Source organism: Phaseolus vulgaris, chromosome 6 (genome assembly GCF_051622355.1).
Source record: "Phaseolus vulgaris cultivar YP4 chromosome 6, ASM5162235v1, whole genome shotgun sequence".
Taxonomy (NCBI): Eukaryota; Viridiplantae; Streptophyta; class Magnoliopsida; order Fabales; family Fabaceae; genus Phaseolus; species Phaseolus vulgaris.
The window spans coordinates 33,431,040-33,544,386 of record NC_143503.1 but is presented as its reverse complement, the minus strand read 5'-3'; the positions used below and the strand labels follow the sequence as shown (position 1 = coordinate 33,544,386).

The 113,347-nt window shown below is 30.6% G+C and overlaps 10 protein-coding genes across 36 annotated transcripts in view; 5 read left to right on the top strand and 5 right to left on the bottom strand.

The window, feature by feature from the left end:
• Positions 1–13,389: 13,389 nt before the first annotated feature.
• Positions 13,390–34,563, bottom strand: LOC137832395 (ABC transporter C family member 2). 3 transcript variants are annotated; one of them, XM_068640547.2, is made up of 28 exons: positions 34,259–34,563; positions 33,060–33,471; positions 32,669–32,847; positions 32,152–32,191; positions 31,135–31,291; positions 30,769–30,883; positions 30,601–30,681; positions 29,222–29,246; positions 28,619–28,675; positions 28,366–28,431; positions 27,984–28,058; positions 27,141–27,248; positions 26,763–26,897; positions 25,822–25,928; positions 25,614–25,707; positions 24,733–24,900; positions 24,314–24,454; positions 23,831–24,031; positions 22,314–22,412; positions 22,047–22,199; positions 21,001–21,380; positions 20,606–20,786; positions 20,193–20,516; positions 19,347–20,103; positions 18,320–18,441; positions 17,266–17,511; positions 16,012–16,429; positions 13,390–13,793 (listed from the first exon to the last, which is right to left on the bottom strand). In XM_068640547.2, the coding sequence occupies exons 2-28, from the start codon at positions 33,390–33,392 to the stop codon at positions 13,696–13,698; spliced, it is 4,860 nt and encodes a 1,619-aa protein (XP_068496648.2). In that variant the 5' UTR covers positions 33,393–33,471; positions 34,259–34,563; the 3' UTR covers positions 13,390–13,695. The 3 variants fall into 3 exon arrangements, with proteins under 3 accessions (XP_068496648.2, XP_068496649.2, XP_090159770.1); XM_068640548.2 differs by having other exon boundaries at positions 34,138–34,337; XM_090303644.1 differs by lacking the exons at positions 23,831–24,031; positions 24,314–24,454; positions 24,733–24,900; ... (13 more) ...; positions 33,060–33,471; positions 34,259–34,563 and adding an exon at positions 23,554–23,692.
• Positions 34,564–49,931: 15,368 nt separating this feature from the next.
• TCP2 (TEOSINTE BRANCHED 1, cycloidea and PCF transcription factor 2) lies at positions 49,932–61,123 on the top strand. 8 transcript variants are annotated; one of them, XM_068640539.2, is made up of 7 exons: positions 49,932–50,155; positions 50,305–50,405; positions 50,502–50,566; positions 50,797–50,908; positions 51,034–51,155; positions 51,482–53,414; positions 60,768–61,123. In XM_068640539.2, exon 6 carries the CDS (start codon positions 51,845–51,847, stop codon positions 53,378–53,380), a length of 1,536 nt encoding a protein of 511 aa, XP_068496640.1. In that variant the 5' UTR covers positions 49,932–50,155; positions 50,305–50,405; positions 50,502–50,566; positions 50,797–50,908; positions 51,034–51,155; positions 51,482–51,844; the 3' UTR covers positions 53,381–53,414; positions 60,768–61,123. The 8 variants fall into 8 exon arrangements, with proteins under 8 accessions (XP_068496640.1, XP_068496644.1, XP_068496646.1 ...); XM_068640543.2 differs by having other exon boundaries at positions 49,950–50,155; positions 51,029–51,155; positions 60,793–61,123; XM_068640545.2 differs by having other exon boundaries at positions 49,953–50,155; positions 51,029–51,155; positions 60,799–61,123.
• Positions 61,124–67,567: 6,444 nt separating this feature from the next.
• On the bottom strand, positions 67,568–70,392 carry LOC137832391 (F-box protein At5g46170). Its single transcript, XM_068640534.2, has 2 exons — positions 68,848–70,392; positions 67,568–68,034 (listed from the first exon to the last, which is right to left on the bottom strand). The coding sequence occupies exon 1, from the start codon at positions 69,995–69,997 to the stop codon at positions 68,858–68,860; it is 1,140 nt and encodes a 379-aa protein (XP_068496635.1). The 5' UTR covers positions 69,998–70,392; the 3' UTR covers positions 67,568–68,034; positions 68,848–68,857.
• Positions 70,393–77,082: 6,690 nt separating this feature from the next.
• LOC137832392 (Phosphatidylinositol N-acetylglucosaminyltransferase, GPI19/PIG-P subunit) lies at positions 77,083–82,820 on the top strand. 6 transcript variants are annotated; one of them, XM_090303642.1, is made up of 7 exons: positions 77,083–77,319; positions 77,425–77,483; positions 79,816–79,892; positions 81,292–81,487; positions 81,675–81,747; positions 82,206–82,324; positions 82,517–82,820. In XM_090303642.1, the coding sequence occupies exons 4-7, from the start codon at positions 81,301–81,303 to the stop codon at positions 82,636–82,638; spliced, it is 501 nt and encodes a 166-aa protein (XP_090159768.1). In that variant the 5' UTR covers positions 77,083–77,319; positions 77,425–77,483; positions 79,816–79,892; positions 81,292–81,300; the 3' UTR covers positions 82,639–82,820. The 6 variants fall into 6 exon arrangements, 5 of the variants coding, with proteins under 5 accessions (XP_090159768.1, XP_090159769.1, XP_090159767.1 ...); XM_090303643.1 differs by lacking the exon at positions 79,816–79,892; XR_016521644.1 differs by having other exon boundaries at positions 77,187–77,483; positions 82,161–82,324.
• Positions 82,821–84,595: 1,775 nt separating this feature from the next.
• LOC137832390 (ATPase complex subunit) lies at positions 84,596–89,872 on the top strand. Of its 7 annotated transcripts, none has more exons than XR_011084571.2 (9): positions 84,596–84,890; positions 84,968–85,008; positions 85,102–85,165; positions 85,679–85,867; positions 87,467–87,538; positions 87,943–88,307; positions 89,109–89,287; positions 89,376–89,494; positions 89,648–89,872. XR_011084571.2 is itself a non-coding variant. In XM_068640533.2 (8 exons), exons 1-7 carry the CDS (start codon positions 84,726–84,728, stop codon positions 89,491–89,493), a joined length of 828 nt encoding a protein of 275 aa, XP_068496634.1. In that variant the 5' UTR covers positions 84,596–84,725; the 3' UTR covers position 89,494; positions 89,648–89,872. The 7 variants fall into 7 exon arrangements, 5 of the variants coding, with proteins under 5 accessions (XP_068496634.1, XP_090159172.1, XP_090159174.1 ...); XR_011084572.2 differs by having other exon boundaries at positions 87,938–88,307; XM_068640533.2 differs by lacking the exon at positions 87,943–88,307.
• A 1,348-nt stretch (positions 89,873–91,220) lies between these two features.
• On the top strand, positions 91,221–92,445 carry LOC137832389 (Small nuclear ribonucleoprotein family protein). 2 transcript variants are annotated; one of them, XR_011084570.2, is made up of 2 exons: positions 91,221–91,431; positions 91,556–92,445. XR_011084570.2 is itself a non-coding variant. In XM_068640531.2 (2 exons), the coding sequence occupies exon 2, from the start codon at positions 91,776–91,778 to the stop codon at positions 92,124–92,126; it is 351 nt and encodes a 116-aa protein (XP_068496632.1). In that variant the 5' UTR covers positions 91,312–91,431; positions 91,700–91,775; the 3' UTR covers positions 92,127–92,445. The 2 variants fall into 2 exon arrangements, 1 of the variants encoding a protein (XP_068496632.1); XM_068640531.2 differs by having other exon boundaries at positions 91,312–91,431; positions 91,700–92,445.
• Positions 92,446–93,747: 1,302 nt separating this feature from the next.
• On the bottom strand, positions 93,748–98,097 carry DEG5 (DEGP protease 5). 5 transcript variants are annotated; one of them, XR_016521324.1, is made up of 8 exons: positions 97,785–98,097; positions 97,514–97,663; positions 97,078–97,140; positions 96,846–96,935; positions 95,983–96,135; positions 95,613–95,700; positions 94,804–94,878; positions 93,748–93,966 (listed from the first exon to the last, which is right to left on the bottom strand). XR_016521324.1 is itself a non-coding variant. In XM_068640529.2 (8 exons), exons 1-8 carry the CDS (start codon positions 98,010–98,012, stop codon positions 93,860–93,862), a joined length of 924 nt encoding a protein of 307 aa, XP_068496630.1. In that variant the 5' UTR covers positions 98,013–98,097; the 3' UTR covers positions 93,748–93,859. The 5 variants fall into 5 exon arrangements, 4 of the variants coding, with proteins under 4 accessions (XP_068496630.1, XP_090159170.1, XP_068496631.1 ...); XM_068640529.2 differs by having other exon boundaries at positions 95,983–96,105; XM_090303044.1 differs by having other exon boundaries at positions 95,983–96,105; positions 97,083–97,140; positions 97,785–98,095.
• Positions 98,098–101,173: 3,076 nt separating this feature from the next.
• Positions 101,174–102,170, bottom strand: LOC137832386 (uncharacterized). The gene has a single exon (XM_068640527.2). It carries the CDS (start codon positions 102,127–102,129, stop codon positions 101,368–101,370), a length of 762 nt encoding a protein of 253 aa, XP_068496628.1. The 5' UTR covers positions 102,130–102,170; the 3' UTR covers positions 101,174–101,367.
• Positions 102,171–107,457: 5,287 nt separating this feature from the next.
• On the top strand, positions 107,458–109,385 carry LOC137832385 (piriformospora indica-insensitive protein 2). Of its 2 annotated transcripts, XM_090302990.1 has the most exons (2): positions 107,458–108,678; positions 108,792–109,385. In XM_090302990.1, the coding sequence occupies exons 1-2, from the start codon at positions 107,768–107,770 to the stop codon at positions 108,871–108,873; spliced, it is 993 nt and encodes a 330-aa protein (XP_090159116.1). In that variant the 5' UTR covers positions 107,458–107,767; the 3' UTR covers positions 108,874–109,385. The 2 variants fall into 2 exon arrangements, with proteins under 2 accessions (XP_090159116.1, XP_068496627.1); XM_068640526.2 differs by having other exon boundaries at positions 107,460–109,385.
• Positions 109,386–112,685: 3,300 nt separating this feature from the next.
• The window catches only part of JAZ8 (jasmonate-zim-domain protein 8), a 1,677-nt gene continuing 1,015 nt past the window's right edge, over positions 112,686–113,347 (bottom strand). The window contains exon 3 of the mRNA XM_068640528.2: positions 112,686–113,098. Coding sequence (XP_068496629.1) covers positions 112,904–113,098 — 195 coding nt within the window. The 3' untranslated portion in view covers positions 112,686–112,903. The remainder of the gene's footprint in view (positions 113,099–113,347) is intronic.

Sequence of the window (113,347 nt, the reverse complement as noted above, 5' to 3'; positions counted from 1 at the left end):
ATATACCGACATGATACAAGTTGATAATAAATTGAAACAAACTATAATTAAATAGTGAGTGAGTCAATCCATTTCTACTATTAAAAAAATGTACGGATGGCTGATTCTTTTAAGGCTGGTGACACCGTTGGACACGTAACTCTTTTGAGGAAGTATATTTAAGTATATTTTTATCTGTCTGATGAAAGAAAAACATGGCCTTTAGAGCATAGACTACAGAGAAGAATTAAAGAACTTTGAACTTTGTGGCCTAGAAATTGGTAGTTTGTATACTCTCCAGATGGTTTCGAGTTTGGTGCAGAAAACATGTCAAAGATTCGTTCTACTCGAGACATACTGTTGGAACTACAACTCTCAATAACTACTCAACAAATTCAACTTCATTACGACTGAAAACATTTCACTTCGTACATATTCACGTTTAAGTAAAGTAAACTCTAAAATTAATGAGATTAACCTAATTAATAAAAACAATCAGTATATAACTGGAGTTATAACTGGAACCCTTTTTGTGTTCCACTACTTACTATATTTGTTTTTATGTTGATATATTCCGTGAATGAGGAAATTTGTAGCTAAAGGAAAAAGAGGAATAGGAATAGATAGAGAGTGTGATAATATGATGAAGAAGAAGCAGAACGAAGTGTGTGGAGTGAAGATAGGTGTTGGGTGTCCACAGAGAGTCATATCAAAGGAAAAGAGAGAGGTGACAAAGTAATGCCTGTAGATGCAGAGACATAGTGAGTGATAATGTTGAATCAAATGTGTTAATCTATAGATACGAATGCTGGAGCAAAGTTTTGGCCACAAGTTCACTGTGAGAGAAAATTGTGGGGCATGTTTGGACGCAAGTACTAACCATTAATAACATTGTCAACAGTGGTAGGACCAATCAACAGTACGACATTGGCCCAAACGTAAGTGCTGAACTGACCTCTCAAATTCAGACTTTTAACCTTTTCAAGCTACTGCATCTGCATGGGAATCTTGTTGTGCCACAGTTTTCGCTGTTAACGTTCTTCCCCAACCAAAATTCTTAGCTTCCTCCACACGTTGGAAAATCAATTCTCCAACAATATATACATATACACGCACTTCTGTGATATATAATATTTTCTAGGACAATATTAGCTGTGCACCAGTTTTCTGCTGCCATATTTTTTCTGTGCTCTGCCAAGGAAGGTACTTGTGCCACCAAACTTTGCATGTGTTTAGTGTTACATTGTAGTACAATAATTTTATCTTAAAAGAAGCTCAAAAATTAGTTTTAGCCACAGTAAAAGCAACTTCTGATCAACTGCTTCAGTCATTATTTCAAAAAGTTGTATCCACGTTTTTAGTTCTGATTTTTTACATTTCAAATTTTGATTTTCAGAAGTTTTGAACGATGACTTCATCAAGTTTAGAAGCATGTTAGTAGTGATTTTCTGATTTTCTGTCTAGCAGGATTTCAGATGTGTTCGGATTGTTGAAAGTAAAGTAAAATAACATGTAAGTGGTGGCTAATAAAATATTGTCTAGCTATTATTATTTCTCTTATAAAAATAATAAATTTATTTTAGGATAAAAGAAGGAAATATTGAAATCCAACAACGTATAGTTTATAATAAAATTATGTATGAAATACAATTTTCTTGCATTATTTGTACAAGGACTATTAACTATTTATATATAAAAAAAATCTTTTGTGGTTCTTCTAATTATTTAGTCATGGTTTAGGGTGCATGAAGAGTTATTAAAATAAAATGTTTACACTAAAAGATGGAAAATATTATACTTTCTATTAAGATATTTAAAATTTTCTTTGTTGAGAAATTATTGATGTCGATGTCCTCAATCATTCTTATAAAGTTTGCGATGCTGTTGAGTTTGAGTAAAAAACAATTATGTATGAAAAATGTTACATGGGAAACCAGCAACACAAAATCTAGTAAATAGAAAAATAAAATAAAAGCTGTGGAACCATATAATTCTGTGGTCCAATTTCCCTTTTCTTCTGAGGATGATGATAAGGAAAGATAAATGAAAGGGTTTAGATGTTATTAAATAGGTAAATTTGTTTTGCATGTCCCCTTCCCCTTTTTGCTTTAATTTGTATTAATTAAGTAGTAGTGGATGTTGAGTTTGGCAATGATTTATAAATATATGATCATAAAAAGTAACTATAGTGTAGCTATTTATACATAATATGTCACCATTGGTAAGGTTGTGGTGGCCGAAGGTGTTTCATGGAAGATTAGACAAATGCTAAAAAAGTTGCCCAACACCTTTGTGGTCCTCTTTTCTTTATCCTTTAGGATTACGTTAACGCATAAGTTACAAATTATTCTATGAAGTACTCGTGAATTGTCTTAGGTTCTATCTACATCATGGAACATATATAATTGCTCAATATATATAATATTTATAATATTTGATACAGCCCTAATGATTTTCAGTTTATCACTATGATTAGACAAGTGATGAAAGAACAATTAAGTTTCATAATTTGGTACCATAGTTAGTACACAAAAATAGGCAAAGATGATTAAATAATGACCAAACATGTTTTAATGATCATTATCTTCATACTAATTACACTTTATAGCCGCTCTCTTTATAATTTAAGACAAAAGTAAGTGTAATAAGACATTTTTAATAGACATTCATTAATAGAACTTTCACATTATATTTTGTGACTTTTATAGTATTTTTACTCTTGGTTTTGTAAGCACATGGTTGTGTCACTTCTTCTCAAAAGACAATATTAAGTTTGTGCAAGGTTTATATTTTTTTTACAGGTTCTTGGAAGGTCCATGTTATTATGGATTGTGTTTTGGAGGCTATGATGTAAGATTATGATGTAAGATTCTTGTTCTCAAATGTGTTTTAGGAAATTATGTGATTTATGCAAGGAGTCAATACACTAAAAAAATTATTAAATAAAAATTAATTTTAAAAATAAAAAATAATTAGTTGGTATAGTGATTAAATTAGAGACCATTTTAAAGAAAAAAATTTATTAAATTTTATTATTAATAAATAATTTTTAAATTGGTATTATCAAGTTCCAACTACCAATTATTTAGATTTTAAATTTGGTAGAAAAACATTGGTAACTAATTAGATATCAATTTAAAAACTATTTATGAATAATAGAAACCAATAATTTTTTTAATCTTTAAAATATCTTTAATTTAATTACTATAATAATTAATTATTTTTAATCTCTAAAATTGATTTCTATTTAATGATTTTTTTTAATAATATCTTTAAATATATGTATTTATATTTTCTTGATAAAACAAAATACTATTTTTTTACTTCCTCGTTATCACATCATTTCTGAAAATGCAGACTCATTCTTACCTTAATGACAAAAAATTTAAATAAACCCATATTTTTAATTCTTCTATTTAATTTTACTTAATTATATTTTAAATAAATTTATTTTAGAAAAATTTAATCTTTCGTTTTTATTCTGGAAGAACATGTACTTGTTTAAGAAACTTTTTTTAAATTAAAGAAACATAATATCTTTCTCATAATGTGTTTGTTTTGTTGCAGAAAATGGTTTCTTACTCTAGTTGGTGTATAAATGCTGTTTGTTTTTTTAATTAACAATAAAAAGTAATATAAATGAAAATATTTGGGATACTCCAAATCCACGTACAATAAGTCTTGTTCTTAGCAAGTTTACTGTAAAACAAAAAATAAGACAATAACATAACTCATGTCAAGGATATAAGACATAACATCTTCACAAAGGTATATTGATTATTTGCTCCTCCTCAGCATCTGAGGTTGAATCGCACTCAGCAACATGTGTTCTCATCCAAAATAGAACCCACCATAAAAGAGAAGGGAGATCGTTAGTCATCAATAGATGTTGCATTAAAAAGTAGAATGCAGTGTTAGGAACTTAGGAGATAGGTTCTGGTGTGTGCTCAAGTGAGAAAGAGATATCTCTAATTATATTATTAAATAGAAGAAATTTTGTTAATTAAAGGTTTTATTCAATTTTGAAGTGTTAGTAGTGGAGAAATACTAAAATGGATTGAAAGAGGTGGGAAATGTTGTTTGTTAAATGTGCATGAAAGTTTTACTGTTAAGGGAAGTTACAATGAAGAAGGAGAGATTTTAATGAAATTACTCTTCAAAATATACAAGTCTTTGTAGCAGCAAAATGAGCAACTGACAGAAATTATATACTGTAATGTGCAAAGCGAAATGAATCATCTTTAGTTGCAACACAGGAAGTGTTTGGTTGCTGGAAATTAACAGAAATCTGATGTCTTATGGTTGCAAATCATGTGGGAATGGAAAAATTATGCAGTGTCTTGGTGTGTTAAAAATGATTTGTTAAGTCTAATATGAAAAGAAGAGGAAGTAGTGATTTTGTAAAGTTGATGGTATTGGTTTATTTAGCAAAGATGTAGTTAATGAAATATTAAATTTGTCCTTAATTGAATGAATGAGAATGAGAATGAGATTGTGATGAGATTGATGCATGTTTAGAAAAAATGACAATTAAGTTGATGGGCATTAAATATGTTGTCGAATTAGTTAAGGCAAGCAACGTAATGAAGTGAAAGTGGAGAGATTAGATGAAAAGAGTGCATGCATGGCATGTTATGTTATGTTATGGTGATTGGAAGCAACAGAACTAGGGTTGGAGAGAGAGAGGGTCCCTCCACTAATTGATGCAAATTGATTGGGTCCCATTGGAAAAGAACAATTCTCCAAAAAGGCTACATCATTTTTTAATTATTTCACACACACCCTCATCCTTTTGTTGGAAGGAGATTCACAAGAAATTGGTGTAAAGGGACCCATCATTTTGTTGGTGTGGGAATTCGTGTTTTCGGAAAGACCAGCAAAAAGTGCATCAAGTGGAATTCTTGGTGCCATGGGTCCATGCCGTTTTCTTCAAAAGGGGAACCCAAACTCTCACTACTCATCACTCTTTGTTTCTTAGTGACCTTCATGACAAATATTTGAACCACCATCAAATTTCTTATCCAACCAAACTTTTTACTACTTTACTCACGTCACAACAACCACTTTTCACTTTCACTTCTTGTTAAAAAACACACACACAAGACAATGCAACAGTTTATTTCCCTTTTTTCTACAGGGCCAGCTATTCAAATTCAGATAATTATACACACTAATTATAAACATAGATAGTTATTCGTTTCTACAAATTTCGGATTATCATGATAATATTATTTGGGGTGCAAGCGTTTGAATTATTAGTGGGGGATTATTTTCAGCAAAAAAACCAGGAAACCCTAAACGGATTCAACTCCAAAAATAGGGTTTCATGGTAAATGATTAACCCAACTCTTTCTACATTTGAAAATAATTGATATGATATTCTTCCTTAGGTCAATAATTTACCATGAAATTATTTAATCTGGCTTTTACATAAAATAAGTTAGACAACTCAAAAGGAAGGTTCTGCAAATGTTTTCCAAAACAAAGTAGAGCTGGTATATATGCAGCAACTTCCTAACAGTATGATGAGTAGGAGGAACCAATAATTTGATTGTGTGATGATCCAAACCATAGTGAATGGTGGGTGGAGAAGATGCAATCCACTAAGATCTCATTTAGCCAAACATAAGATCACATAATCATTTCACTAGGGCTCAAAATTGAACTTAAACAATAGGTTTTGCAGTAGCTAAAAAGGTCCTAATGAGAAGCATGATGAATGGCACCAAATTCTAATTACACCTAAAAGAGATTTGTGGGAGAAATTTGAAGTGTTGTGGTGTATTACTTGTTTGAGAAGCTGTCACCTTCTCTGCCAACCCTCTCTGAGGTTTTATCATTTACTGACAAACAATTGTGTACAATAATTGAGGACCCAGGTTGCATATTAACCTCAGACCTAAAAATATTCATGACGTTATTTATGAGTACCAGAGCTTCTGCCATATGAGTAACATGTGCATGCCATTAAGATTCTCTTCAAGTCTCAGATATATATATATATATATATATATATATATATATATATATATATATAAAAATATATATTATACTACTATACATCTGCGTGGACAAACTATCTATATATCAATTGTGATATACATCAATTATAATCAAGACAAACTTATAATAAACTTTCTATTTCGTTTAGTCTTTTCATAACTTTTCAAATTAAATGTCATTTACTTCTTTCAATTCAATAATTAACAATCTCATTCTAATATCATCCTAAATGAATACTCGCATTATTCTTTCATTATTAATTATAAAATAAACAGGTGAGAGAGAGTATTGTTCAATTGTATATATTATTACATGTTATAGACCAATTAAATAAAAGAACAACAACATATAATATCGTAATTATTTATATGAAAGAAAAAGTTAAAGACATATTAATAAAACTATTCTATTCACTGACTTATAATTGTTTTTCTTAATATGTATGATTTAAGATGAAATGGATGAAAGTAAATTACTTACTTTTCTCGTTAATTAAAAACCTTTATTTTTTATTTATTTAACTGTCTTTAAAGTTCAAGACAACATAAATTATTTTTTTATTATTTATTATTTACCTAATTTTTAAATAGTTTATATATTGTAATGTAGAATAAAAAGGCTAAATAGATAAAATTATAAGTATTTTATTTCAGTTAAATAAGTAATAGTATTTATAGTTTTCTGAAAGAACCTTAAACAATACTAAAAAGAAATCGAGGGAGTAATGAAAAAATTGATTGAGAAATTGTTATATATATATAATATTTATTAAAATAAAAACACTTTAAAGTCACCATAATATTTTTGAAAAAAGGACAATATTGCAAATACCAGATTGTCAATAATAAAAAAAACTGTTAATATTAAATATTGAAGCCTGGTTGCAAGCAAAAGTAAAAAAATAACCTAACCTCGAAAATTATAAATTTGATTAAAATAGTATTATTTGTAATGGGCTAGTGTAATTTTATGTGTAGTAATTAGTATTGGGCCTGAATAGCAAGCTTTGCTTGTTTGTTCGACTTCTGCAAGATTAACTTATTGACTAGATCAATCAAATAAGGAATTTGTGTAATATATTTTTTATTACCATGATTTTTATTTATTATTACATATTTTAATTTTATAGTTCAATTAATTATTATACTATTTTTAATAATTTTATTTTTTACTTTTTTTATATAATTAAAAAGATTTAACATTACAGATTGAAGTAATATATATATATATATATATATATATATATATATATATAAAAAAGATAAATTTAATCTAATAGTAATTTAAATTAAAAAATAAAATAAAATAAAAAATGAGTTCAGACAATTTAAATAAAATTACTTCTTCAAATAATATTTTTTTTAAGTTTAAAAAAAATACTAAAAAATTAATAATTATTTAATTATTTAAAAAAATTAAAACTATAATTACATAATAACAATTTTTTCTTTAAAATTATATTTTTTATATGATAAAACTTATGTATTTATATATTTTTATATTGTTTTATAATTATTAACTAGTTTATGAGTTAATTTATTGAATATTTTTAATTCAATAAATTAGCTTATCAGCTCGAAATTTATAAGCTAAAAACTTATTAACAATAAGTTAATTTTGACAAAAAACTTTTTTTTTATTAAATATAATAAAACACTACTTTTGAACTTTTATATATCGGAAAAAATTAACTTTACACATTATATATTTACTAATTTTTTATTTCTTAAAAGAAAGAGTACATACTGAAATTAAGTAATAAAAGAGTTAGATATTAATTAAAATTGAGGTATTTTAGAAAAAAAAATATTAAAGTAAAAATAGTTTTAAAACTATTTATAAAAAAGTGTGATCTTTTGATATTATAAATGAGAATGATGATAAGTACATATAAAACACTAAAAAAAATTATTAAATAAAAATCATTTTTTTAAATTATTTATTTATCATATTAATTAAACTATATATTATTTTAAAAATTGAAAAGATTATTGATATTTAAAATATTTTTTATTATTAATAAAATTTATAAACTAGTTTTTAAATGATTATCTAATTTTAATTACTAAAATATCAAATTTAAAATTTAAAATAATTATTATAACTAGTCATGAACATAATTTATAGATAAACTTCAGATATCCTAAACCGAACAGTTGTCATTGATAACAAAAAGGATATTTTCAGTTAAATATATGTGGTCAAAAGGCGTCCAAAATAGTTTCTAACCAAATTCAAACATATTATAGCATATAATTATATTCCAAAACTTCTAATATTTTGAGTTTGATTTACTCTTTTTTTCTTGTTTATGAGTAGTGTTAATGAAATTTGAATTATAATTTGGATCTTACCCCCTATCATAGTAGCAGGGTATAGAAAACCAACATCATGAGAGTCATATATTGTAGCATGAAGATAGCAACAAATTCTGATTGAAATAATTTAAACTTGGCTAAGTATGTGATGTAATTTTTTCATGTAAGTTTATAGAGGTGAATACTCCAAGCAATGAATATGAACAATTTAAAGTTGACACTTGTGAGTTTGGATATTTTGAAGTTCTTTAAAAAATTGTAGCACTCCCTTCTTATGATTTGTCTAGTCATAACTTTTTAGTATGTTTATACTACCACAGTTCCTCTCTCACTATATATATGTACAGTACGATATGTTATGTTGATAACAAAAAAATCATTTAAAAAAAGTAATAAAGAAAAATAATCTCTTAAATAATTTCACTTGTGATTTGTCCTTCCATCAAATCTTAACATTTAATTATGTTTGAATCTGAAAATGTTTAAAACAAATTGAAACTTGCATACATATCTTGAACAAAAATTGAGCAAAATAATATATTTAAAATTATATATATTATCATTGTTACTAGACTAATAATTTTGAAAACACTAATTATCTAAAGAAAAATATAGATCAACTTATTATAGAAAAATACTCAAAAGTTAAGACCTCATTCTGTATCCTAACAAGAATTTTCATATAAACATATTTTTGAAGAAATAAAAATACTTTTTTTTAATCAGCAATAAAGATTTAATAAATAGAAGTACTAGGGATACTCCAATCCATTTACACAATTCCTTATACTAAAGAAATGAGGTTTTCAGATAACATGTCTAAACATAGACATATTCTACACATATATCTGCTCATCTTAACCTCTTTAAAAACAACAAGATGTCAATACATAAACAAAATTAGCTATCAAGGAATCCTGCAACTTAGTCCAATTCCAGACTATAAGCGTATCAGCTCAAAATAAAGACTTTGTCTCCTTGCTATCTACTGCATTTTCCAAGCATCCATTATAATTATAGTTGTACCCCAAGGACATTCCTCTCATGCAAACCAAGAATCCAACCAAAAGCAAAGAAAGGGCATTAATAATCAATGTATTGATTTTAAACATTCATATACATTAATACACCAATCAGAATAAGAGAAATTTGACTTTGGAAATTTATAACTTACCCATGCCCACGCCTTTACTTGGAACAAAGCAAAAATTTCAACAGGATCCACCACTGCATTATTGAAAATTATCCTATTCATATGATTCCAAATTCCCCAAATAATAGAAATTCACATAAAAAAAAATAAAAATACTTAAATTAACTATACTTTAAGAACTTATTAAAAAGTAAGACTATATATAATTATTAAAATAATTTTATTTTAAACATTTTCTATATATGTAAAAGAAAAAAAATTACACACGAATCAATAAAAAAATATAAAAATATTATACTATAAAACTAATATTTCAATACTAAGTGTGATAAAAAATAGTTATTTATTTCCTAAATGAATGTGAAAAAATGATTAAAAACAATGAATTTATATATTAAGAACGAAATAAATTGAATAATTAGAAGATAGGAAATATAAAAATATCTTAATTTTCTTCTCCACTACCGCATGATATTCTCCCCCCACAAAGAAATGAATACTTTTAATTAAAACACAGTATAATAAAATATGGTGAGATTATATAGATAAGAAGTTAGGAGAATGATTTGAGAGAGAAGAGAAAACAGGAAGCATTATTCCCGCTGCATTCATGGACCGACCATCAGACAAAATGTGTGACACAGATGCCAACTCTTCCTCTCTTCTCTGCAATAAAATCACCACAACCCTCTTTCTATTTTTCTTATTCAATCATTTTAACCATTTCCAATCAACTAACTATGGATATTTTTCTACTGCACACACAACAGTTGCAATACAAACCAAATCCATCCACTGTCAATATCAATTATATCACTATTTTCAGTAAAAACCTATAAATGTTTACTGTAAAAAAAATATCCATGCACTCTGTGATATTAGTACACTGTAAACACCAATAAAAAAAATATAAAACATTGAGTATCCATGTTCACATGTCACATGCACACCAAAAGTTATCTTAAGAATGTGTTTAGGGTACTCTGCATGAAATTAAAGAGTGACTTCAACGGTGGTTTAGCTATTTAGAATCTAACTTATAAGATGAATTTTTGTTTCTAATACAAAATTTGACTTATTTACCTTTCTTCTATCATTTTTTTTGTTAGTAAAAGTTCAATCAAATATCTCAATCTTAAAATTGTAATAAATAACTCATTGAAGACTTAATTGTTTTTATAAGTTGGTTTCACAATATTGAATTATTATTATTTTTATGATTTTTTTACTATTGGTGGTTTGGTGTTTGAGATGAGTGTTTGAAGGGAAATGTTGATACATAAAGTAAGTTGTAGTAGGCTTGCGTATTGAACGGGGGCTCACTTTGTTGTTGTAAACCAACACGAAGTTGTTACAGGCAAATCGAATGTTGTACAATAACGACATGAACAAGTTGAATACCTCCATAGCCAGTTGAGATAATTAATATCTTGGGCCTTCCATTAATTTGTGTGATATGAACAAGTCAAAATGGCATAGTTAAAAGAAAGTTGAAAATAAGAAAGGATAAATAAATGGTAAGGGTTGTAAGATTTTTGAAGCAGGGTTTGATCTCTGCCTCCTTCATATCTTAGAAAGCGACTGAACGAGACAAAAAGTAAATGGTGTGCAGTCGCAAAACAAGAGCTGGAAAAGTGAAGAATGACGTTGTAGAACAAAACAAAGATAAGCAGAATCCGGGACTGAGCGTGTAAGGGTATGTTTCTTACAGTGGCCAGTGAAAAAATAAAATAAGGAACCAACCACACTTTAAAGAGTTTCTTTATTTTATAATTTGTTTAGACTTTATTTTAATAGAGTAATTCATAGCTATAAAATTTAAATTATTTTTATCTTTTTGAACATTTTGTTTATTATTTGAATAGAAAATTTGGAATATAACTTAATACAGATAATTACTTTAATTTTAATAATTAAAAATATTAATTAATTACATTTTTTAATTTATTTTAATGAAGATTATTTTTTTTATTAAGATTTATTCAATAAACTTCCATTAACGTTGATTAAGAGATTTTCGAAATTATTATAAGATAAATTATTTTCGAATTTTTGACCATGATGGAGTTATTTTTTTTTTGTTTTTACTAAAATGGGGTCCGTTTAAAAAAAAATTACAAATTTAGGCAAGTCATGCCTCATTGGGACGACTTCATATGCAGAAGTCGTCCCAATTAGGCACGACTTCTACCATGTCATACTAAAGTCGTGCCAACTTGGTACGACTTCTGCCTTGTCATACTGAAGTCGTGCCAACTTGGCACGACTTCTGCCACGTCATACTTTTTTTTTTTTTTTAATTTTATTGTTTATATATTGGGTAGTAAGTTATGTAATGTTAAAAATTAATTTATTCTCATCATTATGTGTTCTGTAAAATCATTACTTCTCAAGCTATTTATTTTTCAAATTCACAACAATAATTCTCTATTTATTTCCCAAATATAATAATTTTTCATTTATTTATTTATTTCCAAATTCAATAACAATTTTCTTCATTTTTTAATTAATCAAATAATCAAGTTATTGTATTACATTACCGTTAAACATGATTTATACACGATTATCCAATTTTTTGTTCCTTAAAACTAACACTTTTAGAAAATTATGTATCAAATTAATTTTTAACATTACATAACTTATAAACAATAAAATTAAAAAAATAATAAAATATGACGTGGCAGAAGTCGTGTCAAGTTGGCACGACTTCAGTATAACATGGCAGAAGTCGTGCCTAATTAGAACGATTTCTGCATATGAAGTCGTGCCAAATTGGCACGCCTAAATTTGTACTTTTTTTTAAACGGACCCCATTTTGGTAAAAAAAAAAAATAATAACTCTATCATGGTTAAACAACCATTATTTTCACTAAATGTTACTTATGATTATTTTAATTATTTTTTATTTTCTTTTGTCAAACTTTTAATTGATGTCAACTAAAGAAATTCTTTTATCTGACAAACAAATAGTACTTCAAATTAGTTAAAAGTTTCACTAATCAATATTAAAATAAAATTTTGATCAAGGTTGGATAAAAAATAACATTAGTGACATTGATAAAAAAAATCTCTATAAATATATAAAAAAATAACTACAACAAGCATCAATGAAAAAAATATAGTTGATATTAATAGAAAAGCAATCTCACTATTATTGGTCATGAAAATTCTCTGATAAACCTTAACCAAGAAACAATCCTAATCTACATCAAGAAAAAATAATTTCCATAATATAAACTAAAAAGAATCTATCATTGTTGACTAAAAAATATTAACTTAAACAAATGGAAAAAAAAATAGTCGTGTCAATAAAAGAAACCTAGTTGATTGAAAAATAACCTAATAAATTTTGGTTAAGAAAGTCCTAACTTATATCAATTAAGATTCTCGGTTAATACAACATATTTTATATAAAAACTTTCAAATTCTGAATAAAAATATTCGTTTCATAAATAGAAAAACTACTTTTTTAAAAAAATTCCTCCAAAGGAAACACTTTTAAGTGAATGGAATTCAATGATTCTCAAGATTTTATTAATAGTCTACCAAACTCTTTTCAGGATTACAAGATTACGAGCAATTAAGAAAACTTTTTCTTTCCTTTCTTGCACAAAATAAACACAGTTGTTCATATACCTCTTCTCAAACTAGATTAAGAATGTATGTCTTGTTTTTCCACTCGTCGTCGGAATTAAACTAACAAAAGGGTTTAAAATCACCAACTGTCAGTGGAGACTTTTAATCAACCAAAATAATTGAAGTTTCTCTGATAACATTTCCTTTACAAGTAACCAGCTGAAACATAGACATTACAACATTTTTTATATAATATAAAGCAGTTAACACAGTTAAAAATTTCAATTACTATAACAGTTATTGTAATAAAAAATAGTTACGAATAAATATGTACATAAAAAACAATTCAAAATATGCTACGATCTAAAAATTGTCATGCCATGCAATGTAAGATGGTATTAAATTTATGCATCTGTAATCTTGAAAGATGCATGAATAAACTCAAGCAGAAGTACAGTAGATATTAAAATAAAATGTTCTACTCACCAAAACAAATGACAAGTCCTATTCGCTAAAAAATATCTTGCATTTCCTATGATATAATAGCTCGGTTGTAGAGCTAGAGCTACGGGCCAAAATAGAGTTAGCAAAAACTTGGGTCTCCCAATTTCATCTGAAGTTATCAGATATGTAGAAGAGCTGATATCTGAAGCAGTGCAGCTTTCCCTACATATCAATTTCATCAAAGTTAATTGATCTGTCCTCAAAACCTAAGTCAGGTTGATGGAGCCGGTTCCTGGATAATCTGCTCATCATAGCAATACCTAATACAGAGGCACAAGAGATCCAGTTACATTAAATATGAAATTATATGCTAATCTCCAACCACAATCAAAATCGCAAGATTCTTGATCATGAAAATTTCATTGAAACGCCGGTGTAAAATCAGTATAGTAAAATTATCTGAGCCATCTAACCAAACTAAATTAGGGAAAAACAGACAAATCTGAAAATCATGTTGTGGCCTTCTAAATTAATGCTTTCTTCAGAAAGCCATCACGTTGCATGGGGGGCAACTTATTATTTTTAAACTTTTAGGGTATGTTTACATGATCATTCACTTTACCATGAAATATATCCGAAAAATTACTTTTAATCTATAAAGGACCGACTCCAATACAAAGATATGACACTAACACAGATACCAAGACAATGTTAATGTCCAAAACATATACACAGATAACACAACAAAAATTTATAATCAACATAACAAAATTCCCAATAAATTTTTAACAAATACACCTCTAAATAATTAAAATAAGAGTCTCGTGAAAACAAACCTAAAAAAGTATTACGAGTCTTGTAAAATTTATAATGCAAGCTGTTTTCTTTTATTTATTTTATTTTCAGTTCTTTATAATAGTAGCGTCTAGAAGTAAGGAGGGGCAAAAAACCAAATTATAAAATTCATATTAGTTTTAATCCATTTAAATGGATTTATCTCAAATCTAAATCCATATTTTTGGATTTTAAATCCAATCCATTTAATTGGATATGGATTAAATATAGATTGGATACATTTTTGGATTATCCAAATTGCATACTGGGTTGGTTTTTGACTTGGCCCAATCCAGGTTGAGCAAAATCGACCCAAGTCCTCGTCGAGACGAGTCGTCCGGGCCCAAGTAGGATCGGGTTGGTATGGGCCAAAGTCGAGCCAAGTCGTTCCAGGCCGCCAAGTCGAGCTGAGTGGTCGATATGGAATCGACCCGAGTCGGTCAGGGCCGATATCAAGCCGAGTTGGTCTAGGCCAATGTCTAGCCGAGCCATTCCAAGCCCATGTCAAGCTAAGTGTTTCGGGTCCGATATCCAGACGACCGGGCCATGGCTGATGTCGAGCCGAGCAGGTCCGGGCCGATATTGAGACGAACGGGCCCGAGCCGATGTCGAGCCGTCAGGGACCGGCTCAGTGTCGAACCGTCTGGGCCCGGGTCGATGTCGAGTCAAGCGGGCATGGGTCGATGTCGAGTCGAGCGGGCATGGGTCGATGTCGAGTCGAGCGGGCTCGGGCGATGTCAAGTCGATCTGGCCAAGACCGATGTCGAGTGGTCCAGGCCTAGGCCTGGGCTGATGTCAAGCCTAGTGGTCCCTGGCCGATGTCGAGCTTAGCGGGCCCGAGCGTTGTCGAGCCGTCCAAGCCGTGGCCAATGTCGAGCTGAGCGATCCTAGTCCAATGTAGAGTCGAGAGGGGCTCGGGCCGATGTCTAGCCGAGCGGGTCCAACCCGATGTCGAGTCGTCTAGGCCCTGGCCGATGTTGAGCTGAGCGTACTCGGGCCGATGTTGAGCTAAGCGTACTCGGGCCGATGTCAAGCCAAGTTGGTCCGCATCCAGGTTGAGTCGGCTTAGGCCCAGTTCGAGTCAGGTTAGTCTGTGTCCATATCAAAATGGATTTAATGTAATTGACAAAGTGGATTTAATCTAGATTTAATCCACTTTAAATGGATTTAAAAAAATTCAAATAAATTTGATCTAGTTAAAATGGATATGGATTTTAAATCCAATCCATTCCATTTATAATGGATTGGATATAGATTGAATTTTCTATTTATAATGGATTGGATATAGATTGAATTTTCCATGAACACCCTATCTAGAAACCCTATCTAGAAGCCCTATCTAGAAGGTGTCTATAGTTAAGTCTCAATTCACTCTCTTTATTTGTGCTCAAGCCATGTTAAGATGAATGGAAGTGGTGTTTGAAATGGTTTTTTATAATTGTGACACGGTTGAGATGTGGCTGACACGTGTTGAAGACATGTCCAACAACTGTCGTATTTAAAAAGTGTCAATCACGTCATTATACTACTCAATAGAGGTGCCGGTGCTCCTTAACTTTTAATTCAGAAACTTGAATTGGACAGTGAGAGAAATGTTTTCCTGAGTGCATATATATATATATATATGAATTGGAGTTCTAAATTATTTCGATTTGCTTAATCTGTGCTCATGAAGGGTGTGCAAAAGATAGATTGAAACAATACCTTCAATCATTTTAAAAAGAGATGACCACCATCCCTCGGGGGATATTTGACGCTGGTCTAAAGACTCCTCAATTTCTTTATCATGCTTCCTTTCCAAAACCCCCTGTAAAGTTATCAGGGCATCCTTTGTCTTCTTCAAAATACTATTATCGTCTTCCACTTCCAACCGCTGTAGGTCATTGTGGGATGAGGTGAGACTAACAGCGAGAGCAAATTGGGCTGCTGCAGCCCAGCGAGAAGAAGCCAGCCATTTTCTCTGTCCATCTAGATGCCTATTTCCTTGTCTTTCAGAGTTATCCCCACCAAGTGCTAAGCTGCGTAAATATTGCGCATTTGCAGCTCCTGTGCTTTGGACCATCCTAGAGAAAGAACTAGCTTCATTTGACAGCAGCTCCTCAGGGGTATCATATTCAAGAACCTTTAAACATAAAATTATAGCATCAATATAACACTGAATTAAAGCCATTATCAGATCAAAGATTGAGTCAAATTTAAGGGAGTCTGCATTCATAATGACAACTAGTTCAAAATATCAATTTTCCAGAAAAAAGCTTCCATGTATATTATATTGACATTACTAGTTCACATTGGAGTAAGACTAGACTAGATACACAACATCATCCATCCAGTTAGAAAATCAAAAGATGATTAACCATGGGTCTATCTAGAATCATGAAATAAATTTCTCCACAAACAAAAACTAACTAATGCATAAGCTTGCTTGTTTATAAAAGTTTTCTTATAATTTTCCCAAATTCTGAGTTTTAAGTTTATGTATTAGCAAAAATTAGTTCATAAAGAAATTTATGTCATTTTTTCTTCTCCGAAAATTGTTTTTAAGCGTAATTGTTTGTGTTTAAAAAGAAGTTTATTCAAACATGCCCCATATTTTCAATAAAAAAAATTCAGTAAACATGCACCATATTTTCAATAAAAAATTCAGTGAAGAGAGACATTTAAGGTAGTGACACTAGTATAACTCAACAGTGGCAAAGGATTTTAACCATAGTGTGAGTTATCCATCTCTATGGTTGGAATTTTGAGCGCATACCTTACCACCATCAAGCAAAAAGAAGTTTACAAACAAGCCCCGTATTTTCAATAAAAGATTCAGTAAACATGCACCATATTTTCAATAAAAAATTCAGTAAAGAGAGACATTTAAGGTTGTGACAGTAGTATAACTCAACAGTGAAAAGGATATTAACCATAGTATGAGTTAGCCATCTCTATGGTTGGAATATTGAGGCATACCTTACCACCATCAAGCAAGAGAATCCGATCACAATCAATAATAGTGTTAAGGCGATGAGCAATAATGAGCATTGTACAGGATTTGAATTCCTCTCGGATTGTTTTTTGTATGAGTGCATCTGTTCTAACATCAACTGCTGCAGTTGCTTCGTCAAGTACTAATATCTTTGATCTACGCAATAGAGCCCGGGAAAGACTCAACAGTTGCCTTTGTCCAACACTGAAGTTCTCTCCTGCCTCGGATACCTTGATACCACACATTTTCACTAATAAATACTGGTTCCAACAATATATATTTCTAAAACAAGAAATGGATAATCCACACTTCTAAAGCATATCCAGAATAGAGTAGGTACACAGTTTATCATTTTAGGATGCCAAATTAGGCTAAGGAAATGACATAACCCAAGCCCCAGGAATGAGAAGCATCAACTAAACAGGAGCCTCCAATCCCCTCTCATTGGAATATTCGATAAACTGCTCATTGGAATAGAGGATGTACGGCTATGAGATCTCTGGCACATAATCTCATACTATGCACATCCCTATACACCACAAAGCAGCAAAAACAAGCACCAAGAGATGAGAGGTGATTGCCTGCTTTGACACTTTTTTCTAAACCAAACACGACTCTTTAATTCCTCATAAGCCAAATTCTAAAAGTACGAAGTAATAGTCTAAGAATTTAATCCCAAAGGTGACGAGACAAAGTATATGGACATACCAGGAATATATAGCACCCATATTCTAAATTCAGCATTAACTCATTTATGCAATTACTCAGAATTAATTAATCAGCAGTTATGCATGTCTGACTACACTACCAAATCACTAAAACCCTCACAAGTGATAAAGACATCACAAACCACACACAGTAAAAATATTTGCAACCAGCAAAAAGCAAAAGGCGGGTGAATTCAATAATAATCGAATTCAATTATATGGTGTATTCAAGCAGGACTTGTTTAAACATAGAATGTCAGCAAGAATGCTACCATTTTCAACAATACTCAGTAACACAACATCCACTACCAAAACACCTATTTGCATTTACCTCAGCATCCAACCCCAAAGAATTCCTACGTATCACATCCTTCAAATGTGCCCTCTCCAGAGCCTCCCAGAGGTCAGCATCATTGTGTTCATTAAAAGGATCAAGATTAAATCTCACAGTTCCTACAAAGTGTGAGCCGAGCTTAATGTTATTACAATGATATTATTTCGCTTTTATATTCTATGTTTGGTAAACAATTAAAATACAAAAATGAAATAATTCAAGTCGACAAAATATAGCTAGTCTATCTATCAGTTGTACAGATAGAAAACAAGGTTGAGCCTGCTCCAACCACTAAGCTCAGGCAATATTTCTAGACTAGATTTGGCCAGAGTTTTTTCAATGATGAGGTTAACTAGCTCACCAATAAATAAGCGTGGCAGAAGCAGTTTCCAGTCGTATCATATTTTTTAATTATCTTCACATAAATATATTTATCCTTAGACTTAATCAAAATTGGACTTAATAAAAGTGATTATGATCTTATAAGCTACTTTTAATTGATTTCATTAAATTTGACAGTCAATTTATGAACAAGTTGTCATTTAACAAGAGTTTATTAATCAAGTGCTTAATTAAATATATACCAAAATATTCCTTTGTCTTTTACCAAATGGTCCCATAGGTAGTTTCCAGTGTACAAATGAAATTATCGAGAGCCCAGAAATCATTCCCGTATTCTTATTGGGTGTGAAAATCTTATCATCCATCAGTGTTCATCTCTCTATCAGTATCATAATTTAATTGAATTTTATTGAGTATTCTTATCAAAGTTTATTTTGGTCTAATAATTTAGTGAAGGGACCCCAGGGTATTGACTATTCTTAATTCGAATTCTAATAATTTAAAATTACTTAAGATGCATCGAACACCTCTTCAACATCATATATTAATTGCACAACTTGACAAATAACTCCTGATTGAAAACATTTTGTTTGGTTATTGGACAGATGAATCTGAAACATAGCCTTAGCATTGGAATCAAAGACTACAACATAATTTCAGAAAATTATTATATCACAAATACCTGAAAAGAGAACTGGAGCTTGTGGGATGATGCCCAGAACTTTACGCAAATCGGCAAGCCCAAATTTCGCAACATCATAATCATCAATCAATATTCTTCCTCGTTCCAATTCCACAATTCGAAACAAAGCATTAAGCATGCTGGATTTTCCTGCACCTGTCCTCCCAACAATGCCAACCTTATCACTTGGGAAAATGGTGAAAGACAAGCCATGCAACACAGGAGGAAGTTCAGGTCGGTAACGAAGAACAACATCTTCAAATCTTATTGAGCCTGAAGAAGGCCAGCCAGGAGGAGGACGATTATCATCAATTATAGAGGGAGCCTCAGAGGGCAAATCTATGTAAGTGCCAATCCGTTCAACTGCATTTAAACTATTTTCGGCCAAACTTGCAAGCCTCAAGACACTGGTAAGCAAAGTAGTAATGTTCAGAGCATAGCTAAGTAACAACCCCATGGTGGATGCGAATACTTTCTGGTTTTCCGCTCTACCGTTCTGCATGACAGCAAAGGTTGCAGTAAGCCATATCATGAGGCCTCCCAAAGTTTCCAATCGGATTGCAAGCCATCGGTTTCCGCTTATGTTCACCAATGTGAATCGAATGTTGTTGTCCATGGCTTTCCCATTTATATCGGCCATACGATCATATGCTTTGTAAGCACGAATTGTTGATAAGCCATTCAATGCTTCTCCAAACTGTGCATAAACAGGAGATCTGCTAATCGAGTCTAAGCGCTTCACTTCACGAGCAGTGCTCTAGAACATAGAAATTATAAGAGAAAAAGAATTTATTTCAAAATATGATTCAAATTGAGTAAAAGCAAGAATGTAGTGGGTAATTATACCTGATAGTATAGATAAGCTACGTAAAACAACACCAACAATGGCAGTATTGCCCACAAGGACATTGTGCTGACAATGCCTATGAGGATGAAGGTTGAAAGAAGCTGGGACACTTGACCTAGAAACATATTCACGAATGGAGCTACATTACGATCAAGGTCACCTAGATCCTTTGCAAACCTGTTGATAACTCTTCCGAGTGGATTTGTTTGGAAAAACACCATCGGAGCCCGTAACATGGAGCTAAGCATGGCTTCGTGCAACCTTCTGGCAGCATAAAGACTTGATATGATTAACCAATAAGAGTTTGTTAAAGTCACCAAAACCTGAAATATGCAATTTGAAATTAATACGCTCCATAGATGCAGTTCAATCAAATTGAGGGTTAAAAAGTGATTTTATAAGAGAACAATACCTGACCAAATGATAGAGCTGCATATATCGTATTGTAGAAGGCAGGGTTGTAACCCTCTGTAGCACTTTGATCAGTCCAATGGCTTAACCATGTGCTACTTGATATCCGCAAGGTTTCCGTAGTGATATAGCATCCAAATAGTATCAGAACCACCCAAAGCCCTCCTAATGCATTCTTGTACCTAAAAAGAGCCCAAGACAATAAAGAGTAAACGAAAAGGGTGCAAGTGGAAAAAGAAAGGCATAAATATGCACTCTACTCCATATTCCTATGGATGTCGATCATCAGGGTTACAACTAAGAATGGCATTTTCCATCCCACAAATTTGTGCAGGTGCAACAAATGGTTGCAGAACACTATCTTTCAGTTCATTTACATTCATTTAATCTTCTTACCTGTCTAGAACACCCAAGCTGACAACCCCTGTTTCCCGTTCTTCTTGTTTAATAAGGATAGATTTTCCTTCTTTTGGTTTACTTTCACTCTTTGCAAAACCATCACCTTCCCCATTGGCCACTGATTTTGAAGAGGCCTTCTGATCTGTAGTTTCAGTATCTACCATTTCTTCTTCATACTCCTCCATCTTTCCTGCATTTTCCATAAGCTTCTGGAATAGTGGCCCATGGTTAGAGAGTTCCTCAAAAGTTCCTTCCTCCTTCACCATACCTTCATGGACCAAAATGATTCTATCAACCTGTGAAAGGAAATGCAGCTGATTCGTAACAAGAACTCTGGTCTTCCCTCTCAATTCTCCCTTGATGCATTTATCAAAAACCTGAGATATTATAGCAGTGCAGATTAGACGGTTTTAAGATAATACTAAGATTGTAAATCAAATTTCAATTTTCAACAACATAAACTGAGATATTTCCATTTTAAGCAACAGTCAAAGAACTGAGAAAATTAAAGGCATGCTCTATTCAGTATCTCTAAGAACATGAGCATGATAATTTCACCAATAGAATTGACCCCATGGCATATGTGTCATGTCATGTAACACAGATAAATCGCAGATATTAGCAGGTACATGTTATACAAAAGAGAGAACAAAAGTATTAAACCAAACTAATGTAAATAGAAGGCACGCCTCATGGCATGATCTGTCAAAGAAAGAGGAAGTAGATGTTTTTTTATCAATAAAAAGGAGCCCCCGCCACTATAAAATCCTATAGACATAAAATACTATAAGTCACAAATTTAATCATATAATACTATATTATAGATGAACTAAACAATTGCCAGATCATGTGTATGTACACTGTACAGCACTCCAGCAAACAATTTAATTAGGTGGTAATTAGTGTCAATATTAAACAATCATGATTTATATAAGATGACCAAAAGACAATGCCATAGCATAAATTTACTTTTGAGACAGAACAGTCAAGCAACAGAAATATCAGGAAGTCTCTTTATAGTGGTCAGTTGACATGAAGGTAACCTGTCTAGCAACATGAGCATCCAGAGCACTTAGGGGGTCATCAAAGATGTACACATCAGAATTAGAGTACACAGCTCTAGCCATGGAAACTCTCTGCTTTTGGCCACCGCTGATGTTAACCCCTCTTTCACCAATTTCAGTAAGATCACCACCCTAGTCATTGAGTATGTGAGTAAAAAGAAGGAAGCAAGCCAACCAACATAAATCCAAGAATTAAACTGAGCATTCAATGTATGCAGTTAAATGCTATTGCTAATATACACTCACAGGAAGTAACTCAAGGTCGTGTTGCAGTTCAGTCACATTTATTGCCCTTCGATATCTTGTTGTGTCAAAGACAGAACCAAACAAAACATTATCCCGTACCTGTATAAACAAAGTTTCAGATATCAAAAGCCCCACATTAAAAGACATGATAATAATCAAATGGTTAATAGAATAAACTCACGTTACTTTATGGTTAATAGCAATACATTTGTAATGTAATAAATATGACAAGATCAAACAACAAACTGGATCAAACACGATTATATGAATTAATAAGAACCTATCATTTATATGGTAGATGCAAATTCATTAGAAAATCCATCTATTGAGGACTTCAACTTTTTCAATCCTGAAATCTACAAAAGCCACCAAATGCAATTCTGAGTAAGCTCTAGAAGAATTTTGTGAAGGACAAATATGCAGCCCTATTAAGTGTCTTAGGTGTTATTTCCCAGTTTTGGAGTTTCACCTCGACAATTAATATTGAGGTTAGTCAAATGGGTTACTTTGGTAAAACCGTAAAAGTCCAATTTTGACAAGGGAACAACACTAGAATCACCAAAAACACTGTACCTAAGTCTTGTCCCTTGTTGAAATTAGAACCTTTCAGCCCCAACACACGTAATTTCCAAAACTTCTATTACAAGTATAAATAATAGAGATTTTTAACTCACATCCTCAAAAACAGAAAGGGGTGATTGCCAAATTCACAGTGCAGGACTTCAAAACTACAGGAAATCATGAGAAAAGGCCATACCAGAGTAGTAACATCTCTAGCATAATCTTAAAATTTGGGCTTTAGAACTAAACTCAACATAATAAAACTGGTTTATAAAACAAAACTGGTTTATAAAGTAAAGAATTTGATAGGAACTTGGGTATTATCAGGTGCCTAAGTCCCATATAGAGTAGTATGGGTTGCTCGGTGGAATATTTAAATGTTTGGTTCATCCTCTTTAATAGCTAACTTTTGAGGATAGGTTCACCAACTGCTTGGGTACTTATCACTATCCTCCAAGCTGTGGAAGCACTGCATTGCTCACATATCCCAACACACCCCTCATGCCTAAAGCTGGACTAGACATCTTGAGTGTGGATAAATATGGGTGGCCCAAGGAAAATAAGAGTGGCTCAATAGTATATTTATGAAATGTTTAAGTACCATCTTAAAATTGAACTTTGTGTAACTCCATTCAACAAAATTATCAGGATAAGACTGTCCTAGCCTTGTAAGGACTACCTTTCTTATATCTGGCCAATATGGGATTTCAGCGAATAGCACCTGGGAATGCCTCCTCCCAACCATGCATGCAGCTTAATTTTGAATAAGGCTAGTGTAGAGAGAGTTAAGTAACAAGTCTTTTAGATTAGTTGTAATGCATCCTAAGTAAAGATCAAGAATAATTTGTTAATTGATTTTTTAGTACAAACTTATTTTCTCTCTCAGAACCTTCCTATCTTCTTTCTCACAGTTGTAAGAGTTATGAACAAGTAAATAAAATATAATATTAACTTACAGTTGCATTAAAAATCCATGAAACTTGGGGTACATAAGCAACTGCTCCTCTCATAACAATAGATGAATCTCCAATTGGGGGAATTTCTCCAAGCATTGCAGACACTAATGATGTCTTCCCTTCTCCTGTACTGCCAACAACTGCAACTAGACAGCCAACAGGTATTTCCAGATTTATGTTTGACAATGTAGGGCTCTCTGCCTGAGGAAAGAAAATCAAACTATCAGCTTTTTTCTAGGAAATTCAGACCTTCACAATTCCTAAGGATATCAAATACAACAAAATTTGGTATCACCATCACACACTTCTGGAAAAAGAATATTTTAATACTACATCAACATGAGTTCATTTCAATTGATAAAGATGATAAAAAAATGTTTTCCAGCACGACGGTTTCAGTGAACAGATGTCCTTTCGGTAAGTACAGATATATGCACTTAATGATGAAATATAAGCGCATCAGAGTGTCAAAAGGATATGGACCTTTGCATCCCAAGAAAAGTATCCATTCTTGATTGAGATAGCTGGTAAAATTGGATCAAGAGGTGGATTTGGTAGAAGTATTCTCTCTTCTGCTAAGAGTAAATCTTCTAGTCGTTTCAGAGATACATTTGCATTAACCACCTTTAACACACAAAAAAGAAGAATTAGGCCAAAGTGAACTACAATGGTGCAGCATTAATTCCCACTTAACTCATTTAAGAAAACGACAATAAAAGTAAGCAAATTTTTCATTTCCCTCTTTTTATCCATCATAAACTAAATAAGTTAGTCCATTCTGTCAATTATACAATAATAATATTTTGTTAGAGAAAGAAGAGGAATGGAGAGTACAAAAACATAGGACAGCATCCGGCTGCAAAATTAAGTAAACAAAAAGGTGCAAATGAGAATAACCTGACCTGAGTTATAGTATTAGGAAGCATGAAGAGAGGAAATCGGAGCACAGAAAACAGAGAAAGTGATGTAAAAGCTCTAGCAGGTGTCAGATCACCTCCAAGCAAGGTGAAGACTCCAAATGTAATCACAGTTACAAAAACTGGAATGCTATTTAGTATAAATCCATTGCACTGCCAAAAACGAAGTCAATAAACACAAGAGTGGAGTCAACAATCAATACCAGGATAAAAACTACAAGTCAACAATCAACATCTATATTTTACGAAATTGCAACAGTAGAAAACTGTACATCAAGATATTTCTGCACTAAAATCTTACAGTAAGATTTTACTTTATTTAAAAAGGGAAGTGGAAGGCAAAAATCATCCCTTTGGAAAAGTGGGCTGCTAAGTGGTTAAGTAAAAATCATTCTTTGTTCAGAAATCATCCATCTATCATTCATCACATGTTACATTTCTCTTACCTTCGCATTGAAAGATTGATTCCATCAACTACACAATTGAGCAGGTAATCAGTTTCAGTATTGTATTTTATTAAAATAGTTATCCAGAATGTTGTCTCTTATCCATTTATCAAACCTAATCATCAAGTGTACTACTATTTGTCTCACTAATAAAAATCATTAGTTGGACAGGAAGCAATCTATTATGGCAATGAATTAATCACAGTTTCTTCATTCAACTTTAGATAGAAACAATTGTAAGAGAAAGAAAGTTATAGAGGCTATTACTTAATGGAAACCATATTTATGTAGCAGATATTTAGCAGTTTATATTAGTTACTTATACTACCAGCCCACAGAAGAGCAACCTGAGATTATTACAATTCTAACAGCCCAGCAGAATATAATTGGAACACTAATATCATGAATTGCATGTCGTACCGCTCCAAGTAATGATGCTTTCCGAAACCATGATAATTCATCATTTCTGACCACCAGTACTTTAGACTGGAAACTACTCTCCCATGCATAATACCTAAGCCAAGTCCCCATAACCAACAACAAAACTGTTACAACTTAACATTTTATATATGAAAGAAAATATAACTAAATTATAGTTGCAATTAATGATTAATGGTAAAAGACATACTTTACAGTGTCCATGGCGGCTAAGATTTCATTCATAAGACCAATTCTTTTGTCTGTACGTTGTAATCCCTCCTTAGACAACTTCTGCATTCTACTGATGATAAATGTCTGATCCACAAACACATTACTAAAGTCAGAAAATAAAATTAATTTGTGTTTTGAGTAAGGTTCCATAATGATACACAAAGGCCAGACCATTGATATCAACCTACAAATACAATTGTTAATGTAGATTACTAACTTGCGAAAGATACTTATGGGTGTTTCCAAAAGTAGATTTGTATGAGCACCTCACTAACTTGATGAAATGAATCATAATTGTAAGAGATTCAGGACAATAAAAATAACTTATATATACAAGTTATAGTGAATTATAAGTTTATATAGAAGTTTGAAAAACCTCTATTTTGAAAAATTGGAGGTGAAGCAATAGATCAGCCAAATAGAGCGTATGCATGAATTGAGTGACATGAAATAGTAGAATAATCAAATAGGATAAGTTCAAAAGTGATCATTCAATTCCTTCCGTTTAACAATTTAATCTCGTGACTTTTCAATTTCTTACATGGGAATTGGTGAAAGAGGAGTTGAAAAGAGAGAAAATAACCAATTGTAGTATTGTGTTATTTGTATCTATAATATGAGATTGTACCAATTCATTCATGTATAGTAAGTTTTAAAATGATTCGAGATTCACCTTATGATAGAATCAATAACTAGCCGAACCATACAATTCAAAACATGAATTGCAAGATCTATAACTACATGAAACTCAAAGAAGGAATCAAATGATAAGTTTGGAAGAGGAAGGAAAGAAATATGCTGCAATGTGATACAGTAGTTTAATTTAATTACCCTTCCTGAGGGTATATTTATTTATACTGATAAATAAATTCTAGTGCTGTGAAAGTGTAGACAAAATAAGTAGGTGAACTCATGTACCTGTAATGGAAACATAAGAACTAGCAGCAAGGCACCAAGAAGGGAAGCAACACCAAGTTCTTGGTAAAGAAGAACCAAAGCAACAGCAATTCGAAGTGGAGCTGACCATAAAGTGTGAAGTGACTGGCATATTTGCTGTCCAAGAGAAAAAAATATAATTGTCGCTTCGTGTGAGAGAGATTGCAGAGGCAACATTACAACAAACATACTGCTAAGGAAGTTTATAGCATACAAGAATTTCAAGAATTTGTTTACAAGTTAGATTAGTATCTCTATGTTTCAGACTCCACAACCATTTAACTTCCCAGAATAATATAAAAGTTGTTTTGGGGTTGGTTAGTTGAAGTTTAGACATCAGAACTAGAGATAAAAGCATACCTGAAGAGCCTCACAGTCAGTAGTCATCAAGTTGGTTATTTTTCCAGTTGCAAATTGCTTTCGTGCTTCATGAGTAAGCCTTAGAGACTTGCGAAATACAGCAGCCACCTTCAAGGAAGAAAACAAGAGGAGAAAATAAATGGAATATCAAACTCAACATGTTAAATGCAACTACTTACTGATAAGGATGAATTTCAGTAGAAACATGCCCTGTCTTACAATTTGGGTTTTAAAATTTCAGTAGAAACATGCATTGCCTAATAACATCAAAACTTGCTTGTAAGGTACCGAAGCATTATGCATTTTATTTAAGTCGTTCAAGTCAGTGTAGAGAACTAAATCTCTACACTTGAAGTTGAAATTAAGTCAATCATGAAAGAGACTGCAACTAAAGTGGCTAGGGGTGTCCACAATTAAGGTGTGTTTCCAGCACATTGTCATTCCTAAGAGAAGATCGATAGACCCAAAATATTTACATGGCTAGATTTTCAGAAAAAGCATAGAACAAATGTTCCAAAATCTTTGCGAAGCTGGAAATTTCGAAGCAGTTGACTAAGTGACCTCATTGGTTTGGATACAACAAAAACACCTTAATCCCCCTAGCACTCGGTAAGAATAGAAAGGTGAAAGGTACAGCAAATGCAGGGGAAGGATGGATCAAAAACAGAAAACTTTAAATACTTTTAGCATAAAAAGACTTTATTACAAATTTAATGATCTTTCAATATAAAATCATTGTTACCCATTAAACGGTTTAAACTTTTAGGTCAAGTAGTCCTTTGACAAACAAAGAAACAGGAAACAACGGTGTGAATAAATGTATGTAAAATAAAAAGGACTTACCAATGTTGATCTTAGCCTGAAACCAACACGCATAACATTCTGAAAATATTGAGCTTCACATAACACTCCAAGGACCTACCAAAGAGAAATTTAGATAGGCACTTAATAAGTCAAAACATGAAAAAATATAAATTACTTGCTCATAATTCCATCATTTGGCCATCAAGATCAGATAAATTTACCATAAAATGTTGTTATTTTTTGTCAACACTTGTAAACATGCAGAAGCAATTTCTAAACATGTAGAAGAACAGTAGTAAAATCTTTGCAATCAGTATAATGTAGCAAATTAAAAATACAAGCATCAGAACTGCTGGCTTTATGATGAATTTAATCAAACCAATTATCACCAATCAAGATTTTAAATAGATTTGAATAATACCACTCCAAGAAATATTGAGAAGGCGTAAACATAGCCGGTCCAGGACGGGTCACCATTTTGCATAGCCTACAGACAATTTGTAGGACAAGTCAAGTTAGATTATGACAACTGTTAAAAATAAAACTATAAAGATGTTTAGAGAATAATTTTGTCCGTGCATGTGTAATAAATTTTGGGATGGTCTTCACATTAGGCCACTAAATGTGCATGATCAGTATTTAACCAAAGACAATTCAGGAATATAGCAACTAACCTGTAGTAGCTGATTCAATATAAGTGGGCCCAAAAATTGGGAAATATCATTGCCGATCTACATATTGTAAGCAAAAGAAAAAAATAAATCAGATATAAAGTTTTCAATTCAGCAGTTTAACCATGCAAAAGTACAGTTTCAAATATTCGAATGAAATTGTCTTCATATGTTTTACACTGAAGGTATAACACCAGATTGCCAGTAAACCAAGCCTGAATAACTACATAGCTATGCAACCCACACTGATTGATATATGTTCATGAGCTCTAATACCGACTTAAATTGATAGCTGATATTACGGTACCTTCTCAGTGGATGCATAAATATTTTAAGCATCGTAATGTTCAGCTCAGCAGTAGATATATAACAAAACAAATTACCAGCTTAAAATCTTCTATGTATTCTTGTGCTGGACAGTTGATTATTTTATAACAAACAAATTATTAGCATTTTTTGAGAAATCATATATAATGCTGAAAGGAGAAAACAGAGAAAACTATCCTAACGAAATCAAAAAAACTCACATACAACCAATATATCCTATCTAATTTAATCCATGATTCATCCATGAAATCTTAATCAACAACAAAATTTGAAGGTCACCTTGCAAAAGCCTCCCCACCAAAACCTACAGGAAGCAAAATGAATATAAATTAATGAAATGCATATAATTATAAACACTGATAAGGGGTAAAAACACATGCAGTTTAATACTGAACAAGCGCATTTCCTATCATAAACATATTTTACCACGTAAAAGTAGATTTACAGATTAACCCATGAAAATCAACTTCACTCATAGCACTAAGTACTATTGATGTAACATTTCTGCTCTGATTATGAACCAGAAGTAGATGGTACTAACCCCATTCTAAAGCACCACAACAATATACAGGGTTACATAGCCCAAAATATACAAAGTTAAAAGGATGACTACATATAGCCCTCTATCCTCCTATTTGGTTTATCTGTTTCTTAAACTTTGAGAATTGATATCACCTACCATTTATTTTTACACTATTCAACTGCTAGAAACTTATACTCTGGACAAGCTGGTATTTTGGGTGAATTTTTTATATAAAAAAAGAATTTTACTAGGAAAGAGATAAGAAATACAAAGGGATGACAATAAGATATCCTTTGGCTAAATACAACAAAAGACAAGGTTATAAGTTAAGAGACTAGCTAAGGATATATTCATTTTCTTCGTATCCCTTCTAATGAAATCTCTTCATTGAAATTAGATAAAGGAGGAAATGCAAAGAGACGAGAAACAAATTGAGGCAAGTTCTATGAATTAAGGAAGTCCTAGACAATAAAAGCATGTATGATCTACACAAATTAACTGTAGGTGACTGATGAAGTTGGACATTGATAAAAGAGTGTCTGATCTGACAAAAAATTAGAGCTTGTAATATTCCTCCAGTAGAAAATAGTATAAATTAAGTTAATTGAGGTATAGGCTAGTAGGGGAAGCATTATGAATATTATAAACTGTCAAAAATAAAAGATGTGTCATGAATTAAGGAGGTATTGGCCCCAGATCAAGGGTGGTAATTCTGGATTTATTCTTGGTTATCGATTAGAGCTTTTTTTTATGATGAAAGGTTTCACTCCAGATAGCATCATTATGAAGCTTCAACAATCATGTGCTTCTTTAGGAAAATGCAATAAAAAGAAAAAAAAATACAAAATATTACATCCAACCATGGGAGGGGGGCCAACACCAAACCCAGTAGCAATTGATTAGAGCTTGATTGATGAATGAACAACTGACAAACATTATCCTAATATTTATCTAGCATCTACTATACATTGAGATATCAGATATAGGCTACTCATCAATTAACACACATTGTTCTTCCGCCTCTTGTTTTTCTGTGTTGTCTCCATAACATTTATGTAATATAGTTTTCCAACAGGGTAAGAAAGGGAACATACGAAAAGGGCATTGGGATCTATTATTCCTCATTTATCCATACCTTCCTCCAAGGCTGGCATTTAATGCTCTTAAAAGCCAGGGTTTTGGCTTCCGAGATTCCTCAGCCCAACATTTCTGGAACCTGCAGAGTCAAGAGGTACTATAAAAGCAAAATTAAAAGGTAATAACTTAAGTAGAAAGATAACCTTTGAAGAGAAAAAAAGTATACTTATTGATTAGTGTATCAGTTCGTTCCCATGTATCTAATTTCCATATATCTTTCTCATTCAGTGGTCTTTCATATCCTAGTTTCATGAGGGGATTCAGCCAAGAAAATATCATTCCTGCCAATGGAAGAAGTAATAAAAAACAAGTTACTTAAGAGAGTATATTTTAAAGGACACTGGTCCAGTGGAGTGCATGTTAATCATATCAAAAACATCTAATACTACCAGCAGAAAACATGAAAAAAATAATAGCTTATTCAACCCAGAGTGTGCTGCTCCAAATCCAATAATTATTAAAGCATTTTCCAATAAGTATCCACAATATTTTTAACTGTTCGAAAATGTTATACAAAATGTGTGAAACATACTCGACAATATGTTGGCACTCCTCTCAGGACATATCATATCTCCTCCCGGGAGTTCATCATATGCAACTTCAACAATCATGTCACTCCCAATGGGGGTATAACCTGGATAAGGATCCAGAGTAGGAAGATACACAAGCAAAAGTATTCCAAACAAAACCTGGACCCAAAAAGATAAAATAATTACTTTTTATGAAAAGAAAAAATCATTAGGGTTCTAAGCAAGGAGAAATAGAAGTAGGGGAGGATAAGAATATGTCCAATGAAGGGAGAAGGGGAAAAACAAGGAGGGAGAGGTTCAGTGATGTTGCAAAAATGTTCTCAATCAAACTGTAAATGCAAAATAGCAACACATTGAAGCATACTTGAGAATTACAATAAAGAAAATTCATAAAGACAACCTTAAATAATGCAAGTTTAGCACTACTACAAAATGCAATAAAAAATTAAAGCTCCTTGGAACCAAATTTTTCCATCAGGTATACAGAATCAGATCCAAAGTAGAAAGGCGACTCTCTTGATGCAATTGTCAAATCAAAATGATTACATATAAAAGGATCCAGCATGACAATCTCAAAGTGTAATTCAAAAGAGATTGGGGACAGGCTAGTTCAAGTTGCACTACACATAATTTACTAGTACAAGCACACGCATACAGGACCTCGCTGGATCAAGTTATTTCTTTTAATCCCCGTTCATATACTACTACATACGGACTCTGTAAGTCAACTACATTACAAGTAACTAGCAACAAGACATATTACAACAGTGAAACCACATACTTCCAAAAAGGTTAGCTCCAAAGTCTGAAACACTAATGAAAGTGACAGCTAATTTTTAAACAAACAACATTCATTTTGAAAGCTTTACCAGGGCCACAAGTCATTGGTAACCTCAAGCAAGAGCCATAAAACAGACAAGCAAACAAGATATAAAGTATCAAACATCCAGCTGCAATTAGTTTAAAAATAAAAACACAATCACTGATCACAAGACAATAAACTGAAGAGCACAGGATACCTGAGCAACCACCTCACTGATGTACAGATACAGGACAGAGCTGCAAAGGAAACCAAATGTAAGCTTGTTTAGCATTTTTTTATAATGAGAGTGGGACAGTCTAAAATAATACACTACACATGCACACAAAGACTATGCAATTACATGGACCTAAAATAAACCAATCCATAGATTTTGTCTCCCTTGCAATGCTGGGGGGTTTGGAAGTAAAGAGAGAAGTGACTCAAGCTTTATTCTACAAGACATTCCCTTCATTAATGTTTAAAAAGGTATAAGAGTATACTACTCACATTTTTCCTCCCCTCCCCTAAAACCAAACAAGGGAACACACCACTCCCCTCCTTTATTGATCAACTTGTTTATTTTAACCTTTCAGCCTTTCTAACATATTCTCTTCCTCCATTTTTGTACGCACTCTGGATTTATCTTTATAGTAAAATTTACATTTACTGGAAAAATACAGATTTGATGAAATCTCAATAGTCAATGCATGCCGTGTCATTATTAACCAACAAACCTGCTATAGAACTCCTTCAAAGAAATGATGAGATTGAACATTACAGCATCCCCTACAAGAGCATAAATCACACTAAATCTGACAAACCATCGCAATTCTCGGATATAGACTTTAGTTTCAACCCCAATCAAAATTAGTATAGAGCACCATGCGAGAGCCACAATGATCAGTGAAACCATCTGTCAATAAATTATATTACAGCTTTAACGAACAGAATATAAATCTTCAAAAAAAGTTTAAACCAGAAGAAATAGAAGGTACTGCACGTAAAAAATGATCATTCAAAGCAGTTGAACAAGTCAAAACCTATATATTTCGATTTTATTATGCAAATTAAATAAGGTAGAAAATATATATAAACCTATGTGCAGCAATCAGAATCATATCTCACCTCAAATGGAGCAAGTTGAGTCTGGCCATCTAAATTTAGAACTGATACTCCCATGATTAATCTGTATAATGGCTCTGCCACACAATATAAAGCTAACAATCCCAGGAGATAATTGTAAATGTTGGACCTTAAACGGAACCTCTTCACCTTGAAATCCTTGTAAATCAACCAAATGCGGTATATGCACAGGCCTAGAAGTATCAAATAAGAAATGGAGATGACTACAGAATCAACCGCACAAGGAGTGTAAGCACCAAAGCTATACTCCACTGCTTTAGTCCATACTCCATTTGCAACTGGCCGACAATACCAATCCAATGGCTCAAAAGCCATTTTTATCGACTGATTTATAGGATAAGTTTAAGCAAAACACATCACAAAATCGTCTTCCTTCACTCTTCAAATGATGAACCTAAATCCAAAAAAAAACAGAATTAACTGCGTCTGCACACCAACCTCAAGTGAGTCAATAATTGAACATCCAAACTGTCATTATCTCCTAGTGCAATTTACAAAATTTATTTCTAATTTCTACTTCAATCTTCTATGAGAATCTAAACTCGCCAAGGAAACTGAAATAAAAATAAGAACAAAACTTATATGCAATCTTACAAGTGTGTTTACTATTGTTTTCCAGCCAGAATATAGGTTTCGCCTATTACCAAAACAAACTTACAATTCTAATTCGAAAACAACACTAAAACACTCCCAAAAGCTTAACAAAGTTTTATCCACAACCCCGTGCATACATACACCCTCCACCTCTACACTTGCAATGCATTATATTATATTTTAACAATAGAATCTTAATCAATTCCTTTCTTTAAAGCTTTCACTTTATTTTATTACTCAGAATCTACACTCTAGACATAGTCTAATAATCTCTAGTGCGAATTCTTGAACTGAACAGGATGATCAAGATAACTAAATCAGAGCGTGAAATACAAAATTATTAAATAAACTAAATAGAAGATAAAGATGAAAACATGGATTTGAGAAAAAAATTCCGCATCGCGAATCAAGAATGAATAAAGCTTGAGAAAAAAGAAGAAGAAGAAGAAGAAAAAGAACGCAGTACCGGTGAGAAGTATGAACAGAAAATAAGGGGAAAAGTTGGAAACAGAAAAGGTTTAAAAGTTGGGAGAAGAAAACAATAACATGAGAAGATAAGGTGGAGAAACAGAGAATGGGAATCTAACCAACTTCAGTGAGGTGTGGCCCTAAACAAAGTGAAGACTGAAAGGAAAAACCAAGATTCGACTCTCCCTGTGCGGTGATATTAAATAAGTAGAGAAAAAGTTTTTAAAAAATATATGTGTGCGAAAAGAGAGAACTCAAATCAAATGTTGATTTCTTGCGAGACTCGGCCCGAATCAATGGTTGGTGGTGAGTGCTGTTGACCATATGGGATATGTCGCTATTTTAATATACATTAATAAATCAATCACATGTCCACTATCACATGCGTAAGAGCTTACGCATCTTCTCGCTTCAGTTCCGCTTTGGCCTTCGATCAATTATTATATTTGCTCCTTTATTCATAATTCATATCGTTCTTTTTCAGATAATGTGCACTGTTACTCTCTTTATTTCTTTAGTATTATTATTTATTTATTATTCCAAAAATCAATAGAGTATTTGAGATAAAATCTGACCGTTTAATTTTTAGTTATGTAAATATTGAGTGTACTGAAGTTAATATAGCATGAAATAAAATTTATTAATTGAGTTAAAAAATCGGAGAGACTATTTTTTTTGTTTATTGTGTATTCATGTAATGTCAAACAGGTGCATATATGAATTGGAATTATGTTGTCTTGGTTTGGAATTTTCAAGCTTATTAGAATATATTAAATTGAAAGTTTTAAAGTGGGTTACGAAATTTCAAAGTTATTAGGTTGTTGAATTTGTAGTAGTTACAGTGAGTAAGTCTAATTTAGCATATTTCAAGTTAAATACATCTTTTAAGCTTTATCATGACAATAAAAAATACAAATAGGTATGACCACTAAAGTAATTAAAACGTTGCAAATTATTCTTTAGGAATTTATATATCTAATAAAAACCTATACATTTGTTTTAGGTACTCATGAACAATAAGATTATTTTTTTAAAAAGATATTAATTTTATTGGTAAATGTCAAGGATAATAATTAAGAAACGTGAAACGCACAAAAATACTTTTTATTACATTTTTAATATATTTTCACATTGTTTGTATTCTTAATTATGTAACTACTAGTCTACTACCAGTAGGGTAACTTTGCAAGATATTATTATAATACTAATTAGCAAGATCCTGTCATAAGAATGAATTTAATGTCCATAATTTGATAAATAAAAACTATAAACAAAAAATTCCAGAAAGAATACATATTTATCAAGTATCTCCATTAAATTAAATTTAGGTTAGGTTTATTTGAATTTAATGACGATGTTAACAAAACCAAAAGATATTTGGAAAAACAGGATATTCTTTAAGATACCACTCCAAAACTTGCGAGTTTTATATTGGATACATTCGTGTGGCGGATAAGATTCTGCTATCAGAAATGATGGTATTTTATTATTTGTTTCTAAAATTAAACAATAAATACTTTATTATATACATATATATTGTTGCATATTAATTAAATTAAAGAAATAAATGTTTAAAAATTTGGGTAAGATGTAGAACCGTACTGAAGTCAAAAATTTATACTTTTACAATACTTACTCAACTTAATTTTATATTTATTAGTTTTTTTGGTTTATTTTGTTTTAGTTCAATAAGAAAATAACCTTACATTTCAGTAGTTTAGTTTTTTGGTTGAACTTTGAAGCCAATAGAGTACATAACTTGGAAATAGTTAATCTTACCCTATAAATTAAAATATACTATAACGAAATACATAACTATTTTCTATAATTAATTAAAAACATATATACTTGTATAAATAAACAGTGTTCAATGAATTGGAACATCCATCATATTTAAATTAAATTTATATTTATACAATATTTTAAAAATAATAAATAATTGTATAGTTTAGAATAAATAATTTTGAAATAATAAATTTTAAATTTTTAAACTATGTTTAAAAATATAAATTATAATTTTAAACTATTTGATTATTTATCTCTAAATTTTGTAATTTTTTAAAACTTTCATCTCTAAACTTCTCTCATCTTCTTTTGTTAACTTTTTTACACTGTTTCTCATATTTTTAACACCTCTAGTCACATGTTGGATTAATTGAATGTTACTTCCATTGATTTACTTTTTTATTGCAATTTTGGTTAATTAGGTGGTGTTTCCTTAAGTGTGTGAATGATTATATACAGTCCTAATCATATTCTCTTATATTAGAGTTATAGTTTTATGATATATAAGCAAATATTAGATAAATGGAGTTATTACAATAAATATTGATATTAGTCTTAAAAAAACTCACATAAACATTAAATGATAATTAAAACGAGCTTAGTGTCCGTTTTAGTCTTTATATTTGTTTTGTAATTTAGTTGTTGAAATTAAATCTTTCATGGTTGATTATTTTAAGTTAATTGGAGAATTCCATTACTGATTCTTATGTTTTTGTCTATTTCCAAAGTAGTTTACTTTTTCTGTAATGGTTTTGATTTTCCACATTAGTAGGTATTTTATTGTTTTGAATGGAATTTTTTTTTCATTTGTATATTTTAATAATTCTGTGATTCTTTTCTAGGCCATCGATACATTTGTGACATCATGAAATGTGGTTCTCATAGACTGCTTTATTTCCCAGAATGTTTACCAAGTCAGGCAACGAGGGCAATGTTTGAAATGTTTTTGCATTTAACAGTTAGAAGTTAGAACAGGTAAGAAAAACTTGTTTTCAGTTTCTTTTAATTAAAAGTAAAATTTATTTTCATCGTTTACTCTCTTTTTTCGTAAAGCTTAAACTTTACCTAAAACAGCAGGTTTTTTAATACTGGGTGGGTGTAGTTTTAACGAAGGTAAAAGCCTCTGGTATAAAGCTACAGCAGCAGCATTGATGATGTTTTTCGAAGGTAGCATCGATGATCATTGAAAATGAAAAAATCATAAATGTTAGCATTGTCAAATTTTCAACTAACCTAGTTGGCACGTGGTCAGAAATTCTAACCATATATGCTCTGAAACCTCAACCTGTTACATTTTACCTAGTATGCAGACCGGTTCCACCTACTCATGAATGCAGTCAAATTTTCAATAATTATTTAATGCCGAATCTAAGAAAATAATAACTAGGTTACTTTTATCAACTTATTTATATTATTGTTGTCTTTTAGTTTAATAATATATTTTATTCATTGATTATTATTTTCTAATTATGTATTTTGTTGAAATGTATGTTTATAGTCAACTAGATCAGAGATTGATTACATTATATGTATAAATTAAATATATTTTTTCCTTAAATAAATTATTCAAAATACGTGAGCGTAGGATACATCAACTATATTTTTAATTTTTAAATATTTAATCAATATGATAAATATACATTAATACGCTAATGTATCATGCAGATAAATTTAAATAATCGCTTCGTAAATATCTGAACATCATTTTAATTATACTAAAACTTCTTTTACTACGTTAACACATTAGGATTATATAATGTGCTAACTAGTTTGTTTTTTATTTGTCATTATTATATTTGGACTAGTAGAAGCCTAATCTTCCTTTTTTTTTCTTTTTTTATAACCTATGAGTGATGAACAAGACATCTTATTAAATTTATATTTATGTGTGATAACAGTTAATATACAAATAAAATTTACATGAGCATATTATATTATTATATACCAAAACCGTATATTTACTTTTAAATATTTAAATTTATTAAACAAAATATCAGAGAATTAAAAAGAAAATCACACATATGCCTTAAAACCTACACTATCATATCTTTACGTGCAACATACAATTATCGCAAATTTTTAAAAAAAAAACAATAACAAGAAAATATAATAAACTAGTGGTTCTTTTAAACTCTTAATAAAAAACTAGATTCTGAATTATTCAGTACATGAATCATCGCACTTCATTCATTCCAATTGTATACTAAGCAGGCAATATCATTCACGTCATAAATCCATTGACATCCACACATAGACATTTACTCTACTTTCGAAAGACCCATATATTGAAATTAACACTCAAAGACATGCACATGTCATATTACTATTACATAATCGTCTAAATATCAAATCACCTTATATGACAAAATAAATTCATATGATCAATTATTTCAAACCTCATACTCAATCATATGAATCTCATTTGACTCGCATCACATATAATATTAATTTATGTGATTCCATGATACATAGAGTTAAGATCTTCCCTCCATATAATACTCACAAATCAATACACAGTTATAACAATTTCAACACGATATTTTTTTTTCTAAAAATATTATGTTTCGGTCACAATCCACATAATTCATATTTCATCTAATTCATCACATATCATTCAATCACAAAAATGTGTGTACAGTTAAAATTGTTAGAAAATATCAACAATACTCATATAACAAACAAATTTCGCAAATCAATTGAATAAATTGTTTTAAACACTTATGTTATATAAATTAAATCAAATATAAACCTTTGAATGTTGTAATTATTTATAATTTACAAAATATTTTTTAAAAGATTTAGTTTAGTTTCATGACCTATAGAAAAAACATAAAAAAATTAGATAAACAAAATAGCAAATGTTGTCAAAATTATATGAGTAAATTAAGATTGGCTTGAGCGCATGAAAATTATTTGAGCAAACATTGAGGCAAAAAAAACACACACAAAAAATCTCAAATTCGTTGAGCGCATGAAATTTGATTGAACAAATTTAAGGTCGAAAGCACCATAAGATTGCAATTGAAATTCATTAAGTGCGTGAAAAATTCACTCAACAAAATTAATGATTAAATCTCTCCTAACTTTGCATTTAAAATCACTTCATGGGTAGGAAAAGACACTTAGTGAATCTGGGACCATGAACATTCTAAATTTGCATGTCAAATCCGTTAAACCTAGTGAAATTTTGTCGAACAAATTTGAAACTAAAAGCAAACATACCTCATTTTAAAAAAAAACTAATTTATCAAATAAAAACCACAAGTTAACTTCGTAATTCATAAATTAGGTTGATCATTTTCATTAACAAGAGAATACTAGCTTCGTCTGAAAAATTAGTCTAAAAAGAGATTTCCAAAATCAAAATGAGATTTGGAAGGTGAAAAAAAGAAAGAGAAAGAAGAGAAAATGAGAGAGGAAGGGAGTGAAGTTTTTTTTGTTTTTAGCGGGCTGCTGGGCTTTTATAAAAAAGAAAAAAATTAGGCAGTTACAGGTTATTTTGCTTATTTATTTTCATTGAGTTTATAAAAGATAAAATTATTTTCTTAGATGTTATTCTTGTTGTTGTCATATATATACTATTTTGGTTCTCTCGCTACGATCACCTTCTTTCATTATTATTGCTTCCTTGTCTGTAGTAGATAACAAAAGTTTGAACTATTTCAATAACGTATTTTGATTGTAAAATTTGGAAAATTTTCTATAAAAATAATGACTTTTGGACAGTGATTTCCAAACTCCATTTTTTTATTGTATAATTTAAAAATAATATTTTTCTAAAAATTAACTTATAAATTATATAATTTGAAATATAATATTTTTGAATTATATAATGTGAACGTTGAAATTGACTTTAAATTAATGTTCAAAAAATTTCATTATATAATTTAAAAATAATTTCAATATTAAGTTACTCGCACAGCAACAAAATCAAGAAAATAGTAAAATATAGAGATGAGTTGTAATTTGTTCAAGTTATGATGGACTTTCTAACACTACAAAATTCTTTTACCACTTTATCTTAATTCGAAAATAATTTTTCTGAAATAACTACACTTTTTGTTCACTTTGATAAAATTAATAACAGATAAAAACCCTTTATTCTATACTTTAGAATTTTTTCCTAAAAGGGTAAAATATACATGATTAAATAAAAAATAGAAAAAAATGTGGTAATTTTTTCTCCACTTGTTTGATGTTATTTTGGGTGTTTATTCATATCAATGTTTGAAAAGATGATTTTACTTTTTTTAACACGAGTTCTATATTAGTATTTTTGAAATCTTTCTAAACACTTACTTTTAGAATTTATAAATGTATGTTGGAAAATATTTTTTTGAGAGAATTTTCAGAAAAAGATTTTTGGAATGTGTATAATACATTTTGGGACGTGCTTTCCGAAATAAATTTTCTGAAATATATTTTGAAAAGAGTTTTTAAAAATAAGATATGAGATATTTTGATATTTTATGGAGTGCAAGAAAAATTTTGACAGGGTGCAGGAAGAAACACCGTTATTTATTTTTGTATTTTGCTTAATATATGTACTGGGCCCGTTACACGGACTTAACAATTTAAGTTTGTGCTATTTACACTCTCCCGTTTCTTATTTGGTTCCTTCTGGGATAGATTAATCACACTCCTCCCATGACCCTTGCTCCCTCCAATTCAATTCTCATTTTGAAAAAAAAAAAATCTAATTGTCCTTCAGCTTTGTGTCTTCTTTGTTGTTGATATTCCATTTTCATGTCCAATGATTTTTTTTAACACTCCATCTAATTGGTACATTTGATAGAATTTAAACACTAAAATATTTATAGCAAGAGATTTCAAAGTTATCCAAGTGAAAAAAGTTTATTGGACCTGACATTTTTTTAGCCTTTTTATAATGTTAAATATACAAATTTTGGCACTTTAGTGTATTCAATTTTTTGTCCATTTTTTTATTCATTGACTCTTAATCATTATGTTTAGTTGGCAGTCAAATTTTTAATATAAAAGTAGTGAGGATCATACCGAAACAAGATTAGCTTTTGTATGGAATATAAGAAATTTATACCAAGATAAAATAAAACTCTCTCGGTATATTTTTCTCACAGGAAAAATGTAACGATGGTAAAAAAAAGTGATGTAACCTTAAAAAAAATATTTCATAACTATTAATTTAAATATCGCATTCTTTTAATTTTATAATTTAATGAAATAATTATTACTTTGTTGTCTGAATGTTTTAAGTTGAGTTAATAAATATAACTATTATTATTAAACACAATTAAAAAATCATTAAATAGTAATTAATTTAATAATAAAAATAATTAATTATTATATTAATTAAGTTATATATTTTATAAATTAATAAATTATTAATATTTAAATTATTTTTCATTAATAACAAAGGTTTATAAAGTATATGTAGTTTATAGTTTGATATATAACTAATTTAGAATATAAAATAGATAGTAACTAAAAATTTTGTAGTTAATATTATATATTAATTTATAAATTATTTAGATAGTAATAATTTTATAATTTATAAAATGATATTTAATTTAATAATATAATAAGTAATTATTTTGTGTTTTTAAATTAATTATTATTAAATGTTTTTTAATGATATATGAAAATAATTTATGTATGTTTATCTGACCTTTACAATTTAATAAGAAAAAACGTTATATCAATAAAATTCACGATACAAAATAGATGTGATTTTTTTTTAACTCTGGAATTTAGATATACATGTTCTGAATAGATCTTATTTTAATGTTTTTTTCAAAATATAAATTTTTAAAAATAAGAATTACAATAATAAAAATGAAAATTATCGGTTGACTTAAATATAACCTATATAAATTTAATATTTTTAACATATTAGTTATGACCGTTCTCAGTATTTTGAAATTTACTAAATTAGTTAATTAAAAATATGTGAACTTAAAAATATTTCATTAAAAAAAAAACTATTTAGTGTTCATATCCATTACATTTGCATAAATGTAGAAGTGGAAAATTACTCTACTCGAACATAGCAAAATAAAAAACATATTTGATAGTAAATTGAGATATTTGATATATTTTATTAATTATTTTAAATTACTTAAAATGTATATTTTTCAAATTTTAATATTGCAGTGAAAATAAACTTTAATTTCTAATTTCATGTATTATTTAATCTGCACGTTTTTCTATTTTGATATAACAATCATTAAATATGCTTTCTTAATTTTTTATACCCTTATATGACCATGTAAGGAAGAAGAAAAATAGTCTTAGAGTAGAAGAGGTACAATTAAAATGACACATGAATATTTATGATTAAAGTTAAAAGAGTATATAAATAGAAATTTAATTATTCATGATTTATTCAAAAGAACCATCATCTTTTTAGAAATCTATTTTTCCTTTCATCTGTCTTTTCTATAAGATTTTGATCTCCTCGCTCATCAATTTGACGATCGGAGTCTGTCATCAGACTCTTGACAGTAAATACTACAAGATTATCTAATCAGAATCTCTAACAAAGTAATTTCATTTTTTTTCTCTTCTCTTTTAATTAAATTTTGAACTTGTTAGGTTGTATCTGTCTTTGCTTTACATGTGACTCTTTTAATTTCAGGGTGAATATTTATTAGTTTAGGGTCTTAGTGATATAGTTAAATTTTTTATCATGACTCTATGATGCATGTTAATTACCTTTTAAGTTTTTTGTAGATTTTGAGCTTTTAGTGAGCATCTGCTCAAGTTCAGATAAGGGAAGCTCGCCTTAATTTCCAATAGAACACTAGGCTAAAAAATTTGGATGTGGGGGTGACGTGGTCACCAGTCTCAAATTTTCTTGTCAAATTGTTTGTTTTAAGTATATTAAAAGTTTATTGAGATTTGAATGTGAAATTTTATATATGGTAGTTGTTATAAAATTATATTATTTTTTATTTGAATAAGTAAATGAATGTATTTAAATAGTTTGACGAATCACTAAAAAGATAATTTTGTTAAGTATTGGTGGTTTGATTTTGATTTAGAGTAATTATTCAACTCTAATCGGGACTATGTACTTTGGTTTAGTATATTTGATAAGATAACAATTTGAATAAAATATTAGGTACTCTCGGGTCTATTTTCGCTAAAACAATATGAGATATTGTTCAAAGCAAAAATGGAGTAATTTGTCAGGTACTTTCTGGTATATTTTCGCTCAAACTAAGTGAAATTTTGTTCAAGCGAAAATGGGAAAAGTCTTGAGTGTTGCTAGTCCATTTTCGTTCAAACCAACTTTTTTTGGGTAAAGCCAAAAAAATCCTGGTGCACATTAGTCTATTTACGCTCACACTAAAAATTTCGTTCAAGCCAAAAAAAAAATATTGGGTACACGCTGGTCTATTTTCGCTCACACAAAAAGATTTTAGCTCAGGCCAAAATCTTTTTTTCAAAAAAAAAATTGAAAATTTAATATTTGTTTTTAAAGGTTGGTTTACTTTTTTCCTGTATAGTTTTTACTTATAAATTATGTAAAATTTTATTTTGTGTATATTAAATTGAAAAATCTTTAATTAAATAATTATATGATTATTGAATGAATTATTGTGTGTTTTGGAAAGTCTAAACTTTGGTATGATTTGATTGTGTAATTTTTTATATTGTCAGATTCAAAATATGAATTTTAATCAAGACATAGTATTGTCAGGAAAAAAAACATCGTGTTAAGATTGTTTAGGATGTGCATTGACTAAGGATTCATCTAGAATGATATATCCTGACTCTCCTGAGATAATGGAATCAAATAGATGAAGGAGGTTCATATGAATGAATAAGTTGTTTAAAAGATAACTAATTTGACTTGTTATATGAATTAACCTTGACATATTAGGAGAGATGATATTGAGATTATTTATGACAGTGATATAGTATGACAGGTGCAAATATATGAGTCTAAGTCAATGCACGAGTATTCCGAAAGTAAAGTCAAATGTCTATGTGTTGTGAGTAAGTAAAAGTCTGACATGTGAAATATGAATTGTGAATTTTAGTAGACACTTAATGGTTTGAGAAATTGTATGAGACTTGATGAATTATGTTTGTTAAATTGAAATTGAAATCATATAGAATTATTTTATATCTAGCTTACCATGTTGTTTGTTGTGTCTTGTTAGTTTTTTTTATCTATAATGATCGTGTTTTTACACAGGAGCATATGAAGTTGCATGTAATAGAGCTTTTGAGTGAGCAACTAAATGATTTATATATATATATATATATATATATATATATATATTACTATTTTTTTTATCTACAACATATTATTCTATCGCCAACCTATTCAGGCTGTAGTTTGACTTATTTGAGAAATATAATGGATACAAATTAATATCATGTTTTTAGTAAATTAAAATACATTTGAAATGAGTTTATTGTATTATTTTTTATATATTTAATGAAAAATATAAATATATTGATATACACTATACTATAATAAAATTATGAAATAAAAATAATTTAAAAAAAAAATAATAATTATTTGTTGTAATAATTAAATTAGATACTATTTTAGAAACTAAAAAAAATTGATTTCTAAATTAGTTTCTATTATTGTTAAATAGTTTCTAAATTGGTATCTAATTAGTTACCAAAGTTTTAACTGTCAATTATTTAGATTCTAAATTTGGTATAAAAAAACCTTGATTGCTAATTAGATACCAATTTAGAAACCATTTAAACAATAATAGAAACTAATTTATAAACTAAAACTCTTTTTACTTTTTAAAATGATATTTAATTTAATCACTATACCAACTATTTATTTTTTATCTCTAAAATTGATATTTTTATGATTGTCTTGTAGTGTATATTGGTTAATTATTATTTTTAAAAAAAATATTTTGTTTTCACTAATAACTCGTCAGAGTTTAATAATGACAGGGACCAAATACTAAGATGAAAAAAAAAAGAACAAAACAATAAGTGAAAAAAATTAAGATCCAAAGTAATTTGCGGTTCAGTGTCTCTGTCTAATCCCTATGCCATTTATCCAACAACTCTTATTACATAAACTGATGTTGTAGCATATTGAAATACTTATAATATATTACAATATTTTAATTAACTAACTTAGATTTTTTTACATATAAACACTGATACATGTCAGTACTATTAGCCTGCAATTTTTTATGGAGATGTCAGAACTAATGATATTGGTTCTCCAATGTTTTTTTAAGCATGCAAGTTTTGTCACTAATTTTCAAAGCTTGTGATGTGAAGGAAAAAGTAGATTGTGTAGTTTTCAATTTCTGTAGGATTGTGAAGGTAATCCTCCATTATACAAGGTTGAATCTGTAACATTATGAATCATCTTCATCTTTCTGGTGTAAATTTTACTGTTCAAATTCAGTTTGTTTATGACTTCTTAAAACTATAATGAAATGAATACTCAATAAATATTTTTCTTCATTTTTCTTTTATCTTTTCATAGCATGTAGCTGCTTAGTTTTTGCTACCCTTGAAGAGATTAAAAAGTAACACAAAATCTGTATCTTTTTAATAGTTAATTAATACACACAGTGCTCCATATTGAAGACGAGTTTATATTATATTATTATAGACAGTCACAGTCTGACTCCACGCTTCACATTAATTTAATAGTTATTATAAACTAATGTGACTTATTAACGCAACTAATACTATTTTATGTAACATAATCATACTTATATGATGATATTTATTTTTGAAATATATAGTAAAAAAAATTAATAGATACATGTTAAATAAATTTGAAGTAACTATTATAAAGGAATCAACAATTTCAATTATATGTCTTTTCTTTATGATTTTAAAATAGAATCATAGAAGAAAGTAAGTATTTTAAAATACAAAAACGAAAAACAAGGAATTTAATTAGTTTTATAATTTGAAATATAAAGAATGTAAAATTTATCTTTAAAAAGTTTAAAGATACTAGAATTTAACTTGTGCTTTTTTATTAACCATGATGGAAAGTGATTGAGGAGTAGAGGTAAAAGAAAAGAAGAAAATAGAAAGTAAAAAGGAGAAATGATAATTTGATTATTTATTGAATTATTATTGCTTGAAAAATAAACAAAGTTAAATAGTGCACAATTTCAAACATGGAAGTGTCTTTATTTCTTGGCATTGAACACGTGTTTTGAGATGAAGGGAAAATAGAGATATTTTTTAATTTTACACTATGCTAGCATTTTTTTTTTATCAAAATTGAGATTTCATATCGCACTACAAGAAAATAATGAAATAGAAACAAAATTTTTAGAGATCAAAATAATTAGTTGCGTAACTAAATTAGAGACTATTATAGGAACTAAAAACAAAACTGGTTTTTAAATTAATTTATATTATTTATTAAATAGTTTTTAAATTGGTATCTAATTAGCAATCAAGTTTCTAAATTTGGTAGAATGGTATCTAATTTAATTACTATTGTAATTAATTATTTTAGTATCTAAAAATTTGTTTCTATTTTATGATTTTGTTGTAGGTTGTTTGTATCAAACAAAATAACAGTCAAGAAAGTAATTTATTTTAAATAATTCTTATATAAGTAAACATTAATATATGTTTAGTTATGGTTAAAACAAGCTTTTTTTTTAAGTTTTAACCTTTTCTACTATATCTTCTGTTTTCTTTAGGAGTAAATCCAAGATATTTTTTTGAAAAAAAGTAGAAAACTAATTTTTCTGCTTATTACTTTTTAAAAATTTACTAAAACATGTAAAAAATCGTAATTAATAATTATTTTTATTAAAAACTTGTTTCTAAAAAAATAAACAATTGCACCTTATATCAGGGGAGGTATCTAGTGAAGGAATTTTTAACGTGAGTGGAGAGAATAAACTTTTACGATTAGATTTTTATGATCAAACTAAAATATATAAATAGTTTTTAGTGATATTTTTTAAAAATATTTAATATTGATCATTTGTGTAGAATAACAAACTCACATGTAATGACTCTTTGTGTTATGTAGATTTTATATCCTTATTTTAAAATGATCTGTTAACGGGATAATATTTTTTTTTAGATTCCTATTTTTTTATTTTATTTTCCTTGAGTGCACTGGGTTTCGAAATATTTTTAAAATTTATTTTACGTATTTAATGAATAAAGTAAAACAGGAAACAACTAATTTTTTTAATTTTTTTTAGATTGAAACTCTTGTTACAAAAAATAGTACAACAAATGATGAGTGTGAACTTTTAGAGAAGATCATTATACTTATTAATTTATTTTGTGCAAATTTATTATTACTTTTTTCCAGATATTTTTGGTTGTGTTGGTTGCTATTGGGCTTAGCACTTTCTTTCAAAAACAAAAAAATAAAACTGAGCACTACTTGAAACTACAAAATTGGCATCTTAGGTAGGCACACCTACAAAATTGATACCTATAATTATGTTGTAATATGTGGGGCTAATCAAATTAATACGTATTTAGGTAAAACTTTGACCTCCCCAATCGTGTGTTAGCTATTTGCAATCCACATTTTAAAGGAAAACAATTGTTTAGTTCATCAAGATAAAGTCCAATTTTATATTAAAATTCAACAAAAGTTAAAGATATAACTCTTGCCACCAGTTCAGAATTTATACTCAATTTTAATATAATATGATATTTTATTTTAGCATTTTAAAAGTTTCATTATTTAGAAATTGAGACCAGTGTTTATCTATAAACACCTTTTCCTTTAGTGCTTTTTTTTTAAAAAATTAACACCCCATGAAAAATAACATAAAAATAAAACAAAAACAAAAACATGAGAGATTAGATGAAATCCATGTTAATTTTTATATTAAAATTTAGAATAATCGATTATTATACTATGTGAAGATATACAAAATTAAAATATTTATTGAAAAAAAAAGAGTATGAACATTCGATAATTAATATTAGGTGCAGTGTATTTAATAACAACAAATTTGAAACTGGAACATTGAGGTGAAGAAGAGGCAAGGCCTTTACTAATAAAATTTAGTAAAGATATTGATTCTTGAATCTACGTGAACATTTTAAAAAACAAAACCGTGAAGGGCCACGTCAAAAGACTTGCATCTAAAACAGGAGTTTAAAAATAGAAGTGATTTGAAAGTGAAGTAGTTAAAAAAAGTAAGTGTGAATAATTTTACTTATAGATGATTTGAAATAAAATGAGCATTTTTGGAAGATTAAGATTAAAAGAGTATCCAATGAGTGTGTGGATATGCATGAGCAAACCCACCTCATCTGTTTCACAATTCAAACACACTTCGCCCTCTTGCTAGCTCCGTCTACACCAATATCTCTCATATTTTTGCTAAAAGACACCACTCATATTTATCCCTTCAATTAACAAAATACACAAACTAAGTGTTCCATTTTGCTTCTGTTCGAAAAACATCCTTGTTCTATTACATTTGAAGTTTGGGACACATGTCACACGAGACAAAAAACATTCGATTAAATAAGTTTTTCTGCTTTTGAAATGTAGAAGCAAATCTATAAACATGTAATTAAACTGAATTTGTATTTCAATAGAAAATAGTTTTAAAGATGCTAAAAACTTGTTTCGCTGAGTTATGATAATGATAGTAGTTTAATTTAATGAGAGACATGAAATTTCAAAAAGCAAGTGGGACAAGACAATTGCCTCTTCGATACGGGGTTAATAATTCAATTTGGAATCTATGAAATGCAATTGGGTTATTCAACTCTTGGGAGACAACTAACCAAGCTACATTATTACACTAGGAGTGATTATTTTCTTTCCATGCTTTAAAAATCATTACTTTTTTTTAAGTTCATAGTTTAGAATATTTTTTATGAGATTATCTTCAAGTGAATACTTTAGTTTAAGATGTTTAAATTTATATATATAAACACTTTGATATTACTGACAGAGATACTAAACACGCCATATAAACGTTTTTATATATGTAATTTTTAAATTATAAGATACGAAATATAAATCTATGTATTATATAATTATAAATTATATAAATTGATAATTAAGATTTATGTGAATTAGTATGATTGATTTTTTTTTACATAAAACTTCACTTCTTTAAAATTTATTTTTTATTTTTATAATCTTAATAAAAATTTACATAATAAATTTGAGTTAGTAAAAAATTAATGTATTTATTTTTTCTAAAATTATATTGTATTGAAATTATATTAAAATTATTATAAAATCTGAAGTGAACTTTAAGTTTAACCAATTCCATAAATCAAAAATTATTTTTTTAAATTAAACATTTCATCATAAATTAAGGTGCTAGAAAAAGAATTACTAGATGTGGTTGGTGTTGTGAGAAGGGAGAAGAGAAAAAGAAAAAAGAAAATAAGAATTTTGATAATACAGCGCAGCCTTTTAAATTCCTTGCTATCTTTACTGTGGTTGATAGTTTGAATTTGAAATTGATTGAAGTTGGAGTGAAGGAAAGGGAAGTTGTACGAAACATAAATGAGTTAGTTTATTTTACTTCCATTTGGTTCATAAAAATCAGTTTTGGGGTCCCCTCTTTGGGTCACTAGGTTTTGCCATAGCTTTTAATCACAACCTATCTAATTCTATGTAAGCATTTGACAAAGAAAAACCCTCTTTTAAACAAACCCTCAAATAATTTAAGGACTAACAATACTACATTCATCTAAATTGTTTTTTTAAAATAAATCACAGAGCTACAAATTATATGTATAAGGAAAAAAAGTAAATAATTGAAAGGCTTCCACGAGAACAAAGAAAGGTCACCCACTTTAAAAGAATCCCAATGGCACATGACAAAAGGACCTAAAGAGAAAAACCTAAAAAAAAGCAAGAGAAACAATAATCAATAAAGTCATAAACAATCCTATATGAACCCAAACACAAATCTGGTGAGAAGAAAAAATCAAACAGAATTCTTTGAATAAGAACAAAATGATTCAAATGAAACTGATTTTAATATTGACTTTAATTATTATATCGTGTTAATAAATATAAAATTGATGGTATAATTAATGAGAATAATGAATGAGCAGAGAGGTAAATGAGTAAAATGAGGAAAAAGCAGGGACAAAGATGGAAGAAGTGGAGCTATAGATACATAAAAGTGTGAAACGGCACAGTGTCTGCCGTTTCCCGATAAGCCCGGTGATTTTTGGAACAATCTCTTCTTCTATGTTCTTCTTCTTCGCCTTCCTCTTTCACTTCATGTTTCAGGTTTCAGCTTAAGCCACTTTCACTAGAGGTTCAACTTCGACCTTGTACTTCTAGCTTTAGCACAACCACAATTTTCTTTCACTTTCTTTTTCACCACCCAAACAATCCTTTGGAACATTCTTGTGTCGCTCTTCTCTCACTCACTCTATAACGCCAGTTTTATGTTTCCATGTGCAGAGAGACACAGAGACACAGAGAGAGAAAAGCATGTGTAAGAGTAAACCCAGCTCAAAATTCAGGACCAAAACATGCTTATAAGCTCTGGTCTTGGATTTAAGGTCTTGTCTTGGACACAAACTTTTGTTTCGGATAGATAGAGGAAAACAACAACAAAAAAGCTTAACTTTTTTCTTCTTCTTTCTTTACATTTCAAGGTGCACTTGAGAAGCAAGCATGACCATTTGGAAAATTCAGCAATTCCTGAAATAACACAACAGAGGTCTATTACTCTCTCAGCCTTTTTCCTTCCCAAGCTACCCTTTTTTCTTCTTCCTATTATACTGTTTTAATGAGTCTGAATTTCTTGTAAATAATGAAAGCCTGTTTTTTTCTGTTGACAAAACGGTGGAACTGATCTGAAAATGCAATAATGTGTTTTAAAGAGTTGATATTTGCAGGTTCTGAATTTAATTTTCCCTTTTGGTTTTTGTTCCATTAATGGAACTCCAGGTTCACAGATCTGTGAGGTGTGGGAACAACAAACTCAGACCTTGTTTTCTTTTTCCTTTCTATTCTCCAGACCTTAACACCTTCCTCAAAACCCGATCCAACAATGTTCAAAGTAACAAGCCTCAACCTCTTTAATTTATGTTAAACAATAACTGTAATTTCCAAACTACGCCTCAATGAAAAAGGTTGTTGTGGCTTCTAATGAGATTTCGTAATGTCTGCTATTTTTAAGGACAGGAAAAAAGCTGTAAAGAAGCAAATACAAGCTGAAGGCAAAAGGAGGTTGGTGCAGATCCGCAACCTATTTGCAAAATTTGCTGGTTTAGCTTGAAAACAAAGCGCGAAGAGTTGGATCAAAGGTAGGTAGATATATACATATATATGTAGGAGTTTCGAAGCATAATTTGTGTTATCCCTTTTCTTAAAGTTTGATGGTTTTTAATAAAACGTTTAGGCTTATACCTTTTAAGATGCTGAGTGTTAAGCAACATGGTCAGACTCAGATCCTATCTGCTGTGTAATAAGTGAACCTGAGAATGTTCTGATGGCTTTATTTTATTTTATTTTTATAAGCAAGTACACAATAAATAAACTTCTCTTGTTTTTGGGATGATGGTAATAATTTCAATTTAATTTAATTTAATTTTGTTGTTGTTGTGGGTGTGGTGCTGCTTTTGGTTTGCAGGAGGTGAGGCTGTGGCTCTGCGACCTACTCAGTCTTTTGCTTTTGAAAGGCTTTCTTTTCTTTCTGCGATTGGGAAAAGCTTTATCAAGGGCTTCTGACTTGGACCGCGATTTATCGGTGCGTAAATAAAAGGCCTTTTTATCACTACGCGGCCAAAGTACTCTCTGATTCTGAATCATAGTCATCAATGCAAAGCACATAGCAACAACAGAAACCCCACCTTCTGTGCACTCTCTCATCCATTCGCACCTTTGACTCTATTTTTCTTCTCTTCTCTCTCTCTCTCTCCTGTACTCTCCCTGGGATAAGAGAAGACGAAGACCAAGTGGGGTGTATAGCCTGGAAAAAAGGCGTGTCTGTGATATGGAAGAGGATGAGATTCAAGCACAGGCAGTGTGTAAGTTTCCTAGAGTTGGAAATGGAAGGAGCGAGCAATACCAAGAGGAGGAAGAAGAAGGAGACATAAGAAGAAGAGGTATTGGTGGTGGTGGTGGAGGAGGAGGAGGAGGAGGAGGAAGTGATGCTAGTACAAACCATTTCCAAAGCAGTTGGCACCACTCTTCGAGAATCATAAGGGTTTCTCGTGCATCTGGTGGCAAAGACAGGCACAGCAAGGTGATGACTTCAAAGGGGTTAAGAGATAGAAGGGTTAGGCTCTCGGTGACCACAGCCATTCAGTTCTACGACCTTCAAGATCGGTTGGGTTATGACCAACCTAGTAAGGCTGTGGAGTGGTTAATCAATGCTGCTTCAGATGCTATCTCAGAGCTCCCTTCTCTCAACAACCCCTTCCCTGATACCCCTAAGCAGCCAAGTGATGAGAAAAGGCCAACTAGTGGTCAACGTGGTGGTCAACCACAGGCCTTTGACGAGGTAGATGGAGACACCAATTTCCTCCAGCAAAGCCAAAACCAAAGCCAGAACCTCTCTCTCTCCAAGTCCGCTTGTAGCAGCACTTCCGAGACAAGCAAGGGTTCAGGCTTGTCCCTCTCAAGGTCTGAGATCCGTGTGAACCGTGTGAAGGCAAGGGAGAGGGCAAGGGTAAGAGCAGCAAAAGAGAAGGGAAAAGATAGGGACAAGGAGAAAGAGAAAGAGAAAGAGAACGAGTCTGGCGTTGCACACCACCACCACCACCACCACAATGTGAACAACCCCAACCATATGTCTCACACTGCTTCCTTCACTGAGCTTCTCACTGGTGGGATTGGGAGCACAGTAACAGTTAACCCCACCACCACAGCAAGTCCTAACGGATCATCTGTTCATCAGATCCATGAGGGTCATGATGAGGCCAATCTATTCCACAAGGGAAGACAACAACAACATTGGTCTTCAACAGTGACACCAATGGACTACTTCAGCCCAGGAGGCCTCTTGGTGGGACCTTCTTCATCATCTGCAAGAAATCAACACCAACATCAACATCAACATCAATCTTCTTCAGGACAGTTCCAATTGGGACATGCCCTTCCCATCTCACCATTCAGTGGAGAAAACCACTCGGATCAGCTGCAGCATTTTTCCTTCATGCCAGACCACCTTAACATGCCAGCTGTGGTCACTTCTTCTTCTTCTGCTTCTCAGCCCAGCGGGGGTGACAATTACAACCTCAACTTCAGCATCTCTTCGGGCCTTGCTGCTTTCAATAGGGGGACCCTTCAGTCCAATTCTCCGTCCTTTTTGCCTCACCTCCAGAGGTTTCAACCTTTAGACGGATCATCCAATCTACCTTTCTTCATTGGAGCTCCTGCTCCTTCTTCTGCTCCTCCAACCATTGACACCAACAACAATAACAACCACCACCACCTTCAGTTCTCTCCCGTCTTCGATGGCCGCTTGCAACTTTGCTATGGCGATGGAACCAGGCATTCTGACCACAAGGGCAAGGGAAAGAACTAAGTTCCTCCAGGGACGCCACTTTCATTTCTTCCTGGTAAGACAAAAATAAACTCCCCTCATCTTTTTATTTTCATCTCAGTCTCCTCATTTTCTATTCTGTTCTTGTTTTTGTTTTGCTGTCATTGTTTTCATTGCTGCATACTCCTCCCTCCCTCCCATATTACCTATCATTCCATGTTTTTTAACATTGCTAAAAAAAGTCTAGTTTTATTAAATTAACATTATTACTACGGTGCATTATTGCAAACCACGTAGTGCAATAATAATATATTAAAACATTATTGAAAAGCATAAATAAAATGCAATTGATATTAATTTTAAAATAAAACAACAGCAAGACTTTATTTTAGTCTTAAATAATACTTATTATATGACAGAGGAGGAGCAGTTACTTAGCTGTCATTTTTTTTTCTTACCCGTTGATATGTTTATGCTTTGGCATTGGTAAACCTTTGAGGATATTTAATAATGTGTGTGGTGTGTGGTGTGTGTGTGTGGGAGAGAGAGAGAGAGTGTTTGGTTTATTTATTTAATGAATTTGAAAGAGTGGTCATGAATTGATGTGTTGAATGAGTGCATTGTGCAATACCAGGAGCCGTTTGCTTTCTTGGTAAGCATAAACAAGTTGGGCAGAGAGCATAGTTTTATGGGATGCTATCTGTTTTTTTTTTGTCTTACTGGTGCATGGATTGGCGTGAATAGCGTTTCCACTGTTTGTCTCCTTTTTTGTTCTCTCCTTGTCCTTGGTTCCCTTTCTCTCTGGCATCGGTGAGTCCGTGCCAAGTGTAACTTTTTATTGTGGTAAACGCAACAAACACCATGTGTAGCATAGTAGTAGCTTAATCACTTTTGTGCCAAAACCAAAACTAACTGCCTTTAAGATCCCAATTCATATTTCACTACCCAACCTGCACATCACATCACATCACATCTTTCTTATTGCCATTGTCAGCTTCTGCGACCAAATTCCTTCCAGTTCGATAACAAAATCACTCATTTTGAACCTTTTCATCTACTCAAACCTCCATGCACGTCCCACATCTTCACTCTTCAACCATAAACCAACTTACTTATAAACTAAAATCATAAAAGGAATAATAATCTACATGCATATCACATTCATTCTGTTTTTTAAGGATAATTACACTAACCTTAATAACACATGCATCCCTTTTTTTTAAGGATAATTACACTAACCTTAATAACACATGTTGAGAGTATATTTAGTACATACTACCTCCCTTTTCAAGAAAAAAAACTATCCGACTTTTTAGTACACTGTTATAATATTTTTTTATTAGAAAAAGAATATTAAAAATAGTAGAATTTAATATATATATATATATATATATATATATATATATATACACACACACTCTCTCGGTTGCTATATACTAGTATTTTACGGTTCTTTCACCCAAACCAAGAAAAACATTTAATTATTTGATTTTTAGTGCAATTGTTAAGTGATTTACCTAATATACCCCTTTCAGTTTTTTCTCTCCAAACAATTTTCAATGCATAATAAAACAAAAAATAAGGGTAATTTTCCTTAAAAATAGAATTGGAAAAAATATGCTATCTTGAAATTTTAAAAATGACATAAAAATTAACAAATTTTCCTTAAAAAATACTATTATATAGTACATAGGGAGTAGTGTAAAAATAGGGGAGGTATAACTATAATTACGAGTGTGTTTAAGTAATGCTAACTTTAAGAAAAAGGGATGTAAATATGTAGGTGACATATCCATGAATGTTATAAATCGTGTCCTTACCCGAATATATATACTGCAGTTGTTTTCTTACAGTATTATATTAAATTCACCGTATGTTACTGTTGGCACTCATTTGAACAGAAATAACACACCATTATTGGCCAATGAGTGATTCAACTTAAAAAACATTGTAAAAGCAATTAAAGAATTTAACATAAAACTTTATTAGAATTGTAATACTAATTAACACTTTGATTCTTTTTTATGATACACTAACTTCTTTTGAAGTTAGCACTAATTAAACATGCATATTTTTATGGAAAAACAATACTGGTATGACCTTTAACTTTCCTTATTTTTTTTTTTTTTTTTAAAGTATTATGTGCATTGTCCACACATAAAATAGATAGTGTAACATTTTTTCAATAAAAGAACATATATCAACGTGTAAAAATAATACATAAAATCAGAAACAAATGTAATTTTAATTGCAAGTATAATTATCATTATCTAGCAGGAAAGTCCATGCAATTAATTCTCTGGGCATAATGGATATATATAACTATTGGATGGCAAAGAACTAGTAATAATACATTGGAACAATGAATAATTAGTTTAGAAATGAAAAGAGAGAATGAAGAATTTAGCATAAAGTTTTATTAGAATTGTGCTACTAATACATTACTTCTATTTTTGTGAGGATTTTTTAAGTTAGTTTTAGACCTATCCAAACTATCTTCAGAAAAATCTAGAGGCTGGTTGGTGAGGTTAGAGAAGAGACAAAAGGATAATTATGTTTGTAATCTGTGATTATTATTTTGGTAGTATGAATAAGAAATGTGCCACACCTTATTCCTTCAAGGTATGGTACAAATCCAAAAATCCATTTCTCTAGAATATTTTATTTTAGCTTAATTCCTAGGACATTTTCTATCAAACTTAGAATTGAGAACAAGTTATTGAATATATCTTTCTTGTCATGATAATTGAAGTTATGAGTAACAGATATATGGCAATTTTAATATGTTTAAGGTCCTTAGTATATTACAAATATTTATTTTGAGTATCTAATTTTATTTTTAAGTTAGATACCAAATAAATTATAAAATTTTGGTTTAAGTCATTGAAAACAATATTTATTTATATTTCGCTCCTACTATTATGTTGAGCCTTTTAACTGAACTGAAATCTGAAATATTTTTATAATTTCTCTTTTGGTCTCATAAAAATAGACATGTCATATATAACATAGTGATTTACATAATTAGTAGACATGTGAAAATGTTTTAACTTTATATATATGTGAACAGTAGAACCGACTTAGGTAATATAGGAGACTTAAATTAAAATATTTAATTTATTAGGTACCGAATTTGAAACAAATGTTTTATTGGGCCCTCCATACTAAAATCGATTGTATTCTAAAATTTGTTTAAGTCTTATTAATATATAATATACTGGAGATATGTCTATCATTGGAAATAAGCAAATTATACAACTAAGTTTCCCCCCATATTTTTCTCAAAATCTTATGGTTGGATTTGTTCTAATAATGTTTCTTTCAACTTGTGAATTCTTGTCCAATTGTGACTTTTATTCACACTGGCACTCATTCTGATGATGAGAATACTACATTGAGGTGAGGCTACTCAAGATTGTTGAGATGAGAAAACTAAACTGAAATGATGTAAGTTGAAATCGCTTTACAAATTGCTAATGTTAATTTTCAGATAGATATAACTAGCACGTAAGTGGAGATAGATACTTGTTTTTTGATATGCAGAAAAAAGTACTTGTCACCTTTAGGAACTATTTTGTTTAAAGTAGAAAAAGGAAGAGTTTAATTAAGTTTCAAATCCCTCATAATTTTGGATTATTTTCAATTGAGTCCTTATTAATTTTTGTTTTGTTTTTTGAGTACTATTTTTTATATTTTTCAATTGAGCATTGCTGTTTAATTTTTCCGGTATTTGGGTGATGTGACTGTTTTCTTGTTTTGTCATCTTGCTTCTTGTCTTCCTGAGTTAAGAAATGTGAGATTTTGTGATTAATACAAAGATATTGCTAAATGACAAGTGACTTTTATTGCTTTCATAAGGATAACGAGATTGCTATGCATTTCGTTGACTTCCACGTCATCACCTCTAGTGACCAAGGGATCTTTGTGGTCAACACCATTGGTGTGAGGTTGTCTTGCTTCCCCATGACTTCCACATCATCATCTACAACTATAACGACCAAAGGATCATTGTTGTCAACACCATTGATGTGACAGTGATGATCTCTTGTTATCCAACACGTTTTCATTGAATATAATAAGTCACTTGTCATTTTATATTAACTATAATATTATTTTATATTAATTTCAAAATCTTATATTTCTTAACACGTGAAGTCTAGTAAACAAGATAATAACTATGTCACCAAATTAAAAAATAAATAAATGGTAGGAACTCAATTGAAAAAATATAAACAAATTGTATACTCAATAGACCAATTTTTTTTAATAAAAACTCAATTGAAAATACCTAAATTTATGAGGGATTTGGAAACTTAATTAAGCCCAAATGAAGAGGAAAAGGAGAGAGATCGATTTAATATTTTATTTTTACAATAGACAAATAAAGTCATTTGGTTGATCATGTGTATGGAAGGACATATTTTGAAAAATTAATCTGTAATTCTCAATTTGTTAGAGATTTCAAAATATTAGAAATATAATTAAATTATAGTGTTTAAGTAAGTGCAAGGATTGAATTAAACCAAGACCACTATGTAAGATTATAAAAAGAATAGTCATTGAATAACCATCCTAATAAATAACAACCCGTGAACACATCTAATATAAATGAGCAAAAAGAAAACTGAATATTATTTTTATTATTTTAAGAACATCCTATAAAATTCTTATGCCAATCTAGTTTCTTTCTTTTGGGTCTCTTTAGACCCATCCTATCATTTTAAATGGAACCTTGTCCTCAAGGCTAAATAACACAAAGAATGAAAACCAAATGACTTAAGATTTTATAGGGTGATCTTAAAATATAAAAAATAGTATTTATAATATAATTTATTTTGAGTCTGGTTGAGATGTAAAGTTTAGTGATGATGTCTAACATAAAACTTTAAAAAAAAATATAATTTAGTTTTATTGTAGTTTGCTTTATTAGATGTTGTCACTTGTAAGATTGTCATGAGGGAAATGAAAAATAGGAACGTTTGTCTTCTAGCTATCAGTAGCTTTAATGTCAGTCTTTTAGGTATTTTAGAGGAGTGTAGTCCTTAGCTTCCCACCACCCTCCCATTAAAATCTCCTAATATTGGAGGTAAGGTAAAAATGAGAATGAAGAGATCATGGTTTCCTTTCCCTAAACTGTTTCTCTGTTTCTTTTCATCTAAACACCATGTTAAGATGTGTTTGGTGCAAAATAATGTAAAACATAATACAACAAGTTAGATTACAACTTGATCAACTTAATTTCTAGTGGTTAATGCACAAGATAAGTAATCTTGGTGGAAAAACCCAGGGGTGCAACATTGTAACTTAATAAATGAAATGTGCTCTTAAATATTTTAAGAATAAAATACAAAGTTATCATTTAAATTTGTAGAGAAGAGAGTGAGTAGCCACAGATTAATTTTACAAGATATTCATAAAGAAAAATATATATAGAACAGCATATTGGATTTGATGTCAAAATGAAATGAAGCAGGCACCAAATCTTTGAGCTTTGAGCAGCAACAAGGCACCAAATGCTTGAAATAGCAAAATTGTGTACAGTTTCCATAACATCTTAATGAGCATACACTTTGTATCAACAAGAATGAGGATGACTAATTATTTTTACTGAAAATTGAACATCTTTGGGCCAAACTCTTAATGAGCTAAGATCTTAGATAATGAAAAGTGAGCACGAAACCAAATGGAAGGTCACTTATGAATGACGCTCAAGTCAATAGGTAAAAAAAATAGTAATGAGCAAGTAGATATGAATATTGAAAGAGTGAATCTCCCTCTTATGGGAATGTTTCTCTTGGTTAATGATATAACCATATTAGAGACATGAGAAGAGATAGTCAGAGTTATTAAGCTTTATCTCTGAATAATTATCAACTGATCAATTAATAGTAACATTTATAAAATTCCGTAGTATATTCTGAGTATATTCAATACAAGTAGATATACTAACCAATCTGTGTACTTGGGTGATGGAATCTTCTCATACGACAACCTTGTTACAGTGCTAAGTGAACTGTAACTGAAGTTATACAAATAATCAAAGTTAGAGTTCATTTTGAAATGAATGGAACTTGAAGTTGTGAATCACTTCAAGGTACTGATTCTTCTATACAGATTAGTTTCTTGATTTAGTATATAATCATTGTGTAGGCATAAACTATAATTTTTTTCTTTGCCTTCATCTTAGTGGCGGTGCTTTAGTCCTTATAAGATGTATTTAGGTTGGATCATCCTTGTTCTTTCTCACTTTTTATTAGTTTTTAGTTTTTTTTAGTAAAAAGGTGAACTATAGCTGTAGATTTTGACCCAATTGACATCAGCCTCATACTTGGGAGGGAGTTAAAGCCAATGTATGGTGGAATTTGAAGCCTTAAAGTTTTCAGAGTTGGAAGGTCTCATTTCAAAATTTAAGGACGGAGAAGTAACTATGATGATTGAGATCTTTACTCTTGCCTACCTCACCTTAAGTATGAGTTAGGACTAGATGTTTTACACAGATTAGTTTTCAATAAATGAAGCAAAACAATTTTGAAAAGCCTCAAATATTGTTCAGAAATATTTAAGATATTTTGGATTTTGTGTTCTGGAGAAGTCAGTGTTGGAAAAAAGGCAGAAAATTTATTGATCAGGGCAAGAAAGTGGTTCACTAGTAGCAAATGAACTAAAGCAATGGTGAAGGTTGTCATTTTTTAAGTAAAAGAAATTGGTTAAGCAAATGGAAAGTTTGGGACTGAGTGGATTCAGAATTTCACACTATAGAAGCAAGAAAAAAGTGGATTCACACTGAAAAATTGGAATTTGCAACCAAAAAGTATTTGTTTTTTCCTAGTACCATAAGAAGTGAAATCCTAACCATTTTATATTATAAAATGAAGAGAAACAAAAATCAATAGATTCAAAATATAGACAGCTGAAGAGAGAAGGATGAGGGAATAGGAGAAATTTCTGTTCAGTTTGAGGTGGTTTTGTTTATTCAGAGCAGTCTTGCAATAACTAGATTCACTGGCCTTCCTGGTTGAATTTTAAGTATATGGAACTTTTATGCCATATACTTTAAAAAGGTCACTCATTTTGATAAAAAAAAATAACAATGATATGATAGATTGTAAGGTTGTCAGGTTGAGACTGTTCTACTGATCATATTTTTCTAAATTATGATAAATAAACAGTTAAGTTTTGCACCTTACACACCAATCATGCTTTTCTTCAATGATATTTGCTTATGTTGTGAGTCACTCTTTTCTAAGGTGTAATTTGATCTTGAGGAGTCAAGTTAGAGTTGACGTAATGCATAGTATATGTTATTGGCCAAAACCCTCTTCTGCAGTGTGGTTAACCATTGTCTACTTTCCATAATCATGCTGAAATTTCTGAATTGTTTATGTATATAGGGTTACTGATATTTGTTTGTTTTGTTACATTTTGACAGGGATTGTGGTATTTGTTTTTTGTAGGAGCAGCAAGCTGTGTCTCTCGTTTGGCTTCTGCAAAATGGAGGATAAGTTGTTGTGATGAAGTATTGGTGTTTTTTGTTGGATCATTTTAGTCATTCAATTACACTGAGTATTTGGATATCTATTAAGTTATGCTGCGTGCATAGTACTATATTTATGGATAAATGTAAGAATGTTTCAAGATATTTTCATTTTCTAAAATATTGATTCTGAATTTGCCTGTAACGTTTGGTTGGGAAGAGCTGTAGGAAACTAAAAACTTCAAATTTCTAGTGCCCTTTCTGATGGCACACTTTTTATGAAGGAAAAAAATTCTTTTGACAACCATCAATACTTTTCTTCCCTGACAATTTCAGCATGATTAATTTGTTAGAGACTTTCGTTTATGATTTTTCGTTTATGATTTTGGTGAATACTTGTGTTGATACCAATAGTTAAGGTATTTTAGAGAAATTCTTCATAAATACTCGTGGAAGAGAAATTTAATTTTTTATGAGGTAAACTTCTTTTAACAAAGCAATTTGTAGAAGTTATTTATTATTAGCTTTTCAAAATCTGATTTTTTTTCACCTATATGTTAATTTTGACAACAAAATTAATATTATTTGCTTTTTAGAAATTTGGATGAAAAATCCTTAATATCTTTTGTAAATTGGACAATCTTATTATTTTGATTTGCCATACAACTAAAGCTTTAAAGTGGGTTGGGGGACCATTTATTTGTATCTTGTTTTAAATAGAATTAAATATACTTTCAAAATTAAGTTATATTAATAAAGTTAATTTAATATATCTTGTTTTGCATCTATTTTATATATATAAATGTATCAAAGTATCTTATCAAAATTTTGCTAAAAAATATTTTAATGAAGATGTCGAATTTTTTAATGAGAATTTTATTAAAATATCTTATTTATATTATTATTTTATTAACAAATTTTAAATATAAAATTTTATTTAAAATTAAATTTATTGTCACTCTTAATATTAATTTATTAGATAATTAAAATAAAACATTATTGTTTTTTAATATATTAAAATTAAATTTTTAAAATAAAATAAAGATCCCACTATAATAATTAATAAGTGAGATATAATTTTTTTATAAAAAAAATAAAATAATTTTTTTTTATTTATGTCGATTAGCAGGATTAGCAGGCTAGTCCACCCAACGCTCTTGATCCACACTGACTACAGATTATGAAGAAGATATCTAAGCAGGTAATTAGTGAGTCCATCCGGCATATTTTAATAACAAGCTGTGGATGGTCGGTCTGCATGATTATTTACATGAGTAAAAAATGAAATACTGAGTAAAAAATGTTTTAAGCTATTAAACTTTTTAGTTGAAAAGTACTTTTAGACTTTTTTATTTTTATCTAAAATTAATTTCAGTAAGGGGGTGCACTTAACAACTACCCGTTTTTTCTAGTCAATAATAACCTGGACAGGGAAGAAAAGCCCAATAAAAAAATCCAAAATTTAGATTGATACCTGCAAGGACTGTTTCTTCCTACACCTCCATATATTCTTCCAGAATCTCACAAGTCAGGTGAAAAGACCATTTCATTCTTAAAATTTACATTTTGAATCCTATAATCTGAAATTTTATTTTATTTTCTATTTAAATCTCCTAAAGTTCAAATTCTACAATACAAAATATTTTAAAATAAATACATTCCAGATTGCATAATTTAGAAGATAAAAGATTGAACAAATTCCATTTTAGAACTTCTAAAAAGGAAAATTGAAAAAGAAAAGATAAAGGTTTTTATGAAATAAAATTAGTATATTTTTAAATTTAAAAAAACAGTGAAAAATTATATAACAGAACTTCTACAAACTAACGTTTAAATAAACTGTTTTTTTTTTAAGTTTTTTATTTTATTTTTCTGTCAAAGAAATCCTTGTAGATAAATTTATTCGAGTACACTTTTATTCTAGGACTAAGTTTTCAGAGTAAAAAGATATGAGAAAAAGTAAATGAGAAATATAACAAGATTGAAAAATGTGTATAAGAAATAAAATGTGAAAAGGGCAAATATAATAAATTTTTGGTTACAAACAGGAGTTAAATGAGAGCATGTCCAATGTTTTTGCTGTGTCAAAATGAGAAGCAATGAATATTATTGAGTTTAAAAGGACCAAACATATGATATGAGAGCCACTATAGCTTATAAAGAGGAAAAGAAAGAAAATTAGAGTGTGACTTTTCAAACGAAACCAAGAGACATATTATAAGAAATCTTAGCAGATGTTAATAAAATAAACTCCATGATCTGCTAGAACAATACATAAACTGAAGAACCTGCTATGACATGAAAGAAAAATAAATGGGTAGAAACCCTTATAAAAAAAATAGCAGATACCCCTCGTGGACGTGCTAATGAATTCAACAATAATTAAAGCTTCAAAGTTTAAAATATACATCTAGAATTTAGAAATCACCATCTAATTGTTTGCTTCTCATTCTGACCCAATAATTTAAGTTTCAAGATATTAGTTAATTGCTTCACACCCTAAAGGTCAAATGAGAAGGTCCTATAGACAGCAAACCAGAACTAAAGGCCAAAAGCAGAAAAGTTGACAAGTTTCATTTGGAAGATGCAAGTGCCACCTGAAAATGCTCCAAAATGCTAGTGTGATGATGCAAAACAGTACAATTATTAGATAATCCTAAAGACCCTATGCATAAAATTTTCCTTTTTTCATTACCCTTCTTGGTTATATTAATTATATCTTGTCCAGTGGTTCAGTCCCTCATTGTCACAAACTCTGCCGGCATAAATATTAGCATGTGGGGGCTTCTTCACCATTTGCTGTGTCCTATATTATTCCCCCACTTGGATGCATCTACCCTTGCTAAAGATCAGTAGGGTAGAATAAAATAGAAGGCGACATCTTCAATTATAATACATCGGATATGGCTCCTAATTCTATATAAAATCACCAATGCATCATGTTTAATAACAAAACAAAGGAATCAATGGAACATTATGGAAAAACAAAGGCTTATGAGTGAGCAACAAGACCTGTTTCTTGCTTCTGCTCAATCACTCACTAACTCTATACCTCATTTCACGTGGATTGTATGCGTGCAAAGCTAAGGTACCTCATGTGACAAACAGATAATGTTAGAAGCAGAAACAGCTAAGTACCTAATAAAATAACACCTATTATGAATCATTTTTGTTAGAGAAACAAAAACACACACGAAATAAAGCTTGCTTCTTGGAACCACCCTTGCCTTATTTAATTAGAATATAAAAATAATAAAATAAAGTTGTGGAGTAGGAGTCAAAAAGTTGTGGGGGTGTTCAACAAATCATCACAGTCCTCAGTAATAACTCACTGATAGGCATATGGTAGATTTGGACATTGCACATTTATTAGTTGACCCTAAATCAATTATAAAGTTGAATGATTGAGTCAAGAACTAAGAAAACAGATTTTCTGCAGACAAAAAACACGAAATTCAATTTTAATCTAAGTCTTATCTTGCATTTAAGTTTTATGCATGAACAGAGTTGAAGTCAAAAGAACTTAACTGATGGGTTAGTTTGAATTAAACAGACATAAAATCGTATTCAAACACTAGATGATTGATGTAAAGAAAATAAAACAAGAATTATAGATGTAGCTTCTCTCATCTGCCAAGATGGGCCATGTCTCTTTTAGGAAGCAGCTACATTGATGATTGAATGGAAGAAAAGGCATTGTGGTAATATCAGATAAGATAAAACATAACTATGACCAGCTCCTCCTAATCCATTCTGCCCATGATGTAATAGAATGGAAACTTGTCTGCTTAGACAATGACTAATTCAATAATAAACAACATAAGAATCAACTCCACCCTTCTTCAACTTCCCATACTTGTTCAATCTAATGTTGTTCTCCAATGGTTATCTATTCTGACATTGAGAGTGACATTTGTTTATATAACGCACCATACTTGAATGCCCTTTATTTCATCCTACCTTTATTCAAACACAGCTTTATAATATACATAAATTTTGGCTGTGGTTTGACCCATTTCTAGGTCAAGACATGGCCTTTTTTTTCTTCTAATTCCATCCATTTTTCTTCATGAAAGTAGTAATAATATAACAGATTGGTTGGAAGGACAAAAGAATGATGTTTAGACAATACAAAAGAAAAAAATAATAATGTGGTTTTGTAGTTTACTTACACAGATGAGTCTAGTTCAATAGAACAAGCTATAAAATGAGTCGTTGTGAAAGTTAAAGTTTGAGAAGTTTTTTTGGGGGGTTAAAAGAAAAAGAAGTTGGATATTTTGGAAATGGGTGGCAGCTGTTGAGTTATATGATTAGAAATAAAGTTCTCACCTACAAGCCATCAATATGATAAACAAAAGGATATCTACTTTTAGACTTTTTACATAACAAAAGAGTGATTTTCCCAATCATATAAGAACATCATTATCAACAACAACAAAAAAAGGCTAAAATTTTGCAAGTATTTTGAATTTGCTAAAAGATGCTATTGGCATTTAGAACCAAACAGCTGAAGATTTTTATTTGCAACCTCGAAACAAAAAAGAAAGACTCAAAATTTTGGCTTCTCTGCCTCTTTCTTTCTCCTTTTCATTATAAGGGGTGGGTCGGTCCACGGGCTGGTGATCTGTGAAATTGAATCAGTAACCAATAATGTCCAAAAATCACAGTTTCAATTACGTCACCAAATAATTCTTTTAATAAAGAATAAAAAAGATACATCTAATCTAACATTTAAAAATATCAAAATATTGAATGATTAAGAAAGTTATAAAAGATATTAAGGAGGCTTGAAATGAATCTTCCTGCATAATGATGATAATCATGCACTGATCCCACTTGTTTTTAACTCAAGGTATCTGTGACTAAGAATCTATACTAAACTTTTGAAATACCTAAGATTTATTAAAGAAAAAACAAATTAAATGTGTTTTCCTAGACAGATTTGATTACGAAAGCTATTGAAGCTTGGTCAATTCTCTTAAATAGGCGTATCTGTGTCGACACTCGTACGACATGATACTTATTGGTGAAATGTTCAATTTAAAAAATATTTGTTGGATTTTTGAAAATTCTAGCACGGTTTTAACATAATTTTAAAAAGTATAAATACAATAATTTTTTAAAAACTCAAATTTATTATATAAATTTTTATTATGATTATAAAAATAAGGAACAAATTCTTTTGAACCAGTCATGAAAAATATATTCCTGCTCCCAAAAGAATCTGAAACAAACTTTTACACATAAATATTTATTTTCAATTTATATAATTCAAAATTATATAATATATAGATTCGTGTCTCCGTATCCTACATTTTAGAAATTATACGTATCTCCGTGTCCGTATCCGTATCGTATCAGTGTTCATATTCGTATCTGTAATACATAGTACGAAAGTCTTGATTGAGAAAAAAAGAAGTAAAAGAAAAATTGGAGTGAAAGTGTTTGTTATGAAGAGTGTGAAGGCATAGTTTAAAATAGAGGTATGTGAATAAGAAATAAGAAATAAGAAAGTGGAAGTGTGGTGTATTAAAAGGGGACCATTGAGCACCAAAATAAAGGGTGTTGAAAGGTTGCAGTCTTGACACGATGTAAACAACTATGAAGGGCGTGATGAAGACATCATGTGAGCTTTAAATAAACCCATACATACTATGTATCAATTCCCAACTAACTAATCTTCTACCTTCACTCCACTCAAATTGCCATCCACTCTTTTTAAATACCCAATTTTACTTTTAAATACGTTCAGTTCTCTGTCCCCCCGACGCACACATAATAAACCAAAACGACAAAACTGTTATAACACCTAAGCTAAGCAAAGTAGGCACCTCTAATTTCAGCTACTTAGGTATAAACCTTTTTTTTATTAGGAATTCTCCAACTCATCCTTACTTCTAAGTTAATCATCTTTATAACAATCTCATGCTCCTATTGTAAATCTAAATACTGCACTTTTTTTTAATGTTAACTATTACCTTTACGCATGTAACTGACATTTGGATGTTAAAAAAAAGTCTTCATTAAACATATTAAATATATTTCAGTACATAAATGATCAAACTTGGTTAAAAAAATACTAACACAAACTTTAATAATGTTAAAAATAAACGAGAATTAGAAAACAGATATAATTATTTCGAAATGGACAAGAATGACTATAATTTATATTTATAAATTATTTGAACCAATACACATAAATTATATCAAAACAAACGCTTTCTTTTTAATGAAATATATAATTATATTACTTAAACACGTAAGAATATAAAACTGGATGGATGACAAATTTAACTAGCCGAACTATAAATAAAAAGCCCGTTCTTTTTAATTAATTTTCCAACTTCGTTGAGTGTTCGTACACGTGTTCATTCAAAATCAAATCAGCTCGCAGACAGTACAACTTGTTTTTGCGAAAAAAAAAATATACTGCTTGTGTGATCTGAGAAGTTCATACTTCACTTCAGATTATGCTGGTAGGTAGCCACTCTTAGGTGGTGGTATGAATAGCTATCTGAACTGTTAACAAATTCAATTAACTTGACTCAATTCAGCCCCAAATCAGAGTATGAACCGAATATTTAAAAAGTTGTAGTTGGGTTCATTTAATAAACAAGCCAATATTTTCGGCTGCACCTTCATTCCTTAGCTTGAGTCTCGTTTGAACAGTTTACAAGTTCACACCGACAAGTAACTTGCAAACCAATTTGACTCGCTTCAGCCCCACGAAAACCTTCAGACGACAAAGAAGTAAGTGCAGGAACAAGTATTGCATTTCGCATGATTGACCTCATCCAGCAGTTATTTAAAATTACAGAAGCAAATTACATTGCTCATTTAACTCGAGAAAAATATATCACAAAGGCAAACCAAACTGATACCTAGAATATTCACAGAGATCTGATAAGGGCAGATGACTACAAACTTAAAGCTCTTACATGATCATCCTAGTTGCAGGTGTGCACTCTTACAAGCATTGCCTCAAATTAAAAAAACCAGCAGATGCATTCAGTTTTCAGTTTAAGCATGATAGGTGAATGATTTGCAGTTCCCCTCAGTAACTACTCAAGTCTGGGCCACAGTTTCTGAAGCCGGGAAGAGCAAGTTTCCTGCAACCAAGCTGCTTCCACTTCATGTCCGCCCAAAGAAAATTTGAGTTTTCTGATTCCTTCCTTCTATGAAGAACTTGAGTTTTCCCCCTTTTTAAATGATTCTACATTTCCTGAAATTTCCATTTCAAACAAATATGAGAGTTCTAAACTTTCATAAAGTAAACAATGATATAACATCGAATTAAAAGAATCTCATTAGGTAAACAAGGAAACAATTAGAACATAAAAACTAAACAGTAGTGAGGTAAGCTAGCTGGGAAGAAGTACATGCAAATGCATTCTATACACCCTCCATTCCAATTGATCCAAATACCAAACCGATTAGCAAGAGAGATTCCTCGTACACATACACAATCAAGCAGTCACTAGGAAATCAATTAACATAAAAAAAACTGAAGTGAAACAAACAGTAAAGAGCCCTTGACTTCGAAACCTTCATAGAAAACTAAACAAGAAAAGCAGGTCTGGTTTGATTGATGATTACTTTCTCATCCAAATTCTATCAAATTTTTAAAATTGCTTTCAAAAACAAAAGAGAACAAAACTTAGATACAGTTTCGGAAAGTGTTTATGGTTCTATTCTCCCATTCCAATGAGTTTCACCTCGGTAATCTAATAACAAAGGCTAACATTAAACACCAATGTAGATTACCGAGATTAAACTACATGTTTGATCAGAGAATTGACCAAAAAGCACCTAGGAAAATGCATGTAGGTTTTATCCAACCCAAAACTGAATGGCATCACATATCCTTCTCCAGCTTTAGGTCTGCTCTGTTCAAGTATTCAGGCGACAAAACACATCCAAAAATGTGGTTAGAAGACAAACAAATTTAAGGAAACATCAAACAAACAAGGCCATATATCCCAAATCAAAGGGAACTCAACAAATTAAAATATATATGAACAATTAAGTTAAGCACCTGAAATGGATCAGAAAGAATTCATCTCAAGGCAATAAGTCCTCCTCTTGACAAGCATTGTAGCAGCTGTCCTATAAGGCTCCTCAAACGCCGTGGATACCCAAGACAAATCAGAAGCCTCCTTCTTGGCGGTGTTCGGGGATTGTTCACTGGGCCTAATGGCAACAAGCGTGGCACCCTTCAACACAACCCCATCGGGCAACTCCAGGTGCGGCGCGTACCACAGCCTCATGTTGAGCGCCGGAACGAGAGTCCTCTTAGACGCAGACGACGCAGAAAGAGGCTTCACCCTCAGCTCCTCAAGTTGTTCCCTGTTCATGTACAACACTCCCTGCCCATCAGCGTCGGTCAAGACCAAATTGTCGAGAGTCCCATGCTCTGAAATTATAGGCTGCAGAAGATAATGTCTAGCGGAGGCGGCGATCAGGGAGCTTATGGTCCAAACCACGCGCAGTTTGAGGCCGCCGTTGGTGTAGAACGAGTCGGGTATGCTTCCGTTGTCGTCTGTGCAATTGGTGGCGGTAGCGGAGCTGTCGGTGAGATCTTTCGGGTGAAAGACGGAGGAAGCGCCGAGGACGACGCAATTGTCGAGGGTTGATCCGAAATCGGCGCGCCATTTGAGGAGGACACCGTCTTCGATGCCAAGCTCGCCGCTGGGGAGCTCGATCCGGAGGAGGCGAATCTCGTTGAAGTTTTTTAGTACCTGAGTGGGGGAGTGGTGGGTGACGCCGGCGTCGGAGTCGTCATCAGTGCCGACGGCGAGGGAGGAGGAGGGGGAGGGGGAGGAGGAGGAGGGACGTTTAGGGCCGAGGAACTGGCCTAGGGTTTGGATGGGCTTGACGATTCCGCCGAAGACGAGGCGGAGGAGGTTCCAGAAAGGACCGCGGGACTTGTCGGAGGAGGCGGAGGAGGAGGAAGAGTCGTCGTCGGAGATGACACAGTCGACGCGAACGACGACGTTTTCGACCTGCGGAACGAGGGAGTGGAAGCGACGGGAAACGACGCAGCAGCGGCCTAGGGCTTTGACGTCGCCGATCTTGTTGAAGACAAGGAGGAGCAGTGAGTCCGGGAGGCGGTCGAAGTGGTCGATTTGGTAGGCATCGGGTTCCGGGAAGATCCGGCACGCTAGATCTGCGCGCTGAGAGGACATTGTAGAGAAAGAGCAGAGAAATTGGGAAAACGAATTAAGGTGATCCGATCGCAAGGGTTTTTGAATTTAGGGGTTTGTTTGATGCAGATCTACCAACGGGTGAAGCCTTAACACGGTTAGGGAGAGAGCGAAAGAGATTGGAAAATGAGACTGCAAATGGTTTTGGTTTTGTCTTTACATATATGAGAGAGAGAAGAAGAGAAACAAGAGAGAGAGATACGATGCGCGTCGAGGAAAAAGGTGGATCAGTGGTAGAGGCTGTGATTGTGTGTCATTTCATCATTCTTCCTCTCTTGTCCCTTTTCATTATCTTCTTCCTCTAACTCCACTCTCTCCACACTATTCTCTCCTCTCTAATCTCATCAATTAATTTCTCCATCTAACCCTCTTCTTTTCCATTTTTCTTATTCTTTATTCTACCTAAAAACTCTTTTCTTTTATTATTTTATTCTTTAAATATCAATTTTATAATAAATCACTACATATCTTGTAAAAAATAATAATTACCATCATATTAATGTTATAAGTGATGTTCAAATATCAATTATTTTTATTTTTATTAAACTGATATTAGTTATAAAACTTTAAAAATATTCATTATTACACTCTAAATTTTGCATTTAATATTTAGAACTTTAATCACAACAACTTTATTATTAACCAACTTATTCAATAATTATAATTTCAATAATAAAAATAATATACTTTTAAGAAATATGAAGTAAAAACTATTTAAAATTCGAGAATGGATTTTTTTTTTTCAGAAAAAAAATACCAAATCCAACACAATGCCAGTATAATTACACAATCCAACAGGCCTTTTTATCGCGAGATAAAGTCCAATTCTCACTTGTTTTTGCTTTCTTTTAAAAAACGTTTTGATTTTTTTTAGAAAAAAATTTGAAAATATTATTGAATTTAAAATGTTAATTTAATAACACAAATTAATATTAAAAAAATAATTTTTATATTAAAACAGATAAATCAGTGAACTGTTTTAACTTCCTTTGTACAGACTCAATTAAAAAAATTACAAAAACCCAAAGCTTACTAAAATTAACAAGTTAGAAAATTTATCGTTATTAATTTAAAACATATTTTAGATTATATTTATCAATAATTTAAAATTTTAATAATTTTATAATTCATTATTTGAGAGTGATTTAAACTATGTATTAATATAAACACAGTTTGGACAATTGGTTTGCTAATTGAAATAGAAATTGACATTAATTTCTCTTCACATAAAATATGGATTCATTTATAAATGCATGCGTCCTTTTTTTCATACCAAAGTCATAGTTATTGAAGCCATGTCGTGTGTGTTTTTTTATTGCAAACACAATTTGTAAAGGTAAATAAATCAATATTATCCATATTTTTTAAATTTGTGTTTTTTTTTATAATGATACATACATGGTCGACATCATCATGACAAGGATAATCGAACACATCAAAAAAACCAAATTGAAATTACTGTTTAAGATACTTAACTAACATAATTAAGATATCCAAAATATCTATCTAATACAATAATTAACTCAATTATTCGTATTAGTTTGAATCTATCAACATAAAAATTCATTTGTTCTTATAAATACATGGATTCAAGTCAAATAAAAATAAAATTTTATTATTTTAATCACGAAATATAAAATGCTGATTTGAATGTTAGAAGAGTTTTTGGAAATATTACTTCTTATATGTTTCAATCGAGATTAGAGATCCAATAGGAGAAGTCCTTATAACAAAAAAATCCAAAACCTAACAAAATAAATTGAGGGAAATATAGTAAAAAGTATAATTATTATAATATCAAATTAATGTTATTAATTACTTTTAATTAAATATCAAATTATAATAATATTATTGTTGTTATTAATTTTTTAATTATTATTTTATAAGTTTATTATTATTATTATTTCTAATTTTATTATTTTATTACTACTGTTATTATTTAATATTTATTTATTCTTAATAGTTTATTAATAATAATATTTTTATTATTATCAGTATTTTTTATTATAATCATTATTTTATGAATATTATTATTATTATTCTTTTAAATTTTTAATTTTTTATTATTCTATTGTATTATATTATATAACTTAATCGATTATATTAAGTCGTATAAAATAACGTAATTAATCATGTTACGTTATATTGTATAACATAACATCTTATGTACTACAATTTTTAAATTATATAATTTGATATATTTCACGTAATTTTTCACTTCTTTCTTTTCCTGAGAGAGAATAAACCAGCAAAAAATGCATATGTTATTACAAATTTATCATCGTTTTTGTTCGTGAATCAATAAATACAAAAGTACACAGTCATAGTTCTTCTTTCCACGTTTACAAAGCATATATTTAGAAACAAACACACAGTAAAGGTTAAAAAATGAGACATTTATTATTCTCTTATTAAAAGACATCTTAAAAAACTAAATGAAAAAAAATACATAAAATACTAAGATGTTTTCTCGTCCATAAAAAAATATTTAACCAACTTGTACTTATCAAATTTATTTTTATTTTTTTTTCAATTTTAAAATTTATGTACTTAATTTGAGTAAAAGTATTAAAAGATATATAACAAGATAAATTTATTTTTATATATTCTTCTAATAGTTATGAGCTTTAAAGGGAATAATACATCGAAAACAATGATTGATAAGACTTGTTTTGGTATGTTTGACAATCTCATATCTTTTAGGGGTCGAGGTCAAGTGTTTGTTTCGATACGTCTAATGATTTATCTCACATTTGTTTAAGAATCGAGTTCAAAGATAATTTAAATATATTTTTCTCTTTTGATTTTTTTATACGTATTTTAAAGACAAAATCGTGATAAAGTTTTGAATTCTAAAGTCACGAAGTTGAGGTCGAAACATTGACATTGTACGTGAAAATGAAAAATATTTCTAAATACAAATCATCATTTCCTTAACTCCCTACTAGATAGGTCTAATAATTCTTATGTCAAATGATAACTGAAACAACTTTCACTTTATAAATCAAAATACACCACTCTTCCACATAAGGATTTTACCAAGTTATTTATGTAACTAAACAAAATATCTCACAATTATATTTAATTTATCTCTTATATATTTAATTTTCTTGAATATTTATTCTTTCTAATTAAATTAAATTGTATTGTTCATTTATAAATTTACATATTACTAAAAACATTACACCACCATTTAAATTATTCCTTACAAATTTAAAATATGTATTTTAATATATTTTCTGTAATGAATTTTCATCGTAACATGATTTATATATTTTAATTTTACTTATATTAAAATAAAAAATCCATCCAATATCATTTATGGCTAAAGATTTGATTAAACAAAAAACTCTTGCCTTGTTTTGCAAGTGTTGTTGCTCAAATTTACTACACTTTTCTGTGGGTTATAAACTCTTGAATGGATTCATGATGAGACAGAACTTTAACTTCAACTTCTGATGGAGATAGATGTATTCAATGGATAAAGGACAGCTACTGGTATGTTTAAAACAGTTGTGGATGCAATTGTAGAACACAGAGAAGCATGTGATAAGGAAGTTAGGAGTGATAGTTGGTGAATAATGATAATTACTGCTCCTTCTTTAAATTTTGTTCAACAATATGCAGCTAATATAATGTTTCTTCCATCATTATGAAAAATTGGATTGCTATCAAGTTGGTTATATTTTGGAGATGAGACTCCTCTGTAGCTACAACCAATTGGTCATAATTAATGTCTTCAACAAGTTGCTAATTCACCAATGAACACTCATCCATAACTTTCATATTTACATCAAACCAATAATGTTTACAAATGTTATTATCTATTGGGATGCATTGTCTCTCAACAAATCTTGTTTGGTGTGAGCTTTGAATGAATTTCTAAACGGGCTTCGTTTAGGTCTCTTAATTTATTATATCATCCATGTTCTAATACTTTATCTAAAACTAACTTGAATTGGTAGAAAGGCAAAAAAAATCTGAAAAAAACACCATTTAAGTGGTCACACAATATCAAAGATCTACAAAATTTTCAGGCTAAACTTGTTCAAATTAATCCATTCCTTTGTATGAAATGTGTTCTTACAAGTTACTAACGGTTGCATAGACGTAATTTTCCTTGTTTGCTGTATTCTTCTAGTTTTTTGTTGGTCTTGTTATCTTTCTGACCTTTTTGGTGGGATTACGTGCAAGAATACTCTGACACTCAAATTAATTTTAAGGGTGTTATATGTTTAAGATAAGAGTTTTATTACTTTCTTTCTAATGGATAGTTTTCTATTTATAATTATGACTATAGGCCTTAGGGTGTTATGCACTAAATTTTGGAAACCCCTCCTTAATTTAATGGGGACCATGATAAATGAATCTTGATAATTGATCTATTGAATATATTCAATAATGGTATTTTCAAGGTATCTTGAAAATGTGATAAACATTAATTATCCACTATCTCTTTAGGAAGAAGTCTTCCTCTTATCATCTATATAAATGGAACTTGTAAGAAAGAGAAATACAAGCAAGAGAGAAGAGCAACATAGAGAGAAATGAGATAATAGATATCCACCATAGTGTGAAATCCTAGTGAGATGTTAGATAGACATTGTAATCAATCATTATTGGGTGAAATTAGGTGGTATCCTCTCAATGTGAAAGAAACAAATATTGTAATTATATTTTATACTGGAGACATTGCCTGGACTAGGTCAAGTAAATTTTTATTTCTCAATTTGAGAAAGTTTTCCATGTTAAAAAATTCTCGATGTCATTATTATATTTTTTTCTAATTTTCTTTATCTGTTTATTGTTTTTGCAAGTGTTCATTTTGTATTTACATCAAAAGGAAGAATTTGTTATGATTTTTCCAACACTAAAACAACCCAATTAAATTCAATTTGTCTATTAATCATGATTTCTATGTGATTATCGTGTAATGTCTATTTAATGACATTACTAATTTATCTATAAAATGTGGAACAAGATGAACGAAAGATGGACTAGACGAATGTTTGCGTGTATGCGAGTGTTTGGCCTTCCAGTATTACAAGCTGGTTTTGAATTCAATCAAAATTAGTCTCATGAACGTGGTTCCCTACATCCTGTTTTTATCTCATGAATCTGATTATTCCTTTGATTTTATTTTATTCTGTCACCAACGAATATTGAAAATAGAATTTGTACAAAGCTGAAACTGTTACCTGATCGATGCATACGAATCATGACTGTAAGTTGGTTATTATATAATTCGTATCCCCTTCTTAAGGTATCCCTATTTTTTATATCAATGGAATTTGTTCAGCTGTAGTAAAATAAAGTTCTGATACAGAAGGATGTTCAGTTTTTTTCACACAACCGGAACATTAAAGAAAAAAAGTTTATTCTTTGCAAGTGGTATCCGTTGAAAACTAGCTTTTAAAAATTGTTGAGAAATTCTTTCAATTTGCTATGAAACACTACTTTAAAATTGTTGCTGCCTTTTGCATACAGTTCAGAACCATTTAATCATGGTTTAGGTAGAAATATTAAAAGACAGTTTTCTCAAACTTCAAACTTAGGCTTTCGATTCACACGACCACAAAATGGAATTCTTGTACAATGTTTATAAAAATTATAGTTATCTACTGATTATACTAATATTTGGTTATTTTGTTTAGGAAATTTTCTGATTGTGCATTGTTTTGAAGATTTTATATGATGTCAAACGACTAAGTGGAGTATAATGTTAATATTTAATAATTTATCTTCAGTGGTGATGGATACTTAAGAATTAAGAAAAGAAGAAGTAAGTTAAAGGAAAATCTGCAAACGAATGGAAGATGTAATTGGTTTGTCTATTTGTAGGTTATACCTAAAACTTATTATAAATAAACCTTACAAAATGCATATATTTTGTATCCCAAATAGGAATCATAAAGCATGTGCACTTAACATTGTTCTCATAATTTAGATTTGGATCCAAGAAATCACTGACTAAACCAGAACACGCGCGCACGATGTGGCATGTGTGCATTCATGGCATATGCTTTGTAAACACTTTTTTAAGTTTTGCAAAACTAACATATTCATTTCAAATATTTTAATTTCTCTCTATATATATATTGTTACCATTTGATCATTAATTGATTAGATTGATTCAAATTAAATTAATTATTATTTTTTGTTTGGATTATCAAGACCAATTCAATGGATGAAGATCCCTGAAAGTAAACTAATTAATAAAATTATTTATTTTTCCCTTTCACAAGTTTTTTTCAAATTTTATTATTATTTATCTTTTAAAAATATTTTATAATCACGTTACAAATTTTTATCAATGATAAATAATAAAAAACCGTAAACTAACGAGACAATCTCTCTCGGGTTAGGAGAATATAACTAGTATTAGCCAATTAAATGAATGGTAATTGAGTGAAATTTATAAGTTCAGCAGTTCCAATAATTTTAAAACAATACATCAGATTTTATATCATTAACTAAATTTACAATTTTCAATTTTTGTAAACGTGTTAAGATGATGTTACATATATAAACAAAGGAACTAAACCCTATAAAAATATTAAATATAAAATAATGAATCATTATAGTAATTCAATATATACTATTTTAATAATTAAAAATTATTAATATTTGAAATAGTTTCGATTGATTAAAATTAATAATATAATTAGATATCATATTTTTAGTAATTAATAAATGCAAAAGTACTTGTTTATTTAGAAAACTCTTTAGTCTTTAATATAATTTTTTTAATATTTTAATCTATTTTAGAGAATAATTTTCTATCAATAAAAGTAAGAAATTAAAAAATAATTTGTTGTTTCTAATTATTCCATTATTAAAGACTTAAAATTTTAATCACTATTATCTACACTTAGATACTGATTTTAGAGTAATTATTTTTAAAAAAATTATAAACTATTTTTTTTTGTCTTGTAAATTTGTATTATATTTTAATTTACTAAATATTAATTAAAAAAATTCAATTACAAAGTTTAAACACTAACTGAAGCCATAACAAAATTTTAAGTTTTGACTGTTAATCATTTGGTTCTAATCTAATCTCCTTGTGGGGGTCCAACATGGTAAAATGTAAAACCAATTGCGCATGGAAATAGAAGTTTTCATAACAGAGCAAAGGCCATGTAGGTGGTGTGCGAACGGCAATGGAGTAGCATCCACATCTTCTAATCTTCTCATAGCGCTCCTTCTCCCTCCTCAGTTATCATCATCTAACGGCATCTTAGGATTTATCACTCCTGAGTTCTCTTTCTTCTTCCTCAGGGCCATCTTCTCAGCATTTTAGGGTTCGTCCTGATATTTATGTTTCTCTCAATTTTCTCTCCTTTAACTTCAATACATCTCTTCTTACTAACAAATTACCGATTCTTTGTTTTAATTTCGCATTGGAGCAAATCGGGGAAGGCATTGCAAATTAGGAAGGCGTTCTCTGCGTGCGTTCCTGGTGAAGGTAAGCTGTTAAATCTCATTCTGTGCCATCAGCTGAACCATTTCCAACTGTGTTTTTAAGTGTGTTGTTTTTTTTATTTGTAGAAAAAGTCACCCCTAGGACTATCTACACAATCTGCTCGTCCACGTATTTTGCTCTGTTTCAAATTAGTGGCTATCTTTTACGTGTTTAAAATCCTCTTAACACTTACCCCTTAACACGTTTGTATGTTGAGAACAAGATTTGTGACAGTGATTTTAACTATGATATCAAGCTTTTTAGACTCTCCTGAACTACATTGCAGAAATAATTGCGCTAGTTATATTTGTCTTGTAATGAATATGAAACTACAATTTAGTTCACTTTTAAAAATTCAGAAAAAACACAAAATAAAACCAACTTTAGAAAATCGAAAACCAAAATTTAGTATATTTATTAATCGGGAGCATAAAACATATTTATAGACCAAGGAGTAATTAATTTGAGGAATACTCCAGTTTCATTGTTGTGGCTGGTGGTTCACTGTGTTAAGGCTGTGGCTGGCTTAACTTGAGACTAATAGGAGCAGATATATCATATCCATGAGTGATAGTGCACGGAGGATTTCATGTTGCAACACCTTCCTTTCTACCTTTTGCTTCAATAACCTGAAATCCAAATTATTTGTTAAGCTTAAAATAAAACTTGAACTTTTAGGTTCTAGATAAACAGTGCAAGATGTCCTCTCCTTCCTCTACTTTCCTGCTTTTCTTTGTGTTGTGCGTGTCAATCTTATATGAAACTATGAATGATTTCTAAATATAGAGAATGAGTTATTGTATACCTTTGTAGTTCTTCATTGTTCTTGCGCTTGAGATTTATCTTTCTATGAAGTTTTACATTTTCTTGATTGGTTAGGCTTCCTTACAATAGCTTCGATAAAATTAGCAGTCAGAAATTTTGGTTATAAAATTTTGATGTTGCCATGTTTAAAATGGAAACATGATGAGTTGCGTCTAAAACTGTCTACAAACTACCAAATGCAAGGGGATTCTTTTTTCTTCTGGGATTTTTGTGAGGAAATCACTGAAGGGTGCACGTGTCTGGTTGGGCACTGACAACACTGCAGAAGAGGCTTCTCTGGCCTTTGAGAGCAAAAGACTTGAATTTGAAGCCATGGCCAAGGCTTTGTCTGATGAGAGGAGTGACTTTCTATGACGTTTCTATTCACCTTTGGTTGCTAGTGACTTTCTGTGATTATATGATGCTAGTTTGTCCTTTGTGTTTGTTGTCTCTCTCCTAGCTATTTCTCAAATTGTTTATTGAATATGATTTTGCTTGATACCTCCCCTCAACAAAAAAAAAAAAATCACAGTGAAGATGGCTCGCACTTTGCTTTTATTCTTCATATCATTTGGCATGTAGCGATCAACCTTAGTTCTTTTAAAATGTTATTGATTCGAGAGGTTGATTTTTATTATACTTTAAATAGCTCAGCATCTTCATGAAATATGAATACTTATGGTACGAGTGTTATCTGTTGGTATGGCGAGGCTGCTATATTTCAATTGATTATGTAAAGAGCTTTTGCTTTCAGCTTAGTTAAATTGCTCAAATGTTTTCGTGACTTAAAACCTGTGTTGGATGAGTGGGTTGTAGACAGCGTCTCTCACTGTATTGTTCTTGTATCTGAAGGAAGTTTTCTATTGGTTCTATGGTTTGGTCCTAGTAGCCCTTCTTACCCTCTCTCTTCTCCAGTTTGAGTAATCATATTTTTTGTTGCATGTTAGTTGACATTTAATCATATTCTCAACTCAAGTAATTTTATGAAGAATCATAATAAGTTGTGCCTTCTAAACTGTTAACAGTTAGGACAGGCGTTCGTACGGATGTACATGGGTTGGACTAACTAATCCAGTCCAAGTTTTTTAACTTGATCTAATTGAACAAGGTTGAATTTTGTCAGTTCAACAAGTTACACTGAGCTGAATTATGTTAAACCCAATTCAATTGTGTAAGTTATCAGATTAATATTACTATCGTTTTTCGGTAAGATAGTTTTTTTTAAGAAGACTTGCACAATTATAGCCATAAGAATGCAATGGTCTTGAGATGTAAGAATATTACATTATTATAGTTGATGAGGGAGAAGGGGCATGACTATTTGGTTTTAGAGAAAATAAGTTATGTAGCTCAAAAGCAATAGCCTGCTTGCCAATTTTATAAGTACCATCATTTGGACTTACTCTATCAGAGACAGCAAACACTTAATTAGTGATAAGATTGACATTGGCATCAAGTGTGTACAGAAGTGATTCCTACTTCTGTGATAAATCAGTGTTCAACTAATAATAATTGTTACATTTCTTTGCAGTAATTTTGGGTGTGGTTGGTAGTGTTAGCAGGACTGTCTATACTATAGCTCAAGCTTTTGGCCAAAGTCATTTCCTGGTAATTTCTGGTTGTTGATTAAATTGTTCTGGCTCCATATGTTTGTAATGGAGGATTTTTTTTTGTAATGTTTTCTGATGATTGTTTTCTGTTTGGTAGTATCATCCATTGTCAATGTCGCTAATGATTAATTTTTTATCGGGGTTTGTTTTTTTACATTGTGGTCTTGCTTAACAACGTGTATCTGTAATGTGTTGCTGACTTTCTAGTTTAACCTCTTAAAATAGATAAGCTGGGGCAGGGGGCTGTATAGGATCCAAGCTCTGAATCTAATCTGATATGTTTTCCCTTAGCAACGTTAGGTAGTGAATATGAGCAAATAGATTTATACCCAGTGAGGTCCCAGGAAGCTTAGAAATAGGGTGTACTCCTTATTAGGATCTTCCAACAAGAGTTTGTTTAAGACTGAAGTGTTAAGATTTCCCTTTCAGCAGGTGTACTGAGTCAATGTAGTACCTTAAACAAGTATTGTATCCTTAGGGACTTATGCAAGATTCATCAGTAATCATAATCTATTTTAACTCACTAAGAATTTGCAACGAATGACATTTCAATAAGATTTATCTACGATTTTGAGTTATAAAATTAGCTTTAAAAGTAAGTACTACTAGAACAACTAAGATAAGAATGATAAAAAGTATTGAGGTTGAACTTCAGCTATTTGGCGTGAGGGAGGTGTATTGGAGATCCCACATCAAGAGATAAAATCATTTTATAATATATAAGTTGGGCAATCCTCACCTTATATGTTAGTTTTGTAGGGTTGAATTAGGGCTTAAACTCACTTCTTAATAATTAAAATTAAGGAAAATCAAGTTGCTAAGTGTCCAATAAAAATCACAATTTTACTAAGTTTTGTCACTTAACATAAAACCACAAAAATAAATACTGCTAGCAAAATGTGTTTTAAACATAGCTTAAATTGATCAAGATCATCAAACTTCAGAGTTGTAAATTCATAACAGTTTATTTCGAATAAAAAATATATTAAAATAATTATAAATAACATAATGATGAATGCACTCCCTGCTAGTCTGTTCTTAGAATTCTTTATGAATAGGTATAATCTACCTATGTATCGTTTGTGTTAACATATGGGTTTTGGTCTAGTCCCCCCATATTTTTGTATTTTCTTTCTTTTTTCTTTTTTTAATAATATTTTTTCATGTGATGGCAGATGATTGTTGTTACTTGAGGTGTCAGCTTAGCTGAGATGTCAAGTTGCATAGTGATGCCTAACACGAAAACTTTATAAAAAAAAAATAATGATGAATGCACTCATTTGTATGTTTGAAAGCGTGTTAGTGAATGTAGTTATTGGTACCTGTTATTTGATATTAAAACAAACAGAATTTGCATTATTCTCTAGCATTTTTTAAGAGTTTAACTGTAATTGAAGGGACGCGACATGGAAAGTCCCCACTCTGTGAACAGTCCAAGAAGAACTCTCAGTCTGTCAAAGCAGCGGAGGAAAACTGTGTCTGTTTTTGACCCTGATGACAAAACCTCTGGCTTTGGATTGTCTGGCGATCATGGCCCTAAGCCTTCTGAAGTTTATGGTTTTGTTGGTTCTATTACCACTGTTGTTGCTACAGGTCTTCTTCCCTTCTATTTTGCCCTTCAGAATTGTAACCCTTTTCTGTGTATCCTTTCTTATACATGACTTTCTATGCGCAATATTGTATGTGATGATTGTAACTTTTAGTTATCCACCAAAGTTTTTCGTGACACTCATGGGATTTTTGACTTTTATTGTATTTTAATTTTTTTCTTTGTGAATAGTTATTTTCTTCATATGGGCGTATGTTCCAGAATCATGGCTACAATCTGCTGGCATCTCGTACTATCCTAGCAGGTTAGACATCTCAACTGCTGTTGTTATTTGAACCTATGAAAAGTATCAGATATAATTGTTTGGGTGCACAAAAGAAGATTCTTTTTGTCAAGAAAACCTAAAGTGAGAAATTCTGAAGTGTTAATTTTAAGGTCTACAAATGTAAACTCAGTCATGGTGCATGAAATAAGTTTTATTGGGTTTGTCAATTTAGCTGTTAAGTAGGGCTTTTGGGGAGGGATGGAGGGTATTAAGCCCAACTTCTTTCTTTAGAGACTTTAATAATGAATATGTATGTAAAAAGGATTTCAAAATCAACTGTTAATGTAAACAATGTGAATTTTGCATCAGCTTTTACTTTGGAGATAATGGACCAGGGAACTTAGTTCTCATATGTAGGAAAAAAATTGATCTTCAGATATTGGGCTTTTCAGACTGTTTGTGACAAAATGTTAGCAAAACAACTTCTGGCTTTTCAGATATTGGGCTCTAGCAGTACCAACATATGTGATGGTGACCGTTGTTTTGATGCTGGGATTCTACATTGGCCTGAACTTCATTTCAACACCTTCCCCTGCATCTTTAAACACAATTTTTGGTGAGTTTGATGCCAAATTCTTCAATGACACGTGTGCTTAATTTTGATTGCTACATGTTAGTAAGCAAAACAAGCTTGACGCCAAATTCATTTGGATTTTTCTTTTTTTAGGCTGTGCTATCAGTTAGAATCCAAAATCCAAAGCATGTTTTCAATTTTTCTTATAACTGATATGGACATCTCTTTGTTCAGATGAATTCAGTAAAGATCCTTCGAGTAACGAGTGTTCTCTAGAAGATGAGAAACCCATCGAGCCCATTTCAGACATTGGCATTGACAGAATCAATGATATTATGTTTAATGATGTAACCTAACAATCACACATATCTGCAATGTTGTTATGGTGGGAATTGCTGCCAAACAAGTGTGCTAATTTGGGTTCTTGTAGGAGAGGTTTTAGCTACAGAGGTGAAATTTATTTAGTTGATGTTGTTAAAGAATGATTTATACCGTAGAATTTCCTTTTAATGTTTATTTTTTGGGACCAGATTTTAAATGCCTTTCTCTGCTTATTTTAGAGTTTTGAACCTTGCTACTTTATGAATTGGTGGTGAAGAGTTATAGGTAAGGAAACAACCTCTTTGTTTATGGGAGTAATATTATGTATTCGACTCTTATCCCAGAATTGTGGTTGTCTTTGTGACATGGGCACCCTTTGTGGAGGTAACAGCCATAATATGCATAATTCTTTTAGTATAAAAATATATGGATAAATTTTCCATATCTCATTATAAAATATATATTGCTTCTCTTTTAAATCTTCTCCATTGATCTACTTCCGGATGAATGAATTATAAGACCACGGTCTTATTGAATAATTTAGGGAACCTTGTATGCTATGAAGCACTGTATCTGACATAGACACTGAACATGATATTGACACGTCTAAAATGTGGCAGAGTGTATGATCGAAAAGAATTTTTTTAAAGCTTTTGCTTCCTACTTTTGTGCGTTTCAGTGTATTCCAGAATTAGGAAATACGTTATGGAAAATGAAATATGGAATAGGTTGTTTTGTGTTCTGGATTTTTTTTTTTTGGATAGAATTGAAAAAACAATATCTCATTTTGGAGATTATGGAAAACAAAATTTAAAACATTTTTTCCTGAAATGATTATTCCATATAACTGTTTTAGAAAACCTAATCCTGAAAGGTATTTCATAAACCCAAATCTTATTCTGGAATATCAAATCCATGATATATTTTGAATTGCTCCCACTTCTATTTAAAAAGTAAAAAAGATATTTTTATCATTTTTCATCAGTGCAATGCATATATATTCAAATTTATTGAGTGTGGTAAGCAAAAGCCAAATTTTAATTGTGATAGCCAAGAGGTGTCACATGTCCAATGTATGGTGTACGATCCGAATTTGTTTTTCTTACATTTTGATTGCTTAAAAGACGTAGATGGTGAATAGAATTCCCTCTAGTGCTTAGCATGTACAAACAACTTATCATAAGACGGTATTTTTTGGTTCAGGAAGACCTCCTTGTAACACAATCAAGAAAGAAAGCATAAATTACCAAGAAACTCAATTTCCTACTTCTTTCAATAAGACAAAAACATAAATTCTTTTATAAGTAGTTTTAATATTGAAGACGATTCCTCTTACTAGAATATCGCCTCCTTTTTCTTTAAAAATATTTATGTACTAAAAATAGTTACAACAAAATGTTTTTTTTTTAATAATGGTCTTGTTGAGAACTTTTTTCTCAAATAGCATTATTTTTATTTTTATTTTTCATGAAACACTCTTTTATTTTTATTTTTCTATTTAAATAATAAATTGTATAATATATGTCATAAATTATAATAACAAATACGGTTATATAATATTTTTTATAATTTCTTACCGTTTAGGGTTTAGTATTTTGGATTTAGGGTTTAGGGTTTACATTTATTTTATACATAATATTTATTTACATCAAAATATTTATAAAATATTTTATTTAATTCTCTTTATATTGATATTTTTTCATAAATTTTTTATATATTTAATTTAAAATTTTCTTTTATTTTAATTTTATAAATATTTAAATTTATTAAATTTTGTAAATATTTAAAAGTGAAAATAGTACTATGAGACAAAAAGTTTAGGAAAATAAAAACAAGGTGCTGAATTGAAAAATAGAAGTGAAATTATTTGATAAAAAAGAAGTTGGGTTGACATAAAATATATCCTTTTTTGATCTATTATTAATATTAATTTAATCAGAAAATCATAGAATTTTTTTTGGTACATATGAAATTTTGAAGAAATTGAAATTTGAAAACATTTATTATGAAAATTAATAAATTTATGATAGATGTAAGTTTGGAATTTAAGAAGTGAAATAAATTTATAATAAACTTGGAGCAACAGTAGAAGTAGGAAGGGGAGGGAGAGAGACCGATCGAAATGGAATCGGCGAAGATGGTCGGTTTGAAACGACTGATACGAAGGCGTTCCAGTCTCCGAGATTACGTTGTGGGTTCCGTAGCGGAGAAGGATCATCGGCACTGTCCTCTTCACTCGCAGCATTTGGCACGCCTCACCCCCAAACGCTTCCTCGATCTTCATCAGGTTGCGTTTTCCATTCGCTTTTCTTTTTTAATTCTTTTAGATTCTTGGTTTTAATTAGAGTTCGTTTTTCTTTGCAGTTTGTAAATAAGAAAGCAATTGCGGAGGAGCGCGCTCGAATGTAAGTTCAATTTATGGTTTTGTGAAGTGTAGTAGTTAGTAATGAAGGGAAGTGAAAGAGCGAGTGATGTTGATTGATAGGGTTTTTGTACAGTGGAGATGAAATGAAGAGGGGATACTTCGCTGATATGGCTGAGTTCAAACAGCATGGTGGTAAGGTTAGGTATCGCAGTTATAATATCAATGTGCTAATTTGCTCAGATATACTTACAATATTGCATTTACTTTATTTTACTGTTAGTTGCAACAACTATTTCATTATATGTTCTTTTGTTTCTATAGCATGTGATTTGTTCTGGTGGAATGTGTTGAAGCTCGTTCATGCGAGATCAGCATAGGTTTTCTCCTGTTTAATTATTGTTTCTATGTTCCAATTAAGGTGATACACCATATGCATAAACTAAAACTAACTTTCCAAACTCCATATCTCTCAGTTTTGTCTAAATTGGTCTCTTCAAGCTTGCTTAGAAGTTAGAACTTTACTTATCTGCTAGGCCAATTACACTCAAAACAATTATCTGTATACTGTTTGAATCAATATATATATATATATATATATATATATATATATATATATGTGTGTGTGTGTGTGTGTGTGTGTGTGTGTGTGTTTAGGGTTATATATGTGTGTGTGTGTAAGAATATGACAGATTTACATGTGATTTGTGCAGATTGGTTTAGCAAGTAAAGTGATAATACCGGCAATGGTAGCTGTGAAGTTTCCAGATTTTGAAGTCAGCTTCTCGGATGGTAAAACAGTGAAGCTTCCTATCCGTGTTTCTGATTTTGCAGTTGATTCTGATAAATCTTCTGTCCCCAAGGCATCTTTGGTTTGTCTTTCATTTCGAGCAAACTCCCAGGTAATTCATATTTTTGTCTGCTGAAATTCTTGAAGGTAATTTGTTCTTACTCTGTATAATGACCAAAATTTATATTGTATCATCAGATGAAAATGGCAATACTTAAAGTATTCCGATAATTATGAATTTGAAACCATGTAATAAGGTCTGCCAATGATATTGTGATCACCGTGGTGACTTGAAAGATCATTTGACTTGAACTCAGAAGTGTCGCAGTGAACAAAGTTATTGAGAATTAAAAAAGAAAACAAGAAGGATACTTTACCTGACAATCTGAAATTTCCGTATGATGCTTGTCTTTTTGTATGAAAATAGTTTAGATCCATTAAATTGCCTCAACGCATTTCTAGATAATGACTTCATCTAACATTTAAATTGGTTCACATCTTGTGGTAAAATCTGAGGCTGATCTTTTCAGCAGCTGGATATTTTGTCTGTCATGCCATCTTCTTTACCAGTATCAAAATACACTGATAGCAATATTAAGTTTCTTAGACACCTTGGTTAAAACTAAACACCATTGTATTAGACCAACTTTATCTTGGCATTCTAAGTCAATTTTGAAGTTTGATGAGATTTAGAACAACTAAAAGAAGAAACCTTTCATCAGCTATAAGTTGCTTTTGTCAAACATTAAAACAAGAATATATCCTGCAAAAGGACAATTTCTTTTCTTTTCTGAAATTTTGTCAAACTAACGTGTGATCACAAACATTTAAACTAAGATTAGGAAATTCTATACACAGATGTTTATTTCAATACAAATCCACATCAATTTATCATCACAAGAACACAACTTTAGTTGAATAGAATACAATTTTCTCCCAATCTTTTATTCCAAAGTAAAATGATAATATTCTCTTAGGGTTTTCTAGAATATTTATATTTTCTTCTTGATTCTTCTTTTTCTTGAATTCTTCTTCATTTCTTCTTGTTGAATTTTTTTCTTCTTGGATTCTTCCTCTTAACTTCTTTTAATTCTTCTTCTTGATTTTTTTTTTGTTTTTGTTCTTGAATCTTGTCTTTTTGAATCTTCTTGTTCTTTAATTCTTGTTGAATTTTTTTCTTCTTAAATCCTTAATCATCTTCTTAGATTCTTCCTCTTTTAATTCTTCTTCTTGATTTTTTTTGTTTTTCTTCTTGAATCTTGTCTTTTTGAACCTTCTTGCTCTTTAATTCTTCTTGTTGATTTTTTTCTTCTTGAATCCTTAATCATCTTCTTACATTCTTCCTCTTAAATTCTTTTCTTCTTCTTGATTTTTTTTTTCTTTTTCTTCTTGAGTTTTGTCCTTTTGAATCTTTTCTTTAATTCTTCTTCTTAAATTCTTTTTTTTTTTGTTGAATCATGTCTTCTTAAATCTTCTTTTTCTTGAAATTGAATCTTTTATTTTTTAATCTTCTGCATATTGAATATTTTTTCTTCTTGAATTTTTCCTGCTTGAACTTTCTCTTTTTTGAATTCTTTTTCTGGAATCTTTAATCATTTTCTTAAATCTTTCCTCTTACATTCCTTAAATTATTTTAACTCTTCTTGAATTCTTGTTCTTGAATCTGGCCTACTGCTGCTGCAGTAAATTCTTTTCTATATATCCTTGACAGGAAATGATAAACTCTTGGAGTGTACCTTTTCTTGAAGCATTTAGAAAATCAAAAGGTGTTCATTTATATCAGGTAATTTATTTGTTTCTTTCAGGTTTTATGCTATTTGTTGTTGATAATGACATATTAATCAGTCATATATGAAAGCACATAAGTTGTAAAGAAAAAGATGACTAGTGATGCATTTGCCTTTTTTACATGTGTTAGTCACAAGTTATTGGTAGTATTTATAAACGTGCTTAGGTTGTCATGGAATTTGAAAATTCAAATTGATTTTTTTCAAGTCTTTTCATTTTGTGCTACTATTTATCTAGGATGAAAATCCTTAGTTTAGCTTCTTGAAGAGAGTTTCTCAATAAAACACTTCCTCTGTAGACCTTAGGGGTTTACATACTTGGTTTTTCATTGAAAAGTCACGGAAAAAGACCGGGGAAAGAAAACTCAAGAAGTTATTGCTAATTTTATCGCTAGGGCAGTATAATGGTGAAGGTTGGAGTGGCGCGGAGCAGCCCCTGGCCATCATTTCATACCTGTACCAGAGTTTTTCATGTATCAGGGGTTGTGGCTGCTATTGCAGATCCAGAAAATCATGGCCATCTTGGTCGCTATGGCTGATAGGGAAATTCTCCTCTTTACCCCTGAACAAACTTTTTGGGATTTCGGTCTTCATTTGAAACATGGACCTAGAGTGCAAGATTTACTCTTTCTGTCATTAGGATGAACAGAAGAAAGACCAAAATACAGCACAATTGTTTCCTTTCCAACTCAACTCTGTTCTCAAGACTGTTCTGGCCTTTCTCTCTATTCTCCGACGGCTCTCTTTGTTCTCTATCCAGTACAGGTCTTTTATTTCGTCTTTGTTTTCTGTTCTGATCATTTTTTTTTTACATCTTTATTTTTTAATTTTGAGCATTTACGTGTTGTGGTGTAAATGATTTAATCTATATCTGAACTTTATCAGTCATTCTGTGAGCTGCCGTACACTGGAGTTGTCAGTGGTTTTGGGGTTGACTGCTTTGCACTATCGATTGGGATTTATAACTATGTTTATTACTTATGTTGCATAAAAATGTAAACTTCTAAGAATATATATAGAACACTCAGAATGTTTAATAATAAGAAATATTTGATACAGTATTTTCCTTCAAACTATATCATATCTAACAAATATATTTTTTCCTAAGAATTCTAAGTACATAAAATGAAGGTTAAAATCAATATTTCATATTTTAATGTTCATTATCATTTTCTCTTGCCAACTATAGAAGCCATTGCGATTGACTTCCTCTAGCAATCATTGTTGTGGACAATAATTGTTGTTGAAACATGCCATGTCATTGCCAATCATCACCAATTAGCATTGATTGTTTCCTGTGTTCTTTGGTCATTATCACCATTGACGTCCTTTAATAGAATTCCAACTTAATTTTGATTGTATTTCTTTTCATCAAGTCTGTCCCAAACATAAAACAATGCGATTCTAAACAAAATCCAATTCCTAGAAAATTGGATTAAATTAGGATTTCAAATTGTAATTCCAATATTACTATTTAAACAGACTTTGAGTGATTATTTCTTTATTTCCAACGTTTCAATCTCCAGCTACAATTATTCAATGAAGTTATATTGTGTTTCCTATCAGGTATCATTTATAGATTCGTGGCTTTTGTGCCTGCCTCCTATAAAACGGTTCCTTCTGTGGACAATGAAAAAACCTATTAATGATGAAAGCAAGGATACACTTCAGAAGCAGATGGTCTATTCATTTGGTGACCACTATTATTTCAGAAAAGAACTTCAGATATTGAATCTTCTAACAGGGTAGAAAGCTTTTTGATATTCAATCATTTTTTAGCCAGTGAAGTTATTAGTTATGAACAACACTGTTTTAAACATTTCAACTTCACAGGTATATCTTTCTACTTGATAATTTCGGTAGAGTAAGATGGCAAGGCTTTGGATTGGCAACAGAAGATGAACTATCTTCTCTTCATTCTTGCACATCACTTCTTTTGGATGAGAAATGAGGTAAGGGCTAGTTTTATCTGTTTTGATGATTGGTTTCAGTTTAGTAAAACTATTTTTGAAACATTTATTTTCACTTGCCATCACTGTTTGTTCTATTTTATTTATTCATTATTTCTTTATGCTAGTGCTTACAATGATATTATGCATTTGCAGATATTGAGTATGATGGATATATGGATGAGATTATGCAGTTTTAACTAGTGACACATTTGTGGGGACCGAAAATCGTAAACCAAGGAAGTATCCATGTGATGATATGCAGAGTACATTTTTTTCAATATTTTTTGTGCTATTTTTCTTTTTAATCATACATGAAATTCGTTCAAATAAAAGCACACGAAAACTTACAAATTTATGAAAAACCATAGATTTATTCAAGGAAGTTGGTAAAATATTAAATTTTGGCAATGTTCCTTACAAGATCGAACATTAAATGAGTCACCGTATCCTCTTTTATGCACCAACGCTTGATGTAAACTTGTCTATGACCTACTTGGAAAGGCATACACTGGTGAAGGGTGAAGGTTGGTTTTAGGGTTTATGAATTCAAACTTTGGAAGTACGTAAGGCAGTGGCGCACTGTAAGTTGTTATGAAATTCAACCCTGTTATTCAAAAGAACGGGGGAAGAGACTCGTAAGAAGGCAGACTTTAACCCTCCTTATACTACCTTTCTCAACTCAGAAAGACATAATATCTCCTTCTTAGTTAACCCATCTCTCATTACCTCTTCAGAGAAGCTTCATTCCATTCTATATATGTCATCACTGCCGCAATAAACGATTTTTAAATTAAATTTCACAAAAGCCATCTGCCCCTAAGTAAAAACATGCATTATTTTAACATTTTTTTTAAAGTTATGTTTATTTACTTAAAATTATTGTCACGTGAAAGTTAACCTTAATAGAAATACGAATAGAATAAAACTACTGAAATTTATTATTAAGTTGAACTTTGATTGATAAGTTCAATCGAGTCATGATTTCGTATTTGTGATTTTGACTAGAATTTCTGTATTCGAACATATGAGTATATTCCATCTCCGTCTTTATGCATACCTATTTCTATTCTCGTATTTATTCCTCTTTTAAATTGTTGAATTTTTTAAAATATTTTTGTTAATTAATCAAATTTTTATTAACTTTTCTTTGGTTTTAGTTGCATAACACATAGGATATACATTTCAGCATTTTATTCCTTTATATAATTATTTAATCTTTATTCAATTATTATTTAATATTTTAATTTAAAATCTATGTATTTATAATTTTCTTTTTATATTTGTTATTGAAAAAAAAGTATATATTCTTTTACATTGAATTCTTTATAATATTGTGTTTTCTTTTTATATTTGTTATTGAAAAAATGTGTATACTCTTTTAACATTGAATTCTCTATAATATTATGTTTTTTATGTTGTGATTTTTTTATTTTATAAAATATTAATTAATATATGAAACATTAAGAAGACGATGTTACTCGGATGATAAACAAATTTAAAAGCGATAGGGATGAAGATGAATTTGTTTAGCCCGAGATGGAAATGGAAAAATAAAACTCATCCCATTGCAAATGCAAAACTATTTTATATATTGTAACAATAGAGTTATTAGAGACATGACAAAAGAACTTTTTATCATACACAAAAGCTATAATATATATATATATATATATATATATATATATATATATATACACACACACACACTTTAGCAAAGTGTCACCCTAAATCCAAACAAAGTGTAAGAGTCATGGATAACAAATGTTGAGATGAAATGCACTTTAGGTCTATGTAAACGAATTGTCTTGAAATAATCAAGCATCAATGATCACGCATGTGAAGTGGCTGCGATCAAGCGTCGTTGCAAATCACAAGCGTGAAGCGTCCCTACTGAATATAACGAACATCAAGTATAGGATCGGATCCTGTATATCAAGGTTTGCCTTGTTATAGAGATTGTCTTTCAAACATGGGAATACAAGTTTTCATGATTTTGTTTCTATATTTAATTACATATTTCAATTTTTTCTTTTTCTTTTTTTCATTTTCTTCCTTGATCAGTGATAATATTAACAAAGATAAACCTATTTTTTTAAATTTTTCTATGAAGTGACTAATTTGGAAAAAAACAACATTTTAAAACAAGATCCATTTGAAGTTATAAACACATTTACAGTCCCACATATAGATAGTTGTTTTGTATAGTTAGGTTAGAGAGGTGAACAGGTGCGGTAGGTTTGGAATCCAAAAGCGAGCGGAAACAATTGATCGGCGAGGTGAGATGGAAGAAGAAGAAGCTCTTCCGGTCGAAGCAGAAGCAGAAGCAGGCATCCCCGGTGGCTCTGGTACGGTGAGTCGGGCACGGAAGCTGCTGTTTCGGCGAATGCTGGTGGGGATCAAAGACGGAAGGTTCTTCTTGGGCTCCTTCTACTGCATCGACAAGCAAGGCAACATCATTCTCCAAGACGCCGTCGAGTATCGCAGCACGCGCCAATCCTCGCCTTCACCCATGGAACAGAGGTGCCTCGGCCTTATTCTCATCCCCTCCTCTTGCCGCACCTCTTGTCACGTCGATTCTTCTCTCCACGAACACTTCTCTCTCCTCTCGCTTCATCCAGCACCACCGAGTTAGCTAGGGCTTCCTGTGTATCGACTGTGAGTGCCTCTTCAACTGCTCATGTTTCGTTATTGAAACGAAAGAGAATATATGCGTGCTGCTGAAATTACCTGCTATATGTTCTTGTTTTTGTATATTTTTAGATGCTAAATGATCTATCAGATGTGATGTGAGTGAGGAACACGTGAATTTCCTTTGTTAAAGCTGCCTTTATGGTAACAGTTTGTGGCATTGCTTGATATTTCTGAAAATGTAGTTCATGTACACATCTCAAACACAATTATGGTTGCATTGCAGATGCAATTACTTCATAAATTTTGATTTGTAGCTGAAATCATGTTCGCAGATGATTTTTTATTTTGTTTTGGTTGCGTGTTTTGAAATCAAGAGTTTTTAATAAAACAATTCCTACTAGAGGTCATTGATTATTTTCTCAAATTAGTAATCCTTGATAGTTGTAAGAGAGGTTTTATGGATGCCATGCTAATGCTTGGGGTCTGTAGTTCGAAAAGCCTGACTACTCGAACAAACTAATTTCCTCATGTGTGCACTTATCTGTTGTACAATGCATAATCCATCAGGTGCATCAGAAACCTCTTGCATTGGTATAAAGGAAATTCAGAATAAGAAGAGTACGAATGACAAAAAGAAAAGGATCTATAGAAGGAAAACCCTTATTTGTAGAACTCCAAATGTGACAATCACATCAACATGTTCCGACGAAAAGAATAAATCTAGGATTTTCCAAGGAAAAAGTGAATGTTGTGCAACAATCAAAAGAAAGTGGGAGATAAGCATTTTCAGCAAATGAAATATTCTAAACGGCAACATTAAAACCTGCTGGATAAAGAAAAAACAAAAGTAACATAAAGACAAGTATTTAAATGAAGTTTGTGGTAAAAAGGACTTGGAAGAGCATTGTTATCTGACATGTACCGGTTAATCGGTAGATTTTGCGGAACATCACTATACAAGAATGATTTATACTAATACTACATTGTATTTATGATTGTCAAAAGCAAACCATAATATATTGCATCTTTACTTTTTGTTACAAATATTCAAATCGAAGTATTACCGCTGTAGATTGCTGCACTGAGTGAACATTTTCTTCTCATCAATCACGTTTGAGAATTTGTGCACGAACTGGAAACAACTATCATCTGTTTTGCGTTTGTGATGGTGATGAATGAATTGAACTCAACAAAAATGGCGGAAGTGTAACAATAGCACAAGATATAAACCAAGTTAAGTTGATTGATTGTGCACTATAAATGAAGAAACAGACTGCAATTGCACCCCGCATATCTGATGTGAATGGTTTGAGAAACACACAAACGCATGATTTTGCTTTGTTGATTGGAGGAACAATAACAAAACTTGTTGTATCCGAAGGCTGAGAAAATCCACAATCTTTGTTCCGTCGTCCTTTTAGCAATGTCTCCAAAAAAAAAAGGTGCATTGTACACCCGATGTCAGCAACTAATATCTATTTACAACGAAAAAAACATGTATCGAAATAGGTTCGTCCTTTAAATGATTTGTTTTTACTTTGAGACACTAATCCTTTATTTCAGACCGAGATATCCGGATTCACAAAAAAAAATGTTACAAAGGTAGTGGCAAAATTTACAGATTTAGAAGCAAGGGTACTTCTTTTGCTTTAGAATAGACATGGTATTTCATGTACAACTTGAATGTAAAAATGATATTCAATGTTCAAGTTTTATAGAATGTGACATGAACAATCAAAACCTATTACTATAAGGTGTTCCGTAGACAATAAGGTATGGAACAGTTCTGACGACTGTGTCAATGGGAATTGCAAAGTTAACACCAGACGACATTCCAGACCCTGAAATGCATCAAAATGAACAATAATCATTATTCAAACTTAATAATCTAGAAGTAGATGCTTTCCACCAAAACAATAGAGCTTAGATAATGCTGGTGAAATTAAGAGGAACAACAAATTAATTTCTTCTTTTGGTTAAAGTAATTGCAATTTAATTGTATACTGATATGGAATAAGATGTATGGTGAGGAGCGGGTTACAATTAGATGGTTAGTTAGTAGCTGTAAGTAGCCAATTAATTAACTGATACGTAGGCAGTTTTCATATTTTGTAAACACTGAATACAATCAAGTAATTCTTTCGGAACCCTTTCTTTCATAAGGTTCCCTCTCTTCTCTATGTTCTTTGAGTTTCATGTTAATTCCTAGAACTAGAATTGACCATAACATATACATATTCCTCAGATTGACATTGTTAGCAGGTTCAATGGAAGACATAGCTTCCTAAATTGTGCGGATGTACATATGAAATAAAAGGGAACAAATTTCTCAGAACTGATTACCCTTTTGGAAAATAAAGAAAAAAAGTAAAGGCGATGATGAATCTGTGAGTTCGTTACCTTACTCTACACCCATTTCTATGGAAGGAAGACACTAGGATGGAGAAAAGGTCATCTCAATTTTCTAGACATAAATTGTTGCAGCTTCTTCTGTCGGACTATCTTTTAAATAAATATAATTTACAAGAGTTTTGCAACCAAAAATTATGCAAAGGAAGTAATAGTAACATTCTTTAAGACAAAATTTCCTGTCTATTTCAGATTAAAAGCACGAGTCTCTTATTCCCTCTTTATAGTGTTACGATAGTATATTCATAAAAGTAATAGTATCTTATTACCTTTCTTAGTGAAGGTAGCTGTGTTTACTCCAATAACACGGCCATACGAGTTGATCAATGGTCCACCTGAATTTCCTGGTCACATTCGTGCACATATAAGATATATACCTACATAGTCTCGTGTGACTGCAAGTTAAGAAAATACTGAACTCCGGAATAATTTGGTGAATCCTAAGAGTTGTAAGTTTGTAACAAACAATACTATCTAAAAGTTGGCACTTCAGTAAACAGCAAAGTCATGTTTTAAATATAACATATAGACATAAACAGGGACTGAAATAGAACTAGTAGTTTCTCTGAGTAAAACGTTTTTAACCAAGATTATTTTCACAACTATATATTTGCTTCCCCCATTTAGGTAGAATGAAGTGAATCTGCCAGGTTGATCTCACTAGGCATTATATTTGCCAAGAATGATGCAGCCATTTGTACTAGGTATGGAGATAACTGGCTAGCATTGTTGATGCCCATGTCATATTTTGCAGAAGATTGGGTAAATTAACCCAGAACTATTGGGTAATAAAAGCAATTTTGTTTCAGGTTGCAGCTGGTCTGATAGCTTCGAAATGAATTTCGCTTAACTAACGAAATCACATCAATAACTGATATTACAAGGACAAAACATATTTTAAAAATCATGGCAGTCTCATCAATGCCAAAGTTGTAGAGTACAGGGGAAAAAATTGAAGTGACCATTTTTATTGATGTGCAAGAATTAGGGTACAAATTACAGTTTCCCACATTCCTTAATTTTGATTTAAAGGAGGTTGAGGTCCTAACACTATGAACGTTAATTAAGGTTAGCTTACCTGCATTAATTGCTGCATCAGTTTGAATAGCACCTCTAATGGCCCCTCCATTTGGTGAAGGTATCTCGCGGCCTAAACCACTGACCACCTGCATAATTTACATCAGACAATACACAATGATCACATTATACTTTTTTGGAGCATCTGAACTTACTATTACTGCTCAAACCTAGTGCATCTCGATTAGGCATTATTCTGAAAAATCGAACGAATTTGTTCTGTGGGAAACTATAGCCCTACATGACAAAATCTTTACTTAGGCAAGCATAAATAATTGCTCTAAATTTCATCAACAAGTTTTTTACCCTTCTTCTACAACTATTTTTCCTGAATGGATAGAGCTGTTAGAAACAGATTATTAAAAAATTACCCCTGTTGTGAGAGTGTTCTCGTATCCATAAGGATTCCCAATGGCAAAGCAACTTTGGCCAACACGTAAATTATTAGACTGGCCTAGATTAGCTGGCTTTATTTCGCATCCATCAACATCAACCTGATAATTGAATAACTTTTATGCATATTTCTGAGAGTGGCACACAACAACAGAAAGAAAAATGCAGAAGTTAAATGTAACTCAGTATACTGGTTTTATTGGGTAATTAAAAGAAGAGAAATGAAAATCTATCTATCATGTATAAAATGTAAAGTGCAAGCTGCGAAGCTGCGACATCAACTTCTTCCAACAATCATTTGACGTTATGTCAGCGATTTTCACTACTATAAACTCCCAATTCCTTGTCTTTACAAATCCTTTGAGCTCATAACTAAGTCTTCATTTCTATTAACTTTAAAAATACTAATGGTCAAAAACATTCAGAGCTTTTTTCTCTTTTTTTTTCCTTTTTTTTTTTAATGCGACAGAATAGTACGGCTTTTGCACCATAAACAAAATCTGTCTTTTCTATCAGACAAATACTGACTTAGGTACTCAGTTGGCCTTTCAGTTTGATGAACATCAAAGTTGTTTGATACTTTTTAGAATCTTAGAAGGAAAATTGATGCCTACGATAATTTTGCTACACTATATCACCATGCTCAAAACAAAATTTGGGCTGGAAGATTTAGGCTTTCCCATTATGATGGTCACAAATGACCATATAATTAAGATAAATTATGTGCTTAGTAAGGCAGCTTGCCGAACTTGACTACAAAAGCCACAGTAGTGGCAAAGAACTATATGTTCTGAAAAGGAATAAAATGAAGAAAAAAAAGGAAGAGGATTGGAACGTATACCTTCAGAACAGCAAGGTCGTACGCTGGATCAAAACCAATTATCTTGCCTTCCCTGTAAAAGCTATTCCCTTTGGCATCAACTAGGAACACCTGTAGACAGCAGTAGGAATGTGCAATACTATTGCTACCCAGAGAAATGCTAGTAGACTAAAACGGTGGAAAATGTGGGAAAAAATATAATCATTCTTCTCTGATTAAAAATATAATGGAATTAAGAGCAGAAAGGGAAAACCTTACAACGTTGTAAACCACTTGTATCAGTAGCCAGTTTAGAAACAACATGGTAATTGGTAACCTGTCAACCAGCAAAAACACACATCACTAGTTTGAACAATCGGTAACCAGAATCCAAGACAATATCTATAGAATGCGTGAGTATACAATTCCTTATTATTCATCAAGATATCGTGTCAAACCATGCATACATGTGTTATTCACTGTCCAATTACGTTGATAAATTATCAAAGGAATTTCAAAGTCAATGAAATAGTTTTCCATATTTCAATCTTCATTGAATTAAAAGCACCATTTTGCAAGTAAAAATTTGTCCTTTCGGTAACTATCTTAAAAAACTTCAAACAAAAGCTACTCCCAAAGTAAATTGAGAAAAACAGAATAAAATCCAAGTGAGACGAACAAATTCCCTATTCTGATTAGACTTATCTTACAATGTGACCAAATTTATCCCAAATGAAGCCTGAACCAGTGCCTTCAACTTTTGCATCTTCATCCTCATTCAGCACGACCCCCTTGGAAACTGACTTGGGAACTTTAGTCAATTCAATATCTTGAATAAAAACAACTGACAGTGAAGTATCCTGTGACAATCCCAATTCCCATATTTAATAAAAAACAACAAAAGAAAAAAAAAGTAATCACCTTTTATACTGAACAAATACAACATGAGTATTTAACCTATGTAAGCAAAATTGAGGTGACCTGAAAGAGTTGCACAACACGGTCTTCTTGTTGCTGAAGCTCGTCATCTGGCAGAAGCTGTGGAAGTGCAAGTGGTGCTGAATTGAAATTGGCGAAATTGAGAAGAAGGAGGGTGGAACCGAAGATCGTGGTTCGACGAGTAGTGACAGAGGGAAGGGTCTTGGTTGAGAAAGTAATATTTAGCATTGGCAATGGAAAGAGGTTGTTTTGCAGAGAAAACAGTGCCATCTCTCAGACACTGGATAAGACCATTCCTTTACCTTCCTTTTCTTTATTCCATTTACTCTTTTTTCTTTTCTTTCATACGTTTCATATAAACTACACTTTTTCACAAATATTAATATCCAATTTACTATTTTTTAGGAATATCCAATCTAATGTTAATTCACCACTTATGTTTTTATTAATATGATAATTATGTATTATAAATATTTTAACATAATCTATTAGGTTGTTAATTTTTTAATATTTTTATTGTTAGTATAATAAAATAAATAATTAAAGTATAAAATAAAAATATATTAGTAAATGAATAAATTTTACTTTCTATTTATTTTTATTCATTTTATTTAATCCAGCTAATTTTTTATTTTCTCAATTTTAATTATATCATCCAAACAAAATATAAAATTTATATGACTATTTTAAATAGTGACATGGTTTTAAATTTTGATTATTTATTACTGATCAGGTAACTTAAATTTTACTTTTATCATTCTCATATAAATTTTATTTCAAATACATATATATTACTAGAATGTATGGAAGAGATAAAAATATTGATCATTAATTATCAATGAATTTATATCATCAATTTTGATTTTGTGATGTTATCAAGTTATTTGATAATTAATGACTGAGACTCAAAAGTATAAAACAAAATGTTTATTACACCATAGAATTTATGGATATAAGGATTGAAACGTATAATTTAGATAAATATAGAAATTAAATTACTAAACATGCCAATGAGACAGAGGATCCTACATGGGCATGCCAACAAAAATTTTATGGATCTGATTGATTTGTTTACCCAATTATTGAGTTACGTATTATTATATTTAAATGCATTTTAAAAAAGATGAAAACTAATTGATCATGCGAAAAGCCATTAAAAGGTATGTTTAATTTTTAGAAACACATACAAATATTTAAATCATTAACAAAAAAAATTCCAAAAAATTAATGTATCTGTAAAAACGACTTTTTTAAGGACATGTTTTGTCATTATTGGTTCCTTTTCCTAAAGACGTCCCATTATTTTCCTTAAAAGCTTAAGTTTTTATATCACTTGAGATTAAATATTTGTGTTTATTAAGAATCAGTAACATCTATTTTCCCCAAGAATATAATTGGTTTGAATTCATTATTAATTAAAATTTCATTATCTACTACCATAAAATTACTATTACTGAACACATTTTGTCAAAGTGTTATCTCTTGCTAAGTCATCCTTATCTCTTTACAGAATTATAAATTTTTGGACATATATTTATATTATTTCGAGACATAGTGTGATAAATATTTTTTTTATCTAAATATTTTATCACAATTATCATCACTAAATTTATAAACGTTTTTGGTGATAGACTGTGTGACAAAATTATTTTCTTTCTAATGATGCATTTAGGATGCTACTAAATAAATATAGAATATTTTGGAAGTTTGGGAAGGATTTGTCTTTATTAAAGTTATTTATCACAATGGCCATCACAAAATTTTCAAATTATTCGATGAAAAATTTTCTGACAGATAAAACATATTTTGGAAATTTATTTTCAAGAAAAATTATAATTAAATTATTATGGTACATTAAATTTGAAAAAATAAATATAGAATTATGATTAATTATATATTTGAAAATTTTCATATCTTAGACTTACAGAAAAATAATTAATTTTTATAATTGACTTTTTTATTAATACAAAATACTAGTTGAAAAAAATATAGTAATTGTAATGTTTAAGTGTAATATTTACGTTGGAGAAATTACAAATATTTGCATAATATCATAGATCTGATTGACTTTATTTTACTGATTATAATGTATAGTCTGCTCAAACATTTTCACCAAATAATAGAATAAAATGCCACCAGAAAAAAACTCTCATATTAACTATTTAAATTTAAAATTATTAGTTAAAATAAAATATTCATATTGTAGATTTTTCCTAGTTCTAGTTATTGAATTTGGAAAAACTAGAATATGCATGTAAAATGCACTAATTATTAATTTAAGTTGTTACGATATTAACTTTTATCTATAAGAATTATATAAAAACTAAATTACTATATCTGGTGCCTTCAAACTTTTACAAATAATATTTTATATTGTAAAAAAAATTATAGAGTATGTTAATCGGCATCCTTAGAGTATTAATTATAAAATAAATAATTAAATGAAAAGTTTTTATTAAATAGTGAGAGAGTTCTATATATTATCAAAAGCTCTTCTCATATTTACTTAAAAATAACTTTAATTCTAATTAATTTTACAAAAACAGTTTATAAGATATCTACCTACTTATATATCACGATTTCTTATTTTAATATATTTTATTTGAAAAATTTATTTTGATGTGTGCTGTATACATGATTAATTTCGTAAATAGAATTTTTGCAAGAAATATTAATTAAATATTAAAGCTCTAATAAATAGTACAAAATGGAACTTAAGCTAATTGAAGAATTGTTTTCCACCTTTATTATTGGATATTTTAACTTATTCACAATATTAATTTTAAAAGAAAAAAAAATCATATTAATATGAAAACGAGTATAAAAGATCAAATTCAACTCTCTTTAATCAATTCCAATCACCCTAAAAGGTTTAAAACATATGGAATCACGAATAATACATATATATATATATATATATATAATTTAATTAATTTATTCTAAAAAAATGTGTTAAAAAAACATGCTATCTATGATTGAAGAAAAATGAAAATTTAGAATGAGAAGGGAAAATTAAAGAATAAAAAGGTTGGTAGGTGAGTAATTGAGTCAAATAAAAAAACAGCCTAACAAAAGTCTAGTAATAACCATTTTTAAATAGCAATACATTGACAAGTCATAATTGAAGCCGTCTTCAACGTGTACACAGTGCATACAAATCTTAATTGTTTGTTCAACCGTCGCCTTCACCTTTTACACAAATGAAATCAAGATCCCACAATACCTCAATCAATATAATCTCTCAAAAATGCTATGTTATTATTCATGATTTTGCACAACTTCAAGAACAAATATCTACCTGTGATTTTGTGGTTACAATTTCATTTCTGTGAATTAATGGAAGGTTATTTTTACACTAATAACTTATTTCTAGGAAAAAGAAATGGAGATGGTGAGAAGAAGTTCAAGGTGTACACTGTTACACTCCAAACTAATGGGACAATAAAAATATTTAAGATTGTATCACAACAGAAAACGATGAGTAAGCTATTCAACGTTTGAAACAGGTCTATGCCATAAAGACAGCATTTAAAACAAGTACAGAAGGTACAACGCAAAATTCTTTGGAACATAGTCCATAGATTCTGAATTTCTAACTCAGACCTTCTAAATTTGATAGACATTTCTAGTTAATTGCCTGAGATTTAAATTTATGAATAAACTCCTCTATCCTCCTATTAAGCTCCTCATTTGACATCTTAGAAAACTCATTTTCTTCTTCAACGTTTGCTTTTACCTTCACAGTCTCTGATCTTTGCACCACCTCCACTCTCTTCTCATTCACTACTACATGTTTCACTCTATTGGATCTATCAGATTTACTTCGCTGGTAAATTCTTGCAGGAGTTGCTTTCTCCGCAATCTTTCCATTACCATCATGCAAATGAAGTGCTGGCCTTTTGGAGAACTCACTAGGTTTCTTAGGCTGGTTTATTGCCACAATTTCAAGTACACGTTCTGGGATATTTTGATCAGAGACAGTTTCTTTCTTCTCCTCTAACACCTTACACCCTTGCTCTTGTTTGGGATTAATGCATTGTTTAAGCAATACATTAATCTCTTGTTTATGAACTTGTTCATCATATTTGGGTACGTATGAGGAGGCATAGTTTCTTGCTTGACTATGTCGCACATACTCTTGGTAGAGATCTTGTTTTTTGTTGGATGAAGAGAATGCTCCATAGTCAGCAGCAATGATGAGAATGAGGGTGTTGGACATGAAAAACCAAAAGATGTTGTTGTTGAGGAGAGAATAGGGAGATAGGTTGAAGGTATAAAAGACACATATGTAGATGAAAAGAGAGAACAGAGAGGCAAAGAAAGATAGACTTTTAGGGGTATGAAGTTTTGGTTTGTAGTCTTCCTCTAGATATAGTGGTTTGGCCATGCAGGAGTCTTAGGGAAGTGACAGTAGTGTGAAGCTTGCTGAGGTTTGGTGGGAGTTCAAATGAGTTGTGTAGAACTTATACATATAGTGTTTGATTCATGTTGATTAAGTATTAAATGATTAATCTCTTACAAATACAAATATACCCTTCTAGTTACGAGTTTGGTTTTCATTGGATCATTTGAATGATGATCCAAAAAAAATGTTGAACAAAAATGTGCCAGCTAATTTGGAGAATAATTTAAACCATATGATGTGTTTGAGTTGAATATGGACAAATATACGTACGCACTAAATTCACGGAGAAGAATGTGTTATTCAACTCTATATAAATATAAAACTTAATAATGTACTCACGTGTAACAAAAATTGGTACAATGCATGATATCTATATAATAGCTACCAATATCTGCGTACCCTTTGGCCTCTGGTTTTAGGTCATTCGGCTTAGTTTTCTCTCAATTATTTAACATGATAGGATGCAAACTAAAAATTATTGCCAATGAAAATGAAAAAGGAATTTGGCAACAAGAGGAAGTCAATATCATAACGTCATGCATGATAAGTTAGCATTGATTGTTCAAAGGCATAACAAGGTTTCCCCATATCAAGTGTTGATTCAGCAATTAGCAGGTTCTTACATAAATAATTAATTTAATAGTTCCTCACACTCGAACGATATCAGACCCAAACTTTATACAAGGCAAGCCGAAAAGTTATTTTTATAAGTTAATTAAGTAAATATAATGTTGTTTGTTTCATTACCATTGGACATGGGCTCATGTATTGTTTTCCGAACATTAAAATAAACAGAAACCTGTATGATGATATAGAAGTTCTTAGCTTGAGGAATTCTCTAGAATGTGTGTGTATATATATATATATATATATATATATATATATACATACATACATGGAAGAGATTGATGAGCCTATGCATTTTATTATATAATTCGTTCATATATCATATCTATTAATTATCATAATAGAATTCTCTGTGATGTTGTTTTAGATTTTTATTAAAGTTTATAATATATATTAAGAAGATGTTGTGTGTAAACGTATATGCAAATCTAATGTTATTAAAAAGGATTTGGCTTTACCATCTTAAAAAAAAGTTATTAAAAAGAACTGTATTCTTTCTCTCATGTATCTTTCTCTCATGTAATCTCCTGTGTTAAGTTTTTTTTACAATTATCAATGATTTATTATTTATTTTTTTATCAGAAAAAAAATAAATAAATATGAATCACTTAAAATGATTTAATCTATACCAACAATTTCACTTAAAAGAAAGATTCTGCAACCATATTATATCCTACCAACGTAAAATCAACGAAGTCGTCTGAGAGACCAACAATAACAAAACAGACTACACAAACTAACAAGCTATCAAAAGACTTTTGATCATAAATCAAGACATCAGAAAAAAAAAAAAACAAATTAAAGCAAGAATAGAAGTAATCCAAGACCAAACTTTTAATTGAAACAAATAAAAGATTTTAAAATATCAATCACTCTTCCTATGTGATTATTCATTTCTCTTCAAATTTTTTCAATAACTAAAATCCAAACACTTTTCCAAATAACATTAATATATATGAAACATTGCATAAAGTAACATGAAATGTAAACCAGAATCAAAATCATCTACAATTAACACTTATAATCTTTTGTCCGTAAAAATATTAAATTTCTTAAAACATTTTCTCCTTAGTTTCCCATGGTGGATGCTTCCATAGTTGTCTGTTTTAACAAAGAAAATAGTCATAGATAAGTAAAGTTTCTGCTAAAAAAAGAAGAATAGAAATAATTCCGAAATAGATATTCCCCCATCCTGTGTGAAAGTGAAAGTGAGAAATGATAGAGCCAAATGTTGGAACGTGTGTGAATATGACATGACCCACAGAGACACTTGTGCGATGAAAAGAGATTTTAAGACTCCTATGAATGATAAACAAGATGACTAGTTATAAATGCTGCCTAGCTGGCTAGCTAGGTGTATCTTTATCCGCAGAACTCTTGAATTATGACAAATAAACAAAAACCAAAATCCAAGCAATCATTGACTAAAGTCTGCGTAACTTATGCTTGTCGTGGGCAATATAATGCCTTTTGTGGGTCCTTTCCAACAACTCTTCTGGTTTTTATAAGATTCGAGGGTTAGAGCACATCTTGCATGAAACCTTAAAATGACCAACATGTGGCAAAATCTCCTTGAGCAGCCCAAGGTTTTGGGACCCAATTGACTTAGTCATTTAATTACCGTATATCGCAAACACCTTTGCTTTGCTTCACCAGTTTAAATATAGTTACACCCAACATCAAGATGGTGACATTAGATTGTGTGGCACACGTATCTTGAAACAATTCTAAAATAAAAGCTTCCTTCAGTTCATAGTTCATATGCTTAAAAATCTCTTCAATACTTCTGATTGGTGCTGCTTTTGAAAATCACAATTAATAGGTTGTAGTTGTTCATTTATTTACTTCAATGCTGGGGAGCAAGAATTGGTAAAAGCTTTGTCGTTTTAGAATTGGTTAATTATCTCTTTCTTGCGGAATCAAATCATCAAAAAGATTGTGCATTAATTATAAAACTACATTTAATAGGAATTTGTAGTAACTGGAGGAACAGACCAAGGACAGCAAGATAAAGATGTGGTTTCGTCTGTTTCATTCATTGATGTTTAGTCTATCTGTATATATCTCTGATGAAAAGAAGGACACCTTGATTTTGGGTTTGTTTCTATGATGGAAATGATAAGATATGACCATACAAACTTGTGATGCAGAAATATTAAGGAATAAACTTTAAGTCTAACTCAATAAAATCGGCTTATGAAATAAGGTTTGCACCTATTTATATACAATGAAATATTTTCATCTCTAATTAATGTGGGATCTCCAACACACCCTCTCACGCTGAGGGTGACCGCTCATGCGTCAGAAAATATATTATGGGTAGTCCGCTAACGACTCGATAACGGATGACCTGATAAGGTCACCAAACACTCGTTAGGATAGAATTTAAATGACTTTTATACCATAGTACGAAGTGAACTTTAAGTTTAACTCAATCTCATAAAACCGATTCATGAGGTGAGATTTACACCCACTTATACAAAATAAATTATCCTTATTTCTATTTCTAGTTAATTCTCCTTAACTTGATTGTGTTAATATACTATGGGCATGAGATAAAAATGGAGGTGGTTGAAGGTGAACTGAAAGTGACGAATGTGAATGTGGAGCACTAAAACATATGATTGACGAGTATAAAAGGTTCACCAAGTTTTCATTGTTTATTCATTTCTATTTTTTAATGTTAAATGTCGTATAACATCAATTTACAGTATGACCCTACTAAGATTTGCAGGGCTTCCACGTGGTTGGTGGAAAAACTCACTTATACTTATATCATCATTTCTAATTCCTTAATAATATTACATTGTATTTAGTAAGGTGATTTCACCATTACAAATGCCCTTCAAATGGAAGAAGGAGACACACAACTACAACACGGCATGCTATTCATATCAGTACAAAATTAAAACTTTTTCTTCCTCAAACTCCATAATTTTTAAAATCAATGTTTTTATTTTTTTTATAGATAATTCTAGGATTATTTATTTCTAAAATCTTCTGGAACAATTTTTTTAAAACTTTTGAAATCCAAAACATATTAAATACATTCTACAACGTGTTTTCCAAAATTTATAGAACAAACTTTATGAAATATATAAGATATTTTTTAGAATAACGTTTTCAGAACAATTTTTTTGAAATGAACTCCCATAAACATATAAGATTAGTTCTGAAACATATTTTTTACAACAAGGATTTTTTAACAATTTTTTTTGAAATAACTCTCTTATTTCTTCTTCACCCTCTTAAGAAGTGCAGCGCAACAATAAAAAACGGAGATGTAGTCGGAGGTATTTTAGTCTTTTTCTCCTTAGTATGAAGGTTAAGTTAGTAGTTATAAGGGTCTAGAAAGCAAAAGCCTATTACCAATACAATATCTAACCCAAATTACTAGTGATTCAAACATGCAAAGTAAAGGCGGCTTCTCTCTGCACCTCCATATGAAATGTGAAATGTTATTTTTGCCTTTTTAAAAAAAAATTAAAAATCATAATTCTCTAATAACCTCACCACAATTTTTGCACCTTGTTTTTGTATCTGTTGTGTTGATACTGGGTTGTAAAATTTGGTAGGTAAATCCCAAATCTGGTGATACCTACTGATTTTACAATTTAGAATGCAATATAATTTAAATTACATATCTGATTGTACAATTCAAAAAGTAAATTCAGATATTCCTTCCAAATTTTCCAATTCTGAATTTTAGAGTTTAAAATGCATTTTTATCTAAATTTTAGAGTTTAAAATATATTTTTTGGACCTAAAAAATTCCTTCCAAAACATAATCTGGAAAACAAAATTGTAAATCAAAATTCTAGAATTTAGAATGCATTTTTAAATTCAGAAAACACTTTGTAAACTCTAAAATTCATAATACAAAATTGTATTCCAAATTTTAAATTTTAAAATTATAACATCCAGAAAAGGAAAAGAGAGATGTTAATAAAAAAAATTAAAAAAAGACAAAATTATCATTTCATGTGAGGGATGGAGAAAAATATTGTCTCATTCCTTATTCTCGGGCCTTAGTCCATCATAGATCGGAGCCCAAACAAAATACAAGCCTTTTCAAGTTTGATAATATTTTAATATTTTACATTAAAATAAATTTGTAGTAACTATTTTTCTTGAGAAATATGCAAATATTTAAAAAATTAAAAATAAAAGTATACAAGGGATAAAATGGGAAAAGCATAAATGTGAGATACAAAGGACAATGAAAGTGACATGCCTTCAAAGCTGATTGGAAGGGAGAGTTGATGTCGAAAGTATTCATTTAAGATTGAATATTCACATCTAAAGTATGAGAGAAAATTTGTAGAAAAAGAAAAAGAAAAAGAAAGAACTATGCGTACATATAGAATAAAAAAGAATAAAGAAATGGATGCCAAATATGTAGTGGTATTCGAATATTAATGGTATTATAATATCAGTGGTACTGTACTACTAGTGGTGATAGGACATAGGGGAATTTGGTTTAATTTGAAGTTAAAAGTTTTCTTTGATAATTTTAATAATAAATAAAATTGATAAATTAGGTAGTGTATAAGAAGAAGAGGAACAGCAGTTGGTAATAGTACAGTGAGAAAAGGATAAAAAATTAGGAGTTAACTGGGGAAAGAAATAATATTTTTTGTTTGGGTAGTTCAAAAACTGAAAAAGGTTATGGCTTGCATAAGTTGATTGATTGAACAGAGAAAGAATGTAGGTTATGAGTCTGAGTTTGTTCATCTCTTTTTACTTTACTTTTGTTGCAGGCTTACACAGTCGTGTCTTATCAATGCCATTATACACTTTTATGCATTAACCATTAAACTGTTCTGGAAATACATATTACTTTTTATAGTAATCAATTTGTCTTTCCCTTCTCTCTCCCTTTTCCATGAAAACTAACACTGTCATATTCACAATTGCAAATTTGGAACCTAAAGGAGACACCCAGCCTTGGCTTTTTCTTTGCAGCCTTCACTACTGACACACAAAAAATGAGATGCTTAGAGTCCCCTTTACATTCTTCCCCTTTGCCATCAACACTATTCAAGAAACCTCTTATACACAAAGTGCCTCCAAACCATCAAACTTTGCAACTTCATTTTTTGTGTTTGTTAACCTTCACATATTCTCTCAAATGGCCTCTCTCTCTCTTCTCCTTGTTGTGTTCCTTTTGTTTGCTTGTGGAATGGTTGGAATGAGAAGCAATGTACATGGGGAAGAAATGGTAATGGAAGAGGAGTTGTTGGGGTTGTTTGAAGTGATGGATGGTCTTGTAGATGACCCTGACTGGGCCCAAGCACACCCTCAACCATGTACTGACACCCCATGGCCTGGAGTTGAGTGTGAAGTTAGCAATGACCCACCATTTTTTCATATTACCAAGATCCACATTGGTCCTGATATACTCTCCCCACCTTGCAAGTCTTCTGCTTACCTTTCCAAGTCCTTGCTCAAACTTACTTATTTGAAAACACTTTCAATTTTTAACTGTTTTGTTGCTTCACCTGTCAATCTATCCTCAACTCTCTTTGGTCCCTTCTCCACCTTAGAACACCTGGCTTTGCAGTCTAATCCAGCACTTTCTGGAGAAATTCCTCCAAGTTTGGGTGGTGTTACTAGTCTTAGAGTCTTGAGCCTGTCTCAGAATAGCTTCCAGGGAAACATTCCAAGACAGATTGGTGGTTTGGTGAGTTTGGAGCAACTTGACCTGAGTTATAATAACTTAAGTGGTCAAATCCCCATGGAAATTGGAGATTTGAAAAGTATTGCCATTTTAGACCTCACTTGCAATGAACTTGAAGGGAACCTTCCTAGCTCACTTGGACAACTTCAAGCTCTCCAGAAGATGGATTTGAGCTCAAACAGGCTTACAGGAAAAATACCTCCTGATTTAGGAACCCTCAAGAGGTTAGTCTTGCTTGATCTCAGTCACAATTTTATTTGTGGTCCGATTCCTGAAACCTTGTCAAACTTAAAGCTTTTAGAATATTTTCTCATTGATGACAACCCCATCAAATCAGAGATACCCCACTTCTTGGGGGACCTTTTCAAGCTGAAGTCAGTGAGCTTCTCAGGGTGTGGGTTGATCGGCTCCATACCTAATTCCTTGTCATCTCTGAAGAACCTTACAGCTCTCTCCCTTGATAACAACAGTCTCAGTGGCCCGGTTCCTCCAAATCTTGGTTTGCTCCCTAACTTAGATCAACTGAACATCAGCCAGAACATGCTGGATGGAGTTATTGAGCTCCCAGATGAGTTCATTAGAAAACTTGGTAAAAGGTTGGATGTAAGAGGAAACACTGAACTTTGTATCAATGATCAGCCAAAGAAGAAGAACCTGTCTTCCTATTTGGAAATCCCCTCTTGTGTAAATACCAAGCCAAGAAATGGCAAATCTTTTGCTGAAGGACCACCAGAAGATCCAGCAGGTATCAAGCCATCATTCTACCAAAGCAACATAAGTTCAAGTTCATCATGGCTGGATGTACAAGTCATGTTTGTTTCCTTGGTTTTATATTTTATCCTTATAAGTTTCCTGAATTTGTTTTTGTGACATCTGGAACGTAATTTTGTAAAATGCTTTACTCAAATCTACATTAAAAACTTCATTCGTAGGTAGTGTTCTTGTTGATGATGTTCATGAAAATTATTCACATAAAAAAATCAATTAATGCAGTGTAATGGTTCAACTAATGGGAGTGGTTGCATGCAAGGGTGAAAGTTAAAGATTCACATTTGGACTTTTGTGTTTGATTTTTGTATCTTTTGGGAAAAGCTCCGTCTTAACTCCCAAGTCCTATCCCCGGCTGTTGTTGTCTGTAGCAGCCTTTAGAAAGAGTGGCAGGAACACAGTACTGTCGGTGTCTGATATAAATGACCTTGCTGCAACCACCCTTGTTTTGGTAGGGAGGGAGGCTCAGAGAATCTTGTAAGAAATTCCCAATCCTTACCTGCAACTTGCAAAGTTTCAACACAATGAGTACTAGTCTAGAACACAACAGAAGAAAAAATAAAAATAAAAACTGCATGCTCCGTATTTCCTTCTTCTCTCTTATCTACTTTGCACTGTGAATCTCTTACAATGTCATGTGTACCACATACTAAATGCCAATCTAAGATATCAAACAATACTAAATGATATAATTTAACACTGCATGAGTGTGTTTAATTTCACATTCCACATTAGAATCTAAACATCTAAAATTTGTTTCTGAGAAGTTAATAGTTTATAATTTTCATGTTTCAACTGTTGCTTTGCTTTTTTAACTGTTTGGGAACGCAGCGTGAAGTGAAGTGTGAATCTCTTCTGTAAATATTTTTTTGGGGTCTAACCATTCTCTGTCCTATGTAAATGGATGAGGTTTAGATGATGTGAGCTAATAATCAAAAGCTAACAAGATAGACCAAAATGAATGTTTGTTTGGGAGTACCATGAGAAGAACAGAGTTGTCAATGTCATCCTTGTACGCATGCAACTTTTGTCTGACCAAGATAGTTATTATAGGCAAGGGTGGGTCTGAACCATTTTGTTTTTTTATTTTAATTCCGTCCATTCATCTCATAGAACATTCAGATTGATTTTTTTTTTTTAAAGTTAGCAGTATAATTTGTTTTTCATAAAAAAACAACAAAATTATTTTGTGTATTTTAAAAAAATAATAATCATGCCTGAAAAGCTTTTTCTTACAGAAAAACAAAACTACCAAGCGGGTCTTTAATTGGTGCATTTTGTTAATATAGTTTTATTTATTTATTCATGGCCTTAATTAGTGTGTGTGGTTAGCTATTTAGAAATATATTAAATTAATAACTATAGGATTATGTTAAACTTGCAGATAAATGTACTGCTACTATGCCTACGGTGATTGTCAGGGTTTGACTACAATTTTCCAGACAAATACAGTCATTCACGGGATTTTCTTTTTGCGTACATACAGTGATGGAAATTTATCAATTGCTTACTTCAATTAAAGGAGTTACCTACTGCACCCCTATAATCTAACCTACCACTTCTATATAATTTAATTATACTCTTAAAATTATATTTCAGAATATACAATTTAAAATATAAAAAAATTACAATTCAAAATACTTTTTTGTGCATTTAAATAATCCAAAATATAAAAGATACATTTCAAAATACATTCTAAAATATATCATTTTAAAGATTTTTTTAAAGTTTTGATATTTTATTTAAATTAATTTTGAAAACAAATTTTAAACACAAATAGTTTATTTGATATAATTTTTAAAAAATTACAAATAACAAACAATAAATATTTTTTTTAAATTAATAAATACATTCAGGATTATACATTCTGAGATGTATTTCCAATTCCAAAAACTACAAATAACACCTAATAACTAGTGAGGAAAAAAAACATAGAGACTTGCATCTTCAATGAATATAGTGATGGTCAATGTAATTTCGGTAAACCTTTCCCACGGGAAGAAGAAAGAAATGAACCATTGAAACACATGGGTGCATTAGAGATGGAAGAAGTAGAGGTGGGAGAGAAGAAAAGGTAGGTAATATAAAAGTAATAATCAAGCTCATAAATAAATTTTTCAATCTACTACAAGAAAATCATTGAATAAAAATTAATTTTAGAACAAAAAATTAATACAAGAAAATCATTGAATAAAAATTAATTTTAGATACAAAAAATAATTAATTGTTATACTAATTAAATGAGAGATTTTTTAGAGACTAAAAAATTTTTAGTTTATAAATTAGTTTTTATTATTGTTAAATAGTTTCTAAATTGGTATCTAATCAACTACCAAGGTTTTTGCTACCAAATTTATAATCTAAATAATTGGTAGTTAAAACAATTAGATACAAATTTAGAAACTATTTAACAAAAACTAATTTAAAAATTAAAAATTATTTTAGACTATAAAATGGTCTCTAATTTAGTCACTATAGCAACTAATTAATTTTTGTTTCTAAAATTTATTTTTATTTAATGATTTTTTTTAGTGCTAGTTGTTTTTTAACTACATTCCTTGTTAACAAAGTTATTAAAAAAGTCTAAGCTAAAAAATAACTACACGTTCAACAATTAGAAAAAAAAAGGAAACTAATTTAAAATTGTCAAATAATTTAGGACTTACGGATTAATTTAAGATTATAAATTTAATTATTTAATATTTAAAAAAATACAAATTTAGTTGCTATTGGTTTATATTAGAATAAACTATATTCCCACTATTTGAGTGATGTTCAAACATATAAATTACACTTTAATTATTTGCATTATATAAACATTAATTTTTAAATATTGATAAATAATTGCGAAAGCGTCTTCCAATGATATCTTGTCTTTTAGTAACTTTCCTTTTTACCAACAAAAACTTTTAAAACATCTTGTTATATTGGTTTTATATATTAAAAGGTAAAATGATAAATTAAATATTGAGTTTGGAATTTCATCGATACTACTCACAAATTTAGATTTCTAGGCTATCTTAAAAACACACAAGAAGACGATGAGGAAGAATTGGGAAAGCATACAAGGAGTCTTCTAATTCACACGTTTTAATTATAGTGGCAAAGTTCAAATAACAAATGTTGTCGCGTGATGATTTGTTTAAATTATTAATAGCACTGATTCTAAATCGACTAAATTTCTATTTTGGATTCTTTTGAAATATTCAAACTAAATTTAACTTTTGAAATAATAAGAGGCTAAATTAAAGTCAACCCGAAAGATAAACTAGTTTAATTAAAAAAAAAACATGTTGAACTTGCCCCTTAATAATGAGATTATTTTAATGACCAAAACATATGATCTACCTTAACCCATCAGTGGAGTTAAAATGTTAAAATAACAGTTATTCAATAATTATATAGCATGCAGAATATTCAGTAATAATAAGAAGATTATCGAGGTGTTGAATAAAAAGAATGATTGAGATGGAAAAAAAAAATTATATTAATAAAAAAATGTGTCTAATTAGTTTAACATGGAGGAGAAAAGAAATAAAGGAAGTGGATCTAGCTTAAAAAGAGTTGTAAATGAAGTAAACTTTGCAAAAGAAGTATTTACATATGGGTGTAAAAGACAAAAATGGAGATTTAAAAAGGTGTGAAAGAAAGTAAAAAAGAAGAAAAAGATTGCATAAGAAACTAGTGATGGTACGGCAATGCTTCTTGGACCCGATTCTTTCTCTTGATAAGGAAGCGTTGCAACGATTTTCTCATGGAAAGGGAAGTGCCAGGACTGTACAATTGGTGAGGAGATTGCATAACTGTTGCTGAACATCCCTCTGATCGATCTCTTTCTTCTAATTTTCCATTTGCAAGCATCAAAATAGATTTCGCCTGCACATTATTTATCAAATTAATTCCTTACAAAATAAACTCACAAAAAGAAAAGAGTGTGTTTTGGTAAACAAAAGTTGCTGCAATTTTGGAAGTCAAAGAAGAAGTGTAGGGTGGAATATGAAGTTTCTAGGAAACTTGACAAGTATGAAATGAAATTTGAGACACTTGGCAACACCAAACACCCCTCAGTTTCTCATCCACCATTGTCACCTACCATTTCCTTTATCCTTCTCAAAATCATTTATT

Bases quoted from the DNA above. Each gene is read 5' to 3' on its own strand.
- LOC137832395 (XM_068640547.2), bottom strand. From the start codon at position 33,392: ATGGCTTTTGAGCCATTGGATTGGTATTGTCGGCCAGTTGCAAATGGA. The intron at 22,413-23,830 runs GTAAGTTAATAT...TTGTTTATACAG, and splicing joins CATGGATTTTTAATGCAACT to GTACGGGATAATGTTTTGTT. The intron at 18,442-19,346 runs GTATTTGTGATA...CACACTTTGTAG, and splicing joins AGCTCCAGTTCTCTTTTCAG to GAACTGTGAGATTTAATCTT.
- TCP2 (XM_068640539.2), top strand. From the start codon at position 51,845: ATGGAAGAGGATGAGATTCAAGCACAGGCAGTGTGTAAGTTTCCTAGA.
- LOC137832391 (XM_068640534.2), bottom strand. From the start codon at position 69,997: ATGTCCTCTCAGCGCGCAGATCTAGCGTGCCGGATCTTCCCGGAACCC.
- LOC137832392 (XM_068640536.2), top strand. From the start codon at position 77,336: ATGTTTCTCTCAATTTTCTCTCCTTTAACTTCAATACATCTCTTCTTA. The intron at 79,893-81,291 runs GTAATTTCTGGT...CTGTAATTGAAG, and splicing joins TTGGCCAAAGTCATTTCCTG to GGACGCGACATGGAAAGTCC. The intron at 81,748-82,205 runs GTTAGACATCTC...CTGGCTTTTCAG, and splicing joins ATCTCGTACTATCCTAGCAG to ATATTGGGCTCTAGCAGTAC.
- LOC137832390 (XM_068640533.2), top strand. From the start codon at position 84,726: ATGGAATCGGCGAAGATGGTCGGTTTGAAACGACTGATACGAAGGCGT. The intron at 84,891-84,967 runs GTTGCGTTTTCC...TTTTCTTTGCAG, and splicing joins GCTTCCTCGATCTTCATCAG to TTTGTAAATAAGAAAGCAAT. The intron at 89,288-89,375 runs GTAGAAAGCTTT...TCAACTTCACAG, and splicing joins ATATTGAATCTTCTAACAGG to GTATATCTTTCTACTTGATA.
- LOC137832389 (XM_068640531.2), top strand. From the start codon at position 91,776: ATGGAAGAAGAAGAAGCTCTTCCGGTCGAAGCAGAAGCAGAAGCAGGC.
- DEG5 (XM_068640529.2), bottom strand. From the start codon at position 98,012: ATGGCACTGTTTTCTCTGCAAAACAACCTCTTTCCATTGCCAATGCTA. The intron at 97,664-97,784 runs GTCACCTCAATT...GGATTGTCACAG, and splicing joins GTGTTGTGCAACTCTTTCAG to GATACTTCACTGTCAGTTGT. The intron at 96,106-96,845 runs GTATACGTTCCA...TTCAATTATCAG, and splicing joins ACGACCTTGCTGTTCTGAAG to GTTGATGTTGATGGATGCGA.
- LOC137832386 (XM_068640527.2), bottom strand. From the start codon at position 102,129: ATGGCCAAACCACTATATCTAGAGGAAGACTACAAACCAAAACTTCAT.
- LOC137832385 (XM_068640526.2), top strand. From the start codon at position 107,768: ATGCTTAGAGTCCCCTTTACATTCTTCCCCTTTGCCATCAACACTATT.